Genomic DNA, 144,179 nt, shown 5'->3' with positions numbered 1-144,179 from the left:
CCAAAAACCATGAGTGCCCTCCGTGGTACTCGGCTTGGTATATATCTGGTTACAAGTTACAAATGCATCAGGCTACACAATACGCCTCTACATATTCATCACCTGTCGCTGCTTCGTATTATAATTAGCTCGAACATCATTAGCATTTTATTACGCCTGCGCAGTGCCGCCTGGTGGCTGTGGGCCGGGATCTCCAGGCTGAAGTCTTACTCCGATGAAGTAAGTAGTCTTCCTCAGATTTGAACTCTTCACCTTGCTTACTTGCACATGGTCTCTGAGTTCCTGGTCCAAGTCCAAACCCAAAGCTGGTTTAAGCCAGTTCAAAATCCAGATCCAAAAGCAGGATCTCCGGTCACAGTTTCTTCCTCTTATCGATGGTCTGGCATCCTACCCTTATCCTCCCATACATCCTTCCCCTTTGCCTGGCCAGCATAACAAATGTTGAGCAAGCAATATACATTGTTTAGCAAGCAGCTGCAAAGTTTTGCAATACTAGCAACAATCAAAATACTACCCACAATCAGCAATTAACCCCTAAAATCTAGGCCCCTGTATCAGCATATTTATTTTAAGATTCTTTTAAGAAATACAAGAATATTTGATTGCTGTCTAGGTTAATTCTGCATGATAAATCTCAGCTAAATGCTACAAACAATGGAAAAAAGTGGTGTGTCTTAATTCTGTTCTGATAAGTAAAAAAGAAGGTTTTATCTTTTCTGCATACCATGTCTCTTCTTATGCACCTCTGCACTGGGTTTGCATGGCCCAGTTTTGGTAGTGGAGGGGATACAGGAGTGGATTCTGTGATAAGCTGCCAGAAGCTTCCTCCATGTCTAGCAGAGCCCATGACAGCTGGATCCTAGACAAACATGCTGCTGGCCGAGGCTAGGCCAACCAGAAATGGTGGCAACGCCTCTGTGATAACATACAAGAAAATATAAAAGTTATTGTGCAGATGTAATTATGGCCAGAGAAGAGTGAAATAAGAATGTGTGAAAGGAACAGCTCAGGTCAGTGAAGAAGGAGGGGCAGGAAGTGCTTCAGGCACCAGAGCTGAGATTCCCCTGCAGCCCATGGTGCAGACCACAGAGAGGCAGCTGTGCCCCTGCAGCCCACGGAGGGATGCAGAGACCCACCTGCAGCCTGGGGAGGATACCACACCAGAGCAGGTGGATGCCTGAGAGGAGGTTGTGACCTTGTGGAAGACCAGAGCTGGGCAGGATCCTGGCAGGGACCTGTGGACCCATAGAGAGAGAAACCCACACTGGAGCAGGTTTGCTGGTAGGGCTTTTGACCCTGTGGGCATCCCACCCTGGAACAGGCTGTTCTTGAAGGAATGGACTCCATGGAAGAGTGACCCACATTGCAGCATTTTGTGGAGAACTGTTATTTGTGGATTGGACATCCACTGGAGAAGTTTCTGTAGGATTGTCTCCTATGGGGGGGACCCCACATTGGGGGGGGGGAAGACTGTTGCATTGCTAGTGGGAAGTTCTCAAGAGAGCTCTACCAGCACCTGTGAGTCTTAACTTGCTGAGCCTTCACAGGCTGTCATGGGCTGATGGAAATGACAGCAGGGTTGACAGCCCACAGATACCCAAATGTTGCGGTTTCACCCCAGCCAGGAACGAAGCTCCACACAGCTGCTTGGTCACTCCCCCACCAGTAGGATCGGGGAGAAAATTGGGAGTGTGAAAGACATAAGGCTCATGGGTTCAGATAAAGACAGTTTAATAGGGAAAATGAAAGCTGTGCACACAGGAAAAGTAAAACAAGGAATGAATTCACCGCTTCCCATGGGCAGGTGAGTTTTCAGCCATCTCCAGGACGGCAGGGCCCCATCACATGTAATGGTAACTTGGGAAAACAAATGCCATCACTCCAAACATTCCTTCACTTCTTTCTTCTTCCTCCACTTTATGTACTGAGCATGATGTCACATGGAATGGAATGGTCAGTTGAGGTCCGCTGTCCTGGCAGTGTCTCCTCCCATGCACACCCAACTTCCTTGCCAGCATGGCCATATGAAAAGCAGAAAAGGCTTTGGCTCTGTGTAAGCCTTGCTAAGCTTACACAAATAACAAAAACATATTTAAATTATCAAAATTGTGTTCAGAACAAATCCAAAACACAGCCCCATACCAGCCACTGTGAAGAAAATTAACTCTATCCCAGACAAAATCAGCACACCAAGCTTGTTTATCAACTTGTGAATAAGGCAAGCTGAACACCACACTAAAGCAGAAGAAGCAACACATGCTGATCAGGGGTGCTCCTTTGTTTTGTGTTGTTGAGCCTGCACAGGAAATGCATTGCAGATGGACTGCAAATTTTAAACAATGCTGAATGTCTCTCCGTCTTCTTCCCCTGCTTCATGTTCTCTCTTTAACTATACCTATTAAAAAGGGCTATTAGCACGTGTACATTTGCTATTTCATATATATATACAGGTATATGTGCTGCTTTTAATCTACCTAAATAGTTTGTTCCTGAGAGAAAATTACTTACCTGCTTTCATTCACAGACTGAGTGGAATTTTAATATTGCAAATGAAAGGATTTGTAAAGACAACTAAAAAATATTGTTACATAAAGACAAGAGTTATTCAAATAATTCTATGTTCAAAAAGTGGGATAACTTGTAATTCTGGGGTTTATTGATTACAGTCATGCTGGTAACAGGTGGTATCGGATAACAAATATACAGAGCAGATCAGAGGAACAGTGTGCAGCCTCCACATTATTTTTGCCTAGGTCCATCTTCATTGTCAATGTGGACATACTAATTTTTTAAGTGTTTGAACTTCTTAATAAAGAAAGATGTCCACTGGCTGCTGTAAGATAAAGTGAAATTGAAATAATTATCAAAGAAGATTCCATTGCAACTGGACAGTTGTAAATATTATATACTTATATATAAATATAAAATAAATAACCAAATGCACTTTCACTTTATTTGCAAATCCTGGTTGGAGGAGTATTCTGTATTATCTGAACACAGTAATGGAACTAGCATCACAGTATCATTAAAAGGTTGGTTCTAATTTTGTCTTGTAAAAAAAGTGATTAAGAGAGGCTCAATTGATCTGAAAGAAAGTAAAACTTGCCTTAAAAACCTAAGTGGAAGTCAGATTTATCTGAATCTATTGGTACACTGCTTTTCAAGTCTCAATAAATTATTTTTTCTACAATGCTTCCTGACATTACTCTTCTTTATAGGAGGTACAGCGTTATATTATTAAAACATCAGCTCCTGCTGGGAGATGCATTCAGTGCCTTGGAATGCTGTAAAAAATAGGTGTTTTTTAAAAGCTGGTTTTAGTCAGTTATTTACTAAGTAAGAATATATTTAGGTGTCAATAGCAATTAGTCATTGAAGATTTTTTTCTTTAATTAAACCTCACACTCTAAAATACTAAATCAAGACAAGTTGTTCTGAAGAGGAACATTTTGTTCCTCACATTTCCTACCAGGCGCAGATATTTTCAGGACTCTCCAAACAGTAGGCAATCTTCCTTCTAATCTGTTCACTTCATGCACTTCAACATCAAAACACCACGTGTGGGCTATGGACCAAACTGATGCCTTGACACTGTAATTATTAGGCTTTTGTAAATTTTAGGTATAGACCTCAATTTATTTATTTCTTTAAAAAAAAGTTTATTTCCTATTTGCAGGTAGTATACGTAAATAAAATATCTATCAAGGAATTGTTTGAGCTGACCGTAAATTAGGAAAAGTGCTTTTAAGCCATTGTTATCTGCAATTAACTACATATTTGAACAGTCATGTGTAGCGGGTTGAGTTCGAAACCGGGCAGAAACACCAATTAAATGTAGTGGTTTTGATTCAAAATATCCATTATTTACTTATTTTTCTTCTGTGAGATAAGAATTAGGAGAAAAGCAAAGCAGGCACAAACCTTAAACAGTTGCAGTACAATGAAAGAGCTTTATTACTAACAGAATTAAAAGTAAAGAGAAAACAACAAAACAAAATTAAAGTAAATTCCCCTCCCCTTCCCCCCCTCTTTCCAGCACTTCTCCCCTTTTATCCAGCTCACACAAGGGATAACAGAACATGGATGTTAGTCGTGTTGCAGTTCTTGAAAAAATCTTTTCTCTTAGGCTTAAGGAAGAAAAAGGTTTTCCTTCAGTTGCACAATGGTTCCCAAACTGCACCAATAGCAGACCCGCCGGAACAAACAGTCTGCTGTGTGTAGAAACATCTCTCCCATGAAGAATTTCACAGTTCATTCATACTACAAAACATGGCCATCACATGGGGTTATTCATCTTTTTAAGGATAAGTTCTTTTGGCCTGCACACAGAGGCTTTTTCTTCACCACAAGTCTCTAACAGCCTCTTACTACTTCTATATAGCCTGCATAGGCACTCTTCACAATCTTCACAGGCACACGAGGATACTCCATCCCCCATGTTCTTTCAATTGGATTAAAGAGACAAACAGTTTGTGGTATTACAGTTTCTTACCACGGCATGCAAGAAGGTTTCTTTTAAGCTGCGCGCCAGAATCGCGGCACCGCCCTCTTTCTCCCGTCGCCATTTCCAGCTCCGTCCCACGGTACTCACTTCTCTTTCTCTCTGACTCTGAAGCCGCCATGTTGAAGGGTGTTCTTGTTCAGGGCTTTATACGGTGGGGAAAGCCTCGCTCCCTCTGTGCTGCTGGCTGCACGGTGTCCTCTTCAGTTCAGCACGAAGTGTGCTGGTTGCAGACAGGAGGCTCTGCCGGCTCCCGTTGACTCTGCCGGCTCCGCATGGAGAGGAGAGGGACCCCGCCTGTCCCCAGAAGCCGCGCTTGGATGGTTTAGCTGTGGCAGTCCCATGGCTGGTTTGAGCTGCCTGCGGCTCTGGGACAGTTCCCCCCAGCGACCCAGGGTCTGTGCCGTGGTGCTGAGAAAGGGGGAAAGGGGCAGTGGCCCCGGCCCGGCCCAGCGGGGCCGGGAGGCTCGGAGCCCCCCCACCTTCCAGCAGGCGAGCTCCGACCAAAAAGGGGAAGTCCCGCCTTTCTGTGTGGTTTAAATATGTAAATTGTGAGAAGCGTAATTGGTCTTAAAGACTGTCCATCAACTCAGGGTCAACCCAACACACATGAAATGTCACAATTTACCCAGTAGAACATAAAGGACTTTTTGTCACGTAAATACAGTGAGGGAAGCTACGGAAGAAAATTTGTCTCTGTAATTTTTTATGGAAACATGAAAATAAAAGGAAAAAAAGCTAGAAACTGCTTTCTCAGTAGAGAACTGGGAGCCAAGGAGATGTCAAATACTTGCCAGTAACAGAGGACTTGTATGACCTATAAGGAATTCACCTGTTTTCACGCAGAACACACAGAATTTTCACCTGAGAAATGCAACAAAAGGTCTTGAGTCTTTCAGCTGGGACACTTTTTGAAATCACTGTGCTCAGACCAGTCTAATCTGCAAGAGAGAACAAAGTATCTTCCCAGCAAAGGGGTAATGAAACTTGTCACTTTAAATGACTTTTTAAAAACTATGACTGTTTCCTAATTGTAAAAAATAATAATTATTTGGGGTTTCTTTAAAGTTTGATTATCTTCTAAGTGGAATAATAGTATAACATAAAATTGGTTTTAAACTTTTTGCTTTACACTTCTTCATTCTGCCTCTCATATCAGGAAAAAAGATTCCAAATTGGTAGAAAAAGTAATTCTAGATACAAATTCCAATTGGTGGAAACTAGATTTCCCTTTGTACAAAATAGAAAGCCAGAAAGTGAAGGAGCAAAGACAAGCCGACAAAAAACCTCCACACTTCAACAGTGCAAAGGTAAAACCAAATAACTGTATAGAGAAAACACGTGTGTAACACAGAATTAAATTTCTCCCTTCAGAACTAGGGAATTGAGATTAGCCTTGTACTGCATATTGAATATCAAGATGGAAATATGGCTGAGGAATGAAAAAGAACTAAAGGTGACTTGGGAAAAAAGAAGCAAGCACACTAATGTAATGGACAGTTCAAAGTTGAAATTAAGTAGATGCAAATGGGGATACCATCTGGTTTTAAACCAAAGAAAACCCAAGTAGTACAATCAACTTTTATTCTACAGAAAATAAAAAAAATTTCCATCTCATTCTTAAAAGTATGGACTTTTATTTTTATGAGAATATTTAAGGTTAATAAGTATTGTTTCTCAAGGAACCTCTAATACCTGTGTAAAACACCTCAGTCGTAGTCTGACACATATACTTTCAGTAAAACTGTCAAAAAAATTGCCAAAAAGTAGCAACACGTTTTATAACATCCCTCATTTTCTAAACCTTGCCTGTATTTATGACAGTAAATACATGTATTTATCAAACTGGCAGGCACTGAAAGTACTTTAAAATAATGTTCTCTCTCCTACTTTATGAAAACTTCAAAGTGATCTGTAATAGCTGGATGTGTAGTTAGTCAAATGAACAATAATAGGCTCATTGCTGCAATGTATCTGCAGGGAAGAAGCAGAAAATTGGTGTGAATGTGTTAATCACCATAAGGAACACAAATATTGAATTTTATATTTTGAAAACTGATTATAAGAAAGCAATGAAGGTGCCACTATATTTTGTGCTTTTTCCTCTGGGACTAAGATTTGGAGTCTCTTTATTTAGTAATAGTAGTATGAACTGTATACATTTTTGGTCTCAATTAAATTTTATTTTGGTGTTGCCTTATCAGTGAGAGTCTGATAGGAAGAAGTGAATTTTGAGAATATGGGGTTTTTTCATCATGCTGGAGATAGTCACTTTGTTTTTATTTTTTTAATTCATCCCACTTGACAGAAAGACCTCTAGAAACTAAAGCAATCTCAACTCTAATATAACTTTATTGTTTCTGTTGCCTTTTCTCTTTACCAAGTAAGGTGGATAAGAGGAAGGGCAATCAGATGAGCATCCCCACAGATGACTGTTCAATACTTTTATTAAAGTGTTAAAAATAATAGATAGTTGTTGTAGGTTGACTGCATTTATTTAACATTGTTTTGGGGGTTTTTGCTGTTTTTTTTTTTTTTTTTTTAAGTATTGTATTAAAGTATTATGAAAGGATATAGGAAACTAAAAAAGAAACCATAACAAATCAAAATTGCTGAAGAAATACGAGGAATTAGGAATAAAACCACACAATTTTTTGTCAGTCTAATGTTTAAAAGCACATAGAATGCAGAAGTTACTGACATCAAAGTAGAAGAATCACGGAAAAGTTAAAGAACCTGGTATTTTGGTAAAACATTTGAAATTTGTCAGTTGTATTAAACATATAATTTCTCTAATTTAGATCTAAGGGGAATATCGGTTTGGATGTGTCTGTACTTCGCAATGGAATGCACTATAAAGACAACTAAAGTATTGCTGGCCCAAGCTGGTTTATGTATGTGAATCAGTGAGCACTAACAAAGATACTAGTTAAGTCTGGAAATTAAACCATCAAACACAACTAAGTATTTTCACAGAGCCCTATCTGATATAATATTTCCTTTTTGTTACAAAAAGACCAAGAAGATTCTAGACTACCATTTACAAAGTATTTTTAGTACAGAGGAGAAAACAGTATAAACATTCTGGCTAATTTAAGAAAAGTGATCAAAAAGTCTTACCTTCCTAAGATATCAGACAAATGTTTGGCGCCATTTTAGGGTGTGTTTTGATTCCCCCTCCAAAAGACTTGGAGCAAGAGCTTGAATTCAGAATTCATACTGTGGTGCATTGTTTCAATCCTCAAGAGGCTGGGCATTCTTGGATGTGTGTCAGTCTTCTAGAAAGCATTATAAAGCAGAAATGCAAGCACTTATTTTCAATAGATTGTCCTGGTTCCAGGGCAAGAGAAGTAGATGTTGATCTACAGAAAAGAGCTTGGTAGTGTCGCAGTGGCTAAGTCCACTTTACGCCCCCCAAGTTACCCTAAAAGTGATCTCCCCCTACAACAGTGTGCTAGAAAGTTCTCCCTATGTCTAAATTCTGCTGGCCACTAGCCCCCTTCCCCCTCCCATCCCTTTTCCCATTGGCCCCTGTTATGTCATTCAACCTTGCCTCTGCCCCCTAGCCCTCAGACCATTGGTTTTGGATGCTCTGCCCGCCTTTGGGAGTTTTCGGGATAAAACTGGCGCGGGCTTTTGAGTTGTTTGTTCTTACATCTATTCCCTTCGGGGTGTTGCCATTAAACACCTTGGAATTGGATGCAGAGAACCCCTCTCGCCTCTCTGTCTCCAGTTCGTGCACAGACTGTGTGTGTGAGCGGCTGTTCGCGACCACCTGCAAAGGTGAGATCGTGTGTACATGTAGGTGCTGGGAGAGTGCCCCTAAGCAGTCCACAAGGGACCCTGTGGAATAAATGCATCATCGATCCACCGAAGCCCTCCTTCCATATGGTAGTACTGTCATTACTGAGACCTTCAGAATATGATATTGGAAGAACTGAATGACATGAAAACCAAGAGTGCTTGAAATACTTGAGGGATGCGTAAGCTTCGCTATTATAAAGAAACAGCTGCAAACACGTGGAAAGAAGATCTTCATGTGTCTAGAAATAACATCTTTATATCTTTATTTTATAAGGATAAGTACTGTGCAAGGCAGTGATTAGACTTCACTTGAACAAGTCTGACCATCCTTTCTGAAGGGGGAGCCAGTAGTTGCGAAAAGGCAGAGACACAGCCTATTTTTGAAGATTTAAGCAGTGGTGGATTTAAGCAAAGACTGAAGAGCTATCAAAACACTGACTGAGAGAGAAGTTTAGTGTTTTCTGTAAACCTGTGCTGAAACAGAGTCTAATACTGAAGATGCAAAATAGCTATTAAAACAAAAAAGCTGTTGGAACAAAATGGTATAAACTACTGATTATTGTAGCTAGGCTGGAGTGTTAATGAGAAACAAGGAGGTTTTGAAACAGCCATCATAAAGGAGCGAGTAATGTATGTAAGAAAATTCAACTTAAATACAGATAACAAAAGAATTAAGTGATGTGATAATATTATAAGATTGGACTGTGACCCATTACATCTTTTCTGTTATTAGCTTTTCCATGTTGTGAGTAGCAAGTATTTGTTGTTTAGCTTGGTTTGAGTATCCCATAAGATGATGGGACACTTAAAATTTGAGCCTCTGTAGCCTCCATATTAAATAGGTATGTGGATGCAGCCTTGCTGACATTGCCATACATAAGTCTAGATATCCTTTCACCACTTTGCTAGCTTCACCATTTGTTTAGATCTCCTGCTAGTCATGCCCCTGTAAGTATGCCTTATAGATTATTCTCTCAGGTATGGCTTTCCAACATCATAATTTCTTTAATCATTAATCATTACTAGACAGCTTCAATGAACTTTATTGAAGCTTACGGAGCTAAAATGAGACCTATCCTAAGTAACTTCACAAGACTGTGAATGTTTCACTTTAACTAATCTTTTTAAAGCTTTGTCCATTAGGCAGGTAATAAAGATACAGTACTAAATGTACTGATATCCTTTTTCATCACAGTTATTGAAAAATAACAAAATAAAAATATGATATAAAGCAACTGCATGAAGGAAGATTTAGGCAACTGAAATGTGCAGGTAATGTAGAATCTAAATCTCATTTAATAAAAGTGAAGCTGGAATTTAGATCTAGAAGCTACCAAACTTGTGTTTTCCTTCTGAACCATGTCAGGTTTCCAAAACAGGCATGCATATTTACCTCTCAGATATTGACAAGTATGTAAATTACTCATTTAAGTTCTTCCACAGTAATGGCCAGAACAGTCTAAAGACTGGAACTGTTCTAGTCTCTATTAGGGCTCCCAGTGGTCCTCAAATAGAAATGAATTCTACTTGACAAAAAAATTGTATCTATATTCTAAACTTAGCAACATCATTATTAGCTGGAAGGCACATAGTTATTACTAAGGATTGAAAATGCTTTGCTAAAATCTAAATCTGCCACTATTAAAATGGTAACTTTTACTGTAGTACTTTTTGATTCCTTAAATATGTGTTTATATTATCCTAGTGGCTAGATATCTCAACTGTCAGAAAAGATCCTTGTGTCTTCACCTCTTAACTAGAACCAAGAAAATATGAGTGTCTGACAAAATCAACCAGTTCAAAAGATAAAAAAAACACCTTAAGGAATGAAATAGGGGGAGCTACATCTATAAAAATTTAGTTCTCTGTTTATAATTTTCACTATTAAATTACATTGTAAAAATGACATACTGCAATCCATGGTTCACTTATTCAGCGAATTTAAACATTAACTAACTGAGAATTTTTTTTAATATTTTATAGATTTATCAAGGAAAGTAAAAACTATGTTGAGCGAATAATAAAATGAAAATGGAAAGCTTTAAAGGAACAGCTTATTTAGCTGATAATAATCAGGGACATAGTTCTGTCAAATTAGCATACTTCAGGTAGCAGGTCTCTGGTCTTGGCAATGTGACAAATGATTCGTAACAGAAATCAGTATTGTATATGTACAGTTATTCTTTCTTTAATGGTACATGTTTTAAGCCAAATAAATCTAGAGAACAAGACAATTTTTTGTGTTACTTACTAGAAGACATTATCATAACTCATGCAAAATGTTAGAAATAAGTATTCAGTAAGGTAATAGATGCTGGTGAAGGATATGCTCTCATCAAAAGAGAGAGCATGGATCCAATCCTGTGGAACTTCAAACACTTTTTAATCTAAACTAACTTTAGGCAATATTGAGCAAAGCACCCCTATACAGTTCAAAGGAACTTTGCTTATACATTTTAGACTGAGTGAAACTAAAATAATCCATTTATCTTAGACTCAGAAACAGACAAAAAAGGTGTTATCAGATTTCTTATACTTACGGTACAGAACTGATAATCTTTGTTAATTTGTTTCTTGACAAAAAGCAGGAAGAAATTTGTTCAGACATAAGTTTCCTGTTGCTATGCCCCAGCCCACTGCGGGGCTGTGGCAGTGAGATGCCAATCAACCCCGGACCATCCGGTGGAAGACACAGACTCAGAGGGTGGGTCGAGAGGCAGCTCAGAAGCTTAAGCCACACCCCCCCGGCAGCACCCGGGTTCAAGCTCCCTCCCCTTGTTCGGGAAAATTCTCAGTTATTCGGTTGTTCATTGGTTCTTTGTTGTATCTCCTGCCTCTCGGTTTCCCCCATTGGTCCTTGTTGAATTGTATCCTCCCACTGGCTTGTAACTCATTGGTTGTTTTCCCCTTTCCCCACGGTTTTCAAACCCTCTATAAAACTGAGGAAAAGCCTCTCGGCGAGATCCCAGATTAAGATCATTGCCGTGTTCTGGTTGCTAAACTTCTGACAATAAACCTGTTAGAAGCCAGACCAGAACCACCTCTCTCTTCCTTTATCTCCGAACTAATGGGAGCCCAGATCATTAGTTCCTGCTGTGTTCCCTCTGCAAAGAATCCAGCGAGCGCGCCCAGCCAGCGCCTATCCTGATGCCGAAGTCGCTTCTGCGATGCACAGAACGCAGCTGGACTCACTCTGATCAAGGGCACGCCAGAGCTCGTGCCACGAGCACCAGAACTGCGTTAGTTTTCCAGCAAGATGAGTCCAGAACATGTATCTGGTGGTTGAAAACATTTTTAGAAAAAGTTACTTAGTTTCATGTTTCCTGAAAGGGAAGGTAGTGCATGTGCTTGCTGGGATAACCTTGGTTAAAGATCAAACTCCCACCAGGTCACTCATCTTCCCTACTCAACAAGACAGGAGGATAAAGTATGATGAAAAATCTTGTGGGTCAAGATAAAATCAGGGTGATGGCTTATTACTTACTGTCAGAGGCAAAGCAGATTTCACTTGGGGGAAATTAATTTAACTTTTTGCCAAATAAAAGAGTTTGGGGATGGTAAGAATCAAAGATAAAATGTCTTTCCTCCCTTTCGCCCAGACTTATGTTCATGCCTTCATTCTTAACCTCTCTTCCTACCCTCTCTTCCCGTTCTGCCTCTGGAAAAGCACAGGGGGCTGCTGTCAGTTCATAACAGCTTCTCTCTGGCACTCCTACTCTTCACGCTTTTTTCCTGCTCCAGTGTCTGTCTTCCAGAGGCCACAGTTCCCTGAGGAAATGTTTATTGGACCCATCATGGGGTCCTTTCCACACACTGGAAAGCAATCTTAGTTTTGTCTCCTGGAGTCCCTCCTTATTCTCTGACCTTGGGCTTTGTAGGGTGTTATCTCACAATTTTTGTTCTCTCCTCCTCTCAGCATGTGGCATTTTCTGCCCTTTCTTGCATATATTTTCCCCAAGGCACCACACCTGGCATTGATGGGCTCAGTTATGTCCTGCACTGGGTTTGTTACAGAGGTGACTGGAATTAGCTGTGTCCAGCATAGAGCAGTCCTAGACTCTCCTTACAGAGGCCTGCCCTGCAGCTCCTCACTGCCAAGACCTGGGCTCCTGCATCCATACCATGTACAAAACTGGGGTTTTAGTAAATTTAGTCAAGAAAAAAAAAAAAAAAAATCCTTGTAAATGTATTCTTTTAGAATTTGTAGTGCCAAACATAACCACAGGGTATATTAGCTCACAGTCTTAAAAGTAGGAATTGTTTATACAGATGGAAAATTCAAGTCATTAATCAAACCTCATTAGGAACTTTGCACTGTTTTCTTTCTTTTTCTGAACACCTGTTTTCACATGACATTTCTTTCTGAAGCATCTACTTGCTCTGCTAGGTGTTCTGAAATCATCAAGTATAGGAAAAAAAATACAGACGAAAGATCAAGCTTTCTATAGAAGCTCAGATCACAGACAGAATAAATATGGACTCAAGCTAAAGCTATTTTTCAATACAGTAGATGTCAGTGGGAGAATAAATAGGAAAGAGCCAACTCTTATTTCCAGAGGAGACCCTGTCAGAGGCTATCCAAGTTTACAGTATAAATGCACAGGCTATTAGACAGCAGAGCAGACTGTTTGTGTAATGCCCTTTTCCAAAATTAATCTTTGAAGTGCATGTCAGATAATGATTTTCCAGAAGCAACTTCCCAATTAACTTCAGTGGCATTACTCACGACTGAAGTAGAGTCCACGTTTTATAGATGATAGAATTTATTTATCTGTGGGTTTACTTTCCATTTGTCCAGTTTAGAACCCTGTGGAACTTCCAATCCTGTTCACTGACATATTACCTGTAATTTAGGTGTTCACCAGAAATAATTCTTCTGTTTGTAGGACATTATCACAAATCAAATACACTAGGCCTAGAAAAGGTGATGTTTTATTAAACTTGTCCCCTCAAAATCATAAAAGAATTCTTTCTAAGCTTTAAAGTCTAAGTTTAAACAGGAAAGACTCATCATTACTGCAAGAAAGAACCCAAATTCTTGTAATGTTACTTGCTAATATATTCATTCCCAAGTAAAAGCTGGGAGATCTAAGGAAACAGTGACTCCAGAAAACCCATTCCAAAGGTTTTAAATAATTAAGATATTATACTGTATTGTGGAAATAAAATCAGGAATGCCATCCACAAAAATTCAGGTTGTATACCACAATAACCCTGTCTAGGAGCAAAATACATCTCTTATTATTGATATTTTTAAATACTTTAAGCTATTAAAAATACCCTGTTAATGTTATCCCACCAAGAAATGTTAGATAAATACAATTGGGCTATTCTGCCACTACACATTTTTTCATACCTCTACTTTTTGAAAGAGCTGCCTCCTTCTTCCATGTGATGTTTTCTATAATTTTATTCTCTACTAGGTTATCTAAAGAAAAGATGGAAGTGCAAACTAATGTCTGGAAGTTTTTCTCATCTGTTAAGTTGCTATCCTCTTACCATCTTGCTCTTATTTTTGAGCACATCTCATACCTTTTTCTGTATTACCTTATGGTACTAGTGGATCTATAAATGTCTTCTTGAAAACATCATGCTGAAGGATACTTGGCATGTTCTCTGGACTTTATATATAGAAATGACCTGAATAGTGTGACCAAAGTACAACCAGAATGAAAAGCTTTCCTTCTTTGTGACTTGACTATTAAAAGTGATAAAAACTGCACAAATTGAAGAAATTAATTAAAAATTTCTCTGACCTGATGTTGGTGTGTCTTGATGTAATATTGGATGTAAGGTTTTTTTTCAAAACATATATATAAAATATCAGGAAAGTCTTCTGGTCATGAAGACGTGGCGTTTTTTGGCACATGTATGAACTACATGTGTTAAAAATGAAGGTAAAAACGCAAAACATTCCTTGGAAAACTGATCTTCCACACATTCTGTAATGAAACAGTAGTAAATATATTTGTTTTGAATCACTGAAATCTTTACATGTGCATTGGAATTGGGATTTCTGGAAATTAATCTTCTGAAGAAAGTCTTTATACAGGTAGCACACGACTCAGTATTAGAATCAATTAATCTAACTGTACTATTTTAAGTAGACAAAAAACTCTACTTTTTATTTGATTTATGCTAGTCTGAATAATGAGTTTCATGACAGTATTATTAGCCAGTGTTGCCAGTAGGTGTTAAGAGTCCTCCAAGAAAGCATCATGATATATCTAACCGGAATATATAAGGCAGGTATTGATTAGGGTTACTGAGGGTTCTTCAGCCTCATTCTGTATAAACTTTTGATGTGAAGGATAAGATGGAAGGGTTTAGAATTTAATTTGGCTCTGAGAGCAGAACAGAATGGGATTTGTCAGTCTGTAACAACGTACAAGCTTAAATAAGATGAAATACCCATAGGAAATTTTACCAGTGCCTTTGATCATAGGTACTAGAAAGTTAATGGTTAGGTATGACAATATCTCACTGCACTTTATCAGCTTGTTAAATGCTTGGATATATATATATGACTTGTGCTGGTACTAGTAATGCACTACCTTCTCAGCCTGGTTCTGAGTATTACACATTTGAGTTAACTAGACTTCTTTTAATACAAAGTCTCATTTCTTATTAATGAATGCATTAAAAACATTAACTGGAAAGTGTCTTAAATGAAGCCTTTTATTCCTCAGAGATGTTGCAAAGATGACTTCTTAAATTCGGTGGGGATTTCCTGGTTCATTCACATTCTTCTTGAAGCAGAAATAATCAGACCTGTTCCTGCCTATTCCCAGTATAAAGGTAAGTGACTAAAACCAGTCAGTGTTCAACCCTCAAAAACATTCCTGTTTTTCTTTAGTTTCATCTTGGAATAATGGGTGTTTGTTCACTTTTTATCCAGCAGCACCTCCAAGTTCTTCTCAGCAGGGCTACTCTCAAAGAGAGCAAGGATGAACCTGCGTTATCTCCTGCTGAGCTGTTTTTTTCTGTGGTAGTATTCAGTGCCTCCAAATATTTATTCAACACCTCTAAATGACCTCTAAGAATGGCAAGATTCACTAGACTAAGTATGAGGAGGGTGGGGGTAGCTTCATAGCTCAGCATCATGCTGAACTATGATTTAAGTGAAGCTTTGTTTTAAAGTAATTAATTACCCCTTGAACACATTTCCTGTGGCTCTGTTTTAAAAAGTAGTGCAGAATGAGTTTTTATTCTACTGCTGTCACTGTTCCAACTATTTGCTTATTTTTCCCATTTTAGAAACTGCCTTAGCCCAGGTTTTGAGATGGTATTAAGAGGGTGCAATTACACTACACACCTACAGATCAGGATTGGAAAGCCACTTGCGTTTAAGATGCACTTGATTTCAGTATTATAAAGACTAGGATTTCTTATTCTTCCTACCTCTTTGCTAAAGCTCTTCTTTATAGTGCAATTTCAAGATCCAGAATTGTTTGTATTGCTTCTGTTCGCTTTTAAGAGGATCCTATGATGCAATTGCCAAAGGCAGGAAATGGAAGGCTGAACAGGGATCTAACACTAGGATCTGTAGTAACTTGAGACATGGGTATTAGGAGTGGTAGCTCTTTCTAGGTTACAAATTATAAAGGAAATAGGATCTGTTGCCTTTGAGACACAGCTAGATTCTGCCTAGAAACCAGTTAATAGAACCCAAGGTGTCGCTGTCTTCCCCTGAAGTAGTTTATCACTGCCTTGGTATTTGGCACTAAAAGGTCTCTTCTACTGCTGGCACTTGCCAGTTCCAAAAATTGTCAGACAATATCATTGTATTCAGTGAGGGACTGAGAAATACATTTTTTTTAACAGGCAACAGTGACTAATCCAGACGAAACAGATTCAGGTATAAACTGTGTCTATGTTTACAAGAAGCCTAGCAAAATAACAATCAATGTGAAGATCCAAAAATCAAAAAGCAGCTTGGATTATAACTCCAAAAGCTGAAAATTACACCAAATCATGGAAAGAAGCAGAAGGTCCCTCTCACTGGAATGTTAGTTGCAGTAATTTTTGTAAATGTGAAAAAAAGCCCTGCATTTAAGATGAGCACTAAGCTACAACATACATACATTAGGCAGGAACCTATGCCCAATAGGATTGAGAAGGAATGGAAGAACCAAGACTTTGTAAGAAGAAAATGTAAAACTTAAAGTTTAAAGGAAATATGCTTTGTCAACGTTCTTTAGTGGAACTTTGTGCAGGAGAAAGATTACTAAGGTTGCCAGGTGATCTGCCCTGAGCTAGAGACGTTTGTCTATAGCGCCTAACACAATATGACAACAGTGCTGGGATTGTAAATATCACAGTCAAAAACAAAAAAAAAAAAAAAAGAAAACAAAACCAGAAGCCTAGATCCATCAGAACATCTAGACCAAACAGGTTACTCTTGCCATGCTTAGGTTAGACGTGCTGTAAATCTGAGCGATTGCCATTTCACCAGGATAAGTAATAAAAATGGTTGGAAAAAAAAATTTAAAAAATAGTAATAATAAAAAAATAATATGACTTATCACTTATAAAACTGTAAGTGTTAGGGAAATGTTAAACATCCTTTCAGAGGAATGTATAGCAGAATATGAACCAGGTTTAGGAGATAAGTATGTAGATGACCACATTTTCACTTTACTAGAGGACGATTTACTAGGTTGTAGTAGACATGCACTTCTAAACAGATAGATTGCTATAAATCTGGATTGTGTAATTAACCACTATCAAAATAATGTTGTTTCTGTCGCTTCCAGCTTTAAATGTCTTGAGTTTAATAAAAATTCTTTTCACACTGCAAAATATTTTTAAAATGTATAGAAAACCAAGTCATCAGTCTGGATTTCATCCTGTTCTTGCTTACACTTTAAAAAAGCTTTTCAACTGACTTTTAGCAGGAGTTGGATTTTTGGGGATTTAAAAAAAACATACCATCTGTTTGATATAATACTATAATATTTTCCCAAAACCTTCTTGTGAGTTTTTTGGAAGAAGTTCCAAGCAGAAATGGTAGGTCAGTCAATCAGTGTTTGTTTTCAACAGCCTTGTTAGGATAAAAAGTATCCTACACCATTTGATTTTCTGTCAGCATCAGAAAAAACCTGATAGTGATTTCCCCTCTGGTGTTTTCAATACACTTATATGAACAGGCTTGCATTCTGATCTAAATTATGAAACTGACTTGTTTGCTCCTTGTGCTATGAGTGTCATCATGATATAAACAGAACATCTTCAATTCAGGGGGTAAAGCTGAAAAAATTGTTCCTGGAACATTATACTTTGGGTAAGATCATAGAAGCCTATTTTAGTCCTTTTATTACAAAAATTATATTGTACTATCCTGAGAATGCCTTAACTTTTTGAAATATATTTGTTATAGAAAGTGGAGGTACCCAGATTTTGTTTACTATACTTTTACTATAGAGAGGAAAACAATAATGGAATACAAATATAGGTCCTTCTTCTAATCTTCATCTCATTTTATGGTTAAACTTTCAAGATGCAACTCGAAAAAACCCCTAGTCCCCCAAGATTTTTTACACTAAATACAGCTATTAGTAAGTAAGTAAAGAGAATAAAAGTAATTTTTTTTTTTTAATAAATAAAAGGAATAAGAAGCTGGTAAAAGCTATCTAATACAAACATTAGTGGGAGGACAATTGTTTTGATTGACACAAAGGAGACAGAACAAACACCTTGTTAGAGGAAAAAAGAAATAAGAAGTCCCAGGAGCCACTAAAATTGGAAACTGAAGTCAAACTACAATAGTTGAGGACTGTAACAGACTCAAATGATATATGAAGTGGATACTAATCAGAATTCACAGATAACCGTTTGGCAGGAATACATTCTGAAATGTTATTCATCCAAAATAAACTTAGGAGTAACAGTAATCCTGCTGCACCTTATACCTAGAGCTGAATTTTGGCAGAAAGGGTAGTCAGACATTCACCAGAGGTAGAGATTAGAGACTGTACTTGTAGAGATATTTTCATCTTCAGTGATACAGGAAATTCAAGAGGCATGTGAAAAATTATCAAGGTGACAGACAGATGAAATATCTTTAATAAAGGAGTGACTTAAGAATCTGAAGTCTGTGCAGGATAACCTGTAGCTCTAAAGAAACAGGCTGATAATTTTCACATATGCAGCCTCTAGCAAAGGCAGTGGGGAGGAAAAAAACACATAGATGAAGCAAGAATGGTAACATTTTGCTCCTGTCTGATTTTTTTACCAGGTTCTAGGTAGTGAAAATAAATTAATCACTTAGGTGCTTCGGTACTGGAAATGAAAAAGTGACTTGCACAGTGAACATTGTGTGGATTTGTAGAGAGGTATGGGTGGGAATGAGGCAGCTGCAAGTTTTAGCTGGAGGTTAAAGCTGAAACTCAGCGGCACTGTTGTTCTTTTAACTCCATGTGTCAAAGGGAAAAGTGTTCACAACCATGTATTTCTCTTACGCTAAAAGCTCCCTTGCTTTTCATGAACTGCAGCATTCTTGATTTTGTATAGCATGCCATAGTCTTCAAGATACTGAGATTGTTTTTCATACTTATCCTTTTTATCCTTTATTTTGTCACTTTGTTATATGCCAGTTGCTGACACAGCAAAAAGATAATCATTAAATCATGCAATCCGAAAGTAATGTAGTTTATTAGTAAGGTCTTCTGAGCTGCAATGCCAGTGCTAATGCAATGCATATACTAAATCAAAATGGATCTGGGAGTCATTAAAGGATTCCAACATTTACATCTCATATAGAGCAATGGACTCTTCTTTCCAAAGTATAATAGGAAAATGTTTAGTAAAAGATAATACTTGGCTGACTGAAGAGAACAACACATGCAAAAGTCATAGTTTTGACAGAACAATCATTCTAATTAAAAAAAAAAAAAAAGTAAAATCTGAGAAGCAATTCTGAAACAACATGCACATGATAGGACCATGAGCTGAAAAAAAATTATCAGAGGAACCTAGGCAGTAACAACAAAAGCTGCTCAATAGGGGATGGAATAGTACTTCTCCTCAGCATCTTAAATGGTCCGCTACATGTAAAACAGTTTCAAATATTTACTTCTTTGTTCAGAGTATTTCTACTGAAAAACCCCCAAACAACAACAGCAAAAACCCACCCCAAAACAGCTCTCAGAAACCAGACCACATTTTTTCCACTGTACTATAAAAACAAATTACTTTGGACTGTGATATTATCTTTTAATTCTACCAGATGGAAATGGAAATGAACGAGTGAAGGTAATAGTCCCAGAAGACATCTGCTAGTTTAAGATATGTCATAGAATATTACAGCTATCCAGCATCTCCAAGTTAAACAGACTTTTCAGAATGAAGTCTATATATCTCAAATAGTTTCATATAATAAGAAAGAGACTTCAGATATTTATATGACGTGTGATGTGCTCACTAATGAGAAGTGTAGCCAGGATTATGTTCTAATGCTAAGAAGAGTGGTTATTGCACCTGGAGAACTTTTGTACTGCAGAAATCAAAATTGTTGCAAGTGGTATTGGCTGAAAATGGATTTGACACCAATTCTGAACCTGAAAAATAAAATAAGCTAAATATAGATTTTTGAATAATGGATCCTTTGGCTACACTTACTGATTTACTTTTTTTGCTGACCTAATTAAAGTAACTGTATTGAATTACATGGATATATAATTAGCTTATTGGATTTTTAGGAAACATGCAATCAAAACTGAAAACAAAATCATGCAGTGTAAAATGCTGTATTTGTCTTCTTTATCCCCTTCCTACTCAATGTCACTTTTGCATCTGTCACCGGCATTGTACCACCTGTGAGGTTTCAATTAATTTTCCCACCTTTATGCTAAAGTATTGGCATTCATCTGTCGAAATATTTATCAACTGACTGGAACAAATGTGCCTACTAAAGTTTATATAAGAGATGAACAAGAGTTCTGCACAACAAATTCATATGGGTGGACACACATGCAGAACAAACTATTGTGATGTGATTAAAATGAAGAATTTAATAACACTTTTACTGAATTAAAACTCTTTTAGTTTTCAAAGAACTGTGGCGAGAGAAACAGTTATCAAACTAACTCTCCTTGACTATCCTTTAGCAAAAGTTTCACAGGCTTTGTGGGACTTGATAACAAAAGCAGCTTGTGGAGCTACAATAAAAAGAAATCTATGGTGCATCCAATATATCTAGACAGAAAAGATGACCTGATTTTCTGTACTAGTTGACAGTGATTAATACATGAAGCTCCTTGGAAAGCAATCACACAGTGTGCTATAAAACTGAGAAGATGTACAGAGTGAAAATCACATAGAGCCCTGAGGTGCAAAATACTGAGAATGATGAAGTCCTCTTTCTTCTCTAGCAGATTGGGACCTCCAGCACCAGCTTCAGCGTTCAGTCAACAGAATAAAACAGGTCACAAAAGAATAAGGAAGGGAGATGGAGCATCAGATTATGTGAATTTAATTTAAAACAGTTAATTTGGGTCTCTCTCCACAGTGCAAAGGAGCCAATATTTTGTGTTGAGAGGTTTTGGACATAAAGCAATGGAAGGCATTTTGCCTTGTTTGGGAAGTCAAAATGCTGGAGCAACATTCTGAGAAAGTGCTAGTTCTTTTTATGAAGTAGGAACAAAATTCAACCTATAGGGATCAGAGAATTTGAGTTAAAGTCCTCCTAAAGTTTATTCATGCAGATGTGTTTGGTGAAAAACACAGATAGTAGTCTGGAACCAGTAAATCCAGAAAAACTAGCCAGATACACTCTTACATACTGAAAGCAGGAATATACATGACTTAAGAGCTTTTATTAAAAAACAAAACACAAAACAAAACAAAACAAAAAAAACCCAAAAACCCAAAACCAACCAAACAAAAAATACCCCCACCAAAACCAAACTCATATCACTATCACAATTGTCCTTTATGCTGCCCTGTGTGTCTGAAGTATTTCTTCATTACAGTAATTCTGAGCAGGGAAGGGCACCTACCATCAACAGCAGAAATCTGTTCTCTCATGATTTCTGGCCAGTGTCAGGTGTACAAAGGGAAGCTAATTGTCTACTTGTAACCCTTGGTCTGCTTTTTATATTTCAGTCAGAGTTGTCCTACTCTATGACTTGGAGACATCCTCTTCAGCTTCTGCTGTAGCGATCACCTGCAGCCGTAGAAGAAAGCAGACTGGAAGCAACTACTAATCTGAACTCTGTGTCCCTATTGAGAGAGTTTTAAGTGAGAAAAAGTCAAGCTAGTTGCAAGTTTGAGGTATTTTTATGGCCAAAGTTTTGCTTATCTGTTATTTGAGCATGTGCATCTGGGGGCAGAGCACAGAAGATCAAGGAGAGTAAGACTACTCCTAAGGTTCTTACAGTAAGCAGCTTAGAATATCAAAGAGAAAGTTTGGAGGAGCTAGGTTTTATTAATTCTCTCCCACAATGCTGCCTCAGAAAAATGAGCTGAGAAAGGCACATGATTCACCCTTAAGTCTTCAAAAGGAGGTGCTCTCTCCTCCATCCCATACTTCACATAAGGCTCCTGCTTTGAGAGCAGCTCTGCAATACTCATGAGAATGTGCTTTTACTCTTTGTAAGAAAGAGATCATTGACACAATGGGTGTAAAAATTTTTAGCTTAAACCCGTGGATAAGCATGAAGAAGCAGAGGTTGCTTTTGAACATTAGAAGCAGTTTGATTGTTAAATGCTACCTTCAATTAGTGTTGGAACATTCTGGATAATAAAGTTCAGCATCTTGTTTGTCATCTGGCCTTCACAGAAATCTTCTCTTTGCAGCTTTGCTAACCATGGGCAAACCATGTAGTACTTTTTGGATGTTTGTAAGTATAGGAGAACGCTATCTGAGAACTACATTTAATAATATTTGGAAAAGCACCTCTTGATAATCTCATTGAAATGAGAAGGGTTCTAAGATGAAGGACATAGAGTAGCAGTTTCCCTGGAATAAATATTAAAAGGACAAATATAATTATACGAACTAGATTGCATTGCTTAGTGGATAGGAAATACTATTCTGTCTGTGATTAACTAGGCAGGTATCAAGTATATATGAGAAGGCTTGAATTATCTAGACTTTCAAAATAGCCCAAGTTCTTTCTTCCAAAAGGCTTTCATCCATCAGTCAACTGAGTAGAACTGTGTGATTTATCATTTTTTTGGAGCTGAGCATTTGTCTGTGTTCATGAGATTTTGTTTGGTTGCTGACAGACCTGAACAGCAGGGTGTCTAATATTTTCACAGGAATGTAAGGAATAATTAGAATCAGTTTAAAAAATAAAAGATCCCAGCTAGCAGAAATAAATTCAAAGGAAGTCATAACATTTCTGGATCATAATTTACTTAATCAGATGCACTATTTCTCCCTTTTGGTGGGGAAAAAAGATCCAATCTATTGATATACATGATATTCACAAAATTGGTTGGTTGGTTTGTTTCTTTGTATTCTTGTGGGTTTTTTGTTGTGAGCAAACTACCAAACTATAATTTTGTGCTTCAATCAATAGAAGGTCTTTAAAACTTCAACACTGATTGCTAGACTGGACTTTGCAGACCTGGAAGAAATAAGTTTCAGCTGATGTGATAGGTACAAGTAGTCAAGTTGCATTATTACATCTTCATTTTAGCACCCATTTTCTGATTGTGCAGGGTAGCAGCATAAAATGCAATTAGTGATCTTCTATGATTTAAAGAAAGAGAAAACTTAGTATCTTGACAGTTCACATTGTAGTACTGGTGACACACAAGACAAATTGGAGTTTTGAGGGCAAGGAATTTAAAGAAAAATTTCTTAATTCAGTATTTTAACTTCAAATTTCAAATTCTAAAACATGTTGTTATAATTAAGGACTTTTTTTGCATTAGATATCTGTAGTTGTATGTTACTCAAATTTTGGATATGGGGAAATGGGTGTGAATGGAATTTGATAAAATAACAAAAAGATTGGTTTTAATATATTTTCTCTGGACTATGTAATGTGCAGAATGAGATGCAGTGGAACTACTCCCTAATATAAAGTTATATAATTCAAAAAGTTTTACAGGACCTATTTACAAAATATAGGTCTGAATACTTAACAAAAAACAAAGCAAAACAACTCTGAAGATAATCAGATGTTTAGGAGATCAGTAGTTTATGCTATGAAACTGTTTCTTTAAATAAGCAATAAATATTAGGGAATGTTAAGTAAGAAAATTTCTCTGTGTATCTTGCTTGTGATGTTTTGTGTCTGTGCCTCAAAAGAACTGCATTGAAAATTTAGAAGGTAAAGAGAAAAGGCATTAGTTAAAAAGAAAAAAAAAAGGGCAATTTTTTAAGCTCAAACTGCCTGTTTTATTTCTGAGAGACAACAGCATGGTGATCGGTCTACAGGTAGCTCAGTGTGAACAAATGAACTGATATTTTAGATAGAAATAAATTATTGTGAATGCCCATGTTTGGAAGTTAGACAGAGTAGAAGTGAAATATAAATATCATGAGGTACATTTTAACTGTGAATAATTGATTAAATATGGTTTTGGTGGATTCCCCATCACTGGAATTCTGTAATTGAAGATGGGATATTCCTCTGCTATATAGTATTTAGTCCAAAGAGAAATTACTTCTGATTTATTTCTATTACAGAAACTCTTGTCTTTATCTGTGTACTAGAAGAGTATTAACATTTATTACACCTCTAAAGTGAAAGGCAGCTTCTGAACAAGGGCCAGGAATTATTCATTCCAATTAGGCTTAAATAAATTCATATAAATATTTATAATTAATATAGCTGTTTAACTTAGTGCAATTTTCTGGTACTATATTGTCCTGGGCAGCTTTTGTATCTTATGCTGATTCTAAGAACAGAGAGAAAGAATAAAGAAAGTAGTTGGGTTTCCTGTGCCAACATTTTAAATCCTTATAAAAATTTATAGGAACAAAGCAGACTGGTGTTCATTGTCTAGAAGAAAGCTCTTTATGCAAATAGTGGTCATGGGTGGATTTAGTCATTACATTTCCTTTGACCTTTGGGTGCAAAAAACTGTCAAAACAGACACAGAGAACAAAGCCTTTAGGTGGACTATTTTATGTTTAAAGCTCTATTAGAGTGCTTCTCGAGTGCATTTTTAAGAAGAAAAATTAAATTACAAAAGAGCTTTCTGATTAAAAAATTATTGTGCTGGGTCTTCTGAAGAAATTTGAGTGGATTATTTTGAAAAACTGGCCAATTTCAAAGGAGTAGTTATCACAGTGGGAAAGGCTATAACTTGTAACTATAATAATATCTCTACAGGCATGATAAATGTATCTGTGATTGGACCAATTGGGATTTCATGGTCTGAAGGATTATGAATTTGTCAGTTCTGTTCAGTTGTTTCCAGCAAAGTGACTCCATCATATTGTTCGCATTATTTGAAAGAAAAAAAAAATAAAAATCAAAATGAAAGGGTTTAAAATTAGATTGTGTTCTGACTCCAGGCAATCAGTCCTTGTCCAGAATCATTTTCCTATCTGTTGATAGATTCTTACTGTAATATTCACAATCCATTTGTGGCTAGTCACAGCCCATTAGCCATCTGTTCTCCTATTAAGCAACTTTCTTTTTATAATGTAAGTATTTAATTTTAATAAACTCTCTCTGCTAAGCATTTATCTTACGCATAATAAGGAACTGTTTCAAACATGGTTACTGGGCCATATAAAAGTAATATTTTTTTTAATGTACCTCCTTGAATATAAGAGGGAAAGACACTATTAGAATAGCCTGAAAATTTGAAAGTATTTAAAATACAGATTGTGGTAAATAAGTACTAGTCCTTTAAAGTGTGATATGAACAACAAGTTTTGCATGCTGAAACATTTGCCTAACTTGCCAGCACAGGAATAGAAGGTGTACTTTGGAGTATAGCTTTGATTTAATAGATGACACCATGCAGCAAAGGTAAGATCTGCTAATAGCAATGCTAACAGCTAAGGGAATTAGGATTGCCAGAGTGACTTTCCGTTTCAAAGTATACACATGGGTGTTGTCATAATTTCTAATTACCTAAATATAATTAATTTTTGACAAATTTCTGAATGAGACAGGAATCCCACAGAAATTCACATATGTGCCAACCTGAAGATTATGGAGGAACACTTGGGCTTCTAGTACTTGAATTTTACTGCAGCAATAAAATTACCAGTTTTGGTGGGAGTATTGTTATCTGGGGGGAGGAGGGTGGGTTTTTTTGTTTGTTTTTGTGGTTTTTGTTTTTTTTGGTTTTTTTTTGTTTTCTTGGTTTTGGTTTTGGGGTTTTTTGAGTTTTGATACCTTTGTTGTTTGGAGTTTCTTTGTGTCACACTGTGGTTTTTAAATTGAGTTATATAGGATAATCATAGAACTCACTTGGGCTATGAAGACTAGAGGTACTACCTGTGATTTGGAATTTCAGCAAATAGTTTGTGGGAAACTCTGTCTTTTTTGTCCCAGTCCCCTCCTGGTTTTGTTTGTTTTTTTTTTTTTAATAGTATTGAAGTCTTCATCTGCTTACCAATCTTCTTGGAAAAAAACAATGGTTATCCTATTCTTCAATTCTCTTGTGTTTCGGTTTCCTTTTTTTCTTCTCACTTACTTTGTTTCTTGGCTCTTCATTTCTTTCACTTAGGTTAAAGATGTTCTCTCTGCAGCTTCCACTGCGGTTGGTCTGGTTAGCATAAATCTGAATAATGCTCTCACTCCAGGAAAATGTTTTGCTTCCTATTTTGAATTTAACAGGAAATAGTAAGGCTATAGAGATAATGTTGTTATTGCGTTACATAGAAAATAATAAAGTTTAGACTAAGAAGATGAACTTAAAAGAGAAACAATTTGGTTTAAGTAAAACAATGTGTAAAGGAATTGCCGTAGCAAGAATTGCTGTAGAAGGATCTTTCTTGTAGAAAGGACTGTGGAAACTATGGCATTCATATTCCCTAGAAATGTTCTGAACATGCATATACTTTTAAAATTTTCTCTTGAAACAGAAAAAAAACTTTCCATGGGATGAAATTCCAGAAGACTGCATTTAAAAATGAAAATGTGACCATATTTTTTTAAATATTTGGACATATCTAGGAAAATATGTTAATATAGCAAAATGTCCTGGATAAATGAATTTTGTTCCACTCTCTTTGTTACATGGAACTTATTCTTCTGTAACTTCTGAATTCATGTGTCCACTTCTGTATCCATTCTCCTCTAACTTCTGAATTCATCATGTATTTCAGGATGAAGTTGAACAAGGGAAAAAGGTCCTGAAGGCTAAGTTTATTAAAGTAAAGGGCTCTCAGAGAAGCTTCGACAAAGATGCTGCTGAAGGACCTTAGTGCTTTATCCTGGTTTCAACTGCGACAGAGTTAATTTTCTTCTTACTAGCTGGTACAGTGCTGTGTTTTGGAATTAGTATGAAAATGTTGAAAACACACTGATGTTTTAGTTGTTGCTGAGCAGTAATTTACCTAAATCAAGGATTTTTCAGTGTCTCATACTCTGCCAGTGAGGAGATGCACAAGAGACTGACCTGAACTAGCCAAAGGGACATTCCATAGCATAGGACATCATGCCCAAAATATAAACTGTGGACAGTTACCTGGAAGGGGCTGATCTTGTCTTGGGACCAAGCTGGACCTTGCTCAACAGGTGGTGAGAAATTTTATTCCGCATCCCTTGTTATTATTAGTACTGCCATTATTTTACCTTTTTTTAATTATTGAACTCTTCTTATCTCAACCCACGAGTGTTACTTTTTTACCCTGATTCTCCCCGCCATCCCACCAGGGTAGGTGTGAAGTGAGAGAGAGAGAGAGAAGTGAGTGAGCTTACCAAATGAGAAGCTTACTTACATAACAAGCTTACTAAAAATTAAATAATATGGAAGACTAACTGTATGACACAGAGGAAGCCAATCCTCATTTGTTTGTGGTTCATGGAATTATTAAATTGATTCAGTTCAAATTTTTTGCTTTTTATTATTGCCAGTTGCAATGCCTTCAGAAAGTACAGAAATTGGATGGAATTTGAAGGAGCTAGGCTCTCAGCTCTAAGACTGTTTAATGGTTTAGAGTCTTTAGCTTCTTAAATTTCATCTAGTTTACAACTAAACTTTTAGAACAAAATCCCTGTCATTTAATTCTGAATTTCATTTTTTTCCGATAGGGTTTTAGCAGTGAGACATTGGTGTAGTCTGATTAAAAGGTTTCATGGCAGCTAGAAGATTTTGACTTAATAACAGTAGTAGGAGAAACCAATACTACATTGGGAAAACTACCATATCTGTCTAAACTGCAGAAAGCATTCTCTCCATTCATTGTTGCTGACCCCATTATATAGTGCTATCGTGTTTATTAAGAGCTCATGTCAGATCCCTTGTCTTTCTTAATGTATAAAACCTTGTGAATGTAAAACATTCTTCTTCCCAACTGGCTACTCTGGTGACAACCACCTGCCTATTTTGGTGCCCAAAAATTTTGCATCAATTTCTCACTAAAGTAGAAAATACATTGCTAATGAAGTTTTGAAGTTGTACTGTTACTCACTCCATCCATCTCTCTATCTGCGACACTGTAGTCAAAAGAGAAAAACAACTTGTCATCTCTCAGCTACTTTTAGGTTAAACCGATACAGGTAAGAAAGAACATGATAAAAGTGGAGATAAATATTGCAAACAATTTCAGGCAGAAGGTGAAAACAGAAAGGTTCCTGAGTATCCTCCCAGCTCTATTTTTTTTATTTTAGATATCATTCCACTATATCTAAGAGGAGAAGAAAGCTCAAAATTGAAAAGACAGAGTGCAGAGAATCTGGCCTAATCACTTTTGACATCTGTATGTGTATATATGCTTCTGTTTTCCTAGGCCACTGAAGGTAGTGTTGGAAAATTCTCCATTGAACTTGTACTGCCAGCAGTTTGGAAACCAACCCAAAATCTGTAATTGAAGTACTATGTGTTTGGAATTAAAATCCTGAATCCCTCTTCCTAACAGATTTTTTTTCAGAGGAAAGATATTTTTAGCAGCAAGGCATAAAAATGTGTCCTAATACCAATTAGAAAGAATGTTGGTTCCAGCTTAATTATAATAAATTCCATGTAAAATATAAAATAAGTAGTTGTTTGGGGTTTTTTTTAAAATATGTATTCAACAAAAGGCCTTGACATAAAATATTTTAGACCACATTCTGAAAACTGAGTGTGTAGACGTGCACCTATCAATGCCAGGACAGCGACTTCATCTTGAAGATTCAATGGAAAAATGTTATGAACCAAATTCAATTTTACTTGGGTTAATATTGATTTAAACATTTGCCATCTTCTTGCTTTCAGAGTTGCCCATTCACTTCAGAGAGTATGATCAAAAAGTTCTCTCATCCTGAACAAATGTACTATTCATCTCATACAATATGAAGGGCCTCGGCAGGTGTAAATTGGCTTTGCTCCATTGAATTCAGTGAAACTGTGTCAGTTTTCCATGACTGGAAATGTGGCCATTTTAACTTACAGAATAGGTTAAGTTCAAAGAGGTCTTTAATCACACGGTTTAACGAAGAATTATTCTTTCATCTGAATGTTGCCCTAACTCCATCCTTGACTGTCCTTCCCCTGAGCTCTATAGGCAGCATTAGTCTCATGATACAAGCAAAGATCTTTTATTGCTTTATACAGTTGTTAAAATCAGGTATTTAACAACTAAAATAAGAAGACCTTTTGCTTAATTTATAGAGTGTTTATAAATGAAGTAGAGTGGATTTTTGTTGAAGGTTGTTTAATAGACTTTTCCTGGGAGTTGCTATAGTAACACAGTGCAATAATTGAACCTTAAAGGTGACGTCTCATTTATGTTGAAAGATAATGCATGCAAAAGGAGAGACCATAGAATTCTTTTTGCTAAATGATTTAAGGTCTGTTTAAGAAGGGATATTAAAATGGCAAAATTCCTGGGTTTTTTTCCCAGGTTGTATTTAAGCAAAATGTGAAAGAAAAAAACCTCTTCAGTCATTTTTCTCTCAGCTGTTCAAGTAAAAAGGAACACAAATATTCCTTGAGTTCAATACAGAATCTCTAATTTTTATTTAACCTATAAATACAGTTCAGATTTGACTCATCAAGAATTAAGTCTGCTTTCACTATAAATGCTGCCATTCCAAAGGGCTGCATTTCCATGCGGAAATCTGTAGTCATTCACTTGTTCACAAGACCATGAAAGAAAGAACTTTGTGGGGCATGGTGATATTCAGAAATTGATTTATTTTAGCATAGCTGATATCAGTGACAAGGCTTAAGCATAATTTGTGGCTCAGCTAGGACACAATTGAACTGAAAAAGTATCTATTTTCCAGGTTTGCCATCTAAGGGTTGCACTGTGTATTATCATCAATATCAAAACTTGGAGGCAGAATTCTGAAAAAATGTACCGTAAGCTATTATTCTCCATCCGAATTATTGTAATCTATACATCTTGGCAAATTTCATTAATATTAAGTAATTCCTGTGCAAACCATTAATTGATCCCTTTCCATCATCTCCACTTTATGCAGTACCAAACAATACTAAACCATATTAAAGGAAGCTTGGGGATACAATAACAGAAGATTAAGCGGAGTTTGTTTCCTGACATTTCACCTGCTTGAGCCATTGCTGAGGTCGAAATTGCAAGTTTGGCACATGACTGTATGGTTCACATCATTTAGAAGCGCTGTCAGAGCAGTGGGTTTTCTATCCTTGCAAGTCATGTAACTAAAGATATGAATTGAGAGATATGCCAGGTCACAGTTGGAAGGAAGGGCAGAGCAGAGATACATTAGATCCTGTAAAGTTGTGAAAAACACCAAGTATGAGGCATCAATTTATGTCACTCTGAACTTCTTTCTGCACTAAAAATTCAATCATCCACATTCAATAAAGAATCATGAGGCTACAACTTACAAACCAGTAAAAATGGGAAATATACAGGTCTTCTAAGAGGCAAATCATGGTGTTTTACTGTACTATTTCATAGATCAAGGGTATGAGTGGAGTCTCTAAGGAAGTTACAAGAAGAGAAAGGAATTAAAATACTTTTGCTGATATAAGAATTATCCGAGAATAATATTACGAGTTTAAATCTTTCTCATTCTATAAAGTTAATTTATACCATGAGTCCTATACTTGAATGGGATTTAAAATTAATACAAGAAGATATGAGACTTTTAATAAGGCTGATACTAAGGTAAAATGATGTGGAGACTCTTAAAACTTATCCCTAATAACATGACAAAATCCCCATTTTTTTCTACAACATGATAAAAATAATAATGTATTTTGCTTTGAAATTGGCTCTGTTGGATGCTGCCTGCATACAGACGATATTTCCCTCTTCAGCAGAAGGTTTCAAGTAATTCTGTGATTTTTCTGAGTTGTGTTTGTTTGCCCCCATCTTTCTTACAGGCTCCCTGTAGGTACTGGAAGTCTGGTATAAGGTGTCCCTGGAGCCTTTTCTTCTCCAGGCTGAACAACCCCAAGTCTTGCAGCCTTTCCATACAGGGGAGGTGTTCCATGCCCCTAACTATCTCCATTACCATCCTCTGGACTTCATCAGGTCCACAGCTTGATACCGATGTTCATCAGGATATGGAGCTGTTGACCACACCCCTTTTAATAAGAACTAAATTGCCAGAGTTATTTAAGTGACCATAGTCTATTTAGAGTTTGCTCACCATTGATTTTCAGTGAGATGTGGGCACCAAAATTAGAATTTATTCCACCCAAAGAACTGGTATAGTGCATAGCAGAAAGCTTTGCCACAGCAAGATGCTACAGGCATCAGGGATGTGCCAATAAAGTTAGTGAGATATTTAGCAATTGAAATGCTATGGTAGATCGATGCAGAATGCTCATTATGTTGAACATCCAGATATGGGGCTGCAAGCTGATTACACAGCAACCCTTCTTGGCCAGCTGCTCTGACTACACCACAGGTCTTCTGCATAGACACCAAGAGAAATTTAGTCTGATATTTTGAATTGGGCATGAGAAGGAAAAAAAATGAAGTGGGTCTGTGTGTGGTTTGGTGGTCTTTTTTTTTTCCTAATATACTTTTATCTTAACACATGAACAGCAGCAGGTTGATCAGGACACTGGAAATCTCATGTAGTTCAAGAAGGAGAAATGCAAAGTTCTACACCTGCGGCATCATGACCCCATGCAGCTGCACAGACTGGGACTGACTGGTGAGTTAGCAGCCCTGCAGAAAAGTACTGGAGTTTGAACTGAATGTGAGTGGACAGTGCTCACTGGAGAAGACAGACTGCATACTGAGCTACATTGTTGTGGCTAACAGATCAAAATAAGTTATTATCTCTTTTTGTTCAGTGTCACTGAGGCTGCATATGCAATACTTCCTATGCCTTTTAATCTCCCAGTTCAAAAACCTGTTGAGAAAACCAACAGGTCCAGTGGTGGAAAAATCAAAATAATCAGAACCAAGAAATATGAACTAGAATAAGAATCTGAGAAGGCTGGACTTTTTTGAAGCTGATTCAGTTTTTATTTAAGGGTAATTGGCAGCTACTTGAAGAGGAGTTACAAAGGTCCCAGACAAATCTTTCTCAGTAATGGCAGGAGAACTTGGAAATAGCTGTTGGCATATTAGATACTATCCTTTACTAGCCAAGTTGAAGGGGATGGGAGTACACACATATATATATACACATATATACATATCTATATATACATATATATGTACATATAACATTGTGTCAGTTTACCTAGAGATGTCATGGAACTTCCTTGGAGATTTCCAAGACTCCAGTAGTCAAAGCCATGACTGATCTGACCTAGTGTTGTGGAAAGTTTCTCTTAAAGTAGAAATCAAATTATGTGACCTCCAGAGAACCTTTTCAGACAAACCATTTATTACTCCATCAGCTGCTTAAAGTTCTTGCACCAGTTGCTGAACTACATCTGAAAGGACAAAAATACCACAGTGGGGAAGTTGTCAGGAAGGTAAAAATGGCTGAGGAAAGAGTAGCCTCTCCCTATGTCCTCCACCTCCAGTACTTAAGTACTGCTTAAGTGTGGAGTGTGTCCTTTCCGAGATGGCACTCGGTTCATGTACAGATGCCACATGACTTAGGACAATTTATATCATGGATAATTTTGCCCTCTTATATAGAATTTTTTTTTTTTTAACTGGTCAATGGCTTTAAAATCTGTGAAAGATAGGGAGTGTATGCTTGGTTATTGCTTGTTCCAGCAATTTTCTTGCTGTGGGAGAAGTAGACTCATTTTTTTGCTTTTGAATGTTGAACTTCCTTGAGAGAGAGAAAAGGATGTGAGTGTAAATTTCCTTTAAATAAATTTCCCCAAAGCAAACTCAATTAAGTTTTTGTTGAGGAAAAAATCCAAATCTAATAGGCTTTGTTTACTAATCTAGGCCAGGCAATACCTGGGTTTGATATTCATGAAAAACTGGAAAATTTTTGCTTCTTATACTCACTCAGAGGCAACTAAATGAAAACAGAAGTTTTTCTGGTATTTACATTTTGACTTCTCTCGGAAGGCTGAAGACAATGGCTTTTTTTCTCTCAGTAATTCTCTGACTGATATTTCCAACTGTACAATTATTTTAAAATGCTTTTAGCTTTTAGTGGGTTGTATGTCTAGTGTCTGGTCATAATAAACAAAGGAAAAGATCCACTGAGGATCAGATGATCAGATACATTAGAAATTAGAAGGAATGCTCGCACATTTCTCCTAAGGTTATCATAGGAAAGCAATCAGCCCCATTCCCCACTGTGACCCACCAAGAGGGTTCCGTCAAAGAAATTCCTTTCCTGGAATGCCTTGACGACTGCAGTGAGCTACTGATACAGTAGTCAGTATGGGGCTGAAAGAGATTTGGGGAATGTGTAAAACTTACTATAGGATATTTTAAGTGGGAAACTGATTGTGGGGTTCTTAAGTGGAGGAATAAAGGCAGTGAAAGGGACGACTAAAGGTAGATCAAGAACAAGCACAAGAAAACATGCACATGAACAATCACATGAATAGACAGAAAAGAAAATGTTACAACCAGTTTACTGTAAGCAGATGGCTAGCCAGCAAATTTATCCACTTATGCCCTGTGGTTGGGATTGCACTGTGTCATGTCTTCTTTTTGAAGCCTATTCTTCTTTTCCTGGGTGAAATATTCCAGGTTTGCACAGCACTAGTGAAATAATGAAGAGACAGATGTGAGAGTTAGCTGCTCCAGGGACCATAAATCCAAAACAGCTCCCAGAAAGACAAGGGGACCTGAAGGTCAGCAATAGCAAAGATCATCAGTCTGAGCAACTTACTGGAGAGAATTGTTGAGGGAAGGGAGTGTAAATGTACTGTGTACGTATGTGTGTGTAATGAGAAGAAATCCAAGTACCATCAGCTGCAGTGAGGCTGCAAATCTCAGATTCTTGTATGTCCTGGTAGGAGTGGCCAGGGAGACTCAAGATATCTGGGGGAAGCTACTGGATAGACGTGAGTGCCTAAGGCCAGATACTGGAGTGAGCCATATTGTTTGCTCACTTTTGTGCATATATTTCAGTACCTGACTTGAGTACCTCACAGATGGAGAGGAGGAACAGGACTGGCCCATCTGTGCTGTTTGCATTTGTGGGAGTGTTACTTTTCTTTTCCTGTGTGTTCTGGTAAAGTAACATTTGCTGTGCGCCCAGCTGTGTATGTGCATGTATCCACATATGGGTAGTACATGAAGTGCAAGTTTGTGTATATTTGCTGTCATACTCACTTTTGGCCAAACCTGGGGACATGTAGCCTTAACGTCATTGCATCTATTAGTTTATGGTATTTTTTTTTTGTAAGATACAAGATGGCGAAGTAAAATTAAAAAAAACATACTTCCTCAAGTTTGAAACAAATTAAAATGAAACCAAAATAATAAAATGTTGGCTTTTGAATGTTCAAAAAATTAAATACTAGTGAAAGATGACTGGCAGAGTTTGAGACTCCTGGAATTTTTAATAGGAAAAAAGTAATCTCAGAAGAGGGAGAGGGGAAAAAAAATAGAAGCCAAATCAAATATTAATCTATTTTTCCTAGATACATAGACTATTTATGAACACTGCAAGAAGTGGGGGAAGAAACCCCTTAATACTGTTGCATGCTACATCAAAGGGAAATCTTAGACATTGCAGAACATTGTTGTAAAATTATTTCAAGTGTATATGAACCAGCTGTACCAGGAATAAACAATGGACCAAGTTATTCCTTTCAGAACCGCTGGACAGTTGAAAGTTCATCATCAGAGATGGGAGTAGAGACTGTAACTTCTGTTCCCAAAATATATGGGTAGTACTTGATATCTTGTGGAAAGTTAAAGAATAGTTCCAGCTGTAAAGATTCAGCATGGAGTCACTAAAATTGCTGGTCAGACACTACTGGGCAGTGAGGACCGCAGAGAGAGAATGATTCAAAATATATTAACATTCCTCAAATGTGGGCCTAATGGACACAATGTTTAAGTAAAAGACTCCAAAATCTCACAGGTTTTCCTATGTTTCTCCAAGTTCAGGTGTGATGACATGCTTTTTATTATCTGACACTGGTACTAGGAAGTGATTCTAGTTGCTGGTGCAGACTTTAGCAAATTCATCTTTTCTGTGTTAGTATCAGACAGACACTTTTGCTTAGGAGTAGTTTACTTTAAGGTTTTTTTTCTAGAAGTTTATATTCTTTGCACCTCCCCCATCAGCAACCATGTTAATCCAGCAGTTCTGTTCCTATCTGTTAATGAAAAGCTAAGAAAAGAGAAAAACACTTCTCAGCTCTGAATTTCTTGACTCCTGAAGTCCCTTTCTTTCTCTGTCCAGCTCTTGTCACTGATTTCATCTCCTAGATTTTCACCTTCTGGTTTGTAATTGAGAGCCTGGGCTAAAGGGATAAATCTATTCATCGGGGTTTCTCTCAAGGAATGAAGTCACAACTACAGGGTCAATTCACTTGTCCTTCTGGCATGTATTACTCATCTGTCAAAGTCATGATAAAAATATTGTCAAGGGCAGTTAACAGTCAGTTCTTGCATCCTTCCAGGAATTTGGCCCTGTGATAAACTGGTGAGGAAATTCCATTAGTAACTTGTGCATATAATCTCTCATAGTGAAGCAGTTCCAGTATTAGTCTCTTTGATAGCATATGCACTCTCAGATCCTATTTCGGTCTGGCCCTAAGATTCTGTATCAGATTCCCACCACTGCATTAGGATGTTATTCTTGATTATCCTTGTACAAAATGGTATAGTCATATCTGTTACATCTATGAAGCCTAGTTTTTTGCTGTCTTAGACATCATTAACACAAAATGTTGATTCACTATCTCTACCCTTTTACTGCCCTGGCAGGATAGAAGATTATCTTTCAGTACCTCCCTTCTGTCACAATTACTTCTCAGCATGATTTGTCATGAAATGTTGCCATGAAATTCATAAGGAAAATTTTGTTCTGTATGCTTGACTCACAAGACCCCAACATAATACTTCCAGTTACACTACTTAAATTGTATAATGGCTGCTAGTGTTCTGACAACTAGTGCAGTAATAAAAAGAGCAAATGTTTGAAAACTGAATAGTTTGCTTAGGTGACTTTAAAATTGGTGTTAATTATGGAAAGGGTTTTTTTAATGTTACGTAAGTTTCAAGTTTAAAACACAAATGCACTTGGTTTCTCCAATTATACAATTCCTGAAGAATATTAAGAGTATTGTGCTGGCAGCTAACTTAGCTGAAGACAAGTACGTGTTTAGCTCAGGTATTAGACTTGAATATGATTTTGCTAATAATGAAATTGTTTCTTATTCAGTTGAAGTTAATAGGAGAGTTTTATCGAATTTCTTTGGATCATGAGCTTAAAATGTTGTCATACTTTTTAGAAAAATACTGATTCATGTTTTGGCACCATGTAATGCTTTATCTTTGCTTGCGTTGCTTGTTAGCCAGAGGCAATAGCTGTGCACTTACATTATTTCAATCAAAGCAGCAAAGTCACTTTGGCTGGTTATGTACACCTTTTCTAGAAGGAATTTCCCTGTAACAATTCTGTAATATCTGATTGCCTACAAAATCAATTAAACAAAGCTTATAAGGTAGTATGGGAGAATAGAGAACTTTTAAAATTATAAGGGAAAGCCAGAGGAAAAGATATGAAATAATCTGCTATGGATTTGGAATTTCTAAAAGTCTTTCATTATGTTGTTAGTTTTGTGCATCATTGTTTAAATATAAATTTCTTAAATTTCTGCAAGATCACTCTTTCTTAATATAGCCATACAATATGAATCAAATATATGCACGGCATAGTTCATTTTATTCTTCCCATGGAGAAACAGAAAATTCTAATAAATTCTCATACAATCCATGAATTTTATAATTCTGATTCTTATTTCTTAGTTGAACTTGCTGGAAACTATTATTTTTAATATTTTGTGGTTAAAATGAAAAATAAATGTTGGAGGGAAAGAGGAGTAAAAATCTTCTGTACTATTCTACTGATTCTGGACAATGATGTAAACTTAGACACTATTCATGTCTCAGAGCTGGTAGGCAGTATTGCATTATGCAATTTAACCTCCTCCTTTTACCTGTGGGAGAGAATTTTACAGAGGGACAAAGAAAACTTTCTACCAATTTGGTTATTGAATTACATGTTTCTACAGTGTGTAAGGTTTTTGTCACAACGGCATTTGTAGCAATAAATAAGTTTAAATATTTTTTGGCCAGTTCTTCAAGTGGGTAAAATAATCACTCAAACCCAGCACTTTAAAATGAATTGCTGTGATTTAAGCTTGTATTGTGGGTTACATTTTGAAAAGCGTAGAGCTGCAATAGTTTCAAGTGGGGCTGTGGGTGCACAGATATTTATCTTTTACTGAATCCTTATAATAGGATTTATAACTGTGAGTCATGCTGGTGCCTTACGAAAAAAGTTTAATCATCACTGGAAATACATGTGCTATCTGACTATACAGTGACACAGAGACCAGAGATTCAGGGTGAGGAGCAGAAACAGGGTATGACCTGGTCAGATCTGTTCCAGTTTCTGGTAACTGACTTATTCATTGCTTTACCCAGGAACACAGAGGTAGACCTCTCTGCAGTCGGGGCACATTTAGGCTTTGTGCAGCCACTGACCTGCCCCAAGAAGGAAAATGTCAAAAGTGCCTTCCTGTTCTGATTTGCATAGTGGACAAAGAGGTGTTGGAGACAGAGCAGAAGGTATTCCCAGCATCCTCTCAGATGGGAAGCAAGTGGTAGTTGAGGTGCATTAGGGCTACATTGTTGTTCCAGGCCTGGGAAGAGATTGCTTGTAGCAGGGCTCTAGTTGAAACTGCAGCTTGTTGTGTGACCTTCCCAGGAGCAGAGAAGAGCAGTGCTGGAGCAATTGCATTTCAACCCATGAACAAAGCAGCACTGACAGCTGAGGCCAGGGCCTGACTGGCAACACTCCTCTTTTCCTAGAGACACCAGCATCTCTGTGCTCCTCACCACTGAGACTGTTTCCCTGTTAGAACCAGGGGAAGGAGGAATCTTGTGCTGAGAGACAGTCCTCCCATTTGGGAGCAGTGGCAGTGTTGTTTGCTGCTCTATCCCAGCAGTGCTCAGTGCTGAGCAGCTGAGCTGTTTTGTGGGGGCTGTGAGCACCGTGGTGTGCTCCGTCTCCTGCCTGGCACACAGCACCAGGACTCACCACCTTTGCCCTCTGGCTTGGACTTGTACCTGCTTAAGCAAGAGCTGTCGTTGACCTTAAGTTAGGCTATGTTCAAGGTAGCATTTTCTACCTGGTACTTCTGCACATAATCTGAGCAACATGGGGCAGTTTATGCAGGCTCGGATATGCAGGTTCAATCTGTTGTCTGGTCAATACCTGTGAAGGTATCCCTTGCCAGCCACTTGGGAACTCATGGACAAGAAGGTATCCTGTTTGGGGTAAAAGACTGGAGAATTTATCCTGAGGTGTGGAAAGGAATTCCAGTGTCTTAGAACAGGCTTTCAGTCTATAAAAATGGAATTGTAATAATTGTGGACACTAAAATGTTTGACAGTGTTGTGCAGGAAAAGAATGCCACTTAGTGTGATGCACTCAGCCCTTGAAGCACACAGAGTAATAAGGAAAGAATCTGAATTTACATGACACAGTCCATCCTATCCGTTTGGCACATGGTAAGAAGAAAATACAGTACTAGAGTTGTTCATATCGACCAGTAATAGATACTGCTCCACCTGAGTAGTTTAATTACAAACTGATGCTATGCAGGGGTATATAGGGTCAGGACTCATGTTAAATGTGGCTTATGGTCCTATTATCCCTTTGATTTTGTTTGCTCCTATTTCTTTTAGAGAGTCCATTAAAACCGTCTGGAAGGAGATGGGAAATTGCTCTTCTTTTAGAAGCTACTGACATTGCTCAATATGCAAAATACTGAAGAATTGAGAGGGTAAGGCTAAAGAAGAATTTCTATTTGCAGTCTGAAGCCTGAACTTCATGGATATCAAGAAACTTTTGCAGACTGGGGACTGAAAGCCAGACTAGGGATAGCATGAGCTATGCTAAGCAGATGCAACTTTGAAAAAAGGTCCCTGAATTGACTGTAATAAAGGTCTCCCTCCAAGTCTGCAGTGTCCTACACGACACAATCAGGGTTGGATCTTCAACACCCGTGATGGCAAGAGGACATAGCAGGAGAGATTTTTAAACTAAAAGGTTGCATTTTGAGCTTTGATTTTTTTTCTTCTACTGATGTTGTACTTGCACTCTTTGAAAGATGTGCTATCACTTCCAAATGTGCTTTGTAGTGGTTATGATTTCTTAGGGTTTGTGTTATAGAATTAATTACATTTTGGTTAGTGCTATGTACATGTGAGGTTCCTCAAGCAAATTTCCCTAGGTTCTTATATTCAATCATCTAATTTACAGTAAACAAATTAGTTTCAATCAAAAAGATAGATAAGTCATATAAATATTTGTTCCATCTCTTCTGTTTTGTTTAGGACATGGTAGGATTCCATGTTTTAATTTATTCTGGATTCATCCATTTGCTTATGACCTTCCTGCATATTTTTCAGGTATCTTAGATTCTGATTGGCATCACCAATGGTGAAGCCTACCTACACCTCCATGTCACTTTTAATTTCTTTCAAAGTGCTGTCAAAAATCCTGTATTCGCTTAAGCCTTGTACATTCATGTGCTAAAAAAGACAGATCAAGTTGATATTTATTCTAAAACTTAGGGTGTTTAAACAGTACCTGCACTTATGGTAGGAAGCTGTTCAGCAAACATATCCAGAATGTGAATTCAGGTTTTTCCTTTCACACTCAAGTAAATCCACGTGTTATAAATGTATGCTTTGGGGTTTTGCCATTCTAATTTGACATATAGGAGTGATTTTCATACTTATTTTTCTGTATAAGGTTTCATTAAGAAAAGATTACCTGACAGCTGGATACTTGTGGTTGCTCAAAAAAGTTCAATCTGAACACCTGGACTGTGACAGACTTTAGTAAAAAAACTTCAAAACCCTGTCCCTGCCATTTAGAAAAAGTTGTATCCCTAAGATCTAAGCCACAAATCGTCAAAGTTAATTAGACCTCTAATTGCCCTGGTTTTCTAATAGCATTAAGGACTCAAATTACTTTAAAATTCACTCCTAACAATGACAAATTCCAGTCCAAAATGTGTAAGTCTCACTTTATCAGAGAAATTTGGTTACAGAGAGTATTAGCAGCATTTGGCTGAGAACAGCCACATTATAATAAGTAGCTTTCAAACCCTGAAGCAAAGAAAATTAAGTTGGGTCCCAAGTTTGTTACAAAATGGAGAGAGATGAAAATAAGGAGACATTGAGTATCAGGGACAATTTGTAATGCTGAGATAATGCGTGTTCTGAATATAATGAAAGCCCTTTGATTTCGATCCTAAGTGCTGCATAATAGTTAGAAAAACTATGGGGAACTGTCCTCTGTCTGCAAATAAATTGACCAGACTAGCTAATAAACTTGTTCGGGATCCAGCTTCCATGATGAGATAACAGACCTCTAGATCAAAGAAGTAAATTTGAATGTCACGTTATGCAGAATCAGACTAGTCACTAAACCTAATATTAATAATAATAAAAAAATCTGGTCTTAGGCTGTTCATTTGTCTCATGTGCTTATTTTTATTGTGGAGTACAGACCTGGATTTCCCATGAAATAACCTGGGGGGTCCTCTAGCTGATTTACAAGCCTGAGAATGATTGTATTTTAAGCAATACATTAAAATGGAAAGAAACATCTCTCTTTTCTGGCAGGTTTACATTTTTGCAATGTAGAAGATAAATTTTAAACCTTTACCTGATCACACTGTCCTCCATAGAGAAAAATATCAAGATAATATTTTGCAATGCTATTGCCAGTTTACGGCCTCGAGACAATTGCTGGTAATAGGTAAATTTCTAATGTCACTACCCTGAGAGGTTAAGGGGCACTTAGGCATTGTACATCTTGTTACTTCATATTGACCTGCAGTTTAAATGCACCTGGCGTGTATTGTTTGAGTTCTTTATTCTGTAAACAGCCTCAAATTTTCATCAGCTTGTAGAAACCCCAGATATAGTGAGTTAAGCGTAGCTTAACAATGTTGTAAGCACAGCTTTGTGTAATACAACTGGAATTTTTAATTGTGGTTCTTGTATTGATTCTTTTCCAGCTACATCTGAAGTATGCATACATCAGTAGTGAAATAAATTTTTCTCACAAGTTACTGTCTTCTGTGGGTTTCTGAAGTGGAAAAGTTAACTCAGCAGCCATCTTTAGTTTATTGAAAATAAAGCTTAGAATCTGTACTATCAGTCTTGAGGTATGAAAGGTACCTGTGGTGGTGGTATCTCATAACTTCCAACAGGAAGCACAAGTCTGTTGCTGAGTGTGTTGGCAATAAAACTTGAGGGAGATTTGGAATGATGGTAGCTGTAAAAGCAGTTTTACAAAACTAGTCAGATTCTCCCTTTTAACAATATATGCCTGATGATACATATCTATTTTGTTTTGTGATACTACATGAGAATTTTATATCAAGTAATATTGAAGTTTGCAGTCATTTCTTATGGGTAATACCAAGGAGCTTTTTTTATGTCTAAGATTCCTGAGAAATTATTTATACACTGTCATTCCCCAGAAATCTAGCATTTCCTGAGCCACTTCAGTCCAAGTGGAGATGACAAGGTGTAGATTAAGAAATGATAAGGAGGTGCCGGGAGTAGCCTGCATAATTCTGGCAAGCAGTAGGGCTACAAGTAGAATTTATCCTCTTGATGCTGAGGCATTTCATCAAGATACCTGAGCATTAAGAGACTTTATTAGCTAAGGTAATGGTGCCCCTGGGGTGCAGGTGGAGGGCTTCTCAACTGATTTTAATTTTTCATATTCACAGAAAATCTTCTTCTTCATTCAGAAACTTTGAAAGAAAACTGAAAAACGCAGTTTTCAAATTAGAAGATTTGCAATGCTGCAAAATGTTTTGAGTGAATTTAGAAGGTTAAACTTCCATAAAATAATTCTCCTTGCTTTCTGCTTCTTGTATGTATTACACTTACTGAGGCACTTGTCCTTAATATTGAATTTAGTTCAAGTCCTGAACTTGAAATTTTTTATCTAGCTAAAATGTTCCTTAAAGTAAGCATTAAGCATGCCTGTTTTTAGAGTGTGCATCTTCATGTTCCAGTCTCTTCTCAGGCTTTAAAGAAATACATTTTTATTCAAATTGAAAAAAACTGCTCAAGGTAAAAGTTCAGGAGTATCTAATGTGTTTAAATATTGATGTATATACTATTGCAATTTTTAAAATGTGACTTGCCAGAGCTTTGAGGTGCATGCACAAATCAATTTAAAAGCACACATAGAGTCTTATGTGGAAGCATGGAAAGAGAATCTTCAGAAGAACTATCAGTTTGAGGAAGGCTTATTCTCACTAGCTAATTGAGAAAGGTATGGTATGATATAAAATATATATGCCCATTTGTGTTTTCCCTTTGTAAACTTAAAATTGAAAATGGAAAGTCTTCATTACTTTTGGCACAAGTAATAGAGCTGTATAGAAATTTGCTGCTAAATCTTAGTCGCATTTTTGGTAATTCATTTGCATTCGTCCAGTATAATGCAGTATAATTAAATAGCTTTTTAGACCAACAGAGTATTTTGCTTAAAGGAATATTTTATGTTGAGGAAAATTTAGTAAGGATAGAATGCCAGGAGAGGATGCAAGCTTAACTCATTATCTCAATTCAGGGGGGAAGAATAGCTGCAAGACTGCAACTGTAAGGGTAACACAAAGCTAGTCCAAATGTCCTTGTGCATATTGTCCCACAGAAGTCTTCTAGGGTTCGGTAGATAACTGGCTGTTAGGGAGGAAACCTAATCTTTGCTCTGGAAATACTGTCTTCATCCAGAAACAAATGCTGAGAAAGCTAGGCAGTGGTTATATTTATGTGCCGTAATGATTTTATTTCCAAACTGTGGCCATTATTGTTCTGGATCAGATATTATGTTAAAATACATAGAATTCGTTTGTCTAGCTTAAGGTTAGGTATGCTTCAGTGCTATCACCCATTTAAAAGTATGTAAAAGTTTTTAGTTAAGCCAGTGTGTTATTACCAGAATTTTGAATGAGTAGGTTTGATATGTATTATTATCTCTTGAAATTAGATGATATGCTGAAATAGATTGAAACTCACAGTTTAGCTGGTGGTGAATATCAAGAGAATATCCTTGAATGTATTTCTTTTGTGATACATATTTATAAAGTCCAAAGTCACTGCTCTGAATTAATTCGATGGTTGGCATGTACACGTCAATGATGTCAAGCACAACGATGTAATTTTTCGTTGACGCTGTACAACAGCCCTGTAGGTCTCCCCTGTGTGCCGTAAATGATACAATTAGTGCACCTTATATGAGGTTCCAGGTTTCCTGTGGCATAACATGCAGCTTTGGGAAATACATCTAAATCAGCCTGTCACTAGGATTGGTTTCACTTTTTAAACCTCTACTCTAAGGCTGTGTCTATGCTAGTAGATTAATCAACAAGCATTTCTAGGCACTGAAATATGATTGTCTATTCCGTCAAACTATTCCTATATTCTCTAAATAGAAATAGGGAATCCTAAACAGTTTCTTGGCACAGCTTGAGGTTTATATCACTCCAAGGGCTGTTCCCAATGTTCAGCTTCCTGCAGCAATCCCAGTGGTGGAGAATAAGAGAATTTGATCATAATTTTTGAATACCATAAATCCAACAAGCTACTGCATGCAACTTGTACTTGAAGAAAGTTCCTGGGCATGCTCAGTTAACTAGCATAGTATGGAAACTGTCCTGACAGCCTTCCTTACGCAAGAAACTGAAAGGGAAGTCTTTATTCTGTGCAAACTCTGTATTTCTGGAAAGCACAGCATCTAAATAAGAGTATTTTCTAACTTTTCCATTAGTTAAATTGGACTAAAACTCTTGTATATTCCTACTGTTAAAATAAAAATTAAACAAACTGTCTGCAGAGTGAAACAATACCAACTGAGAATAAATAGACCCCAAACATCATCAAATTCAAATTCTACCACTCCTATTATGTAACGAAGTATAACTGGTGAAGTCATTTTGATGTTAAACCATGCTAATTGAATGGCATGAAATAATATTTGAATCTGAAGAAAATGAAATACAATAGATTCCTTCTTTCACAGTAGATTCTTGGTTTTTACTCACAGAAAGTATAAGGCTCAGAACAAAATCAAAGCTTCCTTCAGAACATTCTGAGCCTGTGAAAAGTGCATTTCTTACAAAATTATTCTGATTAGAAAACTCCTGTCCAGCTCTTCCTTTGATGTATATGTACCAAATACTTGTCCAAATTAAATTTGTACTTCAAAATCTCTCCTTCTTCAGAGTCTTTTTGTAGTTAAGAGATTGTCAGAATATCAATAAAATATATTCATGCTGCAATATCTGCTGTTATTACTGTAGGATTAAGGATTTTTTTTTCCTTTAGGTAGGCTTCCTAGGATAAAAGCAAAGAGGAGATTATTTAAAGCCAAGATTACCACTAATATGTGTGTGTTTGTATGTGTATTTGTCTACAAATTGTGTGTGTTAAATTGCATGTGTGTTTACATTAATTTAAAATAATGTATTTTAAACATCTAGGGTTTTTTCCCTTCCAGCCAGAACTGTAGCTATTACCATGCAGTGATCTGAACAGAAAACTAATTGCAGATCTGCTAAAAAAATAGAATTCTTTAAAAAATAAATATTTCTCAGTTCAAGAATAGAGAAATGCCTTATATCTACATACATGTGTAAATAATTGGATGCCAGTAGATGGTGCTCACTGTGTAGTTCAATCTCTGGGGTTACCAAGACCAATAAAATTTGTTGCTGTGCAGTCAAACCGGCGTCTGTGCAACTCTTTACAGCTACTCTGAACAGATGGTAGGAATGTTCTGTCTAATTTAGTGTGTAGTACTAGCTTGAATACAGATCCATATACCACATGAAGACTTCTGAGAGAGTTCTTTCACTGGCAATAGAAAGATTTCTACTGCCCTTGTGAGTGACAGTTTGAAGTAAACATGGTGGCCCAACAAGTGAAGATATATTGGGAGGGATTCAAAGGAGAAAAGGTGTGAAGGGAGACTCTTGAAACAGCAGATAACTAATGCCAAGAAGAAGAAAACAAAAGATACCAGCAGTGGGTTGAGGAGAGAAAGTAAAGTGATAGGCAAGTGAATACAATATTGAAGGAAATACTGATGGAGATGGGAAAATAGCAATTGAAGTGGAATAAATAAAGCTGAATATGGAGAAAAGACATAGAAAACAGAAGATATTTAAGAAAATTAATAGAGAAATATTAAGAAGGTAGACATTAAGAGACAATAATACAAGAAGAGTCAATATGAGAAAAGGCAATGTAGTGAAGTGATTATGCATACTACTAAGAAATAAATAGTATTGACCTTCTGATTTCATGTGTGCCAATATTGTGTTGGTGTAAGGTTTGAACAAGAAGAGCGAGGATTAAATTTCTAGCAGTTCTTGAATTCAATGCAATGACTTGTGCTCCCACTTAAAAAATTGGGAATATTAAATATCTTTGGTTACTTTGCTTGGGGTAGGTCTATGGGGAACATTGCTTTCTGTCTGTCTCCCAGCAGACTGTTACAATTAGAGGCATAGTGTAAGTGGCACTGCTGTCTCTGTGTGGTAAGTTGCTGTGATGTTGCCTTTAGTTGTGATTTTGGTCCCAGGGACACCACCTGTTGTCCCTCAGCAATACTGATGACTGGACTGTGCCATGGGACACGTTCTTTGGTTGATTTTGCCTGCCTGGCAATAAGGTTGATAGATCTAGGACACAGCAGCTGGAGAACACTACCAGTTCGTCCAGAAGGTCCCACTTCATGTTCACTTCATTTTTCTATGGCACAGGTGTGGGAAAAAGGGTAAATATGGGCCCAGGGGACTTCTGTGCAGAAAACTCCAACTGAGAATGGAGGAAGTAAGGAAAGGAGTAAGGCCTTCTTGCTCTCTTCTAGCAGTTCACCAATAGATGGAGGCAGAGATCCTTCCCTAGACAATCCACAGACAACCTATGGTTTCCCTGTTTTCAGTTCTGCGGGCCTGAGGTCATGACATAAAAGCAGCAAAATGTCTTTGCGTGGTGGAAAAAGCGATGAAAGAGAGATGGGATTGTGGAGAGTAATATTAAAAGAGCTGAGAATGTCAAAGCTATTTGTTAGATCTCTGTACACTAGTGCAACTTCATGATGTGGAGAGGTAAACAGAGCTTCTATTTAAGAAATCATTTGTGTACCTAGAATTCTAAAATGTTTACAAGAAGAGTATTTAAAAGTTAATTAAAAAATATATATAATTTAAAAGCTCGGAAATTTGATACAGTTTTGTTTTAACAGCTCTTTCCATCTATGTTCTGCTACATAGGAAATGAAAGTAAAGAACCTGTAAGAAGTAACTAAAAGAAGTGTAACTAAACTATGGAGCAAATAAAACTGCATAATGCTATTAGTATGGTTTATTAGAGATTCATTTGTTAGAATACCTTTAAACCTCCTTCATCTACCAACCTCTTATTTGTCTTTGCTCTTTGTGTATATCATGTAAGAATTACTAGCATCTAAATTTAGTGAACACAACTGATTACACACAAATTTGAAATGCAAAATGATCTGATATACAATTCAGTCTGTTTAAGGTACATAATGGTGGTTAGCTTTAGCATCCCCAGGAACCTTGGTTGAAGATACAGGATAATCCTGCTCTGAACACGGAAACAGTGTTCCAAAGACATAAGACTAGTCCTACTTGAGCTGTTTCTACATCTTACTAATAATTCTTGTGTTACATTATGTAAACTATGCATGTAAAATATTGCAATTTTTCTTTCATTTTGCTATTAATCCAGCTGACTTGTTTTGCACAATTTTGTGCATTTAGAGGTTTTATACAACGATGTTGTATTGGGCTGAGTAAGCATACACATACCACCAGTTAGAGTAGTGTTGGTCCTCTGCCTAAGAGAGCACTGCATCTGTCTGGAAGCCAACTGTAAATTGGGGTATTGTGTTTGGGACCTGGAACGAGCAGCTTGCTCACCCTTTCACTCAGCCTAGGCAGGTGTTACAAATAGGTGGGTGCATGGTCAGAAGTGCCAGTATGCAAGCTGGAGAAAGACTGAGTCCTGCTCCAGGTCTGATTCAGTCTGTCTTTTCCAAGTGTGCCTCTCATTAAAGATATAAATACTCCCTTTGAAATCAACGGGACGATTCACACACTTAGTCAGGCATATACTTTAAGTAGATTGCTGAAGTGGGACCATTCTGCACCACTGAAATGACTACACTCTTCAGGACAATGGAAAATCAGTCTCACAGTTATTTTAAATATGACTCAGAAAATGATTAGATTTGCCTTCAAATGTCCTTTGGTGAAAATGAATGGTTCAAGGAAAATATGGAGAATCATCACTCACAACATCAGAAAAAAATATATTAAAATGTTTTCTCAGGTCATTTTGACAATATTACACTTGATTTGTAGTGCTGCATCAATAAAGTTAAGGAAGTGAATTGTTATTCTAGCATTGCTTGTTTGGAGTAAGTGCTTGAAAGAAAACTAAGTGGTGATTATTCATGTTTCATCTTTTAAAAGACAAATATAAAATTGTGCACCCTCTGTAAATCTAAATACCTGCTGATTTTCAGTACTGTTTTACTTTCTTAAAGAGTGTATGGCTCAGTCTGTACAGAGTTCTGCTCTGATTTCTTGCAATGGGGACTGTATATCAATTCTTAACAGAGATAAAATTTATTATAGCAAAAAACTCACAATGTTTCACAACACAGATATTTTGTTAGTAGAATAAATAGAAGATTAAACATAAATAGAGATTAAATCAGAGTTCACTGTTATGTTGACTTAAACCAACTAATGATTATCAAAGCTCCTTGATCATCCTTACCAAATGCAGCCAAATGTACTCTGTAACTGGTACCCAGGTAAAATAGCATAATGGGAAATAGCTGAATAGTTAAAGACCAGTGTGGTCTCTCTGTATGCATTGGGCTCAAGGTGTTGTCTTGGAGTAGCAGAATTTTCTTGTTCTGTCTGCTTGGATTTTATGACTCCGAAATCACACTCCTGTTTCATTCCAGATTCTGCGTTTTTGCATCCAGCAAATCAACCTACACAATTGCAGAAAGGTCAGTTTTTGTTTTTATTTTTCTTCAGCAAACATGAGCTCTCTATTTATATCATTTTACTTGGTACCTAATGCTTTCCATTATACTAGACAAATTTTTATTTATAAAATCCTCTTGACTTGTTGAACTGCCCCCATCTCTCTCCTTAATTGTCCAAACATAATTAGAGGCCTGGATAAAATGAATCACCTTGGCAAAAATTCATCCAGCTTTACTGCCAAATTCAAAGACTGAGTGAGTGAGGGGGAAATGGTACATTGGCACACTTGATTTTAAAATAATTCTAAATGTAGCTGTGTGTAGTATTAATTCCAGCTGAAACTCTGGAGAGTGATTAATTAAAATGTATTGTTCTAAATCCTTTGTGAAACACTCCAATATTAAGTGTACCCGGCCAGACTGCGGTTCAGTGTCTGTATCCTAGAAGAGAGTAAATTATCAGTGGTCTCCTTGCATGGCCTTCTACAAGGAGGAGAAAATGGGATAGAAGCAGTAAATGTCTAGCTGCTATTTTTTATTTTCTTAGCAATGGCCAAACAGTGGCAGGAAAGAGTAAGGAGAAAAGACTGATAGCCAGTATGTCTACTTTGAGTCAAGAGGGACCTGAAACTGCTGCAAGAGCACTTCAATTAACTGATAAAGCAGGAAGAAGGGCACGTCAAAAAACACCCTCTTTTTTTCTGTGTGTGTCATTCTTTCTGCCCTCAGAATGTCACCTGAGGAGGTTTCCACAGTCTGAAATTTCTACCATGCCTTTCAGAGCATGAGTCCATGGCTCAAATTTGGAAGAAGATTGGGGTGCACCAGCTGTGGTGCCCAGGAAAAAATAGGTACCTGCTAGTGGAGGTGCAATGCTATGGGCTCTGCCGGCAATGGAGTTGGCTGAGGCAGAACAAGCAAGGACAGCTCAGCAACTTTGGCTGTTACGGAAGGTCTGTTCTAGGGAACACGGAAATGGGCAAAAAGGAGTAGGTGGGAGAATTGAAGGAAAAGGAAATGGTAACTTTAGTATGGTCAGGAGAGTCAAAGCAGAAAAAAACCTGAAACTCAGAGATATGTAGTAAACAAACTGGGAAAGCTTTGGGAGGAATAAAGAGATTTTCTGCAGTGAATGGGAGATGTAGGGAACAGCTCCCTAGGCAGTCTAAAAGACAAAAGAAGCAGGTTATTTGAGCATTCAAGTAGAAGGGGCTTGGAACATCACCTGACTGCTCCTTCAGGAATATTAGACTGGTGGTAATATCTCTTTCACTCATCCCCTGCAAGAAATATGAAAACGGTAAGTGAGAAAAGAAAGTGCCTTTCAAAAACACAATTGGTTTCCAGAGGCAGTACAGTTACCGCCACATCTACTGCTGTGGTTCAGTCCAGCCCCCAGCATTAAACTCCAGTTGCCCTTAGAGCAGGCTTCTTTCACAAACAGTGATTGGACACCTATGCTTGATCACTCATGCCTATGACAAAATTCCTAACGCTGACCTTGGTCCAGTTCATTATATTATCATTTACATATACAAATTTCCCTGAGGTTGTGTTATTTAGTATTATAACCATCTAAGATAACTCTAGGTTATATTTTCATACTACCAGCTATCACCAACTTATTGCTTCACTTTATACTCTATTACGGTTTCTGCTTGAATGTCTTTGAACAATAAGTTCTCAAATAGGTAAGAATTTATAGCACTTCTGTTCCCTGGGGACTCTTCACTGCCTCCTTTGCACCCTTTTGTCATGGTTACAAGACCAACCCCATAGTTGCTCTGAACTTTTTAGCGGATTTTCAATTTCATCTGACATCATTGTCACCCTTTTCCAGAAAAGAGACCCTTTTGTTTCATTTACCTTTTAAATACATACTTCTGTGTTTCAGTTATCAAAAAGTCATTTTTCAGTTAATATTCAACTGTCTTCAGGCTAGAGAATGACCTGGGCACAAAAAGTTGAGAGCACACCTAATCCTTGAAATACCACTCACTGAAACGTTAGCAAGATGTATATGCACAAGCCAGAAATTTGTAAATGTACGCATCCAATCTGGAAAGCTAAGCCACAAATAGCAAACACAACAGTGTTTACAGGATGGATTAAAAAAAACAAGGCCTCATTATCAGAATACTTATACAGAACTGGTTCAAAATAGACCTTCAGCTTTCTGTAGGTTTTGCTAGATTTTTCTTTAATAAATGTGAACTAAAATGTTTTCAATATCTTCCCTTCTTTTTATTTTTACTTTTTACTTACAGCTGCTTCTTTCACACTTCTCCTATTCATAAACATATGACAAAAAATAAACATCTGATTTGATAATTTTCTTCCTTCTGCTAGCTTCCTTAGAGGCTACATTCATCTTCTACCATTTTTATATTCACAAGCTAAAAGATGATTGTAGGAGGTGTTTTGACTGTGGAGAACATGCTCTCCCATCTGTGGCAGTACACAAAAGCATCTTCTTGTAGAAGGGTTGTTTGGGGTTCTTTCTGGATAGATACCAAGATGTGTAAGTTTATTGATGAAACATCCTTAAGTGAGGAGAGATTGTAGCATAATTGCATATTTTCCACATGCTGCATAAAAGATATGCTTCAATAGTACTCCACCTGCTCTTGGGTAGGTTGAGTTTCCTACGACAATTTCATCTGCAGCTTCTTTGTGAAGGGTTTGCATATAGAATATGACATTAAGCTCCAATATTTCTGAGTTTCATTTATCTCTGTTACCCATTAGGAAAGCAAGACACTAGTATTTTCTCATCTTTACAGAGGTTACATATGAAACAAGCTAACCAGAAGAAGAAAGATTCTCAGACTACTTAACACGTATCTGAACTCACTGTTAATTCCATTTACCATTTAAACAATTATGAATGATGTAGACAAAGTAATGCATAACAAGGAGGAGCAATAGAAAAATGCTCTCCCATGTACTTTTTTGTAAGGATTTTTTAAATAATTTGATTTTCTACATACTTTTCTCATTCTCAGAAAATAAGGAAAATGACATTACCCAAATGCTGTTTTTTTTCAATAATGCAAGGTTAAATTGTTAGTCTAGCTGTACCATAAGTAAAAAATAATATTATATGAACATTCCTTAAGGATGGTAAAAGCTGGTGTAAGATCACTGATTCAAACTTGAGAATGTAATTTTAAATATAAGCCAACATCTGCCTATTCACAAACACAGATGCACAGTGATTGTCCTAATGGTTTAATTTTCAAAGTCTAGAACTGAAGAAGGGTCTTCAGTTTATTAGCTGACAAAATCTGCTTCTGAGATGAGACTCTGAGTCATGTAGGTCAGTCATGCATGGATAGCAGAAAAAAAAAATTAAGAATGTAGCAACAAAGATGCCCTAGTTAAGTCTTGGAGAGAAATTTAGACTATAAATCTGTCTTTATCTTGAACACTTTGTGCCCCTGCACTGGATGCCAAAAAGGACTCTCATGGTTGAGCCCCAGCAAGCAATCAAGTCTCATGCAGCTGGTCTCATTCCCCCACCAGTGGGATCTGAGAGAGAATCAGAAGTGTAAGAGCTAGAAAACTCGTGGGTTGGGATAAAGACAGTTTAATAGAGAAAGCACAAGCTGTGCACACAAGCAGAGAAAAGCAGGCAATTCATTCACCACTTCCCATGGCAGGCAGGTGTTCAGCCGTCCCTGAGAAAGTGGGGCCACATCACATGTAGCAATGTCTCGGGGAAACAAATTCCATCCAAACAACCCCCTCTCTCTTTCTTCTCCCCATTTCATATACTGAGCATGATGTCATATGGTCTGGAATATCCCTTTGCTCAGTTGGGGTCACCTGACCCAGCTGTGCCTCCTCCCAATTTCCCATGCACCCCCAGTCTCCTCACTAGTGTGACAGTACAAATGGTGGGAAGTACCTTGGCTCTGTGTAAGCCCTGCTCAGCAATAGGAAAAACATCTCTGTATCATCATCATTTTGTTCAGCAAAAATCCAAAATACAACTCCATGCTAGGCACTGTGAAGAAATTTAGCTGTACCCCCACCAAAACCAGCACATCTGGGTCACAGATGTGAGCATTGATTGCTGCACATCTTGCAGCAGTCAACATCAGTTCAGGCAATGTTCTCATGTTCTTCTTGAATCTGTATTTTTTTGAGTCAAGATCTGTGTCTTGACTGGTAAGGGTATTGTGGGGAGTTGGGGGAAGTGCAGTTCTGTTGTGTGTGAGTTTATTTGTAGACAAATTTGCCTTCTTTTTAGGACTGCTACTGGCTCTGCTAGTGCTGTTAGTCTTGCAAACTAGACTACCTTGACTTCATCACCAAAAGAGAAAACACCTTTCTTCACTTGAAATTAATACCTACTGATGTTAGTAATCTTATCTATGATTACAAGCCTCTGGAGAGACAAAATTGGTAAAGTCTTTCTCATGTTGTAGATAATTTTTTTCCATTGAAAATTAAGTGTGCATATCTTCTACTTTGTTCTTGCATCTGCAAAAATGCCTCAAAAATATTTCTCTGAAGCTAAAAAGTCTTAGAATCGATAGAGCAACAGATATTTTACAACATTATTAGTGACATCTCATTGCATAACAAGGTAGAATGTTGGACTCCCCTGATAGTCTTATTTGTCTATAAGTATCAATAAAATAACTTCCTGCAATTTATGCTACAAATCGTATGCTGGAACAACGTATGAGCACCATCATTTTTACAAGCAGTTAGAAAGGTATTCTACTTTAGCAAATGATTAATACTAACACAGTTAGAAAGGTATTCTACTTTAGCAAATGATTAATACTAACAGTTTGGGTGTGTTTTCTGTTCTAGAGGCACAAAACAAGAATCAGGAACAGATTAAAGTGGAGTTAGCCACTCTTGGAAGGCCATCAGGACACTATTTCACAGTTTTCTAGAAAATGAACACTCAAAAAAATTGGCAAAAGAATGCTTACCAGCCTAGAATTACTTCTGAAGATCTGAAGAGATGAGGTCCTTTCAAGACCTGGCCTGGAGCGATTTTCAAGAACTGAAGTTAATTTACAAGTAAAAATCAGTGCCTTAAAAGCTAGGCAAAACTCAGGCAGCCACGTTCCCCGCACATCTGTGCCTTGTAGTTTGTTCTCTGCTGATCGGTTTCCTCAAGCCTGTTTGTTTGCTGAAGGGAGGAGGTGGGGGAAAAGGGCAGAAGTGATGGTAAGACTGCAGCTGTGCTAATGTAAATTACCTGAAGTGATAGAGCCAAAGCCACAGTGTCACAAGTGGAGCAAATTAAAACTTGAGGAAGATTCCCATCTTGGCAGGGGATGAAATGCTCCTTGGAAGTGACTTTTCCTGGCTAATTATGCTGGAAAACTTAATAAGATTGGACATTTGATTAGCAAAACTTAGGTGACATAAATTTCATTCTAAGCATAAACTAAGAATAAAATTGAAGTAAATAACAGAAGTAATGATGTATAATGGGGGAACTAGAAAAATTAAAAAAGGAGAGGTAAGACAACATACATATGGTTTGAAAACCATAGCATAATTATGTGTGAGGAAAAATAATAGCATTGCTACCCTGCTTGATCCATGAAATAAACAGTGGTTAAAGCAATCTAGGGAAATATATTATTGGGGAAAGCTGCAATTAACTGTGTTAAGTAAAAATATTACATGCTTTTTTTTCTTTCCTAAATTCTCGTTTGACCAGCCCCACAACAAAGCATAATCTGATTTTATTCTATGGCATTTTGAAGCAATATTAAGACACTCAAGAGAATCCAAATCTTTTGTTTTTACATATCTTCAGGTAGACTTTACTTTTGTTATGCATACTTTGTCCCTTTGAAGAAACTGGAAGTTCAATTTAAGGTAAGTTAAAAATGTTTAAATACTTGCTTCTCTCGTGTTTGCTCTAACAAATAAAAATGAAAAAAAAGTAATGTCTTTTCATTCCTGCAGTTCATGCCCCAAGATTCAATCAGTTTGGAGAACTTAGCATGTCATGGATGTTTTCTTTTGGAGTATAGGATGGCGAGAATTGTGGTAAAGATTAATCCTGCTTTTTCCATACTGATAGCTCTAATAGGTTTTCTTTGGAAAGCTAAAAGGTATAAATCCAGGGGAAATCATATGAGAGCCTCTGACAAGCATATGTTATGGAGATTGCTATATAGAATAATCTGCCACTGAAGATTAGAACAAGTCAAAGTTTGCCCAGTTTAATAGCCTTTAATATGGTCTATATAATCAGTTGGGATTTATTATTTTTATTACTTGTATTACAATTGTATTTAGACTCCAACTGAGAGCAGCACCTTATTTTGCTATTTTGTACTCAAGAAATATGGAGCTCATCATTGTCCCAAAAGACTGCAGGCTGAATAGACCAACAAGAGGCTAGGAGGAAGCTGCCGACACAGCTCTGAAGGTCAGACAGGTATCTTGCTAATGAGAAAATCCTTTTGTTGTGAATCCAGAAAATCCATCTCAAAAGCATAAGTTGCTGGAATCTAGGCAAAACTGGAAAAAGAAATGAGCATAAAAAGTCATCTTATGTATCCATATGTACCTGATAAGCCTGCAAAGTATCATGAACTAATCTGATTGATAGTGTTAAAAAAGCCATAGCTGTTTGAAAACATAATAGATTGCAGTATTTTGGTGCTGAAGTGGTGAGTTTTTTAACAATTTATGTTTTACTATACAGAATTACTGGTGTTATCTGCTTTTCTTGTTTAGGAATTTTATTCATTTTTTCTCTTTAGTAAAGATAGAGAAGGTTGGGGAAGAACTCTAGAAAAAAATGCAGGATACACCACAGTAAGGTTGCACTGTGAATTTAAAGGGAGAATAGGTCTTCTAGTTTTTCAAAACATAAAGACATTCAAGTTTCCATTATAGCAAATTAATATGAATATACACAAAATTTTTTTATCATGATGGTGGTGAAACACTGAAAGAGGTTGCCCAAAGGAGGTGTGAATTTCCCATCCCTGGAAACATTCAAGATTAAGCTAGGTGAGGTGCTAAGAAACCGGATTTAGTTGAAGATGTCCTTGCTCATTATATGGGGATTGGATGACCTTTAAAGTTTCCTTCCAATACAAAGTATTCTATGGTTCTATGATATCATCCCCAGTCCCTCTTCTTCTCCTAATTCTGACTGTTTCCAGAAAAACGTTTAACTGCTATGTGTGTAAAAATGACATTTGAAATAACAATGATAATTTGACAAATAAATGTATTCTATGCAGTAGTTAAATTAATGTTTTCCGTAGTACGGAATAAAAATTATAAACCCTAGCTCTGAAAAATATCACAGTGTTCTAGTCTTGTAAAACTCTGTACATCATTATATACTGGCAGTATGCTTTATATATAATTTTCCAGGGGAAATTCACTACTTTTCTGTGAAGTCTGTATGCCATGGCTGTTACTCTGCCTGCTATTTTCGAACAGCATCATTCTCTCTTGGATCAAATGTATCTTTAAATTTTCTCTTCTTTCTTAGTGTCTTCACATTACCTCTGTTCCTGTGATAGATGTTAAGTTTAGTGCATGGTGTGTTTGTATGTAGGAATTATTTGACACCAAAGAAAGTCATGATTAGTGCTGGTCTGTAGCATGCTCTCCTGTCTCTAGCACATGTTATTACTTGCTAAAGTACAGAGATACGCTCAGGTCATATTTCATTAAGGTGTCTTCACACAGGCTGCAAAAGTTCACATCAAAACTCAGAAACTGTGTGAAAGTTAGTCATTTAGCAGATAACATTTCTATTAATCTGTCATGATGAGATCTTCCATACCTTTCCTTAATAATAACTAGAGAAAAATAACACCTTTCAGCCTCACACCTCAAGCTGAAAGCTCAACTTGTGAAGTAATGATTTTGCTTAGGTTTTCTTGTCTGTTATAACATGTACCATGCAATTAGAAGCTGCTTTTTTGAAAAGCAATTGGTGTTTCCAAAGACACTAGTCATACGTTTCTTGTAGAAGAAATTCCATTCTAAATTAATACTGACTTATCTGAATTCTTGTGTTGGAGAAACCACCACAATTTTGAGGTTCATCTTTCCTTGCAATATTTCCAGTATTTACTCATTCACACTAGAGTGGAGTGAATAATCTCTCTGACCATTTGTTGCAAATGAGTGTCTTAGGTTGTTCAAAGGATCAGCAAATGTATCAGCAAAACCAGGTTTAGTACTAAAGTGAAAGAGTGGCAAAATCTGTTGCAAAATTCCCTCTACTGCTTACTAGATGGTTAAAGCACACAGAGAAAAATTAATCAATCTAAAACTAAAATCAGCCGAAAATTATCTGTGTGGAGTTTGGGGATGTAAAAAAGATAAGGAAGGAAAAGGGTAAGGATAAAAAGGAATAAAAGAGAGACTCTCATTGAGTCACAAGGTTCAGAGTAGACCTCCTTGCCAAACTTAGCCCTGGACTTGACCAATAGTTTAGGCCTAAAGGTTTTAACAGCACTTCGACTTAACAAGTACTACATTTATAACCTATTTTAAATAATTTAACAAAAAGATTTTATAGAATTTACTATAAGCCCAACAATAACTCATTTATAGGCCTATCTTACTTGGGAACCCAACTTACCGAAGAATCTAAGAGCAACATTCATAATACATTTTCTATTGCATATTCACAGTCACACTCACACAGACCTAAAGGAGCATGCATGAGACAGATATCGGTGAAAAATTCGCCTCAAATTCAGTGAGGTAGTCATATTTTCGAATCTTCAAAATGGGCAAAAGGTAGAGCCTCAAGGAGTGGAGGTGTCAGCTCAGGCTCCATCAGCATTGTTCAGTCCTCCGAGTACAGCAATCCTGAGAGTTTGCTGTCTCTGAGAGGCCCCACTCAGAGGGAGCTTGCTGGTCGCAGGAGAGCTCAGAGGGTTTCACTTAGAACTGCTGTTCGTATGGTTGCAAGAACATTGGATTTAGTCATAGTAATTTTCAACCCTGGCAGCAATTTGGGTGGGTAACTTTCTTGGAAAGTTCAATAACAAAAATGTTGTTCCACTTGGGTGTTTATTCAGGCAAGAAAATTAAGTTACCAAAGCTGTTAATAAACAGGTGCTTGTTAGACAGCACTAACCGCTTGCAGTTCCTGGGAGCAGACAGTGTCTCTGAGAGGCTCAACAGGAGCTTAGTCCAGGTGCTATTTGTCAAGGCTAAGGCCTAATGAACATTTCTGAAGTCATAGTGTGGAACACGGAAAGGATGTGGGGAGCACGTGCCATCACAACCATCTTTGACAGTTGCCCTTTCTGTCCTAACAGAAACAGAGAACCTAGCAGAACATGGACATAATTTCAGTAATGAAAAAATACAAGGAGAAAGCCTTCAAGGTTCAACTTCGTATGGAATATGATCTTACCAGATTGCATCATCCATTCCTAGTTAAAATAAACTATACTGCATTGGAGGAAAAAAATATAATACTCAAGAAAGATTATATAAAAGGTCTTGTGAAGATCTCAAATGAATCAGCATTAGCTCTTATGGAAGCAAATCAGCATATCCTTATAATCCCTGCCAAAATTCAACTGCTGCTATCAAAACAAATCTATATTAATTTATTCAAGTGCTTACAGTAAATTTTAATAATTCACTGCAACTGTTTCCTCCTAAATCAAACCATTGAAATCAGAATGCTTCAAATTCTTGCTGTTTTGTACAAGCCTAAATCAAGATATATTTGAAAAAGTTATTTAAAAGGTAATAGTTTCAAATTTAAATCTTTCATTTAAATAACATTTTCATCGACTAAAATTTTTTCCACTACAGATAAATGCTTTAGGTTTTTCTTTCTATCTGCATTTCTTTCCTGTTAACATTGCTAGATTATCCTGTTCAACCAGGAAGAGCTTAACTGTGGGGTTTCCTTTCTTGCAATAATTTGCATAAATATTCTTTTAAATGTTTATATTTTTACACTTAAACACTGGGTTTGCTTTTCAAGGAGTATTCAGTAATTAAAAGGACAACATATTTCTGTATTTAATTAACATTTTTATATGTAATTAGACAGTGTATTCCAAACAGAACTACTAGGTGATTTTGAAAAATAGTTACACTTTTATGTCCATTTCTTGTTCTTATTTTTGCAATTCTTTTTCTCCTTTCTGAACATTCTCTCTAATACTTTAGGGCATATGCATAAACTATAGATATTTGGCTTCCCTCAGCCCTAGCAACTGAAGGAGAGGATGATATAAAAATGGAGTCACTCTGTCTGCAGAGGCAGTGGTCTGTACAAGGATTTGGGCTGCATTCATAGCAGGAAAGTAATTAGTCTGTCAAACTGAGGGTGTCAGCAAAGAAAACCCTTGTTTTTAAAGGCTCATCTCTTTAATCTCTTTATTCTTGTTTACCAGAAGTACCTACATGTTTTAGATATTGGCAGAGAGCATTAGTTTTATGGTGATGCAGCAAGGGCTAAAGAGAAAATAAAAAGTTTGGGTGGAGCATCTGAATCAGTTTGCATGCATTAATGCTTTTTAAACAGACAGCAGTTGTTGAGTTTCATCTGCCATCATATTGCCCATTCTTGAAAGGTTCTTCTAGATCTGTTCACCTTCAACCGTTATTTTTATGACCAGCTTTAATCCTCTCTCTATTTGCCAGATTTTTATCATCATTTTATAAATATTCTTGACTGCAGAATTCAGTGGGCTTTCAGTTCTTGCTTTGTGAAAACTGGCTTTTGGCTCCTGTATTTTGTCAGCCCACCTTCTACTAGTTATTTGTTCAAGAGGGCACATCTTCATTATCCTGCAACAGCTTAGTATTTTTTAAAGGTTTTGACACCCTGTGGAAATTTAAGCTGACCAAACTCACCAAATTTGCTGTTGTGTGCTTGTTTACTTGTTAAAGGAACTCAAATATATCTGTAAGGCAGAAATGTCCTCTGCAAAAGTAGTATTTCTTGTGTCTGTCCTAAAACTTCTGGACAGCAATTTAAGCCTTCTTCTTCTGCATGTTGCCAGTGAATACTGAGAACAGTTTTGAATACCAAAACCAATTTTTTTTTTGCCTGTCTGCATCACCACTTTGAGTTTGTTTCTTGGAAAGAATGACTGGTCTTATAAAGGGTTTTTCCTTTGATTAAAAGATTTCCTCTCCCTACTCCCTTTTCACTATGCATTTGACTGTTTTCTGATTGTTTATGTTGTGGAAAAAGCAATGGATTTGCTGCACCTACTTTCTCCATTCTCTTTTATGCCCATAGCAGGGAATAACTCACTCAGAAAAGTAACAGGTAATTATATTCCCTTATCGGTCTGGAAGTTAACCAGCTCACAGTGAAGTCCTTAAAGAAAGAGAGCAGTAACCTAAATGAGTTCTGTATTTAATTTTTACTTAGTCAGTCTCCGATTATGAGTGTATGTCAGGTTTTCCACAGCATCAAAGAAATACTGATCCATTTAACAATGCAATAGTCTATAAAGCAGCTGTCACAGCAGTAAAGACAACCATTTTAAAATCTAAGTTTGTATATGCTGATTTGAGTCATTAGTCTTTCAGCCCATTTTGTATGGTTTAGTAAGTATGACCTCAAGTTATCTTTAATTGGTGAGACTGCAACTGTTCCTTATATTATGCTACCTCTCAAGAGCTTGCACGGATGCTTCATTTAATTGCTGACCTTGCTTTGTTCTCTTTTGGCACTCTTCCTCTCTCAGGAGCCAAGGGAAGGAATTAGAGTTTTCAGGACCTCAGAGGTTTGGGTGGTTCTTTCCATTCCCTGAATTTACCTTTTATTCCCTGGTAATGATGTTAGTGAGTAATGAATAGTCAGTGCAAAGCTGCTCTACCAAGCCAGTCTTACTTTGTTTTCCTTCTTAGTTGAGAAAATATCAGTAACCAAATACCACACATGGAAAACAGCTGATCAGTCATGCTGTCTTCCTGCAAAAGTACAGCACAAGCTTTAGAGAGAACAGGAAGTTAACATGCATCTGTGAAAAGGTGTTATCCATTTTCACTGATCCAGAAAATATGTGTTGAATGGCTGAAGAAATGACAGAAAACATATCCCAGTGTTGTTTTCTCCCTGGCATCCTCCCTTTTTGCATCCAATTTAGCGAATACTATTTTCCTAAATTCTAATTCTTTGTTTCATTCATTTCATTTTTAGTAAGTACTAATTTGCTAAAAAAAAATTACACAGAATGTATCATCTCTACACATCATTGGGTAACTAGGGAGTTCTGATGTATTCTGGGACATTCTTAGGGAACTAAAAAAATGCTATGGGATTTCATGAAGAGAACATTATTATTAATACATTCATAATTTGGTCCCTGTTTGGTTTTAATCAGGACTGTATAGTTATTGTAGCATATTATATTAAATGAAAATCTCTTAGTTACTTCACATTATACTGCAGTGGGAAAATATTATCAATGTCATTAAATAGATTTTATTTTATTCATTAAACAACTAAGTAGTTTGCTTGGGTTTTTTGGTGTATTGCTTATTTATCAAATTTTCATCAGGACTTCAGGGATATCTTTTCATTACTGCACATTTTATTTAGAACAGAACTCTTTAGTTTTACTCCAGGGTAGGCTATTGCTAAACAGGACCAGATATAATGGGATATGTAATAGCAGGAATATTGCAGGTACTCTCAGGGCCTGGCCTCTCTGAGTAGAGTATCTCAAAATTACATGTACAAAACAGGTTGAATAAAACCCGTGCACTTGCATGACCATGCGTATATGCAAAAAAAATTTCTTCAAATCACTAACAAGAGCAGGAGAGTTTGTAGCCAAAAAACAGTTTGTCACAAGCAGTACCTTGATATTGTTGCATCTGGTCTCAACAGACAAGCAATACCTGGTTCTGCAAATACTCGGTTGGGAAATCACTAGTACGTTTTGAACAAAATAGGGCTGTGATTGTGACTGAACAATTATTGAACATGGGACTGAACCAAAATTGTTGCATAGCTTTAGAGCTCAATTTGCTGCCTCTGTATCCAATACCCAGAAAACTGCAACAGATACTTATTACCGCAGGCCTGGTTCCTACGGTATATCACCGTGTCCCGCAGCCATAGGGAGGAGGAGGAGAGAAGATCTAGCAGGCAGGAATTGTGCAGCAAGATTGATTTATTTAATTATTTTACAAACTCTTTTATAGACTTTTTTCTTCATAGTCTAATTGGACAAAGGATCAGCCACCCCTTGGGGTGATTGGCTAAAATCCTAAAACATCCATTGTCAAAATATTTTTCTACTATACCATAAACAAGACTTTTCAAGGTTGCAGGTGGCTTGGTTGTTTATATAACTCTGCTACCTCTTCTGCGAGAGAGAAAAGTCTCTCACGGACTTAGAAAATAGCAAGAAAATACTTGCTAGCAGCATTTTTGTATCTACAGATACTCTGTCTTTATTCAAATGATGTGAGCAGATGTAGTGGTTTGGTCTAAAATACTCATTACTGTTTATCTTTTGTGATATAAGAATTAGGAGAAACGCAAAGCAGGCATTGAAAGAATATAAAGGAGTTTAATAACAAACCTAAAAGAAGGAAAAAAAATCATACCACACCTTCAAAACTCTTCTCCTCCCCCCACCTTCCTCCCTTCTCCCACTGATAATGTCAAAAGACAACCCTCAAGATGCTCAGTCTGTTTACCACATCCATAATAACCTTGTTCTGTCCATTTAGGAAGAGGAGTCTCTCTTGCTCATGCTATGAAAACATTATCACAACGAGACAGCCGCCCACTTCCAAATAACTTTGTTCAGTCCATTTAGGAAGAGGAGTCTCTCTGCTCCCATGTGAGTCCCTTCCCCCGACTTGCAGCTTTTCCCGCAACTGCTTTCGAGGGTCCACTCTTGAAGTTTTTTGTGGTACAATTTTAAGGTTGAGCCGTTCAGAAACAAAAGTTCTCTTCACCCATCTCTGGGAGCATTTCATCTCTAAGAACAGAGGCCCTTCTCCTTCCCTGGGAGCAAAGGGTCTTCCTCATCTTCATCTTTAGGACTCTCTGGGAGCATCTCTAGGAATTGAGGTTTTCTCCTTTCCCATTTGGAGCAAAAGTCCTCATTGCTTCCATCTCTCCTTGTTCAAACTTCTCATGAAATTACAGCTGCGTCAGCATCTGCCTATCTCAGCGCAGGTGCTTTTGCTTACAAGTTGAACTGAACACTCCACCCCCCATATCTTCATGAAATTACAATGGGATACTCTGATATATCATAGCTTTACAACAGAATTTCAGCTTTAAGCATCTCCTCTTTCTCTTCCCTCAGGTTTTCAGCTCTTCACAACACTAAAAGGGTTAATGTCACCTAGGCCTTGCAGCTGGAATGTTGCTTATCGCAGTGGAGGGGGGGGAGCCGAGCTGCTCTGGCTGCCCACAGCAGGGCTGGGGGGGGGGGGGGGTGGTTCCGCAGGTGGAACAGGGCCCATCGGCTCCAGGATGGCCATGGCCCAGCCTGGCCTGGCCCAAGCAGGGCCTGGGCCAGGCCCGCTGGCCCCTGCACAGGGCCTGCAGCCACCTGTCCCAGCGCCGGAAATGAGATGGAGAGACTCTGCCTTGGGGTTTCTACTCTTAAGTGTGGATCACAGAGGCAGTCACAACTTTAAGTGGCTCAAAGAATTGTCCATATTCAAACTGGCCAGCTGATAGGTTTTGTTAGGTCACAGAGGAAGCTGTAAGCACCCGTTAGCAAGGACATCCCTTCCGGGACTATGCTTGCTAACCCATGACAGCAGAATATGGTGGCAATAATGGAGATGGGTGCCATCAATTCCAGGTGACTTTCAGAGTTTTTAATTTGGACATTTGTTCTTTTATGTTGATTTGCTGCTTGATTCAGTTCTGTACCATTCTCTCCTTCAGGCTCTTTACACCATCAGCCCTCCATTTTCCCTATTTGCTTTCTTTCCATGTTTTCATAGGCCTTTTATGTCTTTTTCCTCAGTTATTTTCCCCCATTCTGACTTACCCTAATCAAATTCCTTCTACCCTTGTTGTAACTGCTAGATTTACCTTAGGAGGCTGGAGCTTCCTGAGAGCTCAGCTTAGGGCAATGCAACCTGGTTGCATCCTGGAGTCCATTTTGGACAATTGTGACCTTGCTCTGGCAGATATCAGCGCTACAACCAGTGATGGCGAAGGAGGCGAGAAGGATCTTCCATGAGGGCTTTATTCACATCTTGTCCCCACAATCCCCAGAGGCAGAGAGACCTTGTGAGGTCTGGGCATGGGGGGTTTTTGTCAGAGAGACCTCATGAGGTCTGGGCATGGGGGGTTTTTGTCAGGAGCTCAGGGGTAGTACATGGGTGGGGTTGGGGTAGAGAAATCAATAGGGAGAGCCTGAGGGAGTGGCCAAGGCTAAGGGCAAGGGAGAGCAAGAGAGGGAGCATGGTGTCACAAAAGCAGTGGGTTAACAGATTGCCACATGCCCTGACCAAATTTTCACCTCAGGAAATAAACACATGTGCACAGCTGCCAAAATAAAAACAAAACAAAAAAAAAAGAAATCACACATTTCTGTGAGCATGTCAATCTTTGGCATGATTTATTCATGTGACAATAAAAAACAGGTGGTCATATTTTTTTCTGTGGGAATAGTGTTGTGCTATTGACAACTAAAACTCTGAGAAATGGAAATCCACTTATGATAAAGTGATATGCACAAAATGTGGTAAAGCACATTCTTGCTGAGATAAATTGAGTTCTTGGCAATTGTGTATTTTTTATGTGGTGGCATAGACTTAAATTTATAAGCAGTACTCAACTGCTAAAGAGTTAACATTTTCTACACAGTTTTGTTGCCTCCCAATACTTCCACTGTAGTGGTGGAATGGCAATTGAAAGTTAGCAAAGATTCTAACATACTTTTTCTTCAAGAAGTATACCAGCTGTTGATAAAATCAAATGGGTATCTGTTGGTTAAGTTTTTTTGGGGGAGGTATTCGGCAGACTAAAAGGGAGAGAGAAGACACCTGTATGCCAATAAAGCAATCTTCTGACTTTGAATAGGTTCTGCTGGTTTGGACCAGACAGAATTAGAGTTTTGTTTAATGACAGGAACTAACAGAGGTGGGCTGAGTTGGCTGAAACAATCTGACTCAGGGAACAGGCTTGAGCTCCCAAGTAAGCTCCATTAGCTAAAAAGTGACAAGAGTGAATGATGCAGCACTACGAATCAAGAGTCAATCTCTTTATTGTCAGAGAAGTAACATTCTCCAATGGCATCTTAGCATTCAGAATAACCTCCCAGCTGAGCCTCACTTAACTGTAAAACTTAAATGTACTACCAAATATAGCTTTGTACATGCAAATAATCAAATGTGTTTCCTGTAATCTGAGAGTCAGATGCACAGCATGCTCTCTCAAGGGCTAGATATGTGTGCATATTTTTTATGCATATAAACATTCAAGCATTTATTTTATTTATCTATACATATTCACATTTGTGCATCCATGTACAGAAATTGTTATTGAACAATACAAAAAGAGTGTGAAAAATCTAAGCATAATTCTTCATAAAAGACATATCAAAATAGTGCTATTGCCTTGTTTCATTTGAGTCCAATCCTCTGATCTCCTAATTTATAAATCATTGAATTAGTTTATGATATTTGATAGCAAGTAAATCTTCATAAACTTGTGCTATAGATCTGTGGCACTCAGAACTCCAGAAAATACAAGAATTTAACTCAAAACCATTATGAAGCTTGCATTAGAAAGCAACCTTTACCATGGTGGTGCATAATGACTAAAAAATGGTAGGTCTGGGAATCTGAAAATATACACACAAAACATACATTCTTTTATATCTTAATCTTAAAGGGAAATAAACAACAACATTCCAGAGCGGAGTCCTTCGAGGGCTGCAAGATGGATATTTATTCCAGTGTGGTCAAGTACATGGGCTGCAGGGAAATAAATTGCTCCAGCAAGGGTTGCAAAGTATGCCATCCTCACACTCCTTGTAGGAGTATGCTTGTAGGATTGTTGCTTGATGCTTGTAGGATTGTTTCTCACACTCTCTCCTTTCTCCGCTCTCTTTAAATATGCTATCCCAGAGGAACTGCACAAATGGCCGACAACGTCCACTTTGCCCAGTTGTGGGTCCTTTGTGGAGAAGGCTGAAACCAGCTGTGTCTGGGAAAAGACTCCTTCTGATCTCCTGCCAAAGAAGCCATCCCTGTAGCCCTCATGTTGCTCAAATCTTGCCACCTACACACAAGTGGCATTTCAGAGATGTATTTAGTTTTTCAGGCTTTTTGCAGCCATTAGAATTTGGACATGCAAAGTCTTTGATAATGGAATCATAGAATGCTTTTGTTTGGAAGGGACCTTAAAGATCATCTCCTCCCAACCCCTCTGCTACAGGCAGGGAGAGTTTCCACTAGACCAGGTGTCTCAAATCCCTATCCAAGCTGGCCTTGAACACTTTCAGGAATGGGGCATCCACAGCTTTTCTAGGGAACTGTTCCAGTACCCTCACAGTAACGTATTTCTTCCTAGTATCTATCTAAACCTACTCTCTTTTAGTTTAAAGCCATCACCCCTTGTTTTATCACTACATGTCCTTGTGACAAGTCTCTCCAGCCTTCTTGTAGGTTCCCTTTAGGTGCTGGAAGGTGCTGTATGGTCTCCTTGGAGCCTGCTCTTCTCCAGGCTGAACAACCCCAACTCCCTCAGCCTGTCCTCATAGATGAGGGGTTCCAGCCCTCTGATCATCTTTCATGGCCCGCCTCTGAACTCGCTTCAGCAGGTTCACATCCTTCTTTTGCTGGGAAACCCAGATCTGGATGCAGCGCTCCAGGTGGGGTCTCAGGAGAGCAGAGGAGAGGGAGAAGAACACCTCCCTCACCCATGCTAGCCATGCTAGCCATGCTACTGTTGATGCCACCATGTACATGTTTGGCTTTCTGGGCTGAAAACACATATTGCCAGCTCATATTGTGCTTCTCATCAACCAACACCCACAAGTCCTTCTTCTCTGGGCTTCACTCAATCCATCCATTCTCTGCCCAAACTCTATTTGAGCCTGGAATTTCTCCGATCCAAATGCAGCACCTTGCACTTGGCCTTGTTCAACTTCATGTGGTTCCCATGGGCCCACCTCTGAAGCCTGTCAAGGCTCATCTGGATGGCAACCCTTCCCCAGTGTCAAACAGACCACACACCTTGGTGTCATCATCAAACTTGCACTCAATCCCACTCTCTGTGTTGCTGAAAAAGGTATTAAACAGCATGGGTCCCAATACTGATACCTGAGGAACAATGACTTCAAATTGCATGAAATTATGATAAGGGGAATAACTTTGGATGTATTCTCAGTCTCATCTGCATGGAGTGAGCAGTTTTTCTTAAAACTGAGTGAAGCTCTACCAGCTTATGCTATTCTATGGATGGATTCAGTGTTTTCAGAGATGGTCCAGTTTGCCCCCAAGTACTTTTCCAATATCCAAAGTTATGAAGACGTTTAAAAATAAGAATCAACTTCTCCTTTATGAGCATTTCAGATGGAGCATTTTCAGATTGAAAAATTGAGCAACTAACTCAGAATTGCTAGAATATGCTGTTGATATGTGGGAAAGTCTGGTACAAGCCCCAGCTCTAATTGCAGCAGGAAGCTGCCACAAGGCTATGGGCTATTTTGCAGTCTATGTCTTTCCTTCCTTTTTGTAGCTGTTCTACTTTTGTTAAAGATATATGCCTGTGTATGTATATAATCAAATAAAAGGAGAGACATATTTTCACAAGGTATTTAGAGAATTTATGCATTTACAGTGCTCTGTTATGATTTTGGGTACATGCCACCATCAGTAAAATGTATTTTAGTTTCTTCTTTATCATGCATACTGGTTTCACATAAATTCTAAGGAGAAAAAATGTCTTGAGCCTGAGGAAAAATCATTTATTGGATTTTGTTCATTTAATATTAAAAAAATGGACAATGGCCAGAGCATTACATATAGGGAATGACCATTTTTAATGTCTGTAATTTTCAGAGACTTTGCCAGACTATTGGCAGCAATATAGAATGCTGTGAAGCAAGGCCACTATTAAAAATACAGTTGTTAGAAGCATTGGGTAGTCATTAGATTGTTACCAACGTTTTAAGCCTAAATGAAGGAGAAAATAAAATAATGAGATGAACAACCCTGAGAAAGGATTTCTTCCTAAGCTGAAATCCTTAAACTCTGAAACCTACCTTTTCAAGGTCCTTCATTGTAATCCATTATCTTTCATTCCCCTTTGTACTACAAAATTGTCAGTTTGATGATATATTACACATAACAATGTCATTACATTGGCATAACATGACAACTGGGACTCATTTGAACTTTTAAAAATTTCTAATCCCTAAAGTAAATTATGAACTGAAGACATTTCAGACATAGAAAATAAGTCACTTGTTAGAAAGAATAGGGTTCTCCATACGTTTTGGAGAATTACAATTTTCTGAGCCATTTTCTTTTTCCTTTTTTTCCCTTAATGCATATAATAAACTTACCAGGAAATATAATCCATAGATGTCCTTAGGCTTCTTTTCCTTAGGGTTACTGAAGTACTGAGTCCTCCTGTAGATGAAAACTCATCTACATCAAATCTCACCACATTTTAATTAAATTTCCTGTAACCAAAATTATAATTTTGCCATAATTTTGATCAGAAAAATTGTTAACTGATCTCCTAACTGTTCTTACATTAATTTATTTTCTTACCTTTAATTTTTTTTGGGGTACCCTTCCTCTCTTCCTCCTCTGCTGAACTGTCTTGATTCTTCATTTTGAGTATTCAGTGGAGCTTATAGCAGACAGGAAGTAGTAGACTAAGGGATTTGGGGTCGATTGAGACCAGATGTATGCAGCCTCATTGTTTCCAGCCTGCTCAGCTCTTGAGTATGCAAGCACAACCTTTGACATGTTGCAGTGTAACCATAGTGCCTTCTGGTCAGTCACAGCTTTCGGACCAACTATTTGCAGCAATGGAGGATGCTTGTCTTGAATCTTCTAGACATATTTCCCTACTGAAGCAGAGCCTATTCAGGCAACACACAACTTCCAAGAAGAAAAGGCACGGAAGGGTTATCTCTTTGTACATTTAGTGAAGAAGGAATTCTGTGGATCAGCTTTAGGAGGAAGACAGGTCTCTGAATTGTTTTCTGAAGCAGTATCTTCAACCAGGATATCTTGTCTCTGGAGCTGTGCCTGGATGCTCTCTGACATTTAGAAGGCTGAGGCTGTTTATCAGTTTTTTTGCATGTTTTGAATGCTGCAGAACTTCTCTGGAGCCTGCTGGTTGCATGCACTACTCTGTTTTGGAACAGCACTTGAATGTGTTTGTGTAGCTTCTACCCCATTTATCCTCTTTTGAGAAAAGGTGATTGATGGGTTTCAGAAGAGTGGTAATATTTCATGTTAATGTTCAGGCATTTTGGTTTATAGGAGATTGAAAACTGAATGTGAAGCTGAAAGTGCAATTGTAGATATTTTTAAGGTCCTCTGCAGCTAGAATTCTGATGCAAACAGTATACCTGTTTCTCTTACCTGCTACTTTTTAATGAAACATCTTGTGCATGTGTCTCGTACTGGAACACGAACATAATTAACAGCTCTATCAGGAAATGTGTGCTATCTGCACATTATAATAATGTGATATAAATGAAAGCCAATTCTATTCCAAATAGTTGTGACTGTACCTCATACTAGGTTTGGGTTTTAATTTTAAAGTTTTGATATTAGAATTCTTGCTCTGTAGTGTAAAGTTCAGCCGACATAAGTAATATTCAGATTTTTAGTCTCTTGGCTTTATGAATAAATATAAAATGTGTATTCATTTTGCAGCTAGTATTTTAAAGCTTCTCACAGATTTGCATGATGATTCAGCTCAGTTTTACCATTTTGCTGAATTAGCATAGCTAGTAAGGAAATAGCACTTGTTTCAATCAAACCCCATAGTCTTTCATATTTCCAGATCTGCTTGAAGTAGCTGTGATATGTGTGCAAAAAAGTGAAAATTAGTAGCTTTATGGATACCTTCAGCTTTGATATTTGTTACCTGGTGCTAAAATATCTGCAACCTACTCTGCCTATAGGCTGCTTGTCCTGTAGAAATATTTCCATGGGGAAACCATGTTCTATGTAGTCTCTTCTAATGTTTTTACTTACATGTTGCTGTTTTGCAGGTAGCAGCCCATATGTTCTGGTGATGTGTGGGGTATATACTCCTTTTTTTTTTTTTTGGAAAGGGCATCTGCAAAATTTTGGCTAAAGGTATTTTCATTTGAGAAGGGATGATCCTTCTGAAGGATCTCAATATCACTCTGTTGTTGTAGCATGCACTTTGTGCTGATACATTGCCCACTTCACAGTTTAAGAAATATGTGTACAGATGCTCCAGATGGTAGCCTGAAGTATAATGCAGTCTTGTCAGAGCAGGTTGTTATAGAAATAAATGAATTATATCAAATATTTTTCCCATTCTATGTTAATTGAAGCTGAAATTAAAAATGTTATTCAAATCATATTCTGTTAGGATTAAATATCTTAAAAGTGACAGACAACAAAGCATAAAAATCTTTTTTCTTCAAATGGCTGAACAAATCTATAGACCCCTATGGATTCTTTTTAAATTTAAAGGTTGGTACATACAAACAGGAAAATAGGGTATGTAGAAGGAAAAACAGTTTGTGGAAGATTGTGGGGGAAACTGTTCCAAATGAACATCAGGTTGCATGAGTTTTGACTGAACTAGAAGGTTATTTTTCTTGTGTTGAGACACTAAAAAAAATCTTTCAGTACAATTTTTCAGGAGTCTCAATTTAAGTTTCTGTCTTCCTAAGGGCAAAAAGTAAACAAATCTTACATATGTAAAGCCAATAATTTTTCTTTGTGTAATTGAAATCTTAAATAGGTATTTAAAGAATATTCATTGCTTCAAATTTGTGACAGAAAAATAAAGAAAAAACAAATGCAGAAACCCTCCTGTATTGTAGAAAAATCAGTAATAGTAATAAAGTAAAATTATTAAGCATGGTCTTCTTTTTATCTACTTCTTTCCTTGCATTTATGTTCACTCTTCCACTGCTCCTTGGGTTCTCGCAGTTGACATCTTCAGTTGGATATGCAAGTTTTCAGGATCCTGAGTCCATTGACAAGAGCAATATGATGTTAATGGTAATTGCCTCCTCCTCACTGTAGGAGCTGCTTAGGGTCATTTTTACCTTCTTCTAACACATACTGCAAACTTTGCTCTTTCTTTGCAGGTCTGTAGGTCCATGTTAAAGCTGAATTTGCTATATACAAGGTATTTTGAATATGCTGGATACTTGTTGTTGTTTTCCTTGTTACCCTGCATTCCTTTAATTGTCCATAGTTAAGTTTATAGGTCTGGGCTCTCTAGAGCCAACCCTGGGTCACTTCTCTTACCATCCCATGCCAGTGCTCCTCTACATTGCACGCAAAGTTTGCAACATGCTTTTAAAGCCTCCGCTGTCATACCAAGCCTGTGTTTCTCTACATTACACCATCACACTAGAGCCATTAATATTTTGTTCTACACAGAATAACTACTTGTTGCAAAAGTTTGTACAGGATTACAGTTATACGATACAAAGTTATGCTAAAATAAAGCAAACTAGTCATAGCCACCTAGTCAGGCTGCTATAGCTAAACAAGCTAAAACAAAGTTCCAGGCAGGCCAAGAAAAGTACAGAGTAATCCTGACAAAGCTCAGGTCTGAGGCCTTGCAACATCAGTATAACACTTATGGCCTATTCTTAGCAATACTGTATTTAGTGGGCTATGGGGTCATATGGCCCTCTCTGTAGGGCAGCTGGAGGGAGAGAATGCAATTTCTGAATTCCAGCAAAGGATTCACAGGCTGCTCTTTTTATATTATGAAGAGACAGAACTCTTTTACACATTTTTAAAGCCTGTGGCTTGTTTTTGTTTGTCTGTTTGTTTGTCTTTTTGAAGTTTTCCTGAATTTCTTTTGTTGGGATGAAATAAATTTAGTACCAAGCAGGTTTTGTTTCCTTAGCAGTGGCATTCATATTCCTTACTTGCTTTCTGATAAAGGTGGCTCTTGAATTTATTAAACTGATATTTTTTTTGATATATTTCACATGTAAAACAGTCTTCTGGGGAATATCTGATACACCATAAAAGCCACAACGATGATTGCTTTTAGAAAATTTTCCTTATTTAAAACATCTTAAAAATAAATAAGGCAAAAACTATGAAGTTTTTCCTTTAAAACGTGGAATTGACCAATCTGTATTTACAAGCCTGTGTATTTACTCTTACTGAAGTTTTAGTATTTTAATGATAGAAAAGCAGACACCATTTGGAACTCCTGTAATTAACATGAAATTTTTTTTACAGTGTACGCACCAAATCATAATATTTCCAGTATTCTTCAAGTAACATATATATAGGGAAAAAAATTGTGTGTTTCTTATATTTGGCAAAGATTCATGCACAGCTGTAGTGATTTGAAGCTGAAAAGAAGCATTATAATTTTCTAACTCTTTCAATAATCAGTACTGAAATACACACTCTATAATCAGTATTGAAAATTCACTATTTTGCTTGTAATTCTACCCATAAGATTAAGAACGGTTTTAGTGGTCTTGGTCATCTATCTCTCTAAACAAGGTTTAGCCAGAGTAATTGCTGTAAGGGGAGATTGTTCTCAGCCCCAAACAGAAGAGCTGGACCTTTAGATAGAAATACCCCATTATTTATACTTTCAGGTTTATCTCAAAACATATGCTGTAATTAGATAATTAAAGACTAGACAATTGTACTTTAAAACACCACAATCAGTACATGAGTTATTCTTGTAAGTAAGAAAGAAATGCCTTAATCTTGAAAAGTTCATCTAGATTGCAGTACAGTGATGTGTAACCTGCTGATTCAGAGACCGGCTGTCTCTGCAGCACACCTTCCATACCCACCCAAGTCCTTGAATTGGTTTAAGTCTCTGAACTGGGGGTTGAGGAGAAAAAAATAAACAAATATATATATATATATACACTAAAGCAGCAATTATTTCCTTTAATTTTCCTGTCACCTATCAGTAGATGGACGATTTACATGTTTTCCTCAAAAACCATATAAATACGTAGTTGAAAGGCTTGAGCCGCCTCACTGAATGTGGGAAATAATGCGTGTGTTGCAAAATTTCTGGGTGCAGCATGAGTATATACAGACCTTGAGGTTAAAATCAAATCAGATAAAACAGCATATTGTCTTTATTAGAGCTACTGCCAGTCCCTTTGAAGGCAATAATTTTAAAGCATTAAATGTTCATATGGTGAAATAGCTTGCTAGCCCTGTTTTTCCGTGACTACACGTCCCTTAAAAGAAAGCTTGAAAATAATGTTTAAAATACTGTAAATGGCATTTAATTGTGCCATTTTACTGAATAATTTATTAGCATTAGCCCCCCCTCTAACTAATTTCAAAGCAGAAACAGCAGGAACTCTTATGTAGGGGTTTTGTTAGAGTGAAAGAGTCTATCACCTCTCCTTCAGCTTCCCCTTGAAATCTGACTTTTTAAGTTGAAAACAAGGTGGATGACAATGCTATTAAGTACTGAAAAATATTTGTTCTATAACTGTTTTTATAAAACACATTCAGTTTGCTGTTGCATACCAGCATGATGTTGTATACCACCTGTATGCAATAAAAATATTAAATAGGAAAAAACTTTTTTAAAAAGCATATGATGAAGAAGTGCTGTAACTACTTATTCTGTTTGACTTTGAGGCGATGTTGAGTGGATGGCTTGCATAACTAATTCTGTTTGCCAGATTTACCAGGTGAGCTAAAGACAAACACATATTAAAACCTGAGCCTTTGGATGGTATAACCTTGTATAGCATTTAATCTTACATCAGAACTTCTTGTCTGAAGGCCTAGATTTCTCCTTTATGCTGCTTTTATGAGTGAGTTCAAATCAGTCTTTACTCTGCATGCAGTTAATTCAATTTGTACTGAATTCTTGTGGCCAATTTTTTCTTTTTCTGAATTTTGTTAGCATTCCTTAGATATTCACATTATCCTCCCCCTCCCTTTTTTTTGCTCTATTAGAAAAATCATTAAGTCCCCTATCATCATGCTTTGAAGAGTAGAAGAGTGAAGGAGGTTTTTGGATGCTGGGGGTTTGGTTTGTTTTGATGTGGTTTTTTTCTGAAGTGCAAGAAAGCCAGTAGGCTGCAGCCAGTCAGACTGTATTCTATTACACAATTACCCTCAGTCTTAAGTGCCCACTGGGAACTTAAGAGCACTCCATGAAATAATTGTGTTGAGTTGTGCTGTGGCAGCAAAAAAGGAATAAAAAATGCTTTGGATGCTGTAAAGTTAAATTGATCCCTACAGTGACAAGTGACAGCCATAGATATGGTCGCTGAAAATTGTACCCTTTTATGGAGCACTGAATCTTTGACCCAAGGTAAATCACTCTTCTTCCTTATGCAAACTATAGCTAAATTTGATCTGGGTAATGGAGACTCTGACACATCCATCGTGACAGAGGCTAATCTTTTCACCTTTCTGTGTGTGTACTTCTCAAGGAGTATCCAGCTAGAATTGCAAATGCTTCTGAGAATAATGTTTTTTGAATTATGTCCAAAGCATGCTAAAATTTTCTAGGTAACTATCTGTGAACATGTGTTAAAATCCATATTCATTTTAAATAAGGATGAAGGACTTGGTGGACTAAGAACTAGATTTCATAAAAGCTGTCCAGGGAAACTTGAAAGGTGCAAGTATTTTCTCAATATATTTCTTATAAGGAATTCAATAGTACAGGTAATAATTTATATTGTAGAGAACCCCAGCTAATGCTCTTCAGGAGCTAATATTTGATTTTTTATTTAGGCTACAACTGATCTCTTGAACACTTTTTGATTTTTCATAGATCAATTTACAAGACATGAACCAAATATTAAAACCGTAGTCTATTGAATGGTTGAACATATTGCAAGGGAAGAAATAAAATTTAAAAGTCTGTGCCATTAAAAACATGTGTGAAAGAAGTTTAGTTAACTTCAAGCAAAAAATACATTTGATAGATTAGAAACATACTTGATTTTCACTTAATTCTTCATTATGGGCCATACTTGGTAAAATATTTTACAGCTAAACTTTATGCATATTTTGATCTCCTTATTCAGCAAAACACTCTGGCCTTGCCAAATTGAGGCTGTCGGTACCCTGTAGTAAATTCTGTGTCCCCAATCCTGGAAGCTATTTAAATTTTTAATGCTTATTGGTTTCATTGAAGGTTATTCTGTGACTAGAGTATGCTTTTAGTGTGCTTACAGAAAAGCCATGTTTGTTAAATTTAAATTGCACTCCCCTACATTTTTGTTTAGAAGCAGTGTAGGCAATATTTTATTCCAGTTAGTAAGTCCAGAGACAGTTTGTGGAACTCACAGCTGTTCACTAGCAGCTGGATTGCTTCACTTGTTAATGTATTTTGAGATAGGGCTAAAATAAGTATAGGTGAACAGGCACAGTTTGTATCTTGACTCTTCATCTTTCTGTATAAATATGTATTCTACTTTAAGCAAGTGCATTTTCATTTTATGGATTTGAGGAGTCTATCATGCCTTTGTGTCAAAATGTCACATGCTGAACAACTGTAACACTGTGCAAGCTTCTAAAAAGAACCCATGAAAATATACTAATTATTATTTTATGCTTTGCATTATGATTTTCAAATCTGTATTTAAAAGTAGGCCACTGAACCTTCATTTTTTTGAAGTAGTAGACCATATGATATCATATAAATCGCACAAAGAACAGTTACAAAAACTCACTTATTCTTTAACATGCTCAGCATGCTTCTTCTGCCTGTTTCATGGCTCTGTAAACTCTGTCATTTACCATGGTGGTTTCCACTAGGAAATTAAGTTAAAAAAGCTATATCTGATAGGAAACGAACAATTGATTTGCTGGTATGAATATACATTCTTCTGAAAAGTATCATGACTTAAGGGTAGTATTGTAATCATGTAGAAGTGTCTTACTGTTTACATTGATGGAGGAGATCCAGATCTGACTTTTTTTAACTTTTTCTTGTCATCATTAACAATTTAAAAACTTCCATATTTTATTTTTGAATGCATAAGTAAATAATTAATAAATTTAAACACAATCATAAATTTCAGAACTGCATGCAAATGTTCAAAAAATTTCTGTAAGTTACTTGTGATTTTTGCAGTGGGTTAATCTAATCACTGTTATGAAAAAATCACAATAGCCTGCAGGATTTACTGAAATTATGTAGAGAATGAAAGTGTTTGTCATGAACATATGTGCTACATGTGAAATAGTAACTATTGGTTCCTCTGTTTTATGCACACATCTATCCTGTTTATGAAAATTTTTGTTTCTTTCTGTTTGTTTGCTTGGTTTTGTTTGTTGTATTTGGTGGTTGTTTTGTTTTGGGGGAGCATGGTGACTATAGATCTGCTTAGTACTTTCTGACTAAGTTGATTGACTATATAGTAGAAAAGCAAAATGATTTTATTTATGAGTTTATATTATTCTGTTAAGACCAAAGGATTAGCAACTAAGACAACATAACACAGGATTTGAACAGTGTTTTAAATTACAGAATTTGGGAAATAAGATGAAAATCCTTCCTTATATAAAATGGCACAAATGTCAGGATCTATCTTGACTTTTTAGGGAAGGCTAATGCAGAACTGATACTGAAATCAGAAAAAATATTTTATTTCTTAGTATAAACCTTATGATGGGGTCACTGAAGAAATGGTGATTCACTTTATGATGGGGTGATTAAATGTGAAATGTAAAAATTGTGTAAAATGTTTTTGAGACAGATATTTTACAGATCTGGTAATTTAAAAGTGATGTTCTGTTTTGTGCATGACAAACAATATGAAGATGGCATAATTCAATGTTGATGCACGTGTGTGCAGAAGGTGTCCTAAATATATGAAACTATCTAAAGAATGATCATTTTTCACTCTTCAAGTAGTGGGAAAAAAAGCCTTGTGAAAGTTAAGCAACAAATTTTTTAAAGATTATTAAATCATGTACTAGGACTACCATGTAGCTGTAACAAGAATCCTTAATAAATTATGTTTGGAGGGTTAAGATAGAAAAAATACTCGAGACCACTAACAGGAAGACTTTACTTAAGCTTTAACCATCTTTTTTCAGTTGCTTCCCAACCCTGCACTTCATTCGTATGCTGACTTCTCTTTCTATGTTCTGTTTCTGTCTTTGCATTGCATCTTCTGAAATACCTCAGCTTTGTCCATCTAAAGGTTCACATAGTCTTTTATTCTGATTAACTTCTGCTTACAGTCATCAAAGAGAAATCCTTGCCAGTCATTGGAAGAAATTATCTGTAAAAGGAGTTTTGTCACATGGGAAGCATTGAAATTTTTTGTCCTCAATCTGTTCATAAGTGAAAATACAGAACCCCCTTTCTTCTGATGGAAAACTGTTTCAAAAATACCTTTTTATACATTAGAATATTTTTCTTGAGTAAAATTAACATTAAACTGTATGTTTGTCAGGTATTTCTGATGACTACTGAAGGCACTGGTTAACTGTCTCTTTTCTCTCATTCTCCTTTATATTTCCTGCTTTCTTTTGCCCCAGCTAAATGGGTAGATTACACTGAACACATGCCAATTTTTCATTTCACCCTGAATTTCTAGTGGGAAATATTCTGTAGAAAACCCCATCCAAAAAACCTCTTTCAAATAATATGTTTGGATGAAACAGCTTTTCCTTTGAGGGGAACATTCCATGAATGCAATGTAGTTACAGTATATGGAACTCCCTGTGGAGATTAAAAAAGAAAATAGATTCTCAAGTCTGGTTATGGCCCTTTGGCTCCACTGAGACTCTGTAAATGACTTTATCCAACCATAAATAACCAGAGGAACGTTTTCCTGCAGGTACATCTGTGCCACAAATGAGCCATTAGTTTTTCCCCTTCGGGTCCTGTGCTGGTAAGAGGCGTGTTGAGAGTGATGTAGCTGACCTTCATCACTCTGATGAATCCTGTAGCAGCACTGGCTTCATTAAAGACCAGTGTCATTAGCATTACAGTGGCCATGGAGCAGATTGTCAGATGAGGAATATCTGCTCTCTAAAGACCATCATCATTTGCACTGAATGGAAACTGTGTAGTTGAGTTGTAGCTTGATTCTGAATCCTTCTATGTGCAAGAGTTCATGGCCCAGTCTGTAAGTGCAGTTAATTCAGTACTTACTTGCTCAGGACATTCTCAGTAAGGAAATCCACCACTTCAATATTACTCCATGAATACTTGAACAAAATGAGTTACATTTATTAGCAAAGACTGCTGCTTAATGGGGAGAATCAGGTTTTTTTAATGAAGAAATCTTCAGATGAAAATGGCACTTATGCCTTTGGCTGCCTCGTATGAGATTGATTCTGTCCACTTACTTTTCTAAGAGCTTTCTGTCCTTCCAAAACTGTGATGCAAAGCAGCATATGCTGAACCACTGTGCCAAGTGGCTCACAGCCGAATTTGCTGTTGTTCCTTTTTTTCCCCGTCACAGTACTGAAACAGTCCTCTCTCAGACAAATGAAACCATCTATCAGCATGATTGATTGTGAAGTTCCCCAAATAATAATTCTTTTGAAATGTTTTTTGCTAACCAAGGAACCCTCTTAATGGAGTTCTAGGTTAATCTGAAGGAGTCTGCTGTTAGATTTTGCTCAGCAGTCTTCATTCTCCAGCCTTCCTAAACTTTGTCAGCTATACATTTTGCAAGGGTATATCAGAGACTGGATACCTTAGCTATCTTCCTTCTGCTCAAAGTGAGGGAACAAAACAACATGGTTTTTAATGACCAGTTTAATAGTTGATTTTGAAAGCTGGAATTCCATAATACTGCCTTATCTTTTTGTCATCTGACCACTGACTATCGAAAGTGTTACCTTCTAGGCTGTCAAGATTTCTCTATTTAACTGAGCATTTTTCTCAACAGGTTGTCTTTGCAGACTCTCAGTGAAACCAGGTTAAGCTAGAATATGTATTAGCCCCTCAGCAATAGTGTAGTAATAAATGTTATTTTCACCAAAAGTTAAAAGAGTCTTCAAACTGTTGTCTCTGAGAGTAAATTACCTCAGAACTAAAGATCTGCAACTATAGCAATTTCGGCTGTTCTCTTGGGGAAAAGGTTAATCAGCCTCATAGCATTCTGAAAATCAATTTTTTGTTTGAAGAACAGCAAAATATAAAGTCAGATGAATCAAGAGTAGCCCTGAGAGATAGTTTTGTACCAAGGCAACGATAAGAGTGTGTGTGAAAGAAAAAGATGGTGCAGACTTCTTTCTGGATCTCAGTAAGAAAGGTCTGACAACAAATGGCTCAATAAAATAGCTATTTTAATAAGATAGAGTGAAAAGAGGAATGCAGATGGCAAGTAAATCTTGTATGACTTCAGAGGCTGGGACCCCTGCTTTCATGCACCTTTGGATTGACCCTAAATGTGGTTTTTGCATTACACGCAGTGACAGATCTTGTCTGTGGATGCAAATCCTCTTTTTGGTAAGTTCAAACAGTTATATAAATCACTAAACTATTTGACATACAATGGTCTTCCTGTCGAATCACTTTGTTAAGATCTAGTCATGTAAGAAACAAACTAGAAGCACCAGAAGGAAGCATATAGCTCAATCCAAACTGGTGAAATCAGTGCTTCTGAAACACAGGTGTTCATGTCAAAAGGCTACAGTATACAGGAAAACAAGTGTTTTTATAGATTATTGAAGATTTTATGCATGAGGAGAAAAGCAGTTTTGAATTCCCTATGGTCTAATAACTAAGAAGTTGTTAAAGTAGGGTGAGATTTTACTTATTTTAGAGACAATGACAAAACTCCCATGATTTGTATGTGAAATAAAATTTTTATAGAAAAGGCTGACTAGCACTTCCAAAAAATATATTTCTTAAGCTTTAAATTCTAATCTAATTCTTAAGCTTAAATGCTTCTAGAATTTCTCAATAAAATCTGTTACAGACTGATTCTTTGCTAATGCCTGTTCTATTAGCAAATATGCAATTATGTCTTAGAAAGCAGGTGGACACAATTTCATACTGTGTTGGTTGTTTTAATATTTATTGTAAATGATACAGCAAATTATTGAACACTAGCTAGGAACAGCTTGTGTTCATAGCAGGTCATGAGGCTTAAGCTTTCATGACCACAGCATATGCTGCACATTGGAGAACTTGCCCAATGACCTTCCATTCCTTGGCACTCTGGCAGTTGTGATTGCTGATCTAGACAGTATCCTACTTATCTTCTGATTTATTTTAAGTGAAGATTGCTTTGAATCATGACACTGAAAACACGTGTGAGGGAATTTTTTAAAAGTTTTTTTTCAGGATACTTGCTTGGATGTGATAACATATTTCAATAAAGTTGCATAATACTCTAAAACTTTCATTTCTGAGCCAAAACCCTTTTTTTTTTTTTTTTTCTGTAACTTATTAACTCCCCACGTTTGTATTGTATTCTGTTTTGATCCACAACTTGTTCTGCTGACTTTGAGGAAATTGTTGTGAGAGTTATACTCCTTCTCAGTATCACTAAGAGTATATTGGCACTGCAGGATATATTTGCTTGTTGACTGATGGCTGTGAGTTCACTTTCATGATTTACACGTGGACCCATCTGTGTTGTTTTCTTCCTATACATTCAGAGATACGTACTGTCATCTGCACATCCCTCCAATGCTAATTGACATGATGAAGATCTGTCAACTACAGAGGAATAACACAGTTTTTTTTTCTGTGCTGTGCAGTATATGAAGCTGATTTTTTTGTGGGCGAAAGGCAAGACATTACATCTTCTCTTCACAACCCTTAGAGGGTGAAGTGATTTTGAATTATATATTCATTTTACCCTCATATACACAATCATCTTGAAAAACTGAAAACTAGTTTTTGCTGCTAGATCATAAGTGTTAATTAAACCATGGAACCATTAGATAGTTGTGGAACAACAGACAGAGAAGCTTTAGAGAACATTTTAGATCTTTCTGCCTTGTGTAAGTATGTTGAACTTTCAAGACAAATGCAGTATATTAATTAATATACCTTGCATATATGTAATAACTATTGATTTTTACCGAATTTCTGAATGGGAAAACACACCATCATGAGGGGTCTTAAGACATTGCAGTTGCACTGTGATTTATCCCTTATCTGTGCAGAGACAGTTAACTATTTTTTACACAGCCTTTTTCATTTGGTTAGTGGTTGTGATTCATATTCAGGCAGCTGTTAGCAGCAAATTGTGTTGTTTTTCTAAAAGGGAAGCCTATAAGAGCGGTAATAAAAATCTGAAAGAAGTTTATAATTTTTAGTAAAAATTTCCATCTCATATTGCAGTTGTTAATGGAACATCAAGATGGAGTTTTCTCCCTAGAAAAACAGGCAAAATTGTCAACCACAAAATAAATTTTTCCTTCTGTTCTACAGAATTAAGTGGAATATGGTTGAATACGTTGGTGATAACAAGGGGAGTACGGGATCTGGGAAGGAGATACTCATTTAGCTACTTACCCATAACAGAATGCTGTTGACGACCATGAACATATTTAGCGGACTCTGGGTAGGATGGTGCTTCCTGCATACCAGTGTATCCATTCAGACTGGGGTGTCTTCTATAAAATATTGGAAATTCTTCCAAAAGAAGAGGATTACCATGATAAGAATCAGAGTTTGGGGAACCTAACTCTTGAGGGGAAGATTCTTTGAGAGTTCATACTCCCAATTCAAAGATGTTAATTTTTCTTCACAGTAAAAATGCAAAAGTATGTAAAAGAACCTCGTATGAATAGATCATCAGAAGACTGCCAGAGCTTCTTGTCTCTAGAATTAAGAATGTTGTCACATTGAATAGAATGTGTCAGAGCTGTAATTCATAGTCAAATCATTTGCAACAAAGAAAGAGGAAATGTTGTCTATGGATGCAACTGATTAGCAGAAGAGTAGTTTTAAGCAAATATATAAATTACATGCAAAGCTTTTAGAAAAAAAAGTTATGAAAACACTTTGTGCTTCTGCGTCTAAACTTTTTCTATGTCTGAAGTGTTTAAATGTCTTTAAATGCTTGAGATCATGAAGAACTTGGGGAACGGAAAAAGCAATCTAGTGAATTGTTCTATAGCCTCTGCTTTGCATAAAGCTGGATATACATTGGATATTCACTATGACTGTACTGGACATAGCACTACTCCTGAGGGATAATGGTGTGACATACTGGGTACTGGCCTACTACTCAAATAGTAGGATAAATTATTTTATATCCTCTCATGTATTCTTTTTTTTTTCTTTAAAGATTATCTGCTCAGCCTTGTGTTCCTATAATTACTATTCAAGAGTGACTGCAATGGATTTGCACGTGACGTCAACAGAAAGTTCACCATACAACAGTTGACCAAGAAAAATTCAATTTCATTTTCTATCTTTCATACTTTCTTTCATTGTTCTGCTAGAATGAGTAGAGTAGATGTGTTAAAATTATAAAACAGTTCTGAATTTTTACAGATTGGGTGCAAATTGATGTCTTTTCCCATTTAAAAATTGGAATAATTTCCTATGCAAATTCCATGCCAATATCAAATAACCAAATAATCTCTTTCAAGAAATTTAATCCTTTTTTCACCATCCACTGTCCATGAGTGAAAATCTCCCACATAGACTCATGTGAGATAGTCAACACTTGCAACTAGATTGAATTTCTTTAGCTATGTCTTACTTCCAGGTTTCTGTGGTTGTAGGTCCACAAACAATAGCCTGGTTATCTCTCCCAAGCCCTCCTCCAAAATGGCACTGACAGGTGCCATAGCTTATGTGCCTTTTGTTTTTAAATATGATCTGGTTAAGAACTTCTGTGGAGGGTGATTGCTGTATCAAAATATAGAAAACAATTGAATATTTTGCTACTTCTGTTGCAATAGAACACAACCTCTTTTAAGTTAAACATATCTATAGATCCCAAACTCCTTATAACTAGTTAAAATAATAAATTTAGAGTTCAGCTAACAGCTAAGCAAATCTCTTGCTTTTTCCATTTATGCTTCTGTTCAGGAAATACCACACTCACTTTTATAACCCAATTGCATTCAATTTCCTTAGAAATTCGAAAGCAATAAAAGCAGAAGAAGTGGGGATATCCTTCTACTATAGTGTCTGTAGGCAGTTGCTTCAAATAAATAATTATTCTACTTTACCTGTGGTTCACGGTGCTTCCTTTTTCATAAAGCAGCACAGAAGAGCTCTTCACAGTTTCAGAAGAAAGGCAGAAAGCTTTGGTGAAAATACAGTGGGCTTTTTGTCCTAAGAGTCTGTTTGTTGAGTAAAACTCCTGGAATGCTAGCACATTATTAAAAGGCAGCAAGAGAAGCATACTAGCTAACTTGCAGTTGCAGTAGGACTTGGTGAAGTTCAAGAACACCAGGAAAAAAAAGTGAATATTTTTCCTGCTGTGCTTGATTTTAATTGTTCAGATTTAGCAGCAAAATACCAGTTCAATTAATCAAGTTAAAATATTTAAATCCAAGGGAGTAAAAACAAAGCAATACTTTGAGCATGATGTAAGTGAGAGATAAATATCAGATGTAGAAAGGAATGATCAGAGAACACATGTTATAGATCTGGTGGCAGAATATGCAAGATATAGAGTGTCCTAAGGGTTGGGATGGCCTAAGACGAATAATATAACTTCAGTAACATAAAAAATCAAATAGCTGTATTTGTAAACTGACAGAAGAGACATATACTTCATTGTTAAAAAAAAGGATCTGATGGGTTATGTGGAAGGTTGTAAATGCCTGCAACTCAGCAGAACTTGCCCATGGTAACTGCTTTATAATGTACAGTCATAGGTAGGCTCATAAACTGGCTCAGCTAATGCCAGTATATGCAGTCAATGTTATCAAAATCTTGAGTATCTGCAAAATCCAAACTATAAAATCAAAATAGAAGAGGTTTTGCTTACAATGATGTTGTCAACTGAGCATCTAGGTGTTGTAATCTTTCAAGCCCACAAAAAGACAGAGATGACAGAAGCAAATCAAAACTTGAAATCAACCTGGCCCTTCCAGGAGACAGTCTCACTCTAAACTCTAAATTATTAAAAAAGAATGAGATCCTAAGGTTGTAATTTGATATTGTTAAAATGGATTCAGAGTTGCTCCTGGTTATAGCTGAGAACTAGGCTTGGGACTCACAGACCATAATATCAATTTGACAAACTGCTTTTGTGTAAACCACAGCAAAAAAATAACACAAAGTATTACAAACATATTATAAATAAGATGTAGGATATTTTTACGGGTAAAAAGAATTCCACTCATTGCTGTCACATATTGCTACAAATCAGTTATAAGAAAATCCCTTTTGTTTGAATGAGCACTGTTTAACTCCCTTTAATTACAAATGGAGATTTGGCAGAGCAAACTTTGTATATTTCTGGAATTCTGAGTTCTTTAAATGGAATTATATTTTTAATATGAAGCTTTCATAAACATCAGAAGAACCATATTGGTCCATGAATGTTAGCCAAGGTGAAGCAAACTGGTCTTCTCATTAATTAATCTTGATTTTTAATGAATAGCACTGGTGGTGGAGTTCAAGAATTCATCCCAAAGAAATCAGAACATGGAAACAGAGGAAAACTCTTCTTCTTTCTTTCTTTCTCGTCAGTATACTGCCTGTGAAAGGCTAATATGATTTCAGTACAGAATTTATCAGTATTATTCAGTACAGAATCACAGTGTTGGGAGTATACATAAGACAGCAAAGAAAGATTTGAAGAGATCAGTAATTCTCCCCTAAATTCACAGCTATTTCTTTTGAGTGCAGTCATCTGAATATGATTTGGATTCTCAAAAAGAATTCTCTGCATATTGTTTTTACCTGTTTCATTTCCTTTAAGGTGATATCCAGTAGAAAAATAGGAAAAAGTAGTGCTGGCTAATAAAATAAATATTATCCTAGTATTTGAAATGTTACTAAGATTGCTCATAGTCAGTAAAAGTCAATAATAACTCATTTGGAGGGTAAGAAAAAATGGCATGACTCTTAAAAATGTTTTTATTAAAGGTAATGTAAAAGCCCTGGAAAATTTTGCTGACATATGCTGTCAGGAATTTATTTAACTGCTATCTTGGCAGATGGAAGAAAATTCTTGAGTCTGTCGAGCCAAATGGCCTATGTGTCTACTTTATTCTCCTCTCTTACCAACCTCTCCAAAGTTCCACTTTTCTCTAAAAGCATGCCCTAATTATTGTAAATTGTTCTATTAAATGTTGGAATTTATGGCCAATAGTATTCAAAGATGAGGTGTAGCAGACAGATACACTATGTGGACAGAAGGGTTTCTCTGGGGATCCTTGGCAGGATGTTACCAGGGGTCTGGAGCAATGGGTGCCAGCCACACAGAGAAATGTTGCAAAAAACGAAAGTTCATTTTGCCTGGGGAAGGAGAGGAGGGGGAAACCACACCTTTACTACATGTGGTTGTGTGAAGCAGACATCTGCAGAGGCTCTCTTCATTTGTGTGTCAAGTAGAAAACCTCACACAGACTTTAAGAGTTCGATTGTTGGTTCCCAAAGTCAGCCTTGCTACTTTACTTTCAGATCTTAAAGTGAATAGTGTGGCACTTCAAATGTCATCAAGTTTTGAAACTAACGAAGATCAGATTTTCTAAATATGAGAGAAAAACTCCAAAAAATTAGAAAGAATGAAAAAAATAATCCTTTTATTTGCACATGGAAAAGTAGTGGTGTTTAATTGCGCAGCCCAGTAGAAGAAATTCCAGTTGGCTCAACATGCCCTTGTACTTCATGATTCAATAATATGCCATAAATTGGAAGGGACTTTTGAAAGTGACTGATGGGTAAGCAACTGATTAGGTGGAACTTTGTCAATACTACAGGGAAGATAAGAAAATATACTCTATATACCTGAGGTGATTATGAGTTTGTTGGCTTTTTTTTTTTCCTTCTTCTTCTTTGATAAAAGTCCAGGAGGCAAGTATGCACTGAAATGAGGAGGTAATTTTCTGAAGTCTCCATAAGAATCAGAAAGGTCAAGGTTTCCTTTAATTTTTGCCCTGACATTATAGAAAGGTTCACAGAAACTTAATCCTATTTTCAAGAGCTTTGTAACCTTTCTTGAAGCAATGCCAAATAAGTAGCAATAAAATATTTCTTTAGAAACACCTCCCTTTTTTAAGATTCTGTTTTCCTCCAAGTGCTTTTTTGTTGCCACTGGTAGTGATAGCAAGAGATCCATAGCACCGGAATAAATATTACACAAGATCCTTGCAAAACAGATGCCTCTAGAACTTCTTTTCCATCCTCTTGTTATCACAGAAAGCAGGCTTTCAACCCTCTTCAAAGCCCCTCCCAAAAATATGTTCTGAGCTCATCTACTCATGTCTGTGAGCCACCTGCATGTACATCTGTGTAGGAAATGTTGGTCATATTGGCCATCATTTCCAATTGTTCTTCTGTTTTCCATTTCCAAGCACTTAATTTTGCACTATCTTCTCTTTCTGTTTACATTACATGCAAATATTTTGCTTGGTAATGCTAAAGTGAACAGTGAATACAGCTCCATATGATTAGTGTTGTTCCACATGGTAGCTGGAATCTATTCAATTTAGTGACCTTCACTAGTTTTTCGAGTGGGATTTTTTTTGGTCAGGCTGCCTAATTAGATTACTGGATTAACATTAGAAATGCCCTTCAGGGTGATAGCTGAGGCATTTTTAGTCCTGCCTTTTGTCTCTGACCTTGGCCGATATCAATGTGTTTGCATTTTAAATTACTGTGCTTGAATATGGGTGGATTAACAAAGGATCCTGGGCACTCTTAAGCAGTATTACACTATATTGAGTTACACTATATAATATGTACACTATGTAATATAGTAATATACTCTATTACAGTATACACTGCTTTGCCTCATATTGTTCTGTACCGTAGCTAGATTTGACATTGCCTGTAAATGTTTAGGCAGCTGTGGGTCTAAGTTTGATAGCTGTTAATGTTCTCAGGATACACAGAGATGAAAAGGTCTTTACTGCCTCTCAATTAAAGAGAAGGAAGTGATAAATTGGCCGTGAAAACCCTGTTAGAAATCTGTTATCAGCAAGACTTTTGATGCCTCTGCAGCCTTTTTTCATTTTGAAACTTCAGGTTTTGAATGTCTTTTGTGGTGTCCTAGCACTTTTTTTCTGATATGTTTAAGGAATATGTACTTGGGAGGAAAAATTCCTATAGTTACTTCAAGTGTTCTACCTTTTATGGTGCATTCAGATCTTTCTCCATTTTGTCTCAGAGTCCTTTGGGTATGGAGAAATGGAGAGGGGAACCAAAATCAAACAATGTGCTAAAGGTTGAAATATCCTTGATAGGATTATAGAATGTGTTGCACACTGTGTCTGAACAAAACAGGATCACAGAACAGAAGAAAGGTCAACTTGTTGCTTGCTGCAGAAAATTGAGAGGCAATGGAAAAATGTCTATGTATGTAAGAGAAAGCAAGAGACTCAGATTAAGAAGCTGGCAGAATCAGCAGAGAAAGACGCCAAGAAAAACAGATGCCAGATCTAAATACCAATTCTGTAAGGACTGAATCACTTATTCAGCAGCCATACATTGACTGCCTACAATAATTGACATGGGTACAATGCTGTTGTCTGCTTGGGGAAGAGTTTTTGCATAGTCAGATTGAAATTAGTCAGAGAGGTCAAAAATGGCTGTGAAATCAACTCTCTATTTTTTGTTCATACAGATACCATAATGATCCAGATGTCTGCCCTTCTACAAATCATTGAGCTGCTCTCTGGGCTATAAACATAGTGTTCAAAACATATTTGACAACTTAGATTACACATTGCTGTCTGATACTTTTAATATGTGTGTCCAAATACACTTTCAAATGTATTTGCAATATCTATTATAATCATAATTTTTTCAACTTATGTTCTAATGATAAAAGACAATAGAGACTGTAAAAATATGGATTAGCGTTATCAGTGTTGTGTTGCTTAATCCTATATGGTTTGGAACTTATTGAAAAAGCTATCATTGATATGACAAGGCATTTGTTCATGCTCAAAAATGTCAAAGTCTTCTCTCACTTTTGAGTTTGTTGTTAAATTTTGTAAAAGCCTAGCATGTAGGATGAAGGGACATTGAGAGCCACCAAATTCATTTTGCTGTTCCCATTCAGGACAAATTGTACAACAAATTTTCTGATAACTGTTTGTCTAATCTGCTGCTTAAAGCCTCTAATGAAAGAGACTCTCTGGTCACATTCAGTAAATCAGTGATGAACAAAAAGAACACAGTGGAAAATGGGCTTTGAGCTATCAAAGTTCTGAGGGTAAATAATTACTTAGAGAAGCCTTCACTGTATAGTGCACACTCTTTTCATTGAACCATTTCTAGTCTTGCTGTAGATGGAGATAGATACAGTAAGAAAAGATACATTTAGATCAGTCAATGGATATGTGCTATTAAGCCTTAGTATTGCACAAATTAGAAAGCAGAACTAAACTGTGTTGATTGTAGTGTTTCTGGATAATGGGTTTTGAAGTAAGATTTTTTTTTCTCTTGGAGCCTGAAATACTAAATAATTTTAATAAATACTCCAATGTTTTGGGTTTATTTTATGTAAAACCTTGTCTGTTTTCTAAGATGGAAGAGCAAATTGTTATAGCTGTTTTTCCATGCAGTAAACCTAACTGATTTCTATTAACAGTATGCTGGTATTACAAATGCTTTGGATTCCTCAATATTTAGAAGTAAGCAAGGACGGCAACCCTGAGTTTTCATATATGCAGTAGGATGTTGCTAGTAAAGAGCATGTAGTTTTATACAGCACTGTATAAAGCAAGGCTATAAGTTATTTACTAATTTAATATTAAAGAAATAGGCACTCATCCTGATCTTAGAATTCGGGAGACACTGATGGAAACAAGTCTTGCCTGCCACTGATGTCTTTTCCTGGTCTTAAAATCAAGAGTCATACACAGTTAGAAGGGGGAAAGGGACTTTACCTTGGTATTTATTTAAGGATCCTTAGGTGCACATGTCCAGGTCATACGCATCGAAATGCACCCCACAAAAAAATGCCCACCCCCTAAAGATCTGGTATAACATTATAGGTTTTATTAATAAGCATATCTATCAAAGATTCCCCAATGAGAGGCTCGAGTGAGCCCCCCTTCCCAAGGAGCCTTCCCCTGGATGGTTCTATCTCAGTTTACAAAATGTGTTCTGGAGAGGACCTTGGGGTCTGGGGCACACTGATCCCTAGCTACGAAGCTTCTAAAATGTTTAGTCTCCTAGCTTGACAGACAAGTCAGAGAATATAGGGGAAAAGCACTAAGAATACAGAAGCTGTAAAAAAAGGTATAACAGGGGTATAAAAGAAAAGGCAAAAAATCTTCATGGCATCACCACTCCAATGCTTAATGTTGAAAGCTAGGTTTGTTTTGGAACTGGTGCTGTAGCACTATTACCAGAATGAGTAAGTATTTTCAGAGTTACCATAGGGCAATATCTTAATACCGTAACAATTCTCTAACCTGGAAGAGGAAAATAAGTATGATATCTTATAAATGAGTGGTAAATGTTTGTTCTTAAAAAATGACCTGTTTACTGAATGTTAAGTCATGAAAGTAAAATGTCAAATAAAATTAAGACTTCTGCCTATTATAGATCAATAATTTTTCCTTGGTGCTCTCCTTAAGTGTAAAGATAGTATACTGATCGTTACACTAATTAAACTACTTAGTTTGTGTATAATTGAAAACTTATCCTTGCATTTTCACCTTAATGTGTTGATCTCTTCTGCTTTAAACTGCTGTGAAGGTGTTGCAGAATGTTTCTAGACAGTTATGTTTCAGCTGAGATGTGAATAAAATTCAGTGTAAGATAAAGTGATTCTGATGTACAGTTTATAAAGTACATTAGGACTGCATAAGTGAAAGAACGAGCAAGGTAGCTAGCTTGATTTGTATCTCCAGCAAGAGATTAATCTTGACCAAGGATATATCTTCTAAACAAGCCAGGTATAGCAGACTGCTTGCTGTTGGGAGATAAAATTATGGAAATAAAACTTTTAAAATCGAGATAAAACTTTATTTTTAAAATTTTGCCTGCAGAATTTTTCAGGGGCCATCAAATCTTTAAAATATTTTTCTACTTTTTGCTGTCTTTGTAGAGACTGACAAGTTTCTCCTCTCAGTTACCTATCTAAAACTTATTCTAAATAATGCCGGGAACAGGATTAAAAAGAGAATTTGAAGCCAAGAAAAACTGTTCACAAATGAAAGCTAATACCTTACTGGAAAAGTACTGCCAATTCTCAGTTTACAGGTAGAAGAAAAAAAAGCAGAACAGAATGTTATTTCGGCTCCGTTGTAAAACCCAATGCATATAGATCAGAAACTCTTAGAAACTGAGGGGTAGAAGTGGAAAACTTTGTCAGAAGAAACAGGGGGAGGAAATATGGTCACAATAGAGGTTGTGGATAATACATACAAAATGTGATAAATAAATATGCCTTAAGAAATCAGTAGGAGTAGAAGTTAAGCTTGCAGGTTATTAAAAAGGTTTTCAAAATTCACAGATTAGTTATTTAGACTATATTACATTCATGGAGTCAAATAAATTGGAAGACACATTTACAGTTTCACTTGAAGGCATCAATGAGTGACAGTAGTTATAGAACCTAATACTTTCTTAACAGCTGTAGTGGCCCAAGCCAAAGGCCAGGTTGTGTTCTGTATCTCTCAACATCCACAAGTGAATGGCTTGAAAAAGGAAGAGCAGGACAAGGTTATAAAATGACACTTCTGTGTAATGCTAATTTCATGCTCCAGCTATTTTCACATTGAAAATCTCCTGAGTCTATGCAGTCCTATTAATTTGCAACCCACCACAAATTTCTCTTCCATAAACCATTTCAGTCTCCCAATCAACCAACTTACATGAACTTCTTGGACCCACATCAGTTTTTACAAGGTCTTTTGCACCTACTTTTGTTTATCTTGAAATGTGTTCCTACTGGCTCAATTTGACACCTCCTGTTTCCTTCATTGGAAAAGAAAGTGAACAATTTCTGTCCATCTTACTGTATGCCGCTTGTTGTTTTATTATCCTCTCTCATTTCTCCTTTCATTTTTTTCTTTTCCACAAGGAAAAGTGATAAGTCAGTTCAAAGGTCAGTATACAGAAATCAGAGAGACATTTTCTAATGAAATAAAAACATATATATAAAGTGCTAAAGTTTTCTAATGTGTGGTAAAACTTAAAGTAATTAATTGTATGATGTGATTACCAATTTAGCATTCACCAAATAGAATAATTGGAGAGAGATGTGACATATTCATAGAGGTTTAGCCAGATCAGTATACTTCTGTTGATTTTGTTGGTTGTATGTAGAGTTTAACGTGATAATTTCTGTTCCTTTACCATGCATAATTGAGCAAGTGATGAAGAGTTCTTTCTCTTTTTCTCTCTTTTCCTTTGGTGTTACATAGTTTAACCAGTGCCACAGAACAGAGTTAAGTGCAGAGGCAGTTGATTGTTGAGCTAATCCAATTTCTCATCAGATAAAATGGAATATTTTGTGTTTAATATTCCTGCTCTTCTAAACCATTTGTAATAGGTTTGTTGTAATCAGATTTTTCCTTCTTTTCTGGGTTTTGTCCCTTCACTGCAGACCAGACATTTTCTTTCGCTGCTCTACAGTCTCAACACCTTCTTTTCATACATTTTCACCCTTGTTGGTCTGAGGCTGTTTTAGTGATTTCTCCCTATGCTCTTTAAGGCCATCATTATCACTGCTCAGAATGACTCTGAAGAAAAGCTGAACCTCCTGTTATAGCAGTATGGGAGGCAATTTACAATGCCTGCCATTTGTCACCACAAAATCAGCTTTAGAACAAATTCTAAGAGAAGAATTTAACACTGAAAAACCTCCTACCAGCTAAAAATTTTCTTTTATCACTGCTGAAGTCCCTTAGCTAGCCAAGGGAAAACTGTGCCACAAGTAGTCATTCAAAGACATGAGAATTTGTGTTTCAAGGCCAAATTCTAAATGCATTAGTTTCCTATTTCTTCTGAATGCCCTTTCTTGACTAGTGATATTTTTAGGGTTTAGTAATTATTGTTTTAAAGACTAGAAACATTGTTGTTCCTTCTCGTATCTTTCCTCTTCTCATGAAATCTAATGAAGGGATTGTTTTATATTGACAATATTCCCTCACTGATAAAAGGCTCCATCCTCTATCTGGTTTGGAGCCCCCTGCTCACCAAATCTTAGTCCTTGGAAGGCTTCTTTGATACTGCTACTCTCCCATTTTTTAAGTGTTTTAAAGAAAAATAGTCTTAATTTCTCTCGCTGACCTGCCACTGTCTGCCTTCTGATCCCAGCTCCAGATGCAAAGAACCCTACTCATTTCCATCTGGGGCCAAATATTTCTAGTAAAGAGACACATCAAATCTTCTTCTTCCCTTTTCCTTTTCTTCCTTCTTACAAGAGACACAAAAAACTGGAATGAAAAATAAAAGCATGAATAAATAAGCATTCAGAAGATCCAGCAACAAATCACCCAGAAGCAAAGCAATACAGAGAAGGAAGCTGGAAAGAACCATCATGTTTATCAGCAGGCAGTGATCAGGGAAGAAAAAATAACTTGTTTGTGGTAGTCCACTCATGGCGAGTACACGGCAAGGACATCTGGATACACATTGTTAGTTTGCTTCTGTGATTGTTCCTTATGAAGGCTGAGTTTCACAGATGACCAGTTTGTTAACTAACCTTCATTATAGACCTTCTGATATTTAACCTTGTATATTTTAACACCCACAACTCTCTTGAGAAATTACAGAGATGTTGTAGCAGGATGAAAAGAACTATTTTTTTCTCCTCAGGTTGTTGTAACTGAAGGTAAGGAAACAAGAACCCGGAACCTGAGACATCTTCCCTTTGTGTGGTCTAGAGCTGACTGGTCTAAAATTCTGACATTGATGAAGGAGGAGGTTGCCTGTTTTCTTGCTGACAGAATGGGAATTACATAAAACTGAGATTGCATTTGAATGCAAATTCCTGGGCTGCTTAAACAATTCCTACATTTTCCTGGAATCAACCAGGCAAGGAAATACAGCTTATGATGTGTCTTACACATGCCTTTGAGTCACTTGCCTCCGAGATCCAACAATGCACTCAAGAACCTTAGAAAAAACCAGAAAAGATTTGTTGAAATTAAAGAAAAGTCAGACATGTCATCCCACATATTCTGCAACTAAGAATATGTGAGAAGACTTTAATTTTTTTCTTCTCTTTTTTTACTCTCCTTTTCCAGAAAAATGAAAGGTATGATGGGTTGGTCCCAGCTGGTAGCCGATTTCACACTCAGCTACTCTCTGCCTCCTCCTCCTCAGCAGGACAGGGGAAGAAGAGGAAAAAGCAGGAATGAGAAACATTTTAGATCAATACAGAGTCAGAAAGGTCACTTAATATTATTGTCAGCAAAACAGAATTTATTTGTGATGAATAAATTTATTGTCAATGAAAATAAGTATGGAATTACTTATTTGAGTATTGGAAGGAAAAGGACCATAAACCAAACATTTACATACTTAGAGAAAAAGGTTTCCTCCCCTTTTTTCCATACTCAACTTCATCCCAAATTCCTCTTTCCTCCTTGTTATTGCCACAGGTTGCACTCCATCCCTACAGCGAGGCAATGCACCATGCAAGGTTGGGGAATGTGTGTATGTGTGTATGCGAGAGTTACAGTCAGCACATAGTGGTTTCCTCCTGCCACTCTTTACTTCTCACTTTTTGTCTCTGCTCTGCTGTAGTTTCTCTGTACCACTGCAGAAGAGGAAAGTACCTGAGTTTGAATTGAGTTAGCTTGACTTATTCAACTTTTTTTTTTAAAAGCAAATATGTCTTACAGTATGTGAATACTTAGAATTCCAGCCTGGTACTTCTGTGATAAAAATCAACAGGATGTGGCTCATACAGGAACCAGCTATTTTTAGGTAAAACTCCTGAAGCGGGATATAATTTTAAGTCTTCTCTGCATTTTTATTTCTGAAGCTGCTTGCCAGGCTTGAATGATACATGATTAATAATTGAGCACATCATATTTATACATTTCTTTACAATAGATTCATGAGAAGAAACCAGAAAATTAAGGGGGCAGGCGAGGAAAAGGGAAAAATATGTTTCTATGGTAGATCCTTCCAGAAAAACATAAGCCAGTAGTGATGGTGATTTTTATGCCTATCTACATGTGTTTAATTTTTATGTATTACTTTCTACACTCCTTCATTTTCATACATGTCCCATTCCCTCTTGCGCATATGAATCAGTAGAAAGATTGTTGTAACTGCATTAAGGCTAGACTGGTTATTTCTCCTAAAATATGTGCTGTTTAATGAGGATAGAAGTCAGTTTACAAATCAATGCAAGGTGTGTTTCTCCTAAATAGGGTTCTATGTAATCAGCAGAATGGCCCAATATCTTAGGCTAAGTTGACACTTTTTCTTGGCATGTGACAATTCTATGCTTGTACCTCCAACCAGAGCAAAATAATATTGTCAATCAACTTCATTACAACATCTTATGAATTTTAAAATAAAAGTTTCAGTTACTCTGCCTTAAAGTGCTAGTGCTAATGCTCTGCTTGTGATATATTGAAGTAACTACCACATCTACCTTTCTTCCCACTAAGAATTGCTGTCAGTAAATTAATCATAAACCACCAAAGTCTTCCTTTTGAAGCTTAAAAGCTTCTATAGAGAAGGCTGTGAAGAAACATATTGTTTTTCACAGTTCTATTCAAAAGGAAATAGGAGCTAGAGTGTGAAACATTTGAAAATTTTGAAACAAGACTTTGTTGGAAGGGAAGTTTAAAAAGACATAGTACAGCATTACACTCTTAGCAATTGACATTGTCCTTTCTATGTTCCCAGTCAGAAAGTCTCTGAAATCTTTGCAGTTTCCAATTTTGCAGAATGCAATGGGGTCCACCTTATTCAGTATCTAGTGTACAGTGGTAGCCATATTCATATGCTTCTCAGAGATAAGTAGAACTATCCTCCTGGAAAAATTTGCACATGGAATTATATGCCTAAGGGTTATTTTATTCATCACCAGCAGGTGTTTGTTATCTTCAGTTTTGAAACACAGAGATTTTTATTCACAGAATCATAGAATAATTTAGTTTGGAAAGGACCTTTAAGATCATCGAGTCCAGCCACTAACTTAACAAGTCAAATCCAGTACTAAATCATATCCCTAGATGAAAAATCTAAATGTCTTTTAAATACCTCTAGGGAGGGTGACTCAACCATTTCTCTATGTGGCCTGTTCCAGTGTTTGATAACCCTTTTGGTAAGATAATTTTTCCTTATATCCAAACTAAACGTCCTCCAGCACAAATTGAGGTAGTTTCCTCTCATCTTGTTGCTTGTTGCTTGGTAGAAGAGACCGACCCCCACCTTAATGCAGCCTCTTTTCAGGTACCTGTAGAGAGCAATCAGGTCCTTCCTAAGCCTCCTTTTCTCCAGGCTAAACAACCCCAACTCCCTCAGCTGCTCCTCTGGACTTGTGTTCCAGACCCTTCACCAGCTTGGTGGCCCTTCCCTGGACATGTTCGAGCACCTAAATATCTTTCTTGTAGTGAGGGGTCCAAAACTGAACACAGAGATTTGAGGCACAGCCTCACCAGTGCCAAGTACAGGGCGATGAACAGTTCCCCAGTCCTGCTTGCTACACAATCACACAAGCCTTTTAAAAAACTCTTCTGGATCTGTAGGTTTGATTATCAACTGTCCAGTTTCACTTAGAATTTTACTATTTATCTTTAGTACCCATATAGTTCTTGGGATACAGTGATTTCAGCCATCACAGCTTCATTTTGATAAAGCTCTTGCTTTATCTCACTGCCACATTCTGGTATCAGTGTTGTCAGGAATAATGAGTGTAAACCTGCAGGTAGTTTTCTTCAGCAGCATACAACACAAACATATGTCATGTCATTTTATTACTTTCAGAGTTTATTATGTAGCTTGTTTCATATATGTCATAATATATTTTCTGCTTGTTTACCCATTAACCACTACAATGGTGTTCTCATTGATTCTGACACATTGAGTACATTCGTCTTTCTCCAGAATACCTGCAGTTAGTACAGAAAAAAATTATTACAGTGTTAGGAACTTTGTATGCTGGTTCACTAGCAGATCTTGTGTCAGCTTCCTAAATGGTGTTCCTTTGAAATTCCCCCTTGATGGCTGAGTTGCTTTCTTTCTTTTTTTTGGAGGGCCAGAGACAGCTGTGATTATTTTAAAACATTTCTGCCACTCCACTTGTTTGTTACCATCTTACAGCTAGGAAGTCAGAGCCTTCAAAGATGACCTGGTGAAACAGATTGTACAAGTGCTTCTCATCCACTTCAGCAATGTTGTACAGTTTAATATCTTAATTGTTGAAACAGAATACGGACTACCAATAGAACAATCCACAAAAAAGTGAGGAAAAACAGTGTATTTTTAGAATTTTGCAACAGGAATGTTTCAAGTAGATCCTCCTTTCTGGCATATGTGATGGCAAATCTTTCTGAACAGTGTCTCAAATATGACTTGTTTATAACAAACTCATCTTACAGTATAATACTATGTCTTTCTTTTCCTAAGGAAAATCTGATTGTATTTGTCCAGTAAATATACTTGAAGGCCCACATACTTTCATAAAACTGCTGAGGTGTTTTTCTGTGTTACATATTTCCAAGGACTACCAAAAGCCTAGTCTGACGAAAAAAAATGTGGCTAATAAGAAAAAAAATCACTGCAGATATATATTTCCAGAATAGAATTTACATTGTTGCTGACAACTACTGATCAGTAGGAAAAGTGTGAAGAAAACACAGGTCTTCCATCTGCTTTATCCATCTGCTGAGAAAAGGAACTGCATTACCATCAGCAGGTCTGTCTCTATAATTCTGTGTTCTGTGTACATTTTCATGACAAATGGCTTAAATACCTATATTGTTTACCTTTATAAATAACCGTACTAAATAGCATTTAATTTTGCAAGCAGCTCTAAGTTTTCTATTTTTTCAAACAAAATGCATAATAGAGCATAATTCCCAGATTTATCCTTAAATTTCCTGACTATAAATCAGTGACTCTTTAAAGTGTCTAATAAAAGAGTTTGGTTTAATATTAGATATACTTGATAATTCATATTTAATATTTTTTCTGAGGATTTTGGCACAATGTGTTATTTGGCTTCTTTCTATTTACTTATATTCTATTTCAACGTTGACATACCTTTCAAAATTGAAAGAAATAAAGTTGGGATGTAAAGTTCAGGTCAAATAGTATTCTCCAAGTCCATCTGTGGAGTTTATTGTTGAGGAGAGTGGTTTTGTTGGACTTCTATATTAGCAGTGTCAATCACAAACACAGAGAGTAAGGGAGACTTCTGCGGAATTTTGTTCAATATTTGCTATTTTTCAGTATTCTATATTTTATTTGTCCTATGGGTTGGGAGCTTTAGAAAGGAAACAACTTATCTAGTTGCACAAATCCTGTCCAGAGGTGGGAGCAGCCTATATCTAGCAGCCCCAGGCATTGGTATTTCTAGAATCCAGACAATGACAGATATTCTGCCCCTGTGCCCAGTGCTCATGTAAACTCAGTAGGTCCTGTGGTTTGTACAAGAATTACAGCAGAATAGCATTCATTATTTCTGCTGCTCCATGTACATCAGAGGTTCTTTCAAAATTTACTCCCTTGCTACATCCAGGAAGTTTACTAGATAGGTTAAGGATAAAGTTCAGATCACTATCACTGGAATCACTCCAAGAGCTTTCTTCTGGTCACCTCCTTTCCTTAGCATTTTCATTCTTGCCTAGAAGGAGCTCCAGATGAGGAGTTTTGTTTCTGGTTTTTTGGGGTTTTTTCCATTAATGCAAGTAGTTCTGACACATAAAAAGCTTTCGAATACTACTGGGAGACTTTTAAAGCCTGTTCTGTTATCTTGAATGCTGAGAACTATTTAGAAATAAAACCCCAACAAACTATCTCCAATGCTTATGAATTATGTAAGCATTGCCTTACTTTTTAAAATAAAGTTAACTAAGTGATACAAAAAGATTTTTGTGTTAAAAGTAGTAAAAAAAAGGTATAAGTATAGAAACTTATTATTTTGTACTATATATTCCTCCCCTGAGTACCCTCATGATTACTAATCACACGTCAGACAGAGATGGTGAAAGGGAGACAGCTGAGTCTCTTTGGGGTTACCATTGTGCAGTCACAAAAGGTGGACAAAACCTTTCCCTGTTCAAAGTCCTAACTGCAAGACCTTCTTTCGTATCTGTGGGGAGACTAATAGTTTTGGAAGAAAAAGCTTTGCATTTTGCTAAAGAAATTGCATTCAATTTCATTGTGTTTCACCTTGCTGCAAAGTTGAACTATCACTGTCATTTTTTATAGCAGTGATTTTTTTTGTTAGTCCCTGTGAAGGTTCTTCATTGTTGGCTGTTGCAGGGTAAAGAGAAAGATTCACACCTCTGTTTTCTCTCTTACACAGGATTTCAATTAGTAGGTGGAAAAACTAGGAACCACCTTCCCCTGTCTTTTTTTCAGTGCTTAGCCCCACTGAGCAGATTAAATATATGAACAAAAATAATACATCTTGTGCCCGAATCACCAAATAAAAAGACATTAAGGTGGTTTAGTAAACATGTTGACATTTATTTTTAATAAAGTGTGGATTCCTTCTTTTCTATTATGATGAAAAAACAACATTTTGAAAACCTGAACCAGTGCTGGTTAACATCCAAAAACTAAAGTGTATTGTAGATGATCAGAAAGATTGGAACCTATTTTTTTTAAAAGTATGGTTTCCAGTGATTTAAAGGGTCTTTTAAATAATTTGGTATTGGAGACAATCAGCAGCAATGAACATAATCTTCTATCAGAAGTAGAAAAAGAAGTGATTATTTTCTTTCTCGATTTTATATATAAGGATATTATATATAATATATATAACCTTTTCTTAAAAATCTAAACCCCATATATTTTAAAAGGTTATAGTTATACAAGTCATTTTAATAAAGAATTTGCTTCTTCCAAGGTTTTAAATGAAATGGTTTATTTTAAGCAGCTTGTTGTCAGATGCAATCTTCTCTCTTGTTTTTCAAGTTCATGGCATATAAAAACAAGTAATTAATAGTCTATTACGTACATTTTGGCTTCCTTATGAGCTGTCACTCAGTAAATAGTCTGATATACACATAAGACCTCTTTCTGTGCTGTAATATCAATGTAAAGGAGCATTTCACTAATTGAAAAATTTATTTGCTCCCATCTGAAGGCCATCTCTACCATCAACATGATAGAGTTTGGAAATCAAATTTTATATATATATATACATATATTATATAATTCTCAAAATATTTTTGAGGTGATAGGACACTGTAAACAGTGGAGAGTTTAGATTGCTGCTAAATGAAAAGATTGGTGTTTTCCCCCTAGATTTTTCATAACAAAGGTGACATGATTTTATCCCATCACCTTGTAAGGAGTAATAAGATATACAGTATTGTTTTAGATTGAAATGTTGGCAAAAAAAGAACAGCACAAAAAGGAGAAATTAAATAAGATTTGCCACTTAAATTTGACTCTCAAGAAAGCACACTTTGGTTTCTTTGCAAGTATCTCACCAATTGATTGTAATTCATTGTTACAGACAAATTTATCTTTCTTCTTGTATTGTTTGGATGAATAGCACTAGAAAAATTATGTATAATCTTTCAACTATGTTAATGTATGTGCAAACTTTATGACTGTGAAATCAAATAAATCAACATTTAGGAAGCTCAGAACAAAAGACTGAAGGCATTTATGGTGAGTTGCATTAATCAATTTACTATGTGCTTATCATTGTTTAGTTTAGCTAATCATGGAAGATTAACCTTTAAAAATTTATGTTACAAAGTATGAAGATCCCATTCTTGGTTCCTAATGCTTTTAGCTCTACAAACAACATTTGACATTTACCAATAGTAATATCATAGACAAATGTTCCCATACCCTGCAAATGACAATTGTTTTCTTTTTTTTTTCCTTTTTTTTTTTTTGGTGGAAGGAATTGAAGATTGACAGCAGTGCTGGTTTTGGGTTTTTTGGGGAGAGAGGTTTTTTTTGTTGGTTTTTTTTTTTAATGATGACTTGAATGATGACATCACTTGAGATCATCAGAAGTTAAGATAATTAGAAATTAAAGATCACTAGAAGTTAAATGTTTAACACTGAAAAATATTTGGCAAGCATTCAGATTTTTGCACTGGTCACTGCTTCCTCATTTTATTTGAATGAAGCGAAAGTACTTTAAAGAATGAATGTGAACAAAACCTGTTCTAGGGTCTGTTCTGATCTTGAATCATAGTAGCACTGAATTACATGAGAAGTATAAACTTCCCAAGTCGTATTGCTTTTGCCATGGTGTCTCATGTTTATACCTACTTCTGATCTTTGCCCTTCAGGTAGTGCTGCAATATAAATATTCATATTGAGAATGAAAAATAAATAAAAAAATTACTTCTGATAGATTCCAGCTGTTTACCATTCAAATTTTCTAGTACCTTTCTTAATAGGAGATCTGGAGGAACTGTCAATCTTAAATTAGTCTGCCAAGCTTTTTTAAATCCATGGTCTGAGCCCTCCTCTTGCTCCACAAATTCCTTTGCAAAGTCTACCAAATACAATTAAGAAAAAGAAGTTCAAACATGTTATGCAGCAACTTCAAGGCATGAAGTTCCAGAGCTTAAAAGGGTATTGGTAACCCATTGAAAAGGAGAATTTTTGAGACAGGCTCTATTGCAGCACTAATCCCTGATAGTTGCACCAACATGCCATGGATCTTTTTTCCATGTAATACAAAGGATGTCATTGACATCTCATGGGACTGGAACATGTTTCTTTTAGCCTGATGATACATCGGATCTCAAATGTGTGTGAGTGTAGTTGGCATATACCTTGAAATACAAAAGTGTTTCGTACTCACCATGCTTATTCTTCTATTAAAAATAAAAACCTGTTGGAACGATCTGAAGAAGTCACATATGCAATGGGGCTTTGGGGACACAATTTGAGAAGCACGAGTCATGTAAAAGACCACCTCAAAACTGGACTCTTTTTGTAAAAAAGGTTAAGGACATTGAGTTGAGAGATGTTACCACTGCTAGATGCAAATTGCCCTTCTAGATACCCAACTCAACATGGAGCTTTTCAGGATTTAATTAAGCCACTTTTTTTTTTTTAATCTATTTGTGTTAAATACAAACTAGAACTTAACATGACAGAAAATGGTAGTAGTTCCATTCCTAAGCCAAATATTATTCATAAAAAAATTCTTAGAAAAAATGGGGGCTACTGTATCTTAACTTCCATTTTAAGAAATTCTAGGAGGTCCAGGCAGATTCTCAATTTGAAGAACAGCTGTTAAGACCCAGTATAGAATTTAGAAATGCAATACTTGCTCCTGTTAGGAGATGTTGCTGCTGCATCCACACAGATTGGCAGAAACTAAAGCTGAGTTCTAGATCTGCAACCAGAAGGGCTAGATTAGCCTCATCTGAAGAATTTCGGAGTGTTGTCCTGACAGGGGAAGGAGGACAATTTCTGTGTCCCCTTAGCATCTCATGGAAAATGTAAAGGTTTTTCAAAAGCCCCACAGATTTCTTTTGTCCTTTTTTTTTTGCTGACACAGTTGAACAATAGCAGTTCACAATATGGTAATGTCTTCTGGCTTGCATCACACTAATCCAAGTGGTCTAGAATTCTGCTTTTAATTTCAGCTCATTCTTTAATCTGAATTCCTAGTACATGGTGATTTATATCCAAGCAGCTAACAGCATAAAGCAAAACACAGTATCAGTTTAACATAGTAACAACTTTAGCAATGTGAGGCTAAACTGCTTTGTCAAATGCCACATGTCATGATGGGTAGTCTTTATGACTGTGCATACATGGAATATTCATACAAGATATATGGATACAGTAAACAAACAAAACACATGTGACATTAAGCATTTGGTTCCAGCTAAGACCAATGGAAACTGAAGTTTCCAAGCTCCAGGCAGGAGATTCTCACATCATCCAGTAAGAGATGTCCATTTCACAGGGAAAATGTAGCTTTTTCTCCAGAGCTCTCAAAGTCTGGTTCCACAGGTGTGTTCAGAAAGTGAGACTTCAAAAAAGCTCTGACCCTTGACTGGTTTTTTTCCTCTTTGTGTCCTCTCTGATCCACAATATTAAGTTTGATTCAGAACATTTTAATGGGGACAGTTTTTTATTTTTTTGACAGTAGGCTGATAAACTGTTATAACTGTGGAGAAAAACCTTCTCAATACACAACATTCCGAGTGGGTCATAAATTTTATGTTGAAATAAAAGAAATTTTGACCTTTTTCTCCTGATGGTTACTCCTGATTTGTTTGTATAATGCCAAACTTCTACTCTCTTTATTCCTGCTAAGACTTTTCTAAAACCAAGGAAAGACTATTTTCAGTCAAGCTTATACTACAGAATGTATGGGAAATTTGATCTGCACAAATATGTTAACCTCTTCCAAAGCATGAGGTTTACAAAACGTTGATTTTATGCCTTTATTTGTTCTTTATCCTTTGAAAGTAATGGGGGAAGACATCAGACTTACGAGCATTTTGAAATAAAATGTTAGGCCTGTAGACCACATACTGGTGAGATATTAAACATACTTTTAAAATTTCTTCTGCAGTACTTACAAAGTGAGGAGAAATCACACAGCTGACCACACTGCAGCTACTTAATGCTGCTATAAATAGATCATAATAAGCATGTGGTGTATGTGATTGTCTGTGCTGATAAATGAAAGGGTGTGAATTTTTCAGCATCAGTGGAAAGACGGGAAAAAGAAAAAAACCTTCCTGATTGCAGCTGCAAATGGTAGCAATTTTTCCTTCCTGCATTAATGAATGTAATTCATGTAATGCATATTACATCATTCAACAGCAAAATTCTCACATTCAGTTCACAGACAAAAAGTATTTTAATTAAGAATATCAATGACTAATGACAATCCACTTCCAGAAAAAGCAAAAAAAGACACTTCTTTGGCCATGTAGAAGGAACTGGGATGCAAATATATTTTATCAGTGTAATAAATTCACTTTCCTAAAACTCTTTACCAAAAGAACATCCTTAAAGACATGTTCTGGTTTATTTGTCTGTTTCTAACCTTCCTTTATGTGCAGTATTTGACTGCAAACCTGCATTTTACAGTCTCTAGTGATTGAATCACTTATCTTCAATAAACATCACAAGTTCAAAGAGCTTTCAGCATCATGAACTTCAACACAACATACAAACTAAAATAATTCATTGTCTAGAGACCATAACAAATTTTAATGTGCATTTACAGAGTAAACGGAGGGCTGAAGGGGCTCAAACCAGTCAAAGTGAAAATATGCATTACAAAATCCACACATTACTGAATTAAAAACTAAAAAGTGATGTTTTGTCAAAAAAGGAAATAAAGATGTTTCTTGGTGGCACGACATATAGATAATACTAAAAACTGCTCGCATGAGGACCAAAGTATGTCTACTCTGAAGTTATATCACACAGACTGTAAGCAATTTACAGAATTTAAGTAGTTTTGCATATACAGGAATTGCAAAATTAGAGAAAACACACTGAAATATAGAACGCACGCACAAAAAAAAGGATGTATATATATAAACCTCCACACAGTTATCAGGGGTTGGCCTAAGTTGGTACTTGCCACCATTGAACAAGAAACAAACAGAAAGACAGGAAAAAACCTCACAGGGAAAAAAGAATAATATATTAAAAAGAAAAAAGCAAAAAAAACTCAAAAGAAAAATATCCTCATATGTTTTTCAGAAACAACATCCCCTAGTCTGCTGAGCTGCTTTGTAGAATATATTTTCTCCTCCCTATTCCTCATGCAAAAAAAAGGAAAAAAATAAAATAAAAAAAAAAAGGCTTTTTTATAAAGTTTGTGTGTATTTTATTTATGTTAAATCACTATGGTTTGTTTCATTATTTGGCCTCTTTTTGCTTCCAGGCTGGAACGGTTCTTTCAGCGTAGGAAACCAAATGTCATCCATGGTTAATTCTGTAATAGTGAGGACTCGCAGGCCAACCCCTGAGAAGTCAAGGATGAGGCTTCTCCTTGCCGAAAGAAAAGGAAACTAGGTCTTGCTGTTACAAAACGTTTGATTACATCACACCAGTTCTCTTCAAATAAAATATCAGTGATACGCCAAAGAAAATAAGATATATCAAGAAAACATGTGGTATCCTCTTCTTTTTTATAATATTTATTTTATTTTATTTTATTTTATTTATTTAGTAATTTTGTTTGTACTTCCTGAAGAAGGTGCTCCTTGTGTAGAGATTTAGAGTACATTGGGTGCAGAGTGGTGGTTGGAGGTTAGGGTCAACTTTGCTGTCCGCTCCGTGGATTTTACAGGCGATTTGCTCTTTGCTTTAAGAAGAGAAAGTGATATTGGAAAAAGTCAGCACTTTTAGATTAAAGCAAAGCACCCTTCACAAAGCCACAAACAAGAAGCAGGACAGAAAGTCCATGGCTTGTAGCTATCCTCGCACCTGCGGAAGAAGTTATAAGATATTCGCTCATCTTGCAGATTTCCAATGCTCCTTATAAGGCTGTTTTAAACATATACATTTATTTATTTAATTAGCTCGCCAGGTTGGCTCTGGTGCCCATGAATGTCTTGGCATGCACTGCAAATAACAACACATACAAAGTATTTCAGTCCCAGGGAGGTTTTTTTGTTTTGCTTTGCTTTTTTTCTTGTCTGTCTTTTTAAACAATATTACCCAGTGAAACCATAAAACAAGAGGAACAAAGCCAAACACTTTCCACCTCAAAGTGTTCTTTACAAAATCATTTCCAGCATCACATCATTGACTGCTAAAAAAATAAAGTCATCTGGTGGCTAAAGAGTGTTTTCTTGTAAACTGGAAGAGATACAGGCAAATGGCTGTGCTATTTACAAGGGGGAAACAGAATGTGAAAAGGTTTGGACTATTTATTTTTGAGAATTTGTATTTTCCCAAACTTTGTTTTCTTTCTAAAAAGCTATTAAAACAATAGTCCAAATAATTATTTCTAAACCCATGACTTCATATTTAGTATCCAACAGAATAAAACCATTTGGGGCTAGACTAATTAAACTGAAATGTTCACACACCAAGGACAGAAGTATTTAGATGTCTTACATGCCAAGCCTCAGTGCTTGATAACTCCCTGTATCATCTAGAAATACATTCAGAATTTGAAACTAATTACTTGAGGTCAAAACTGTAAAGGTAATTTGGTAGCAGTATAAGTAGAGGTTCAGATTAGAACAGGTTGATGCATGACTAATAAAGTTTATATCTGGGTTGTATATTTGAAAAGGATAAATATTATCGATGGTTAGAGCCATCAGTCCTATAACAAGGTAACAATGGTGTTATAAGCAGTCCATGACAATGCTGAACTTGTAATAAATGTTTATTTTTTTAAAAATCTATTAATCATGCATAAGATATTTTTGTAAAGAACTTAATATTAAACTGAATGACAGATTTCACTGCAGCCCCTAAAAGCACATTTTTCTTATCATAAAGAATAGACACAATGAAAGCAAAAAGAACTCCAGGCAAGTGTTGGTTTTTTAAAATTTTCAGATGTAACACCGTTCTCTGTATCTGCCAACTATAAATGCAGCAAGAAGTACTTCTGTTCCTGTCTTTAGTAATTTTTTTCCCTCTTGAAATGGGGATTAAACTAAATCTCAGATTCTAGATAAACACTGCTTACTGTGGTAAATATGTGGCGTGAGATGTTACATATATAGTGGTCGCCATAAAACACTCTTAGTCCTCTGTCACATACACAAGACCGTCTAGGCAATAGTGATATTTCAATTATACACGTGTGAACTGAGTTGCTAAACAAAAATTAACTTTTACATGAAAACTTGTCTCAAAGACATTAGTAATATCTTTCCAAGAGAAGTCCAAGGGAACTCTGAGCTTAGTTTCTACAGAAAGAAGACAGGAGTGGGAAGCCTACTTTTCTCTTGCCCGTCTGATAATGTTACTTGTACTACACTGCTGTAGTTTGGGGTGCTTCTCAGGACACTTGTTCTGTATTACAAACAAGCAAACACACAAGCAAATTTGCTGCAACTTTTTCCTGTGGATTTTTCTCACACATATAATATTTACAGCCTTGAACCCGAGTTCAATTTCTGGTTTTGGTTTTACTGTAGCATGACTTTGTTTTCTCTCTGTGTAAAGTTTGTCATTGAACAGATTTTTATGAAGGCTTTTCCTTCCCTAATGAGGTTAGCAAAACTTAGTTAGAATCTTTGTTAGTGTTCGATCATTTCCTGTTGTATTGAATTATTTTCACTTGTTTTATTCCATTTAAAAGTTTTCCTTTTTGATTGAACCAAGGAAATATGTCTCACTACAACTCTAATGAAGTCTTTGGAGATATATTTTATCTGCAAAAAATATCTATAATGCAACTTGGAAGAATGTCATTAATGTATTTTAAAAGAGTTTTTACAACAATTAATGATGTTACAATTTGAGAATTTTAAAGCTGTAATGTGCAGAAGAGAAAAAAGTATGACATAAGTTTAACTTAAAATATGTCACAGTGGAAAAAGCAGCACCGTATTTGCAGACCAAATATTCTCTGATTTTTGTTTCCATTTTGCTTTTTTCAATAAGAAAATCTGCAGATCCTCAAATTAAGGGGTAATATATAATGCATAAACAGAACCTTTGTATTTATAATGTTCAGTTTCTGCATAAATCATGACTTCCCTACAATTCACTTCACATGTTCTACATGCATGTTCTCAAAAGAGCAAGACTGTTTATCTTGCAGGGGATTTAGGTTAGAGTACATGCAGTTACTGCAAGGTAAAGCAATTCTGAACACATCGGAAAAAATTAGGGGAAATAACAACTAAAACAATTTCAGTTTCTATGTGAAGAAAGAGGCTATTAGGATTTTTGGAAAAAACTGTATAGACAGTGTCCACTTCAAGGTTTTGGGAACTGGTTAGTAGATCTTAATCTGGTATAATAGTTTTCAAAATGCTGTCTAATCAAAACAGAGAAATTTTTGGTAATATATCAGCCCACGTACAATTGACTTGCAATATACAGTGACATATATGGCTATTAGGTGTGCTCTCATCTTTTCAGTGATGCTTCATGAAATGAAATTGAGGTTTAATTATGCTCAGGGCTCATTTTTCTTTTTGAGACATGTGAAAAAGAACTGCATTTTTTCTTTTATGAACCCAAGTATTTGTTTAGATTTTGAGAGAGTGAAAGCTACAAAGATAGAATAAGAAAATAGCAAAATTGAAAGCAGCATTTTCAGATTTTTTTTCCTATTTCTGTTCTTTCATTTTGGTCATATTTTATTATTTTGTTTTTCATCTTGAAAAAAAAAGTGACAAAAACTATTCATAAATGTCTATTTTGACTTAGAATCTGGAAGTCATAGGGTGCATAAATCAGAGACTCAATTCCACCATATCCAAATTCAGACTTTCCATACAGATGTGTTTTTAGTATACCATTATGACTAGGACTTGAATAATATCACCTGAACCGTGAGCAAAGCAATATAGGTTAAAGCCTGTCTATCTGGCTGTGGATTTCCTAAATCGATTACTCATTATCCCACCATTTCAAGCATTATTTTCTAATTAACATAATGAGAGCTAAAAGAAATTTTATTGCAGGTCAACAACACTGGACCGCAATTATGTAATCCTCAAAGACAGTCACTCAAAAGAAGAACTGCAGTGTAATGTATGCTTATATTATTTCTACATTATTAGTTAAACTCCTCTTGATGTGTGGGTCAGACATTCTCACAGTTTCACCTGTCAGACACTGGGAACCAGTTAAATTTTTCTGTTGTCATATAACTCCCCATTAGTAGTCTTTCATTTCCTGCTACTAACAAATATCCAAAAGGGCAAATGTCCCTGAAATACTTAGCCTTATCCTGTAAACAAATGCTGTATTGCCAAAGGCATGTGATGATAAGTTTTTGTGCAACAGCATGAAAGATTTGTTCATGCCATTAAAGTGTTTGAAACTGTGTTTTATTCAAATTTATGGTTTACTTAAATGTTAGGAACACAAAGAAAAAAAAAATACTGATAAATAAATATGACCCTAGTGTTTAAAATTTAAAAAAAGAAGTCTGTCCCAAATGCTTGTATTTCATGGCTCATAGTGCATGGACCCCACAGCTGAACATCAATGTTGTTCTGTTAATGAAATTACTTATAGAGCATCTAAGTATAAAATAAAGCCATCAGAAGTCATAAATTCTTAGTAAAATGCAACTGGTCAAAAAGGTAGTTACTCATTGCATGCCTGAATGACTATGATCCCTTGCCTTCACTAAGATATTGACAAAATTTGTGTCTGATACATGGGATTTGGGGATGCAAGCAGGGATGGTTGAATGACTTTGCCCATTTATTTTTCACAGCTGGATGAAACACTGAACTGTAAACTAAGCAGCTGCCTCAGGAATTAAAATTTTAGCATCTTCTATTTCTAAGAGTACCTTACATGGTAAACCACTCTGGGTCTCAAACAGTTTATATCTGCCAGAATTGAAGTTTAGCAAGTTTGGCATTCCTTGTGCTTTCTAAGGTTTAGGATTTCTCTGGGATGTAATAGCTTCCAGCATTCTGAGCCTCAGTATCTGTCAGAGCCTCTGAAAACTGTCTCCTTACAGTTATGTGTACAATGCACAGTGTATTCTCATACAAATAACAGAAGGAATATGAAAATTCAACAGCATTTCTTTGGTGTTTTACTAGACATATAAGTTTATTTAGGGTATTCTTGATTTTCTTTTAGGTAGTAACCCACTCATCACAGGAAAGACTAATGCCTTAATGGAGTCCTGGTTTTGTTCTGACCAGTACAAGTCAAATACAGCCAGTCACACAAAAGTTCATCCCAGATTCTCTGTATGTATTACATTAGGCCAAAATATCAATACATATATTTCAGAGACATATATTTAAGCTGTGCTGGGTATGAGTTAATTTGGTTTTTCTACTGATTTCTGAAATCACAGAGGTGTTGAAACCCTAGAAGTTTCATTTTTCAGGAATTTTTGCTGAGGTTTTCCATCTTTTAAGTGCCTGGTCTGCTGTTTTGTAACACTTAGCTTTGCTTATACTGTTAGATTTGAAATATTCTTCTCGTCAGCCCCAGTTGAACCACAGCTGAACCCATATGAAATCATAATTTTGCACTATTTCCATATAAAGTAAGTAAAAGTTCACGTGATATCTGGCTTAATTTTACTGGGGACATAAATTAACCATAAGATTACATGGAGGATATTTGCAGTTTTTATGTCCATAAAGATAGGTAAAACCAAGTATGGCTGATTTTATTTGAAGTTTTATTTGAATATGTCTCACACAGGTTTTCAATAAATAGGTTCTTCCCCTCTGGCCTACCAATTGCTATCATTCTTATTCCTCTGAATTGCATAAATCACAATTGTGTTATCTCTTTTATACTGATGGGGTAAATATACCCACACACAGGAAGAAATTTTCTTACCCACAAATGTAAGGTCCCCCTTTCCCTCTTTGGGGGAATGACTTCTCAAGTGCGTTTTAGGGCTCAGTCATCTGTGTTTGATTTTGGGGAACTGAATGACTGAATGAAGATGAGCAGTAGGTATCATTCATTTTCAATGAAGATCCTTTTGCCTAGGCTTTCACTCCATCTTTCTCCATTGGCTGTACAGTAATCAGCTTAAAATAGTGTGATTTCACATCACATACTGCAGAGGGCAAATGAATTTATCTTACACACCAGAAGAAATTTAGAACAGGTTAAGTATTGAATTTCCCTGAAGTCTACCTAGAATTTGCATTCAGCATGTAGCTCTGTTCATCTATGTCTGTTACTTTTCTCTTAGTGATGCCCAGAAGAGCAGATGAGAAAGAGAGATGGAATTCTAGATGGATGGCTAATCCTTAGCTTTTACTAGGTAAGGCACCCAGAGGTGTTCAATCTTGTCATAGGGCAAGAAAAGCCACAACTTTCCAACCCTGAATAGAGGAGAGAATTCTTCCAGAAATATGAGCCATAATAACTTCCAGAACTCTTTCTGGGTTACAGCAGGTCACAGACTTTACCCTGCTGCCAGCTACACCTCGAGTCATGTTCTAGTACAAACTTGAGATGGAAATACTTGGAAGATAAAAAACTAGAGGAGACTTCAAGTATTGGTAGCACGTAGGAAAAATGATACTTGGCTTCAGGCAGTGGTCCAGAACAAGCCATATTAAAACCATAAGGACAACAGACAGTATGAAAGGAGAAAGGAAGAAGAGTGGGACTTTGAACGACCTCTGCATTTGCACAATGCCAAGATGGACAAAAGTAGAATTAAGGGTATACTGGTGTGAGCAAACCTGGGATTTATATTCAGATCACTCTCTACATCATTCCTGACATTAACTCCTACCTAGAGAAACATTTAATTCTTGTCATTTTTGTCTTTCTACTAGACATATCTGAGACTCATCATTCCATGTTTAATTCTTTAAAAAGTGCTCTTGTTCATATCTCATTCTTTAACCTCATGAGTAGAGCCAGGCTTCCTAATTGGGCCATCACACACTCTGAAGAAGCAAAGATAATCTCTAATGTCATTCTCAAAGATGAAAATGAGATCATCAAAATGATTCAACCCTGTCATCTTTTTCCCTTGAACAGACAGGAGGGAGGTGAGAGATCCTTAAACATATAATTAAAATGGGCTGTTCATCTACATTTATAGATGTTTGTAGTTTTCTGATGAAAATAGCCAAAAACTGAGTGTTGAGTTTGAACACAGCTATTCAGAAAGAGTAACTAGATAGTGTACTTGATTTAGCCCATTTCTCAAACTTCCCTGACTTTCTCAGGAGGATGACAGTCTGGCTACCTGGGACTCCCAGTCACAAATGTCCAATCATCAGCCATTTGTAGCAGATATCCTAATTCTCTTCTTTTCTTTAGCTGGTGTTTGAATTTGCAAAGTTTTAAAATCTCTTTACATGTATAAGCAATGCAATGACTTCAGCTGTTTCTATTTCAGTGAGAGAGTGCTTATTGGAAAAATGGTTGCTAAAAGAGGTGTTTGCACATAGTCTATGAAATTTCAGTGTTCGCTATTTAAATAAAACTTGTGTGAGAAGCAGTCCAGGAAGCAGTGCCTATTGCAGTAGTTCAAAGCTGAGGGTGCAAGCTCAAGCAAATGCAGTCAATAATTGGTATTGTTTCAGAACTGGAAGCAGGTTTTTAAACTGCTCTTATCAGCACTGGGCACCTTTCTCTCTCATTCTTCTCTTTCATCCTATCTCTCAAAACCATGGATAAAACATATCTTAGACTTTTTTTAATGCATGACAGAAAAAATATAAACTGGTGCATTTGTATTTATCTGTATGAAATGGCTGTTCTAAAGCAGAAGAATGCAGTTTGTTCTGACTCTCCTGTGGTAACTCATCTTCATCCTATGCTTTCATATAGTTATACCCTATACTGAATGAAGGTGGAATTTAGGCTGTTAACAAAAATGATTCAGTTGACTCTTTTTTTAGTAACTGGCTTGTGCTGTTGTAATTAAACATGATTCCAACACAAATTGCTCAGCATTTTTATAATGTATCTATAAATGTGTGCATATTTGATATATGCTACATTTAAATAACCTGTAATGGAGCAATTTTTGAAAGATACCATCAAGTAACAGCAGGAGTTTGAAGAAGAAGAGAATTGCACTTGTCTTTTTTCCCCTTTGCTTTTTGCTTCTCGTTAATTCTTTCATCTATTGTAAAGAAAATTTAGGTGGGTGATACTTAATATTACACTATCTTCTTCAACAGCACTGTCATGATAAATATATACAAAAAGGGTTATTAGAACACAGACAGAATGAAAATTATCATTTTTTGTAAATATTTCAATATGTGACATGCAATCCCTTTTCTCGTTTTTCACACCTGACACTTAGGCTCATGCTTGACATACAGTCAACCTGGTCTCCTTCTGTTTATATCATTTATATAAGACCTATTTTCATGGAATTCAGCTAAGTTTCCACTGGATGAGTGTGCTTTCTTCTGATTCCTAGATGGTAAGAGTTTTGAGGCAGAGACCATTCCTCTGATCCTTTGTTTGCCTGGTGGATAGTGCAGTTGTTATAGAGATTAGAACAATGCCTCTGACTAACAGAAGGTGCCTCTGTCTAAGAGCTATGACTCACAAGTTCGTAATGGGTTTAGCTGGAGCAGTTTAAATGATCCTGCCTCCATCTCTCTGCCTCCCCCTCTTACGGAAATTAAACCCCCAACAGTAGGAGTGATACAAGCAAACCCATGCTATCTCTTCATCTATCTCAATTTAAGAGCTCTGTTTTAGTTTATCAGCTGTCATCAATGCCTTTATGACAGTATAGAGGCTTGACACTGTGAACTGGGAAAGCTGAGCAGCAGACATCTATTTCCTCCTGCCATCCAGATTTGGGGCAATAGCTTTTGATTGGAGCAAGACAAATACTTTTAGTGGCAGCATTTTAAACTGCAAGAGCTAAATCAGTGTTCATAATCCAAAGACTTCACCCTTGTTATTTCTGTGCTGCAAATGAAAAAACAATATGGTATCACCCCTACAACCACAGCACACTAGTTTGAAAATGGTGGATTTTAAGAATGAAGCTCAAAGTATTTGTGCCAAATACATCTGAGATGTGGAATCAATCATAACCATGAAATATCATTAATCAATATCCAAAGCCTCTTCAGGTAAAAGATGGTCACTGAATAGTAGATATTGAATGTGTGGTAATACTTCAGGAAAGTATAAAATAGGTAGCTGACCTGTTATTTTGGCAGTCTTTCAGACAGGCACAAACCTATGTAGTCATATTTTCTAATATTATAATTCTACTAAAGGGCCTTGCACATTCTGAATTTATAGCTCCCTGTGAGACCTACAGCTAGTTCTTGGCTTTATGACTGATTTATTGTTCCTCCTTGACAAAACATCTTGTCTTTTCAACTCTTTCTTTCAGTGTCACAGAATGAACTGGAGATGGATACACCATCTTCTGTAGTCTTCTTGAGGTCATTTTTATAATCCTTATAGCCCTGTGGCTGTGATTTGGTGGCCAAAATCCTCAGTCAGTGCCACAGGAAACAACAGCAGCAGAGGTAATAACAGCAGTAGAAATAGGAATGGCAGCAGAAGTAGCATCCAGATTTATTCTTTGTGCTTTTGTTGGTTGATGAACATACAGATTGAATGTTTGAAGCACTGCAAATGCAGCTGCGCAACTAACTTTCACATTTTTATTCACAGAAAATTAGGCAGTTTTTTTCCAAGATAGTAGCATTCGTGAGTAGGTGGGGGAACAAACTTCAGTGAGGCGGATCTGACTAGAACACCCACACACAGACAGGATAACAATTTGCACTGCCAAAAAGTACAGTGGCAACTTCCTTATGATAGGGTAAAACAGAGTTTGAAGCAGTTTTCTCTTCTCAAGGCAGGCAGCAAGATCATTAGTTGCTCTTCAAATACCATCCAGCTTTATCATCAACAAAGAAGGATAAATTGATTATTACTGTAGTATAAAGATAGTAACAGTTTCTGGAATATCTTTGAAGCTTTTGAATTGTCTAATCAAATACAAAATCCGTCCCCAGAAAATAAGAAGATACTGAAATTGTTGAGCTTTCTAGCTAGTCTAGGCTAAGGTTTCAAAGAGAAACACTAGAAAAAAGTTGATCAGAGGTGAAGAAAAACCACATAGAAAAAAAATGGACCAACAAAACCCACCATCAAGAATGCCCTTTCCCCTGAATCTGTGAGCTGAAAAGAGCAGTTTTCAGGTGTTTTCCTTCCCTTCCTTCAGTTCCCAGAAACCTTCACTGTCCTAAACTTCTTCAGGTGGCACAAGCAGGGCAAAGCTTCAATTCTTCATATAATTCACTCTCACATTATGAGTAGAAGAGAATTCCTCTTCATCCTCATCCTTTAGCCAAATTTTTTGCTATTTTAGATGAATTACATCCTTTAGACTTCAGCAGAGTTGTATCCGTTCCAGCCAGCAGATAATTGCACCCATTCTTTTCCATTTTTTGTGATGCAAAGGATTTTCATAATGAAGCAGGGCACCATAGATGGGAAACTTTTGCTTCTCATCAGAAAAAAGTGAAAATATCCTCTGCTTTGCTGTATATCTGTCAAGTAACAAATGGGTTGTATTCTGAAGCAAGGAAATCCCATCAGTTATTTCAAGAGCAGACCCTGTCACATATGCTGCAATCTCTGATGACCAGAATTCACAGAATTCACAGAATTCACAGATGACCAAGTGCAATCTGTCTGATTGTGAGGCAATGGAAAGCAATTTGAGTGAGCTGACAAACAAATCATACACATCTTTTCCCCACCCTTTTTTTTTTTTTCTCTTCTTCCTTTATTTTCTTCTCTTTGTTTACTGAATGTGTGTCCCACCTGCAATCTTTCTAGTGGCTTTTTACCAAAGAAATTTGTATCAGGCATGTAGAACAGAACTACTGTGATTCTGCTACTCAGGGAACTCTTGAGTGGTCTCCTACCAGACCTTTGCATGTGAATTTTGTTCTAAAGGTGAGGTTAGTCTGAAAGGTTTACTTTTAAGCAGCTAAAAGAAAGGAAGACATATGATTAAGTGCATATGTAGCAAAGACAGACAGTGACACACACCAGTAATGTTACAAAAAGAATAGGAAAGATCTCGGTGCACATGTGCATTATATAAATTACAATGTAGATGGGTAAAGGGCAAAATTATTTTCTTAGACTTTGTACATTTAGTTTCAGCTGTGTCTGTTCTCACTTTTTCTTGAATAGCTTCATAAGAGACAAAGAATTAATGCAGCGTACAAACACCACCATTTTTATAGAAATATGAGTTTCAGTGAAGCTGTTCTGGGTCTAGGTGAACTAAGCACTAGGAACAGGAGTTTAAGTACTCATATGCATTTTGTTCTATCAATAAATATGCACATACAAGAAATTAAGATCTGGGGTTTTTAAAAGAAACATAAGGCATTAGTGAGTTGATTCTGCACTGGAAATCCTGGCCTTAAAAAACAAAAGGGTGGGGGGTTAGCTGCTGTAAAGACCTTGCTTTGTCAATGAATTCATTTGGAACATATTGACACTTCTCAGAAGATGTTTACAGTACCAAGGTCAGGAACTAACTAGTTATTAGGGCTACATCAACTAACATGGTTTGAATTGATTACATTATTTCAAGAAGCTGAAAAAAGTAGAGCAGCATCTTTTCATGAAGAGGGAATCAAAGTGCCAATTTCAAGTAAAAACAGAGATTGCAATTTTTGCAAGTATTCCTGACAACAGCAGAATAAGGTTCAGAACAAGAAGAACAAAATGGTCGCTTGGCTTTTGCTTTCATGAAGTCCAAAGGAAACAGAAACTTGACTTATTGCTATGCCACAATCAAAGTAATGGTTGGTGCCTCCCGACATTATGGGTACTCAGTTTCTAAAACAGCAACTATGAAAGCCAAAGAGTCTCTCAGTGAAGAAAGCACTAATGGTGGCTGTCACCTGAGTGGAGGCTAGAGCAGACATTTTGTTCCATTGCTTTAAGAGGAGATGGAACATAAATTAAAAAGAATTTAAAAACCCAACACAGAAGCTGGTTTATATCCTAAAAGATTCCAAACTGGACATAAAATTTGTGTTTAAAATAGGTTGATGGTAAAAGATTCCTAGATTCTCTAGATAAAAATGGAGACGGGGTAATGTCCTCAGTTTATCAGTATCAACAGACTGAAGAAAAAAGTTTTCATCCTTTTTTTTGCATTCATGCCTGATGATCAGCTTCTCAGTGTGATTTATGAAGCCAAGAATCCAGGTCATTGGGCCCACGTAAGTACCACCTTCGCCTTTGAGCTCCTTTTCAAGTCACTCGCTGGAACTCTGCCATCATCATAGGAATTTCTGGCATGTAGATAGCTTAATAGATGGATCTGTTACTTCATGAAAGAATGAAAAGTTGCTAGACATGTGCAGAGCCTGTATATAAGCAGTGAGAAAATTGACCTAATTGTCACTTCTTCATTTGTAATTCTCTGAGACTGATCTTCTTGAGTCTGAAAAGCAACTAATGGCTTTGAGCGCTTTAACAGAGCATTGGCAGAACAGGAGGAGTTTGGGGGATATAGTCTTTCTCAGTGCAACAAATGCTTCAGCTGATTTTGTTGCTATAAATGTTGAGTGATTTGAATGCAGACAGCAGAGTTTAGATTTGTATCCATGAAACAATGACATTTGCTGCAGCTTGGAGATTATTTAGCTTCCTTTCACCTGAATTCATTTTTGTTCTTGGACCCCATTTAATTGAAGCATTCCTTAGAATTACAAAGCTTTGTCATAACTCTGTGCTTTTACCTTTGGACTAAGGTTGTTATGAATTATGCAGGAAAAAAAAATGTCTGTCACTCCACCTACATAGGACATTTTCTGGATATATGCAGATTACTCTGTCAAATTACTTAGATTCCCTTTAAGCTGTGATGGGTTACCTCATTTGCTGCAGCCCGTAATTATGAAATGAAAGGGTCAAGCTGTGTTGGCTTTGACTTCTGCTGTCCTGACTTTTTTGACTTTGGGGTAGTCATTTAGTGCTTCTTAGTACATTATATGAAGATTCTCTGTGGGAGATGTTCTCATTAGCTATTTCTTCCTATATTGAATCTCCATTTTGCTTACAGTAATAAATATTTTTTTTTTTTACACTCACATAATATTTTTCAGAGCAGTGCAAAATACTAAATGGACCTCATAGCACTTTGTCAGCCATGGCTATATAGCTCCCTGACAGTTATCACAGATATTCTTACTTTTGAGCAAAGTAGGAGAATAGCAGAAATATCTATTCAGCTGGGAAGTGCTGATGTTTTAGAATGGTACTGACTGTAAACTGCTTTTATAGAGCTACATAGTAAATATCTATTGTCAAGAAATAAAAGAAATTCTGCAGTGTACTCCAGGATAGAAGGAGCCAAGTAGAATGCTACCTACCTTTTAAAAATAAAATTTGGGTAAAAATATTTATATAATCAGAATCAATTTTTCATATATTAGTAGCTGAGTCCTTCAGCAGTAGCTGAATACAGAATTCCCAATAATTTCACAGTGTCATGTTTCCCATTGTTGTAGATGTACTTCACAATAATCTGTGAGCATGGCAGTAAATATGGCCAACAACCACGTACCAGCTCTCTAATACTAGAGAATATTTAATACAATTACCTATGGTTAATAGTAGTTTTCTATTCAAGCAGCATTGCTGCAGTCAATGTTTTACTCAACATGAACAAACATCACAACCTGTACCTCCTTCAAGTAAAAATATGTACTTAATCATGATACATTTGTATTCAAACATGTTTCTATGTTCTAGGCTGGATGGATACATTGCTTACACATAATGAAATCACACAGCAGTCTTGTGCATGCATAAATATGGCTAGCACGTTGTTAAAGAGGGGAAGACCTTCTCATTTGATAAAGTAAGAAGGATGTGTTGATTTTGTGTCATAAAAAGGTACACTATTAATGTCTGTGACACCTCCTTTCTGCTTTCTTTGAGGTCTCAGAACTGACATCTCCCCTCCCTCAGCTGACGTTGCTCCTCTAAGTTAGATAAAGCTAAAACTCCCCACTTGTCCTCCTGTGAGTATTTCTATTACTGTAGAACAACTGTAAAATGGAATGAAAATCTGAATCTCACTATAGCTGGAAGAGTCAGGCCAAGATATTCTCAAGTTAAGAAAGCAAATCTTGGATCTCAACAGCTGAACTGATGTTTAAAATATCGGATATGTTTAAAATAACTGATGTCAAAAATATCACCAATAATTTGTGTAGCAAGTGACCATTAAATTGAAATTAAGCATTAAGTGTGATTCCTGGTACACTTTTATTTCTTCAGTAGATAAGCTACACCTCTGATGAATGCAGCATTTGTCTGTGCTTTGTCATAAAAAAAATGAACTGATAAACTAACTTACATTTTATCTGTTCAATTTTTAAATTATTCAGGATTGGGATTGTCTGTACTTGATCTGAATTAATCTTTGCTCAAGTAAAAAATTAAAGATTCATTTTTCTTTTTTTTCTTTTTTTTTTTTTAAACAGGGACCTTTCTGTGTAATAACCTACAAGCTCTCAAGTAACAAATATCCAGTAATCAGTCAAGACATTGCTTGGACTAAAGACATAAACAATACTATAAAGTCAATTATATATCCAAAATGATTTAGTGCATTAGCTGTTTTGTTCACACTTTGGCCGCAATGCAGTATAGTCTGTTGCTACATATTTCATAAACCTCTGACTATTTTAATAAATTTCACATAGGATGGAAAAAAACACAGAATTTTCACTTTATGAAAAGGTCTGCTGCTTTGAAATGTATGAGTCCAATGGAAAATAAGAAGTATATGCATTTATCTGAAAGGAAAGCCATGGTGGAATGGTGGTTTTAAATCAAGTGAAATATTTCTTTTCTTCTAACAGCTTAGACATTTTTTGGAAGAGCTAAAAAATGAAAGTGGCTCAATTTCAGGGAAAAAAACTGAATGTAACTTTTACATAAATATTAAAAAGTGTATACAGAGGCAAAATAATGATAGTAGATGCACCAACATTTTAACAGCAATAAGAAATTTTATATGAATAATCATATTGTTCCAATCTGTAAGGAAATGTATTTTCCTTATAAAAAAGTCTTTCTAACCTTTCTTGCCTGTAACTTGAAAGTGATTTCACAATAGGTGTGCTATGAAACTTGCTGTATTCACAGGTTTTGATTTAATAACACACTAGCAGAAAAATGATGCATCAAAGCTAATTAGCTTCCCTTACATATTTTAAGGTGGTTGTGATTTTGTGCCTTACATTGGCCCTTGGTGTAAATAGAAGTAACTCAGAAACCCTTAAACTTGCACAGTTTGTTTTTCAGAGGATATTTAATCATTTACATCTCAAATTTTTATCCTGTCCATCCTCTTTTGCCATCATATAGAACTGCACCTCCTGTATATTTGTGTACCTTTCCATAACTGTGAATTTTACAGTATCAATGTAGAAGATGAAGACTGATATTGATTATAGGTTATGTATACAGTGCTGAAAAAAATCCCCCCAATAAAATGTATAGAATTTTAATTTCTACATGACAGACAATGGAGACATTGCCATTTTAACCCTTGATTCAAAGCCAATGATCAAGCACCTGAAGATGATAAACACACATTCTCTGACACACCCATGGTCTTTCTAAAGCCTACACAACAAAGAAACTATCTGGTGTGCCTAAGGTCTGCTAAGATTTAGAAGTCAAGGTCCTTATGAAAATAGAATTGACAGTAAAAGTAGATTAATTTTAACAAATGTTGAAGATATGAGTTAGGTGACTGGTGTAAAATAACTTGGGAAGGATCACATCTGGATGATGTTTTATTTAATTTATCATGCACAGACATCTTAAAATGAGATGAGTCATTCACTGACATGCCCCTGTCTCTTCACACACACTACAGGGAAAGCTAAGCTTTGATTTGAGAGCTAGCCTTAGGTGGGTAAAACCAGCAGAGATAAGATCCACATACAGAAGTTTAAGGATTTTTGCTTCTTCTGCTCAAAAATTTATTCTTCAGATTTTAGGAAGTAAAGAGATAGCACGAAGAAGAGAACCAGAGAGAAGGAGGAATAAATGAGCACCACACTCTTCCTAGTCACAATTCCTGGTTACCTTGTTGATTTAGCCTCCTTTTACATGCTGGTAAGCAATCAAATGAAAGCTCAAAATGCTTTACCATACCTGATTGTGGACTTTGTTTGGGGATTTTGGCTGCTGCTTCGGGGCTGGAGGTGGTACGCACACGCTGATTGGCAGAATTGTGGATGCTACTTGGGACAGCTGCTGAGATGTTTTTACGAGGTTTCATGTCTTGCAACCACATTGGGGATGCCTCAAAGGCTTGCATTCGCCGAGAGTGGCTGTTAGCATTCACTTTGAGAAATGCCTGGGCCTTGTATTCCTGAAGGTCTCCATAGTTGGCATCGGTCACCCTGCACTCATACAAGCCTTCATCCTTTTTCCTCACTTTTGAAATCTGCAGCTTGTGGGAGATATCATTCCCTTGTACTTTCACTGTCTGCAAATTTTCCAGGGAAAAAAAAGAACAAAGGAAAGAACGTTGTCATGAATTCTTCTTCCTTTGGGAAAACTCTATGGACATAGAACCCAATTACTCAATGGTGTGATTGTGCTTACTGCAGGGAAGTTACATCAAGGATGAATATGGCTAATTGTATCTATGAGGATGCCTGACGTCTTGTTTCCAAATCTGCTTAGATGGTTTGCTCTGAAATCTAATTAGCCTCAGACAAAAAAACCAAACTACCATGCGCATTCCAATTAATTGCTTAAGATCATGAACATTCTTAATGAGCTTTCTTACGTAAACCTAGTATCTGTGCACTTTATTGGTTAAACCTTTCCAGTTAGTGGGCTTTACTGAATAATTCAGTTTCTGAACTAGTGCATTAACAATTTTGCTGGAGATGTTTGCCAAGATTTAAACTATGTTAATAACTATTTATTAGATTAACTTGTACTATTCACTACATTGAAACTGTATATTTTACATTCAGTTTGTCTCCTTCAAGTGTGTCTAAACTCTTGGTATCTTTTTGTGTTAATGGTAACAAGACGTCTTGTGTCAGGTTGTTTGTTTTGTCTTGTTTATCTGTGTACTTATTAGAAGCACATATTCAGAATCGTTTTAAGAGCTGTCAGCTAAAATAAGGCTCCTGATTTATTTTTAATTATTTTTAATGTCTGAGGGCAACATAATATATTTTTATTTTAGATAATTAAAATACACATGAGTAAATTATACATTCAGAAATGTGTGATAGGTATATTAAGATGCATTGGGAAAAGTTAACATAGATTCCTTTCTGTATGTTCATCACTTTAGAGAATTTATATTTAATTAATTTTCTATTACTCTCTCTCTGAATTAATATCTGTTGCCTCACAGGAAGCCAGTTAAAAGGTATTCAGTGGGATATAAATCTTCAGCTTTGAAGAACTTCTGAACCTGGTTAACTTCCAAAGTTACATAAACATGGATGCAAAGGTTGCTTTTGTGTCATCAATGACAGCCAATAAGGAGACATCAAGATGATGAATACATGGTGGATCACAAAAATAGAGAACTGTTAGATTGAAGCTAGACACGTTAGTGGGGATTGTACGACATATTACTTCTGATAGCTTGGCCTGCTGTAGTCACCGGTGTTGGCAAGGCACCTATTCTGCCTTCTTGATAAATTGAAGAGCAATACTTGTGAATATGTCATTGCTTTAAGATACTGGATGGACTTAATAGCCTGTTGTGTTGTACCCAGCTCTGAATTTATACTTGGCAAACTGAGTTGAAAGTATGGATTACATACTTACAGGCATAATGTATGCAATATTAATTGCACAGAAAGTGCTGCATAGTTATTTAAATCAAATTCAATAATAATAATATATCTCTACTGAACAATTCATGTTCAGCAAAAGGATTAAAGAAGATTCATATGAACAGAAAGAGGATTCATAGGTCATATTGTGCCTGCATTTGCTCCTATGCAAAAGCCACAAAGTTAACAGTGTTGCAGAGCCCTGATGAAAAACAGAATTTGTTTTGACTTTTGCATTTGAAATTTAGAAATTGTTGCAGTCAGCACAGATGCATGTTTTCTGTTTGTGCTGGTTTATCATTTAGAACAGATAGAAACAGTGTATTTCAGCACACATTTAGCATTTTTGAATATATTTCCTAAATGCTCTTAAACGTTTTCTCTTCATGATGATAATTTACAGTAGTACTAATGGAGCTGTGTATGCTTTAAAAAAAAAAGGCTACGTTTGTAAAAAGTAGATTTAGACATCTACATAATGTTGACTTTTTAAATTACAAATATAAAATAAGTGTTTTATGTAAGCTTACAGGAACACTATAAATACCCCATCATCAATTATTATTATTATACATAATGAAAGAGATTTGTAACTTCAAAGATGAGACAAGCTTTACAACCTATATTGTGTCTCAGTTCTTATGAATTACTACAGGGATTCCAAAGGAGCCAGTATTGATAAGGAATGAATTATCTGCTAGCCCTATGTCTGGTGGAATAGTATCCAAGGGCCACATGTGAGCCTCATTTGTAAGATAGTCTACAAATGCAACTGAAGATATGGTCCATGACACAAATAGTTTCTAGTCGATGGTGAGAAGTATCACAGAAAACATAAATATGGCCAGAATATGTATTGTATTGAACACAGCGTATATGAGTTCTCATTTATAAATGCCCTTCAGCTATACTTAGCTGCACTTTGACCTGATGCAATTACTTGGTTTGTTATTTGTAGGCATCAAAAAGCAGCAGAGTAAAGGATTTGTCAGAAATCATTCCCCTTTATTTGTTGCTGGTTTTAAGCTTTGCTGCTACTTAAAGCCTTGTCTGCAGCTAAAAATCACTTCCAAAGCAATTGTGCCAGGCAAAGGGAAAACCCCTCTGGGCTCAAAGGGAATATTCATGCTGCAGTATCTGCTAAGTATCTGTGTCTTTCCACTGCAGTGAGCACCACACCATCATCCCACCACCAGACATTTCTTGGGATGCTGAGGGAGGAGGGTCTGAGCTTTCTGAGGTCAGAAGCAGCCTTCTGGCTGTCCCTGACTCAAGACATGGGGCTGCTGTGGAAGGCATCCTTTCCCTGCAGGGAACAACTGGAGGGGGAATGGAGCAATGCTGCTTATAATTCTGTTGAGATAAGATCCTGGTTTAATCTCCAAGCAGCAGATTGGTAACTCCGGTGTCAGAATCTCCCTTTTGTAAAACAGAGTCTCAGCGGCCAGGATTTGAGATTACTCCCAATGGGGAGGTTTTGTCCAAAGCCTTTCTGAGCTTTTTTTCTGCCTGGGGGTATGGACCTGAGACAACACCCATTTAAGCAGTTGCACACACCGCTAAAGGAAAGTGCAGCTTCATGGACAAAATTCAACCTTAAAACCAACTTTGGAGTGCTAAAGTAGGCTCAGCAGTTACCCAGAGTAAATGAAAACACGAAATACAAGGATGGGTGCAGACTGAATTCTTCACAGGGTGCAAACAGGGTGTGCCAATGGTCTTTGCCTCGGCCACACCGGTAGATGCCTCCATGTCCAGGGGTGTGGGGGGCTGCATGGGGCAAGGCTGTCCTGACTCCCTCTGCCAGGGGCGTCAAAGAAGTAGTAACAGATTTATAGAATCAACTATTTAGGTTGGAAAAGACCTCTAAGATCCTCGAGTCCAACCACTGAGCTGCGGGATGCCAGCTTCCCGCAGTCTGCCGTGCGGGTGGGGAGAGGATGAGGAGCAGGACGGACTCGGCGATCCGAGGCTGGGTGGGCCCTGACGGGGGAAGGAACCCCAGGCCGGCGGGGGCTGCCCGCGCCCTGCGGCGACACTTACGCTGATCTTCGTGCCGTCGCTGTCCAGGTCCCGCTCGGGCAGGAGCTCCACCTGCAGGGAAAGGAGCGCCGCCGTGGGTCTCTGGCCCCGCGCCCCACTCCGCGCCCCCTCCCGCCCCGCCGCCGAGCCCGTGGAGCGGCGCGCCGCGCCTGCCACCTGCGGGCCGCGCCGGGGACAGCCAGGGAACAGCCGGGGACAGCCGGGGACAGCCGGGGACAGCCGGGGACAGCCGGCACGGGCGCCCGAGGGGCACGGACCAGCGGACCCACCACCCTCCTGCCTTGCTTGGGCGTCTCTTCGGAGCGGCTGAATGCCGAGCCCGGTGACGACGTGACTGCGGCCACAGGAAGGAGCGTCCCCGGATGGCAGTGTGAGTGGCCCCTCCTGTCCCGCTCAGAAGGATGAAATCACGCTGTTGACTGATTTTGGTTTTTTACTTCTCTAGGGGCATTGGTTCCCCCCTGCCTCCCCCGCCCCCTCCAAGCGTGTGCCCTCCTGTGGCAGCTGCGTACGGAGTTAGGACTGCCAACTCGACTGAGCTAGCTGGAAATTGGGAGGCACGTGTAGGATCTTGCCTCTTGGGAAATACAAAATTCCCACAAGGAGCAATCTTTGAACAGCTGCTTTCCAAGGGAAAATGAAATAGGGAAAAATAATAATAATAAAAAAGAAAAGTGTGGGGAGGAATAGACTTTGGAAAACATGTGTGGTTTTATGAACAACCCTAGCTGCATCATGGAAGTGACAGCACCAAAGGCACCAACCCCTGAGATGGGCATTTTCCTCTGCAGGTCCCTGTTCTGTTATTTCATAGTCAAAATTAAGTTTCTAGGGAGGTACAGAACCTCTCTCAGCTCCTTTCCTCTGGTCTCCCCTTCTCTCCTTCTCTCCTTTCCTCTCCATCCTTTCTGTAGCATTCTCCAGATGGTTTTAGGACCCCATGGCAGAGGATCAGTACCTGAGTGCCTGTCACCTCAGCTCCAGCCTCTTGGTCCTCAGCCGCCCGCAGAAACCACCACTGGATCTCAAGGTACACCGAAGTAGAGCCACTTTGGAAAGCACAAGACATCTCCACGTTCTGCCCTTCAGTGGCCGTGACATTTCGGGGAAACTCTGTGAATTTTGCTGTAAAACAAATGCATAACATAGTGGGATCTCCTGCTACCTACTGATCGTTTATGGTCTGCTTCTTGTGTTGCCTTTTTTATTCTTTCCTCTTCCCCACCCCCTTTTTGAATTCTGTTTTCTTTTCTTATTCCCCCTCTTTTTAATTTTTTTTCCCCCCGAGTTTCCCACACATTATCTCCCCGGGTATTCTCACACCCAGGTATGTTTTTCCTCCCTTATGCACAAATCCACCCTCTTTACACTCTCAGTTCTGCTCATGGGAAATGCTATAGATCCCCCTGCTTGCTCCCATGAGCTAGTGAAGTTTCACATAATTAGGTCCGAATACCCTTGGGCAGAATGCAGTATTTCACCAGACTCACTGAGGGATTTTGTACAAGACCAATTTAGGAGAGGAAAAAAATCGGACTGATTTATTGTATTATGTAGGGCTGAGCTGTAGACCTGTAAATTGTTAAACGTTGCACAGCCAGCCGAAGCCGCTGTTGGCACAGGCACCTCTGGGTACTCTTCTGAGTGAGTGTTACAATCACTTGTCAAATGTCCTTTTCAAAGGCTTTACCTGAGTTCCTTACTCAGATTCTCAGAACCTCTGCTTGCATAATCAGACCAAAAATCAATTCACCTTCTGTTTCTCAGTCCCAGCAGACACTTTCTAGAACCAACCTTCATGTTTGTATCTCAGTCCTTCAACAAACAGGATCTACCCATTTCAGTTTACCACTTCTAGGTATAAAAGCTAATGCTGATAGGCATAGTCCAAGACATCAGTAATTCTTTAAGTCTCAGGCTTTACTTCCTTCTCATCCTTTCTTATAACTTACTTGAAAATTGTACAACGTAATGAATCATGATAGTCAAGTGAGGGGGACTGCAGACAAACAATCTAATAAATAAATGCCATGTTTCAAGAAGAGGAAAATTTGGAAAGACTCTGCAATGTCGCTTTCTGTTATGAATTGTTAGAGATTGACTAGAGCATATTATTATGTGAAGGAAATGTGATGCGAAAGAAATATTGCTCACTGTCTCCTCCCCTCTCCCCCTCTCTTTATCCAGTCTTCCTAGCCAGCCTGGAATTGTTGGGATAATTTGGTAAGCAGTGTTACTTCTCTTTCCCCTTACATTTGTGCCTGGCAACAAATACTTTCGAAGCTGCTAGCTTTATATTCCACGGTGCCCCTTTTTCTGACCCCCACCCCCACCAGCCAGCGATTGCTAGTCACCGAGTTAAACTGGCAAAAGGACCGTGCATTTTTGTGTGTGTTCGGGGCTAGTAAGTTTGTTTTGTTTTGGTTTGGTTTTTTTCTCGGTTTGTTCCACCTCTGCCCTCCTGGTCAGTACGCGTGAGCGGCGTGGGGACACGGAGGGGAATACTGCCGGCATTCCCCCCGGTGGCACCGTCAAGCGCAAAGCCGCGGGGAGCTGCGGGAAGGGGAGGGCGAGCAGGGAGCAGCGGGCAGGGGGCGGCGGGAGGGGGCAGCCGGCGCAGGACCAGGATGGGGCAGCGGGCGCGGGGGTGGCCCGGCGCGATCTGTCCGTGGTGCTGACGGCGGCGCCGCAGCCTCGGCGTCCCAAACAACCGGCTCCTGCAGCGCCGGGGCTGCTTGAAATGCAAGGCGCGCCTTTCGGCGGAGAGGGAGGGAGGAGGGCGACGGGGGTGGGGGGAGGTATTCAAAGAAGTCGATTTTGGTTTTTTCTCCCCTTTTTTTTTTTTTTTTTTTTTTTTTTTTTGGTGGAGGGAGAGTGGTAGAAATGCACATAGTCACGAAATAGAAATGAAGGTCTGACTGAAGACTGCAGGATAATGAGAGGAAGGGGAACGCAGCACGGAAGGAGACTGCAATATTTTAAGAGAAGCAGTAGGTTTAGCCAGCCGGTACTTGGTCTGAATGCAATAATTATGCATGCACGGATAGGTGCTTATTGTATGCAAACATGCCTATATAACAACATGCACAACCCGAAAACATGCATGTCCATTCCCCACCACCCCTTCACTCTTCTGCAAGGTGCCTGTTATTCCCCTCTTTGCATTCAAGTAAAGCAAGCCTGTTATATTTCTACTTTGGGGAAACTTCTCACTTCTTTTCCTATTTACAGACAATTTTGTCTGTACAAACCAAGTGTAAACCTGATGCTCGGTGTCCTCATCTCTTACACATTTTGGTTGTTTTCCTTCTTTTCCCCTTTCTTCCTTTCCTTCCGCCCCTCCCCACCCCAATTCTGTACTCAGTCTGTTTTAGCATAGCAAACCACACACTCGTATTTGACAATAAGTGATCTTACCTTGGGTAGAAAGTCCTTGTTGAATATACATAACTGAAAAGAAAATGAATCCAATATAAGCTAGAAAGATCCCCATCATTCCAAGATGAAGAAGTCACATCAGGGTAAAAAAAAAAAAAAAAAAAAAAGCCAAAGGTGCCCTCAAAAGAGAAAGAACTGATATATAAGTGTATGTATGTATTTCAAATATATGAACAGAAAGAAATTTGCAATGTTACAAAAAGGCTCTGTATTGTAGCCCTAGCTGCGACACTGGCAGCATTCTGCTGCTCAGTGGAGTCTTTTTCTTTGAGAAGAGCGAGTATTGCAATACAGTGTGGTTCAGATGAGCTGTCTCAGGCGCTGTGTTGCTTGAAGTCCAGATACAGACTAAAAAAAACACAAACCGTTGAAAAGTGGGTATCAGCTGCCTTCTGTGCCTTTTTTCTGCTACCTGGCAGCTTCGTCCAACGTCAGCTCTTGCTGCTTAGGATGGCGTGATGACTGCCCTCCCTACTCACTGATCCAGCTTGGGAAGAGAGGAGTAGGGGAAAGAAAAGGAGGGAGGGAGGGGGGGAAGAAGAGAAGTCTACTGTGCTTGTATTGCTTCAACTTTTCCTTCTAATGGCTGCGATAATGCCTTTAACCCTTCCCTCTCCCTCCCCATACTCTACACCCTCTACCTGTTCTAACTTCTACTGGTTCTGATGCTGGGGTAAATCTGCAGGGTTTTTGGTGTGCTTTTCTGTTTTTTGGGGGGTTTTTTGTTTCTTTGGGTATTTTGGGGATTTTTTGGCTTTTTTTTTTTTTTTTTTTTTTTTTTTTTTGAATAGTGTACAGCTTATGACAGAGCAGGGAGCTTTTATTGTACTGATGTAATCTTCAATCTTACATCCCAAAACACTCAGTGGCTAAGAGGGCAATGCAGTGGTTTGATTTTTGGTGAGTTAAGCTGTTTCTGTTTTCTCCTTTTTCTTTCCCTCTTACAGGGTCTGAGGGGAAAATAGTTACTCAGTAATCAGTAATCCTGTCGCACTTGCTATTGCTTGCTCCAAATAACTGTGCTTCTAGCATCTTACATTAAAATTACTTCATTTTGTCATCAAAGACAGATAAAGAGGATGATACTTAGAGTGTGCTTAGGTTACATTATACACGTTTCTACAGAAAAATATTTAGCTAGATAAAAATGGATTTTCATACCTTACGGATTACTCACATTAATATATGTATGTATGCACACCAGAGAAGCTGTTTATAGTATATTAAAGAATGCTTCCTCCTGCAGTGAATGCTTCCTTCCTTGTTCCCTGTTTTCTGCCTATGTATATTAAGAATGTTCAGATAAGAGACTAATCTTGACAGTGTTAGGTATTCAAAATACCCTGAAACACATCTGCACTGAGAGAAGTTCTCTGGCTGAAATCGCCCTGCTGCTTGTAGTAGGAAGCCATCTAGAAAGTGCTTGTTGCACTAAGCAGTCACCAAATACCTTCTGAAGGCTGAGACAAAGACTAAATACAAATTGAAAAGAGCACCTGATAGTCACTCAGCCTGCCAAACAGCTGAACTTAACTGCTAATCACAAACTAAAAAAAGCAACAAGCCAGTAGCAAATTAAGAGTATTTTATCTGCACAGGCAGTACGTTTTTCTGGAACAGGACAGGTTCTGTCATTCTTGGCAATGGGAGTGCAGCAGTTGCACAATGGTACAAGATGCAACTTTCACCTTACTCACTGCATTAGCCAAATTATTGCATGCATACAAGACATCTGACATAGCTGCAGAGATCTCTTTCACAGAACTGATGATATCTGACTGGAGAACAATCTTTTTTTCTACCATTTTAGCTTCCTTTTTTTTTTTTTTCATAATTGCATGAGTTCCCATTTTTATTTATGAAAAGAAGGAGCCATTTCTCCATGGCAATAGCCTATTCCAGTCATGTCATAACTTAAGCTTAGCAAAAATTCTGAGTGAAAAATTAATACAATAAATCAAATATAATTTAAATTATTAAAATGATCCCCCAAATGGGAAAACATTTGTGTTACTTGAAAGATTTCCTATTAGCACAGAGTTTTAATTACTTAAAGGAGGTCATGATGGATATACTCAAAACCAAAGAAAGGCTGTTAAACAAAAGAAAAGCACCAGTCTTTTAAGGTGGTAGACATAAATTATCTGAAATAGCCAAGGTTTGTTGGTGATTCAATGATTACACACACACTGTAGAGGTCTTTACAGGTTCAGATGGTGAATGTTTCAATAATTTCTATAAAAGAAATCAGTTCCTTTTCAGATGGGTAGCCAAAATCCTAAGTCACTCCTGAAAATGAAGGCTGATTATAGGATTCACTTCAAACCCATGTACGTCATCAGTAATCAGTTGAAATTACAAATTAGAGACATTTTATCAGCAGCCAAGTTAAATGTAAATTAGACATGAGGAAAAAGAATCTAAGCAGTATCACCTGGTTTAGAAGGAAAGCAGAAAACGGAAATAGATCACTTTTTTCTCTTTTATTTGCCTATTCCAATTTGAGACATTTGATAAGTAAATTTAATTTTTTCAATTTGTAATTTAGAAGCAAGAATAATTCTCCCAAATACCCTGTAGTCAATGGAACTAATGAAATCTTAAATTACTGTCCCAGGGACATACAAAAAAATATATATGGTAATTAAAATATCAGAACAGAGTATGTATCAGGAAATTTATTTAATGGAAAGAATCCTAACACTTGGTTACATGTTTATTGTTTTTATTTTATTCATGTGCTGCAACAAGCCATATGATTCTGTGAAATACTTCAAACGGAAAGCAGAAATTATCCACCTTGTGTTATCAATGTTAAATTTCACTCTGGTGGGTGTGACTTCTCCACAATCAACCATGCTGTATGAATCTGGGCACTGAATGTGTCTGGTTACCTTGTGTGAAATTTCTGCCTTTTGTGCTCTTAAAAGAGTTTTCATGTAGTCTAATTTAAGTGAGAAGTATCAGTTATGCTTTATGACACGAATTATATGGACCATGTGATCTTCCTGATGCCTTTTTCCTCCCTCTCAATTATTCTAACAGATGAGAGATCACTGGACATCCTCTCAAGTCAGAAAGAAAATGTCCATGCACAGGGGAATGACTTTTCAAACATGCCAATGAAATGTAATAATGGAAGACCCATTTATGATATCTTGGAGCTGAATTATGTGGATCTCTCTGTATCTTATTACTAGTTCAGTACATGTTCCAGTTCAAAAGCTCCTTCAAAATCATGAATGGCTCTGCATGTTTATCACTCTGCCCACTCTTACAGGTCCCAGGTCCATGTATCTGTTCTAACTATTAAGCAAAAAAAGGATTATGGAGGTTGTAATGCCAAGCTCAATAAAGGTTAGAAATGAAAGTTATTGTTCTGCTAATCAGCAATAAGGTTGGAGTGCTTAAAGACATGGACTAGTATGGGCTACCTTGCCCTGCAGGAAATGGATCAGCTGATGATTGAGACCATGACTGTGTTGCTATCCAACAAACTAAATTAAAAATTAAATCAAAAAATTACTTTTTTATACTTTTTAATGTTATTTTGAATATTTGATATTTTCAGCTTTTCTTTTCCATCATTATTTCAAAGATTTCTTTACCATTTCAAGGGAAATTTTGTATTTTTTGATGAAATCTGTGATTTATAAAAGTTGAAATGGAGTTTGATTCTCTTCACTGAGGATCGTTCTTTGGTTTTTTTAACCCAAGTGCTCATATGAGCCTTTTCCAGCATGTCACTGTTGTCTCTTTTCAAGAGTATGTCATTATATATCAGAAGAAGCAGCATAACTCAATAGTAATTATTTCGGTAATAATTTGGAAAAGAACTTGTGCAGGGTTGACTTTCAAACCTGAGAGTATCAGGGACTTCTTACACAATTGCATATCTATTCAGTTTAAGGAGACAGCACACACATAGACTTATGAGTACCCAAACCAATGAGAGCCTTGTCTATGCTCAGAGAATTTGTGATCTTTAAAGAGAGAAAATCTAAACAAATTTTTATGTCTTAAGTACTTTGGGACAAGAATTTCTCTCATCTGTATATGATGTCACTGTGGGCTCCCCGAAATTTTAATGCAATTGACAGCTATTTCACAATGAAAGCAACATCATAACCTTATTCATGACAGCGAATAAATGTAGAATCCTTCAAAACTAGTAACATTTGAGACACTTGCCAGTCTGAAGAATACTTGCCAAGTGATGCTTTTTGTTACCTCCATAAGATTGCTTGTTCTGATTACTGCTCTGCATAAACACAAGCCATACTCATAGTTCATAGAGCCATACTTTGTGAAACTATACATTTGGACTGTAATGTTTCTATGCTAGCTCTGTCTTTCAGGTTTTCAAGTGGTGGTGGTCACCTTTGGGTTTTCTGCTCTTATTCAAATGTATATCAACTATCTATGAAACCAGCAGTGGAAGAGGAGAGGATTATAATAAAGGTTAGAAATAAGTTCTCCTTTATTTCTAAGATTTTTTATTTGGAATACTGTTACACTCTTCCTGTTCAGATGAGAAACATCATATTTTATAGAGGTATCATTTGTGTTTGGAAATTTCACTCTTGTGAAAATTCCTGCACATTTGGCCATATTCAAAGATGTGAATAAATATGGGTTGCATATGCTCAATAGCAGCTCACATCCTTTAGAAGTCTGTGCTCATTCATTGTGCCTGAATTCCTCAGAGCCCTGTGCTGACTTAGCACATATGTGACATTTTCACAGAGAGAGCAGATATGCAAAGGGACTAGCTGCATAACCCCCCATGCAATTAGTATCTAGAGAAACAGGAGAAAAGCAAGAGAAAAGAAAGATCCTACAACAGGATGAGGCATCAATGAAAGGGTTGAAAGTTAGAAAATGTCATAATGAAGTTTGTCCATTATCTTAATGCATTCCTTTCATTCCCAGGCAATTATGATCTACTTCAGGTGAACCCCTCGTATTTTTAACCCAGAATCATACTTCACTCAATAGACAAAGTTCTGCTAGTCTAAGAATGGATTCTTGCTTCGGCTGGGAAAGTAAAGGATGCTGTTGTATGTGGTATTTATGCTTTACATGCACTGGAAGAGAATGGATGCCTTCCTCTCAGGGCAGTTAAGTTCTTTCTAGAAGCAGAATCTGTCTCTGACCATCAGAGTTCCCAAGTGACTTTCCACAGTCCCTTACATCAGATGTTTCACATAGGGTCAATAACAGTGTGCTTCTCATTTCTTAAAGCCCACCTCATGACCCTGATGGTGCAGATGAAGAACAGAGCAGTCGCAGCTGCAATTAAAGTGAATGGATGTTGTGATTGAAGATGCAGATTATTATAAAATGTGACAAAATCCCACAATCTGGACCCTGGGTAGCTCAACACTGACTGTTGTCTATGTGTCTCTGCTGCCTGTCTGTAAAGTGGAATATATTACCTTGTCACTTCAGAGAGGTTTTGTTAGACAAATTAACCTTCAGGAAGCTCTCAGAGCTTTGCATGATGATCACCATAGGGAAGCCCAGAAGGAAATAAATAATTCTGTCTTCAGCTCAGTGTTTGAGTGGTGTGCATGGGTGAGGCCTAGGGACACACACTGAAAAATAAAAATAAGCAAAATGTTGAAGACCTTCTGATTACTTTAATCCCATTGTTCACAAACCCATAATGAGGTAGGGGGAGGATCTAGAAAAAATCCCTGTGTCATGGTATATTTAAAGACTACATGATTTTGCATATGAAGGGAGGCAGTTTAATTCTTGCTTTGTTGTCTCTTGAGTACTTGATTTGAAACTTTAAAAGTGGTCTTTCAGTACAGCTTTTTACGTGTAGTAGAATATTTTATAGCTCTCTCTTTACCATTGTCTCTCTCTACCATTAGGTAGCTGGGAGGAAAGCTCGCAGAACCTTAAAATGAGAATTTAGGCATCAATCCAAATGCTTTTTTCTTAGGGTTTTTTTTGGCTTTTATTAGAGAAAAGCAAAAAAAAAAAAAAAAAAGCTGTTTTAAGCACAATCTGTACCCTGAGTTTATGGAAAACATATGAAACTAAGGTTTCTATGCAGAAAACCTTGATGCTGTATTACTCTTCTTATGACCCTGCTTGGTTTTTTCAATCCTTTTTTTTTAACCCAGTTGGTTCATACCCAGAATAATGTAGAAGTATCTTTGCCATATGATACATTCATTCTGACTTAAGTTTTTAAAACCTGGAGTTCCTAAGTTGCTTAGAATCATATGAGCAGAGCTTTTTAGAAAATCAAACAAAAAAATTAGACATAGAAATGCTATGGTAGGATTTTATACTGTCCAAATTATGCATATTGACTGCAATTTCTCTGAATTCAACCTTCACTGAAATTTCAGTTTGATTTCTCCCTTTTTTATCTCTTGGTATCCCTGACGGTGTTGGTCCCAAACAAATTAGAAGTTAGGTGTATTTCTTGGAAGAAAGGCACACTGGAGAGCAGGACAGTAACTAGGCTGTTTTGTCCATGTTATTTAGAGTGCTGTTGGTGAGGGGTGTGCTCACTATGTTCAAAAATATGGGGAGGGCTGGAGACAGTTATCAGCCTCGTCAGATAGAAAACTTCATTCCCTTCTTTGAACAGTGCTAAAGCAAGCAACACTCTGTCCACTAAAGAATTATATTTTCTTTTGTGTATAGAGTTGGCTCCAAAATTTGCTTGATTCCTAAAGACCTGTCAGTTTGATGAAAGAAAAAGTGTTCTCATAGGGCTCAAACAGAATATTTAATTTTGTTAAGGGTGTAACAAAGGGATACTTCCTGGTGAATTTATATTTTTCACTTTGTTAATTGCTATTTTTCCCCCTGTCTTCGCTGGCATAGGCATGTTGGCTATAACTGCACACTGAAATAGCAGCAAAGAAAGCAGAATAGGTGTTACACTGGTGGTTTTTTAGTGTGTTATTTTTGTTTGGTGGGTTTTTTTCTTCCAATTTTGAAGGTTTACAATGAATCATGAAGGTAGAGAGTAGCCTCGGGGAAAAACAGTTTTCTTGCAAGACAAGTTCCTTATTTTGCACTTGAAAATACTTCTTCTGTTGTTTCATAGTATCTGTTATCTGATTGGTTTTGAAGCAAAATCTTATTCAAATAAGTCTTTATGAAAAATGCTGCTCTGTGGTCACCTTTGCAATGTTGTAATTTTCAATTGTCAGTTAAGCTTTATGAACATCCACAAGTTGTACGAATTTAGCCATATTACAGTCTTATGAATTTCTGCCTACTATAACTGTTGCATTCAGAAAAATCCCAGTCCATATCAAAATTAAATTATGACACTGCGGTCTTCATTAAATTTTTAAGGAATTTTGTTTTGTGTTTTTAATCTATGCTATGCCTAGCCCTCTTGTGGACAGTTCTTTAAGGAAGGAGATCGCTGAGGATAGGAACAGATGACTGCAACTTTTCCTAGCAAGCTGGGGCACTGGAAACTGAGAGAGTTGGTGCAACTCCTAAACAAGACAGTCTGTGGAAAGTACCATTTGATCATTATCTGTCTGTTATCAGCTAGGACAAGATAACTATTTGTGATTATTTATCCAGGAAACATGAGGCAAGTACAAAACTTTTCAGCTAAAGAATTCAATCCCTTTTAGCTATTCGCCAAATACCTTTGTGCGTTTTTAAAAAAATTTAAAAAACAACAAAGAAACAAAAGCATACTTCATAAACCAATGCAGTGAAGTACATTTAGCTTGAAAAGGGAGAGAGCTCTGATTTAATAAAACTGTAATCTTTCATTATGCTGCTGATGAGAGCAAATATAAAAATTTCAAAATAAAACAGGCTATTTGTGTCAACAATGGATATTGCATATCCCTTTGAGGTAAGCCAACGACTATGCTAAATGCCTACTATAATGCTTTGTCAACACACTGAAAAACTTCAGAGAGAAGATGGTGAAAAACACTGGCAAAGCTTCAGCTATTTGCATACAAAATTACTCATTTTTTTTTCTCAGCAAATAGTTCACTTTCATCATTTTAACTACAAAGATTTATTTTGTTTTAATTTTTATATGGTTCAGTGAAACAGCTACCATAGCAGTTTCAGCCTGTGAAAGGAATTTTCTGGAGAGGCAAAAAGGAAGTCTGTCAGCATTTGCCTTTGGATATTATTTTACTGCATTTGCCTGCCTATGAGACAACAGTTTTCAAGTAAATTTGATAACTGGGAGGTCCTTCACGATGCAGGACCGAGAAGCCAAGAGGGACTGGAAGCTCACTGCAAAATGGGAAAGTTCTTCGTTCCAAGGTAGCTGGTAAGCAGAAACCCATTGAAGACTAATATTCATCTGAGCTTTGGCAGAAAGAAACTGTCCCGTATTTGACATACTCACCTTAGAAACAATCTGATTTTTACCTCATTTTATATATATATTTATAAGTCTTCGTTATCCAGTGAATCAGTAAGAATGTGTTCCACTGTTTTTTCATGCATCCACACTCAGTAAAGCAGGTTACATCCTTGGTATGAAGTATGAGTATGGGTGACATAATTTGCCCCATAATATCCACCCTGGTACAGTAAATCCATTGTACTAAGATCCATGGAACAGCAGTCCACAGCCTAGAGAGAAGTGTCTTTTTCAATAATCATTAATTAGATATTCACTTTCTTTAACATTCAAAATGATATTTAAAATGACAAAAAGCCTGTAATTTTGAATGTTTAAACCTACCTGGGGACATAGTTTAGTAGACTTGGCAGGGCTGGGTTAATGGTTGGACTCGATGATCTTAAAGGCTTTTTCCAACCATAATAATTTTATAATTCAAGGATTCTACTTTAAGGACAAATATTCTTTAACCACTAAATGAACTTTTGATTGGCTAAGTATGAGTATTCATCATCTTCTATACAGGAAAAGCCTTAAGGACTATTCATGATTCTGCATTTTGACAACACAATTATTAATTAGAAGCTTAAAGACAGAAGTGGATCCATGTTGAAGTGTGAATATGCTTGTGATTAAATGTTAGGATTTGTTGATTGGAAATGATTGATAGGTTACTTTGTTTTTCAGGATGATTTATCAGTAAGATTTAATTTGGGCTTTTTTATTTTTGGTTGGTTGGTTTGGTTTAGTTTGTTTGTTTTTTGAGAGGTTATGTTTTAAGATTATGATTTGGAATATTGTGAAACAAAATCAGTCACAAATTAAAGCAAAATGAACTTTATTTGGGCTAATCTATTAAAATAGCTTCCTGTCTTTGTGACATTCCTAATATCTCCTCATTTTCAGTTTGACACAAAAGCTGATTTAACTAATGGGAGACTTTTTTTTACTTCAGTGGCCTAGGGTTCACAGTTCTTCTGGATGATGTAGAAGATTGTTGACTATATAAAAATCCCATCTGTTTCACTTGCTTGGACATTGCCAATGTGTTACTTAAAATCAAACTCTTTAAAATTATTCTCAGAAAAAAACACACATTTAAAAATAGCATTTCTGGGTTGGTTAGTCAAACTGTCAATGTTTAACACTTGTGTGGTCAAAAGGTTCTGTGGTTTTGGATTATAATGAAAAAACTTTTGGGATGTAAAAGGCTTGATTAGAACTCACATCCACCATTGGGTGGACTGGAATGGACTGCCCAGGGAGGTGGTGGAGCCACCATCCCTGGACATGTTTAAGGAAAGACTGGACATGTCACTTATAACCACGGTTTAGTTGACTTGAAGGTGTTAGCTCATAGATTGGACTCAATGATCTCAGAGGTCTTTTCCAACCTAATTGATTCTGTGATTCTGTGATTCAATTTAACCAGATCAAGAACTCTGGTATCTTTTTAATCATTATCTGTTTTTCTTCATTTATTCTTAAGCATTTTCATTCTTTTAGGTAAACACAATGCTAAGTATCTAAGAAATACCATTTGCAGATAAATAGTTTTTCCAATGCTTCATTTTTCACCTTGATTACTAGCTTGTCATTTTGACAGGGTTAAAAAAAATATGACCCAAAATAAAACTTCTGAATCTCTGTAGTTTCTTTCAAATTTTCTCTTTTTTTCATTCTTCTCTTCCATTATTTTTTTTTTATTATTTTTAAATTTCTTTCTGAATAACGAGGGAATATCTGGGATACAGAAAATACAAAAAGCCACACAAACGCTAACATTTTAGAGCAAGTATGACTGTAAGTACCCTTCTTTGAAACCCTTGTAAAGGATATAATTCAGAAGATGGGAGGGGGGATCTATGAGAGGAGACCAAAATCAGAAACAGCACGCTGTGTAACCAAACAAAAGAATGTTGCCTTTCATTGTTTAATATTCTTAGCAGTAAGGTGGTACCACTTAGGATGTTGAAAAGTAACACATGGTGGGGCTTATAATTAAGTGAAGCCTGAAGAATAATTATGCAAGTACAGCTCAACATAATGGGGAACCAGGGTTGGGGGCTTAATATCATATTATGACATTAAGTACAAAATAGAAATCTGATGCTAATGCATCTGTTGAAAATGGAAGAAACCTGCAGATACAGGCATTTTAACAAAAAAAGGTCACTTTTACCTTCTGTAGAATAGTACCATTCCATATTCGATTTAAGTAAAATAATTTTTTTTTTTTTAATCAAGGGCTTGATATAATTTCAGAAGAAAAACCTGAGAATATTCATTGATCTAAATGGAAACTGGCTTCGTCCCTCTGTTGAAATATTTATATTTTTCTCTGTAGTCATACAAATAAAATGTCACAATTACTCTGAAAATTGTAATACCAGTTAAAGCCAGGTATCTGAGCTATTTAGAAGAAGCTATTGTAAACTGAATTTTTCAGCATGAGCCTGTTCATGAGGGACAGCTCTATGGTTGCCACAACAGGAGCTTTTTGCTGCCACTCCAGAAGATTACAAGATAATTTAATTAATACAGCATTTGGAAGAGCGAAAAGATGTCTGTCCAAGATAATTCTCTAATTCTGGGACCCAGCTTGTGTCACAGTGGGCTTTCCTCTGACTACGTGAGATGTATTTTAAAAGGAGAACCAGAAGGTATTTTGTACTTCATTCTTGTTGCTTCCATTGCACTCTAGGTACATGAGTTATGAAAGTAACAGCTCTTAAGCCATGTTTTACTGGCAATACTTGGGTCTTTGACACTTCTCTGGAATAGGAGAGCAACCCAGCTCCATATCCTAAAGGTATCTACTGGTATTATTAGGTTTCCTAGACTATCCCGGTGTTGGCATGGGGTTGGCAGATTCACAACAGAGCTGAGGGTGATCTTAAATCTGTTTGAGAGTGCAGCTAGACATGAGTCAGGATATCCTAAGGTGCCATTTAGGCACAAGGTCCATATGCTTAGGCACCAATGCACTCATTAGATTTCCATGGTTCTGTCCATTCTTCCATAAAATAAATGTCCAAGACATTCACATTCATCTATACTAATATAATCACTTAAAGGGATGAAAAACATAAGATGGAATATAGATACAGAAATCTAAGAAAAACCAAAATAAATCCTTACTGAAATAATATTTTTTGAGAAAGCTGGGAGCGTGTGTCAATATGTTAGAAGGTAGGAGGGCTCTGAAAAGAGATCTGGAACGGTTGGATAGATGGGCAGAGTCTAATAAGATGAAGTTTAACAAGTCCAAGTGCCGAGTCCAGCATTTTGGCCACAAAACGCCCCTGCAACACTATAAGCTGGGGACAGTGTGGCTGGACAGTAGCCAGGCGGAAAGAGACCTGGGGGTACTGGTTGACAGCCGACTGAATATGAGCCAGCAGTGTGCCCTGGTGGGCAAAAAGGTCAATGGCATCCTGGCCTGTATCAGGAATAGTGTGGCCAGCAGGAGCAGGGAGGTCATTCTTCCCCAGTACTTGACACTGGTAAGGCCCCACCTTGAGTGCTGTGTCCAGTTCTGGGCCCCTCAGTTCAGGAAGGACGTTGAGACGTTTGAACGCATCCAAAGGAGGGCGACAAGGCTGGTGAGGGGCTTGGAGCACAAGCCCTCTGAGGAGCGACTGAGGGAGCTGGGGTTGTTTAGCCTGGAGAAAAGGAGACTCAGAGGTGACCTTATCACTCTCTGCAACTTCCTGAAAGGTGGCTGTAGTCAGGTGGGGGTTGGTCTCTTTCTCCAGGCAGCAACTGACAGAACAAGAGGACACAGTCTCAAGCTGCACCAAGGGAAATTTAGGTCGGATGTTAGGAATAAGTTTTTTACTGAAAGAGTGATAAAGTACTGGAATCATCTGTCCGGGGAGGTGGTGGAGTCACCATCCCTGGATGTGTTTAAAAAAAGATTGGCTGTGGCACTCGGTGCCATGGTTTAGTTGAGGTGGTGTTAGGGCATGGGTTGGACTCGGTGATCTAGGAGTGATTCTCTGTGAATTTTTTTATTGCTGAGTGACATAATATGGGCTAATTTGGACTGAGATACCAGCCACTGAAGGGAGAACTCTTGTAATTTCTGTGTGAATTTTCTCCGCAAATGCATGATATTAAGATTTGGTAACAGAGGAAATATTTGGGAAAATGATTCTTCTGTTACTGAGATCAAGTGATTCTCCCTGCTGTCTCTCTTAGATTAAAAAATATATAATTATTTGTCTCAGGAAGATTTTGCTAGGGTTTTGGAAGAAGAAGTTATCTCTTTAAAAAGCTTTTCCTCTTGATGCCAGGAGAGATGTCGTATCATTGGTGTTTCACCATGAATTCAAGTGGTGTCTTGCACTCCTAATAGTCTGAAATTATATCATTTCAGAAGAAACTGAAGAAACAATTTCAAGTTGGAGAAAAAAATGAACTTTGATTTCACACCTCCATACAGGCTCCTTCAGAAACTCCCATCTACTGGATGCTTTTAATTGTTTTAATTGTTTTCAATTATATACATAAGCAGTAAATATATTCAGTGGTGCCCGGTTTGTATTATTGCAAGGTAATGCTAAGAAAATCTGAATTATTGGCACAGTACCTGAAGCAGAAAAAAAAAAAAAATGTCTTTTGCATCTAGTCACCCATCTGATAGAAGATAATTTAAAATATCATTTAAAAGTTCATTTAAAATTTTGTTTGGTAGACAAAAACAGGGATAAGGTGACCAGAACAGAAAACCACTTAGATTTCTACAAGTAAAAATGTATGTCACTTATTGTGGGAAAGAAGTTGGCTGACCCTGCTGTTCACATCTGACAACCTGACCCATAAACATTAGGAAGAAGCTACCTGCCAAGAATGCTCAATTTACATTGCCTGCCACATCTTTACAGCTGGAACAGGAGATGCCTGAAAGCTTTTTTTCTCTTTTTTTTTCTTTCCTTAATAGCAAGGCAAAAGTCTGCTTTCTCTTGAATCTGAAGTAGGACAGTGAGTCATTCTAGTTCTTTGTACTGTAAAGTTGGAGGCATTGCAGAGGGCACTGCTCTGTACTATAAAACCAAAGGGAGCGTTTCAGGTGTAATTCTCTCCAGTGCTGGTGTAAGTACTGCGATGATAGTTACCACATAATGCACAGCACTGCTACACAAGTTGACCCCTGGGGAGCATTTAGTAAATTATAAAGGACTGTGAAAGCACAAAATAAAGAAAGATGGACTTTTCTTCTGAACACACTGGTCTCATTTCTGCAGGTACTGCGAAGAGCTATAAGGAAGTTAAAAGTTGCCATGCAGCTGCAACTACCCTTCCACATCATGAAAAAAGATGGCTCCATCCCTGTCCTGGAAAACCACAAAGTGATGCTTGCAGAGAAATGCCTTCCACCAGCAGCTCACAGGAAGGATGCAGGGCAGAGAGCAGGGTGAATTTAGCACTGTGACTACTGAGGGCTTTTTTGAAATCATACAGATTTTTCTGTCTGTCACTGACCAACAAATGAAATAAAGGGCCAGCCTCCCCCCCCAGCATTATACTTTCCTAAACTTATCTGAAACGCCCAGGAAGTATCAGGAAACACCAAGAAACAGTGTGAATTTCTTCCCCTCAGTGAACTCTCTCATGTCAAAATGCAGTTTTATGTTTTGGCAAAACCTCACAGTCCAGCCAGCTGGTTAAATCCTATCAGGCATAAAGTCAGAGGAGCTCAGCTCCGGTCCTTGTTCTGGCATTGACTTTCCCTGCTTCATTGGGAACGCTGCATAGAATTAGAAGTCCTTTATCCGGATTTGAGTTAAGGATGATAACTCTGCCCAAAGAACTCTGGAATTCACAGATGAAAGCTAATGCATTGGTCTAAGTCTAACTCATCAGTGGTCACTCACTAAAATGGCCCTCTTAGTGTAGCACAGTATCATTACTTTTTGTGCCCAGTTCCTACAAGGGTGTTGTCAGGGCCTAACTGAGGTTTTCTGGCATGGCACTGCCCTTCCTAGGAATGCCATATGTCAGAGGAACAACATGAAAAACCTTAAGTGTAGTCCTCAATACTATCGGTTTCACTGAGTGGCTTCAGTTTGTCTCTTGTATAGTCTTAGTATTAAAAATCCACGGTTACAACCAGTTACCTGAAGGATTTAAAAAAATATTTTTATCAGGGCTTTTTTCTTCCAGACTTTGGAAGGATAATGTACAGGAAAATAGATTGCCAAAAAAAAAGCAAAACTGACCTATTCACCTATTAGCTATAACTTGGTTTGGATTCTCTTTGAATCTAGGGTGCAGGTGTGACTTTTGTTCCTGCTGCTTTTCCATAGCTGGTTATAAAAATCTGGCAACTCTTTAAAAAAAAAATTCTTTGAAAATGTGGGGTTTTTACTTATTTTTATTTATTTATTCTTAGAGAAACAGCCATGTAAGGCCACTTTAAAGGCGAACAGCAGGAGCAAGTCCAGACAGCAAATGTAGCACACCAAGCTTTTTCTCATAAATTCTTTCCCCCCATCTCCCTCTGCCCCACTTCCCACTGTAAATAAAGGACTGAAGAAAGGAAGAAAAGGCTTACACAGCAACATTTGCATCCCAGCCTTTAGCTAGTCACATTTTCCTAGCTTGAGGTGATATGCATTATTGAAGAATGTCCAGCACTCTCAAGTAAATATCTGCCGCTCAAATAAATACCTATGCACTATGCTGCTCTGTATTCTTTGGCAGTGTTTATAATGACCCACATACAGCCCAGTTTTCATTTTTCATCCTTACTTTCAGTTTTCAGGGAACAAATTATTTATCAAATATCTCAGATATACAGGGGCTGATCAAAATGAAGTAACAGATTGTATTAATTGTTGAATCAGTACAGCAGTGTTGTGACAAAGCAATATTCAAATGTGGCTGCCTGCTTTCAGCCATCTAAGTCCATGCATACGCTAAAGATCTGTACAGCAGCTGGTATTATGAGATTTTGGATGTCTAACCTCAGGTGTCTAGCTTAAAATATTGGATTTGCATTGCATAAAAGTATAGTTAGTTATTATCTAGGAGTTAATTAACCAGTATAAATTAATTTAGTAACATCTTCCTTTTATTGCAACCTGACACAAGGAATCTGCAACAATATTTAGTAAATTACAACTTGAGCAATTCCCCATTAACTGCATAATTTCTCTCATAGATTCTGCTTCCCTGAGTTGTCCCACTAAACATTTTACTGCTTATAAGTTAGGATAATTATAGTGGACTGAACAGCTTCTGAGATTTTAAAACAAAACTTTTGGGGGTGATGTATAATTGCTCTTCCTTTTTATGACTACCTGACAAAGGTCAGTCATTTATAACTTCCTTGAATTGTGGTTAATTTAACTGATACCTCTATGGTTTTGGTGCATGGCTACTACTCCAATCTACCAGCAAGATATAACTGCTTCAAGGTTACATAGCAGAACTTTTCTAATCATGAGTTTAATATTCTTAAGATGTTTGGACTTTGGTGTTTTAACAACCTCCATAGACTCCATGAAAGAAATTTAAGGTAAAGCCCTCAACATTTCAGCATGTGGTGAAAAGGTGGCTAGTATATCTGCAGAGGAGACTTAATATATATGTATTATTTTTAAAGAATTTTTAACATCTTCTGGTTTTGTTTCAGATAAAAATTCACTCTTTCTTTAAAAATACCCACATAATTGTAAATTTGTGTATTTATACAAAGGGAGAAAGTAGGCAGGACGATTCGTTCTGGGCATTCAGGTGTATCAAGCAACATTAGCAAAGCTTTCTTGGTACCATCTGCTTCCAAGTCTGTAATGCCCCTTGAATATTTGTGAACACCTTGTGTTAGCTGGGAACTGTAAAAGATATTATTCCAGAGTTATTCCTGTAGGCAGTGTATATCAGAGAAACTCCTCCCTGTAACGGGAGTTGGGGTGCCAGAACAGTCTATACACTCGAACAGCCTGCCTGACACATTCAATGTCTTAGGTTACACATGGCTTGATTTGTACATTTGGGTTAAAGCACTCATCCTTTAATGTGTAGGGTTCTGGATAATTTCTCTTCTGAACCCAAGGGTTTCAAATGTTCTGTTCTAGCCCACAAAGATAGTGTGCTAAACAGGTCTGTAGGCTCTTTTGGATAAATATATTTGTTACAGTTCTCAATTATCAAGGTTTTTGCTCTAAGATCTTGTGCAGGAAACAAAAATGTTTAGACATTAGTTAGGCAGCTTTATTTCATGAATGCCCATTTGTGGCCATTAAATGCACTAGCCTGGATGCAACTTCTGTCTTAAAAAAAAAAAGAAAGAGAAGAAGGTACAGATGGGAGAAACCTTAAGCTTCTTGTTTTTGCAAGGTAAAAAGTTATGTCAGTCCATGTTTCAACTGTTTCTTGCAGTCTTCCTTTAAGCAACCTCTATTAACCATTGTTAGACATGACACTGAGTGACCTTTGGGCTGTTCCAACACAGATGTCATTATGTACTTAATGACACGTCTCTGTGCTCTTTGATAGCACAGGACCCAGCTTCAATCTCGGAGAGGGCAGACTGGGCTTTGGGAATGAAGTGCTTGGAGCATGAGGGAGGCTGCTTCCTCAGGACCCCCTGCGTCTCTCTTACAGAAGCTGGAACTCGTACCATGCATGAGGCAAAGCTACAAAGGTTACCTCCTGATGAGGTCATTGAAAAGCTGATTTCTATTTCTGTCCCTGATACTGCTGCAGAATTTTTGCAGGCAAGCTGCTTAAAATAAATTTTTAGAGTGCTGACTAATGACCTTTCCCATTTCTCTAAGACCTGTTTTTGGAACTTGGTGGTAGGAGTTCCCCAAATGGCAAAGCAGCTGGTGCTGATGGACTGACATGGAGGCTGCAGTCTTTGGGAGGTGAGATTCAAGCAAGGTGAGCAGGCAAAGCACTCAAGTCTGAGTCATCCCAGACAACGAGTTCCCCAAATCAGTGGTTCTTAATCTTGGTACTTTAGCTAACCAGTGTAAAATGAGAATAATATTGCAGTCATACTTTATAGGCAGTTGTAAAACTAAAGGCACTGCAGTTCATAAAGCATAGTCATGGGCACCACAGAGAAGTCTAAACAAATGGCTTCAAAGCCATTTTGAATAATACAGTGCAAACAAGACCTAAGGCTATACTTTACAGAAAAAGAAGATAAAAAAATTTGAACACCTCATTACTTTCCTGAATGTGATCCATCTTTGCAGAGAGGAAGACTGGGATCATGTGTAAGTATTGACCAAGTAATCAAAACACAACACTGAATTTGCACAGAAGAGGTGACTTTTTCTGCATGTCTGTCATCTGCTTTTATTTTCTGACACTGGGGGTGTTTTTTAAGATGACATATGTGTGGAATATGTATACAAGCAAATATGAAAATGAAGTTAACTGTGCTCACAATTAATATTATCCTCAATAACTTAAGAAAAATTGTGACCTTACT

General features: G+C 37.1%; 1 protein-coding gene, 1 long non-coding RNA gene and 1 pseudogene across 4 annotated transcripts; 1 reads left to right on the top strand and 2 right to left on the bottom strand.

Moving 5' to 3' along the window:
- Positions 1–64,256: 64,256 nt before the first annotated feature.
- Positions 64,257–80,545, bottom strand: LOC116448430. The gene is made up of 2 exons (XR_004241942.1): positions 67,584–80,545; positions 64,257–65,293 (listed from the first exon to the last, which is right to left on the bottom strand). It is a non-coding gene; the product is annotated as an uncharacterized LOC116448430 (long non-coding RNA).
- Positions 80,546–95,609: 15,064 nt separating this feature from the next.
- VSTM2A (V-set and transmembrane domain containing 2A) lies at positions 95,610–126,883 on the bottom strand. Of its 3 annotated transcripts, none has more exons than XM_032118779.1 (5): positions 126,340–126,880; positions 123,881–124,047; positions 122,923–122,973; positions 119,222–119,558; positions 95,610–103,843 (listed from the first exon to the last, which is right to left on the bottom strand). In XM_032118779.1, the coding sequence occupies exons 1-5, from the start codon at positions 126,416–126,418 to the stop codon at positions 103,767–103,769; spliced, it is 711 nt and encodes a 236-aa protein (XP_031974670.1). In that variant the 5' UTR covers positions 126,419–126,880; the 3' UTR covers positions 95,610–103,766. The 3 variants fall into 3 exon arrangements, with proteins under 3 accessions (XP_031974670.1, XP_031974659.1, XP_031974681.1); XM_032118768.1 differs by having other exon boundaries at positions 95,610–103,721; XM_032118790.1 differs by lacking the exon at positions 95,610–103,843 and adding an exon at positions 103,850–103,981 and having other exon boundaries at positions 126,340–126,883.
- Positions 126,884–137,910: 11,027 nt separating this feature from the next.
- On the top strand, positions 137,911–138,678 carry LOC116442982 (annotated as a pseudogene).
- Positions 138,679–144,179: the final 5,501 nt, after the last annotated feature.

Source organism: Corvus moneduloides, chromosome 1, assembly GCF_009650955.1.
Source record: "Corvus moneduloides isolate bCorMon1 chromosome 1, bCorMon1.pri, whole genome shotgun sequence".
Classification (NCBI taxonomy): domain Eukaryota; kingdom Metazoa; phylum Chordata; class Aves; order Passeriformes; family Corvidae; genus Corvus; species Corvus moneduloides.
This window is presented reverse-complemented; position numbering and strand designations above follow the sequence as displayed.

Coding starts and splice junctions, on each gene's coding strand:
- VSTM2A (XM_032118768.1), bottom strand. CDS start 126,418: ATGATGGGGATCTTTCTAGCTTATATTGGATTCATTTTCTTTTCAGTT. Junction 124,048..126,339: donor ACAAGGACTTTCTACCCAAG/GTAAGATCACTT, acceptor TTTGTTTTACAG/CAAAATTCACAGAGTTTCCC. Junction 103,722..119,221: donor CAAACAAAGTCCACAATCAG/GTATGGTAAAGC, acceptor CTCTTCTTAAAG/CAAAGAGCAAATCGCCTGTA.